The sequence below is a fragment of the Azolla caroliniana genome, unplaced genomic scaffold (assembly GCF_043228905.1).
Source record: "Azolla caroliniana isolate FFs.n. ecotype wild unplaced genomic scaffold, voAzoCaro1.0.p SCAF_1, whole genome shotgun sequence".
Taxonomy (NCBI): Eukaryota; Viridiplantae; Streptophyta; class Polypodiopsida; order Salviniales; family Salviniaceae; genus Azolla; species Azolla caroliniana.
In genome coordinates, this window is record NW_028230436.1 from 25,898,164 (window position 1) to 26,042,342 (window position 144,179).

The window sequence follows — 144,179 nt, forward strand, 5'->3', positions numbered from 1 at the left end:
AATATGCCGTCCGGGGTTCAGATCACCTCGATCCCTAGAAAATAATGAAGGTCCCCCAGATCCTTGATCTCAAATGCGTCCGACAACTGGGACTTGACGTGGTTGATTTCTGGAACACCCGGTCAGGTGATGACTAGATCATCAACATACAACAGTATACATACCGGATTGTCGGAGCCTTGCCGGATGAACAATGAAGAGTCCGATTTGGAGCCCACAAACCCCATCTTACGCAACCGGTGCGTGATCTTCGCATTCCAAACTCGAGGGGCTTGCTTCAGGCCGTACAATGACTTCTTCAACCGGCATACCGCCGACTTGTTCATCTCCGATTGAAAACCGGGAGGCTGAGTCATAAAGACTTCTTCTTCAAGATCACCTTGAAGAAATGCATTCTTCACATCCATCTGATGAAGATGCCACCCCCTTGCCGCAGCAACCGCCAGCACCACTCGAACCGTCGTCATCTTTGCTACAGGAGCGAAGGTCTCGTCGTAGTCGATTCTGTGGGTCTGCACATATCCCTTCGCCACTAACCGGGCTTTATACCGGTTAACAGAACCATCAACATTGTACTTTACCTTGTATATCCAATTGCATCCGATCGGTTTACAGTGACGAGGAGGGTCAACCAGGTCCCATGTCTTGTTGACATCAAGTGCCCGCATTTCTTCCTCCATAGAAGCATGCCAATTTGCCTCCTTGGCCTCTTCTGCGTAGCTCTCCGGCTCACACACTTCCGCCACCTTAGTCATGTACGCATAGTGATGCGCCATGTACTCATTGTACCCATACTGCTTGACGGGATCCATCTGGCGGGTGGACCGGCGTAACTCACCGTTACCCGGTTTGAGGCCCTTCTTGGCTGGTTTGGTCTTCGTTGCCGAAGATCCACCTTTCTCCTTGCCAGAGTGGGATGCACATTGATCCGACTCATCGTTGCCGGTTCCGAATTCCGACATCTTCTTCTTCCCCTTCTCTTTGCGCGTGAACCGTCTCCTCGATTCCTTGCGCGGGGAGTGCACGACAGAGTCTCCACTACTCGCCGGTTCCTCATCGGACTGGTCAGATTGACTTAGTGTCTCATTCGGCCCGCTCAACCGGAACGATTCCGGACTCTCATCCTGAGTCCACGCTTCATCATCCTCTACCTTGGCCGGTTTAGGATCACTAGCCTTATCCTCTGGCATTGGGTCAGATTCGGAAGTCGGAGTCGGTAAGGAGTACCACGATGCCGATTCATCAAACTCGACATCTCGACAAACTCGGACCTGCCTTGTCCGGGGGTTATAACACTTATAACCCTTTTGCTCTTGAGCATAGCCGACTAGGATGCATTTTTCCGATTTTGCATCCAGCTTCCTCCACTTCTCATCCGGTACATGCACATATGCAATGCTACCGAAGATCTTAAGGTGTCTCAAATTCGGCTTCCGCCCGAAATACAGCTCGTGAGCTGACACCTTGTCACCGATCCGGTTCTGGATGTAGACAGCCGTTCGAACTGCCTACGCCCAGTAGAATTTGGGCATGCTCTTCTGCTCCAGCATTGCCCTTGCCGCATCGATAAGCGACCGGTTCTTCCTCTGGGCAACACCGTTCTGTTGCGGTGTGTATTTGCAGCTGAACTCTCGCCGAATTCCCATTTGCTGTAGATAACTGTTGAATTGGCCGGAAAAGTATTCTTTCCCGCCATCCGACCGCAGGCATTTGATCTTCCTCTCTGATTCCCGTTCCACCATGCTTTGGAGACTCCGGAAACACTCGAAGACTTCACTCTTCCGCTCAATGAGGTAGATCCATGTGTGCCGCGTATAGTCGTCGAAATATCGACTCCCGCCAAGACTAACATTCTGTGCCGGTCCCCACACATCTGAATGGATTAGGTCGAGCTTGTTATGGCTCCGGTTACGTTCGGTAGGGAATGGAAGCCGGTGTTGCTTCCCAAGTTGGCAGGCTTCACATACTTGGGCCTTCCGGCCGCTGAACTTCGGCAAACCGAAAACAACTTGTTTCGTTTGCAGGTCTTGAAGCCTCCGGTAATTGACGTGGCCTATCCGCTTGTGCCATAGGTCGATGTTCGATTCGACCTTCTGTCCTTTTGCAAACTGAGCGGTGCCAACGTCATTGGTGTCGAGGATAAACATCCTCCCGTCTCTGCGCCCTTGCGCAATAATCTGGTCCTCTTCCTCGATGAAGCACCCAAGGTGTGTAAACCGCACCTGCATCCCCTGGTCGACGATCTGTCCGACCGACACCAGGTTCTTCGTGATTGTCAGAACATGTAATACGTTCATCAGCTTCCCCTTCTATCCGACGTGGCTCAAAGGGACTTCTCCGACGTGCACGATTGGGTGAGGAGTGTTGTCTCCGGTTTCGACTACTCCTCGTTGATCCGGTTTCTCCAAAAAGGAGAACCACTCTTTGTGGCTCGTCATGTGGTTCGATGCACCGGAATCAACATACCAGACTTCCTCCGATTTGGAAGTGCTCTTCTTCATCGAGTTCGCCTCGTGCTTCATTACCAAGGCTGGCTCTTTACCGTTCTTGGATCCTCCCGATCCCTTCGCGTAGTGCGAGCTTTGCCGGCCATCGTTGCCGGCCTTGCTGGATCCAGATTTGTCCAAATCGGCTTGTTTTCTCCAGCACTCGCTTTCTCTGTGGCCCTTTTTGCCACAATACCAGCATTCCGTTTTTGACTTCTCTTGCCGTCTTCCGTAGTCGCCATGTCTCCTGTGGGAGTCCCGGAACTGCTGTCGGCATGTTCTCTATGCCTTCGTTCTTGCTCTTGCTGGCCGCCTCCATTGCGTGCCGACCTGCCTCGTCCACCACACCCACGGGACCGATTCGCCTCTGTGTACATCATCCGGCTGTCAGTGGGTGCGCTAGTTGACGCACCGGCGTGGTTCTCCTCTACAAGGAGCATCGACTGTAAGTTGAAAAATGACGACGTATTCTCCCTTGTACACACTGCCGTTTGGAATGCTCTGAACTTAGACGCCAGGCCTCCAAGACAGACCTGTACCATCTTGTCTTCCTCTATGGTAACGTTGATAGAGGCAAGCGAGTCACAGATCTCTTTGATCTGGGCTGTGTAATCCACCACCGACATGTCCTTCTGTCGAACATTGCTCAACTCCTGTCGGAGTTGCAACTTTCGGGCTGTAGTGCTCGCGGCGAAAACCTTCTTCAGATTCCCCCAAGCCTCCTTCGGCGTCTTGGCGTCTCGGATGTGGCTCAGAAGCTGGTCTCCGACACTGGACGTGAAGTAGTACATCACTTTGCTTGCCGATTGTTCCCACACTGGGAAGTCCTTATGTGCCGCATTAGGTGTTGTTTCATTGGCTCCTTCGACGAAACTCCAGTAGCCATGCCCAAGCAGGTACTGGTGCATCTTATACGACCAAGATGCATAGTTGGATCTGTCGAGTCTCTCCATAGGGAGCGAGCTAGCCATCCCTCTATCCATCACTTCTCTGTCTGCTGTTTTACGACCTATTAGGGTTTGCTTTCAAGCGTTTGTCAGCTGCAGAGGAGGATCTCAACCCTCGCGCTCTGATACCATGTAAACGATTACTTGCGGAAGCGTTAGAAAACAGAGAAAGTAGGGAATACACAGAGTACACGGGAGAGACAGAGAGAGCAGAACGTAAAGGCTATATTGAAAAACAATATAATCACTCTGTACATACAACTATGCTCAGTAGCACTATTTATACAAGTCCTCGTAGGACTGGCAGAAGTACCATGTACTTCAATGCTTACATGAGCATCTGACACTTACTACGAGACTATAATTGCCTAGTAGTCTACACTAATACTAGGCTTCCGGTTACTGACTGGATTCGGCTAACCGGCTAACTGGCTCCCCAACTCACCGGCTTTGTTGCTTGCCGGCTCGGTTGCTCACGGCTTACCGATCCATCTCGCTTGCCGGCTCAGGCTTATTCAGCTGATCCGGCTCCAGTTGAGCTTGCCGCTCAACACTACGGCTAATCTATTATGTGTTTGTAAAACCTGAGAGTGTAGAAGTAAGCAACGGTGAGTGTGTAGCCACTGTTAAGGAGCTCGGTTGTAGCCGTCTCCCTTATACGCTGCTAGGTTACGGGAAACATTCCCCTACGGATTACGCACATACGCTACCGTTCATTGTCACACAATCACTTGGAGGTCTAGGTCGAAGGACTGACCGTAGACCGTGTTCCTAATCGGTAACACTTTTGGCACGCTTGGTGATCTGTGTCTTCTCACGGATGAACAACAACGAATGGATGTTTAGCCGTCGACGCCCCAGACAACAAACATGACCAGACCGGCCAATCACCAGGTTCATCACATGCTAGGCAGAGGACCGCGCATGGTAGAAGCCTCGCCTCAGCGACCTCAACACTACATGTCGTGATCACAAAGGTGATTTTCTGCTCTCCAAATACCTTGACGATATGCGGGGAACATGCTCACCACAGCAGCACTGTGGTCTTTCCCGACCTTCTGTAGCCCCCAACATGGCCTTTGCCTATCCCCGTTTTAACGGCAAAACCGACGCCGCAACTCATATTCGCATGTTCCTCAATGTCTGGAATGCAAACCACATGGCGCAGAGTCGTTCTGAGGCGGTAGTGCACCAGTCCAAAATGACGAAGTTCAGGTTAACATTGGATGGGCGAGCGGCATTTTGGCATTCATAGATGGATTTGCCAGCAATCACGACCTTCGACCAGCTGCAGTCCGCCTTTTTGCGGTTCTTCCATCGGAGGGTTCCACAACGCGAAGTCCTCGGACAGTTCTACACAATTAAGCAGCTGTTGACCGAGACGATTGTAGACTTCGGCTTACGTTTCCAAAATTTATGGCGGAAACTAGAACGGAGCCCCGCGGAGGACGAGGCTCGAGAGACATTTCTGGCAGCATTACGTCGACCCATACGGACAACGCTCAACAACAATAGCGTGAAAGGGGAGACGACGGATATGGTCATTGAACAAGCGCTACAACTCGAGCTGGACGATGAAGAGGAAAGGTTTTCTATGTCCTCATTACGACAAGCGTTACCTCAGGACGAGGAACGACAATTTCGTCAAGCAATCCAGTGCACAATTTGCTTGAACTCGGGGCATTCCGCAGTGGAGTGCAACATGCGAATCCACTGCCCAATCCACAGTCGAACAATACGAATACAATATGCTGAATAGAGCCGCTCCTACAGTATGCAGCATGGACACACAACGTCCCCCACGCTGTACTGAACAAAGGAGGCAAGAAGACTGACCACGGTATGTGGATCGCAACCCACGTGACGATCGGCACTACCGGAATCGCTGGAATCACAACGATTCCGAGGAAGACGAGCCAGAGGATGAGGACTACCATGGTCCCCCGAGTTATGCTAAAGGGGGCCGACGCTATGAGAATCACCGGCCGACAAACAAAGGTGGCGGCTTCAATGGTTATCGTGGGAAGCAGTGGCAATATTGGGACCACCGGCGATATGAGCGATACCAAGAACCACGCCGGAACCAACAACAACCACCGTGTACGCTCCGATAGATGAGGCCGGACCGTGAGGAGCAAGTCGCACCAGGGGATTGGCACACACCACCAAGAGCCGAGAAGGGCGAATCGAGCATCCATTGTTTTGTTTGTCAATAGCCCAAACATTATGCCACGCAATGCCCAATACGCAAGGGCAAGGGGCCCGCCGTCAATACGATTACGACGGAAGTACAGCAAGTCATGACACGCCAACAAACAAAAACGGCTGATTGGGCCGTGCAAGATGAGATACAACGACAAGCCCATGCATGGGTTGAAAAAGCAAACGCGACAAATATAGAGCGCAAGCGGAAGGAGTCCGCGAATACAATGGAGAGAGTGGAGGACGAAGGACCGGCCCTGGACCCCATTTGGCAAGCACTGGCGGGCTGCGAGATAACGTTAACCATGGAGAAGCTGCTGCAACTAGTCCCATGCTTCCGCCAGACCATGGAAGAACGAGTGACGGGCATACCCGGGGTGAGCGTCGCTACGAACCTCACAAACGTTAGCGACGGACTGCCGGTAGTGGATCACGACAACCTGGCTATTACACGGACAGGAAATCCCAGGATGCATAATCGATGACAGCTTGGGCGTTAATGTAATTAGTGTGAAAACATGCGAGCAATTAGGCATTTCAGAATGGGAGGCTTGCCCATTCTGGCTCCGTATGGCAGATACCTGCTTAGTACGACCATTGGGGTTGATACACAAGATAAGCATTATCGTGGGAGGACATCGCTTCGACATCTCGGCGGTAGTCCTCGCCTTGGACGTCCCAGGGCAATACCCTGTGCTGCTGGGCAGACCGTGGCTTCGGGCATCAAATATCAAGCAAAGCTGGCAACACAAGTGTATCAGCTTTCGACACGGACGCACCAAGGTTCGCGTACCTACGGAGGGAAGCGTGACACAATCCAAGGGTATAACACCATTATACACGGAAGATATAAATATCCTGGCTGGGGTGGAGGATGCAGAATTAGAGGCATACCTAGACGAGCACCCTCGGATTATTCCACTGTTCGAAATCGACGTCATCGCAACCACGACAGAATATGCCACGGCCACGATTCTCCACGACGAGGCTTACGAACCAAACTCGGAGTCAATATTGGAACTAAGCAGAGCACGGGCAACATTCGAGAGGGAAATGGAAATTTCACGGCGAGTCACCGCCTCCGCCCTGGAAGAAGTAAACGTGGGTACGATTTCAGAACCCCGTTTTCTCTCCATCGCAAAGGAATTACGGCCGGACCAGAGAGACGCGATGATCGAACTACTCAAGAAATATAAAGATGTGTTCGCCTGGGCTCACGAGGACATGAAGGGGTTAGATCTGAAGTTCTATCAACATAAGGTCAATTTAGCAACCGACGCAAAACCCGTCCAACAGCGCTGCTACCGCATGAACCCGAACTACGCGACCCGCGTAAAAGAAGAAATTGACAAACTCCTAAAGGAGGGATTCATATGGGCAGTTAAACAAGCCACATGGTTAAGTCCGATAGTAGTCATCCCAAAGAAAAACGACTAAATACGTGTATGTGTGGATTACCGAAAATGATATGTCGTAACCATTACGGACGCCTTCCCTTTACCATTCACCGATAGCGTACTGGACGCCGTTGCAAGACATGACATGTACAGTTTTTTAGATGGCTTCAGTGGGTATAACCAGGTACGCATGCATCTTGATGACCAAGAGAAGACGACATTTGTCACGGACTAGGGAGTCTATGTGGCAGTTGTCATGATGTTCGGGCTAAAGACGGCGCCAGCGACATTTCAACGGACAATTACAGAGATCTTTGGGGAATGTATTCCGGCGTTCATGCAAGTTTTTTTAGACAACTTTGCGGTATATGGGAAAACAATCGACCATTTTACGCATCTACATCTATGCCTGGAACGTTGCCGCACCGCACGCTTAAGTTTGAATCCCGCGAAATGTGCCTTCGGCGTGACCAGCGGGACTGTCCTAGGCCATATAGTCAGCAAGGATGGAATAGTGGTCGATCCGAACAAGATCTCCGTGATTACGCAAGCCAAAACTCTGACAAACGCGAAATCACTTAGCCGATTTTTAGGACAAATACGATGGCATAGTCGGATGATACGATACTTGGCGAACTTCGCCACACCGTTTCATGCTGCCGTGCATCGGACTCCCTTCCAATGGACCGCAATGGAGGACAAGGCCTATGAGGCGCTTAAGATAATGCTCACATAGGCACTCGTTGTACAACCACCAGTTTGGGCGAAGCTATTCCACGTGTTCGTAGACGCCTCAGACATAGCAATAGGAAGTGCACAAATGCAGCTCACTGAACCCAATTGGTACCGGCCAGTGTACTACGCTAGTCACAAATTATCAACAACCGAGCGTAACTATTCCACAACGAAGCGGGAGGCACTAGGGATGATCTATAACATCAATAAATTCCGGCATTATTTGTTGGGGAGGAAATTCATGTTCCACGTGGATCATTCGACACTGTTGTATTTGGTGGAGAAACAAGCACTGACGGGGAAATTGGCGTGATGGATGCTGCTGCTTCAAGAATTCGATTTTGTAATTCAACACCGCCTAGGGACGTAACACACAGTGTCAGATTTTTTGAGCAGACCCGATAATGGAGAAACAATACAGAAGGACGATGACGACTTTCCGGACGCCGACATTCTGCGGGTAGCAACACTAGCAGAAAGAACAGAATCGACCTTTCCGAACCGGTGGCTTATGGAAATGACATACTTTTTGACTACGGGACTGCCTCAACCACAATTACGCACGGATGAGAAGAACCGATTAGCCGTCCGAAGCGATAACTTCTGCCTGGTAGAAGGAATTTTATATCACAAAGGAAGTGATGGCATTTGGCGACGCGGGGTACGTTAGTATGAGAAAGAAGAAGTCTTATGGGAGGCTCATTGCGGCATGGCAGGCGGCCATTACGCGAGTGATGTTACAACCCGGAAATTATGGTAGGCGGGCCTATGGTGGCCGACTACACAGAAGGACACATATGAGTATTGCAGACAGTGTGATTTGTGTCAACGGATGGGCCATCCCACGGAGGGCGCAAGGATGCCACACCAGCCCGTATTACCGTTGGACCCCTTCCAAAAGTGGGGATTGGATTTTGTGGGCCCCTTCACACCGGCGGCAGCCCGTACGGGCAATAAATACATATTGGTAGCCACGGATTATTGCACCAAGTGGGTAGAAGCAAAGGCACTACGAGAAAATACGGCGGCTATCACATTGATATTCCTTTACGAGCACATCTGGTGTCGGTTTGGTTGTCCGATTGAGCTTATCAGTGACCAGGGGAGCCACTTTATCAATATGGTTGTTCGAGAACTAACATAGCATTATGCCGTAGTCCACAAGAAGAGTACGCCATATTATCCACAGGCGAATGGGTTAGTGGAATCCACCAACAAGACATTGCAGACCATCTTAAAGAAAATCGTCAATGAAAATAGAACGGATTGGGATACCAAATTACAGAGTGCGTTATGGGCGTACAGAACCAGCTACAAAACAAGCATACAGTCAACACCGTTTCAGCTAGTGTTTGGGCTGGAGGCCATGATGCCAGTAGAATTTTAGATAGCCAGTTTACGTATTCAGGTACGGGACCGACTATCGGAAGCCAAGTCGGAGGAAGTACATCTCCACCAGCTACTCGAACTCGGCGAAAAACGTGTACACAGCATGGCTGTGTTGGAGCAGGAACAACGACGGCGTAAAGTGTTTGTGGACCGACATTGGAATGCACGGGAAAAGGATTTCGTGGTCGGTTGAGCGGTATTGGTTTTCCAAACCCGCATGGGCCATATGCCAGGGAAGTTACGATTCCGCTGGACAGGCCCGTACTGGATAATAGGAGCGAAACAAGGCACGTTCCAACTATGCACGCTGGCCGGGGAAGTCTTACGATAAAAGGTGAATGGATTCCGCCTTAAACCTTACATGGGCCCTATGCCACCTAACCCATTCACCGCCGGACAGGACAAAGCCGGAGAACTTGTGGTGTAAGTGGACGGCCCCACTTGTATCATAATGTAAAAATAGGCCGTATGTAATCGTTACGAAAAAAAAAAGAAAAAAAGAAAGAAAAGAAAGAGAGAAGATAGCGATGCTATTAAAAAAAGGACTGAATGCATGCACAGACTTCTAGATCAAGAACACGCGGCACCACGATGGCTCACCGCCCAATGAACCCTAGGCCACAAAAAGAAGGAAATAGAGGATCTTCTGCACAAAATAGAAACCCACCTCCTAACTCTCAACGCTCTCATCGCTCCCCTCCCTCACCTTCTCCTCCATCCTATGACAGAGCTCAAGCCCACCGCAACCACCAATCTCCTCCCCACGAGCCTACTTTGGCTAAGCTGATCTTTATCTCTACCGCCTTATGTCGATGGCTCATGGAGAAACGCTTGAATGGGTACATTAGGGTCGCAAAGGCACCTCCACACCCGGATGCGTTGGACATCGCCAGAAAGCTCAATATCGACACGGTCACCAACTCTTCCATCTGGAAAAAGTTGGACCTGTCATCATTAGGTGAGAGGCATTTCGAAATCCCTCCTGCAGAGTCGCTGCAGAGATATTTCGGCCCTTATTCCTCCTCTGCCAAGGCCTATAGAATGAAGCAGATCTCGGATCCCTTTTTCCGTGAAGTCGCCAAATTCCTATTAGAGGTCGGATGCGTACACGTAAACGCATATGGGATGCCCAAGCAGAAGGCAGGTATCATCATTGATACCTTTGAAGGGTGTGCGGTCGATTGAGGAGTCATCACGGGGCCGATGTTAAGGGAAGGCTTGCATGCGTATCAAGGAGGCAAGAAGGTCAGGCCGATCATACAACAGTACCTGACGGTGCTATTCCCACCTCGAGGCTTGTTGGCACCGCAGCCAAGCAAACCCACGCCTCTGCCTCGATCCGCGAAGCGCAAGTTAGCGGAGTTAGCTGCCACAGAGTGGGAGGATGAACCCCAACCCACCCAGCTGGATACACGGACAATGTCGGAAGAGCAGGCGGCGTGCTCCGCGGAAGCGCCACCAAAGCTAGACGCCAAACCACGAAAGGATAACCCCAGACCGAAACGGCGGAGGTTGGACAGGAAAGATGGGTGGGGATTAGTTAAAGACGTACCCACGGCGGCAGAGACAACGACCGAAGGTGATGCCTCCGCAACTACGGAGCCCAACACCACCTTCGAAATCATCCAGGAGCCACGACCGATCATTATGGCCCAGTCACAACGAGGGAAAGACGTATTGATGGCGGAAAGCGAGGTTTTGGCATATCCAGATTTAGTACAACGATCATTTTGGTGGCCTCATATGCTATGGTGCCCTGATCGTTCATCTGTTTGAGGGTGATAGCTGAAGGAGAGGTTACAAGTGACCTTGAGCATTTTGAAGAGATGCTTCTGGAATTTCGAGACGACTTGAGGCCATTGATGTCGAAATACCTCACCTCAAACAGATGAACGGTCAGGGCACCGTAGCATATGAGGCCACCAAAATGATCGTTGTACTAAATCCAACATTCTAGTACTACCAAATTGTCCAACTATATATCTGTTATGTCAATTTCGAAAAAATCGAAGGTGACAAGAACCATTGGGAACATACAAGAGTATCTTAAGGAATAGTAATCCATCATAACATTCGAATTGTCGATAATCCGCACCTGGTTGTTGCGACTGTGAACAGGATGCCCGAGAGGGATCAATTTGCGCTAGAATGGCTTGAGCGAAAGCCTTTGTCTTCAACTCTTCATGTATCGTATTGATAATGCGGGAATCCACTGGAGTGTCAAAAACCCATGTTGCTTGTAGTCGTGTTGGTCCCAAGATTACTTGCTTTTGATTATCGAATGTTGGATCACCAGGACGAGGTGCTAGATACGAGTGCCGCGATAATGCATCAGCCTTCCCTTGTTGCTTCCCAGGACGATATGTAATTTTGAAGTTGAAACATGTGAGGACTTGAGCCCATCGAGCTTGTCGTTGATTTAATACACGAGCATTCTAGAAGTAGGCAAGATTTTTGTGATCACTGAATACGATGACTTGATGAGAAGATCCCTCTAAAAAATGCCTCGATTGTGCAAAAGAGTCCACTATTGCTAATAGCTCCTTGTCATGTATCTCGTCATTGATTTCGGCGGCGTCAAACTTGTCGGCGACATCAAACTTGTGCAAGTGGAAAGCCACAGGATGTAGTTTTTCATCATCGCCTTGTTGTGATAGAATGCTACCAAGGGCGAAATCCAACGCGTCTGTCTCAATGATGAACGGTTTTTTCGGATCAACATGAGCTAGAATAGGAGCTGATGTAAATGCTTTCTTAAGACTCACAAAAGTCATGTCCGCTTCCTTAGACCAAACAAACGACCACCCCTACTTGGTAAGTTGTGTGAGAGGCAAAATAAGCTTTGAGTAGTCTTGTATAAACTTGCGGTAGAAATTTGCGAAGCCTAAAAAACATTGCACATCTCGTAATGAACGTGGAGTCTGCCACTCTACCATAGTTTTGACCTTAGTTGGATCCATAAAGATGCCTTCCGAGGAGATGACATAGCCTAGAAATTCCACCTTGTTGCACTCAAAACTACATTTTTCCAGTTTTGCATAAAGACCATGTTCTTGAAGTCGTTTTAGTACTAATTGTACATGAGAATCATGCTCTCCCTGACTCTTCGAATAAACTAGTAGATCATCCAAATAGATGATCAAATAGATATCCAAAAGATTTCGGAATTTATCATTTGCCATGTGTTGGAAGACTATTGGCGCATTGGTGAGACCGAATGGCATAACCGTATATACTCAAAGTGCCCATATCGGGTGCGAAAAGTGGTCTTCCATTCATCTCCCGGTTGGATCTGTAGGATGTTATATGTTCCTCGTAAGTCGATCTTTGTGAAGAACTTTGGGAAGTGCATACCTATTCTTGATGGCAACCTTATTCAAGACACGGTAATCCACGACGAGACGAAGTGAACCATCCTTTTTCTTGACAAAGAAAATGGGCGCGCCGGCTGGAGATTTCGAATGCTGAATGAACCCATTTGCCAAATTCTCCTCTATGTAGGCTCAAAGGACTTCTAGCTCGATTGTTGACAAGTTGTAGATTGGTCCCCATGGTGGCTTTGATGAGCTTGGGCAAAATTCCTATCCATGAAGCAAGAATTGGGTCCGAAATCTAAGAGTGCTAAGACATGTATTGGAGGGGTACTTTTAGTACTAACTTTTACTTAAGCTAAGAACACATTGCTAACTTGCTTAGAGGGAATGGAACTACTAATGGGTTGCACAGGTCTAGGGTTGTCCAACCAAACGGCTCCTATTTTGGCTGGATTCAGTCGTTTAACTCTTCTTCTAATTGACTAAGGACTTAAAATTTGTTCTATAAACTTGGGTTATTAGTACTATTAGGACAATCAGACACTCTTATTGAAATAGACTCAGGTTTAGTACAAGCTACTATTTGATTTACCTGTCTTCTTTGCCTATGTGGACAGTTTACTGCGATATGCTTGGTCCTCCGCAATAAAGACATAATCGATTTTCTTGGCGTCATTGCTTTTCTTCTTCCGAAAATGGTTCATGACAATCTGTGGTGTCGATTTCCATCGGTGTTGGAGTATTTGCCAGAGATACATTATATGATCCCTTGCAAATGGTTTTGCTACAACTGAGGCGTATGTGGGCTCCGGCCTGATCCTTGGCATTTGTAACTAGCGTTCCGAACGTCGTTCGAAAAGCCAGTTATCGCATCATACCACTTGACTCATTGCCTCTATGAACAATTTTGGTTCTTCAAGGAAAGTCAAGAGTAAGTCTTTGACATAATTTCGTAGGCTATATCAAAATTGCTCCATCAATGCTTGATCATCCCAGGGGATATTGGAGGCAAGTAGACGGAAATTTGTAGCGTAAGTGGAGGCTGGACGATCATCTTGACGTAATCGTCGGATTTTGTTAATTGTCGTCCTTATGCTATCAGTATCTCCAAAATAGGCTTTAAACTCGGTTATAAACTCCTCAAAGTTATTTAGTAATGGAGATCTTTTATCTAACAACACAACGAACCAGGCCAAAGCTGAGCCACTTAGCAATGGGCCTACTAGAGCCACTCGTGATGCATCGATGGGATATTGGGAAGGATGCATTTGAATGACTAATCGTACCTGATTAAGGAATCCTCTAAACTGTGATTGTGTTCCATCAAATTTCATAGGAAGGCCGATCTTGGGCTGTTTATGAATCCCTTGAGTACTTGGTCCTTGTTGTTGCAATGCTACAATGGTTGCTTCAGGTTGTTGCACGCGTAACACTAGCTCCCCATGTTTTTGTTGTGTGTGTTGCTTTTCTGAAGAGATTTGTTGAAGATCCCCCAACAGCCGTTGATTTCTTGTTCCAATGCGACAAACCTTTCTTTCAAGCATTGCAGCTCCGAGAAAACGTATTGATATTCTTGAGCACTAACAATTGCCATAGTATTGGAGGAAGGAGTGATAAGAGGATTGGTATGAAGGGAGGGAGGAGTAAGAAGATAGAGAAATTCGGTTCAAACTGTCAAGAATAGTACTAAAGATGGAGAGGGAATTAGTACTAGAGGTAGAGGAGGATGAGTACTATGAGTACTTAAGAGGAAAAGATGGTGTGGAGCTCACGAGAGAGAGAGAGAGAGAGAGAGAGATGATGACAATAGAAGATATATATTATAAGGAGAAAGATACATGAACAACTAGTAGGCTTAAGACTGGCGTTGAACCGAATTGGTTCTCAATAATGCCATGTGCCTCTTTTTATAGTGTGCTTAGGAGTATTCTTGACATATGTTCTAGAGAAATCTAGAATATACATGGATTTCCTAAGTGAAATAATAAATGAAAACAATATTCTTTGTATTACAATGTATAGTTTAATGGTAGGGCTTCAACCTATGTGACACAAGGTCATGGGTTCAAATCTTTTTGAAGCCATACCGTGCTATATCATGACAGATGTAGGGTTTCATTCAGAAGCGGGAGGTCGCCCGCTAAGGTGCCGAGTTGGTACGTCCCGTTGAATTCATCGATAATCCAAAAGGGACCAGTTCAGCGGAACTGAAGTTTTCCCTGCATAGAGTCAAGTCTGGAAGACCAAGATGGCTTTGCCAATCCCAAATAGTTACTCATTGTACTGTCAATGCCGGTCGACAAAGGCTTTTCATCAATGCTGCTCGAGATTGCTCAACCTAATGAGCCTGACTTCCCCGACATCGAGAAGTTGTTCTAGTCTTTTTATTTCGGACTCGGTTTTATGTAGGCGCCCGGTTCTCTGGACTCGTAAATTGGGAACTTGAAATTCGACTGGCATCACTACTTCTAAACCAAATGCTAATTGAAAAGGCGTCGATTTGATACTCGTTTTATAGGTCGTTCGATGGGCCCAAAATGCACTATGTAGTTTCTGATCCCAATCAGTTCGATTAGCATTCACGATTTTCTTTAATATATTTTGGATTGTCTTGTTCATGGATTCGGCTAGCCCATTCGCTTGCGGGTAATATGGCGTACTCTTCTTATGGACGATGGTATACTGAGTCGTAAGTTCGTGAATCATCTTGTTGATAAAGTGACCTCCCTGGTCACTAACCAATTCGATTGGACATCCTAATTAACACCGAAGGTGTTCGTAGATGAATTTTGTCGTTGATGTAGCCGTGTTGTCTCAGAGAGCTTTTGCTTCCACCCATTTGGTGCAACAGTCGGTCGCGACGATGATATATTGATTACCTGTTCGGGTTGCGGGTGGTTTGAATGGGCCAACGAAATCGAGGTCCCATTTTTGGAATGGCTCAAGTGGAAGGATGGGTTGGTAAGGCATCCAAGCTTGTTCAGTTGGTTGCCCCATATGCTGGCATAAGTCATATTGCTTATAGAATGTGATTGCGTCTTTTTGAGTCGTCGGCCACCATAAGCCACTCTTCCATATTTTGCGGGTTGTGGCATCATCGACATAATGCCCTCCGACTATGCGGTAATGCGCTTCTTAGAGAATCGCATCCTTCTCGAATTGTTGAACTGTGCGGCGTGTCGAATATGGGTGTCTAATGGCCGTATTCACACTATCCCTTGGACAAACTAGGTTTAGGACAATTCTGTAAATATGTCAAAGGGCAGTTGCCCTAGCCTAGTTATTATATAACGGACATTGTAACCTAACATATAAGGTTTTTGATTCAATTCATTGTAACTCAGAGTTCGAATAATACAGTTACATCTTGTGTGTCTCTCTGTCTATCAATCTCTCTTGTTTCTCTCTCACGCTGTCTCTCTGATCTTGCTATATCTTGCTAACTCGGTGATCTTCATCTCAAGGTGTTGTTTATGTTTCTGCATTGATGGTCTCAGACTCCAACTTTTGGTATCAGAGTGAGAGGTTCTTAAACTCGTTGCCGGCTGTCATCAAGTTTCAACAACTTTTTTGCCCCTATCTTCCTGAAGATCCCGAGTTCAAGATCTCATGTTGAGAAGAGAAAGAAAACTGAAGATTTGCACTCTGCTAAGCTAGATCACTCTTAAGGTAAGCCATCCTGTTGTACCCTGCTTCTGTGATTGCAGCCGCTAAGAGTGGAATCTCCATCAAATCAACCTCAATCGTGCTTTATCACATTAGACGCTCTATACTTGTTTGTCTAAACCACTCATGGCAGATCCAACCCTAGGAGCAACCTCATCTGTGCTTCACTCGACTAGACTAAATATGGTAAGAATTGCTTAAATCTGTCCCTCAAATCATCCTAGTCACTCGAAGCAACTTCAACTTGGAAAACAGTACATAATCTGTGATCGGTCTCAAAAGTTGGTATTTTTGGAACCTATTTGGTGTATAGTTGTGCTCAACTCGACTAAGCAATATTTGGAAAGCCTAGTCGCTTTTTTCCTCCACTCGTTGTAGCCACTTTGGGAAACTCACAATCCAATAATCATTCGAAACCCAATCAGCAAACTCGTGTCCAAATACGGCTAGAACAAATTCAGGTGAGCTAGTCGGCTACACCCTACCACTGTTCGTAGCCAATTCTAGAAAAAATCTTCCAAAGTCGACACAGATGGCATCAACATCCGGCTCATTAGAAATGAGTCTAAGTGTTGTTCGGTCAACAATTGATTGTTGTATGTAGCTAACCCAATAGGTTGAACGTTCCGATCCGAACGTTCTATCAAGACGATTGTGGTAGAAGTATGGATAAACAAACTAGCCAGTAAATAGGACTTGCTAATTGAGTAACCCTGATTGACTAATTGGACTTAATATAATTACTTAGTAACCATAGCAAACCATAAATTGACACTGGGAATAACAATGCACACAGATACTACCGACACAGAAGTACTCTAACTAATACCTTATATTAATTCCAAAATGGAACGATAGATTTACAATACTTTTGATCCCTATTTTATAGGTAAAACTGAGAGTCTCTTTCCAAGATTACACCTGCCTATATTCTGCAAGAACTATTACAAAACTATCGTATATATGTTTACTACTTGGCAAAATAAATATATTTTTATTACGTCGATCCGACTCCAACTCTTCTATACTTTTGAACATTGTCGACTTCGACCCTTTCACACCTGTCTGATTCCGACCTTCCGACCCTATAGCCGACCGAATAACACTCGGCACGCTCGTGGGACAATGCCTTGGACGGTCGAACCCCCGTTCTTGCTTATTCCTAGAGCCCTGAGGGTTTGGGATCGTCGTCGTCATCATCTTCTTCTTCGTCTTCATGGAGGATGTCGAACAAGGACAGTTCTTCTTCAGCCCCTTGTTCGGTGTCGGGCGCGTTCACTCCCTTGTTGTGTTGCATCAGCGTCCTCTGCATGTGACTGGTCTGCGGAAGCTCCTAGCTCGGCAGTCTCATGCCGGCGTTGTTGCTCGTAGCCATCCAAGTGTACCGATGTATCGATGTCACGGGCATCAAATTCCTCCATGAAGCGGGTGATCTCTTCCCGATGACTGGCCGAGTTCATACAAGTTTCGAGTGAGGTCTCCTTGAACTGTTGCAATGTCTTCGTCAATCATTTTGAAGAATCTTGTGCCCTGCTTTTTGCGATTATCCCTATCGGCGTGTAATAATTGTAATTATGTTGCATGTGCCGACCAGGTCTTCCAACCGTTGTCGACGGTATACTCTACCATCTTCAGTGTTTTTTCCTTGTGGACCAGTAAGATCCTTCGAACTTTTTCTTCACCCATACTGACCTTATATTGCATCATGGCTAGTTCCTTTGGCATATCCATTATCCGAGCATCTGCTGACTCTTGTTCAGCCATTAACTTAGCTTCGGCGACCACTAATGCCAGATGTTTTGCTTCATATCTGACTTCGAGTTGTGCACAGATTATCGTTAATTCTGTACTGGCCGACTCCAGTGTTTCTTTTTGTTGTTCATACATCATCTGCATTTCTGATTTCTGTAGTACCATCTCGGACATTTTGTTTGCAAAATATTCCTTCTGAAATATGATATTTTCCTCTAATTCTTGCACATTTTTTGCTTCAGCTGTCGTTGCCTACCGTTGTTGCTCAAGCAATTTCTTTAATTCTTGAATGGCATTGTCTTTGTGATCCAACAATGCTCCTATCTGTCTCTTGGCAAGCTTAATGCGGTCTTTCATTTTTTTTCACATTTTCCTCCACCTTGGCAGCTCTATTTTTTGCCTCTTCGACCTTCGTCTCTGCCTCTCGCAGCTGATCCCTTACTTGTTGACCAGGTACATGCATATGGGCTTCGACCTGCTTTACCTTTTGCTCTACTTCTTGAAGCCTATCCGATAGTTTGGTGTTGTCCTCTTTAGCATTAGAATATTGATCATTTAATCGATATGTTGCCGCCGTGGTTTTCTCACATGCCTCGGCCATGTCTTTTGCGGCCTTGTTCATTCATTCATATTCCCGATGGACTTCTACCAACGTCGTGTTTAATGGTGACATCTGAATTGCCTTGCCCCTAGACCTGGCATGTCTCTATCGACTAATTCGATCCAACTCTGGTTGATCCTCAGGCTCAATTGGGCCAATCATGGCCTTCTGAATCATAATTTGATCCTTGTGTTCTTGGGTGAGCATGTTGGACGCATATTGTAATCGTTGGGCAAGCCATGCAACAAGTTTGTAGGATGTGCCGAACTGTAGAATCGTTGCCACTTCATGTGTTGTCGGTGGCAATTATGGTAATTCCAATACTTCACTTGGGGTCATCGAAGATTATTTCCCCTTTTCTAGACGACTAGTGTCAGCTGGGTCAACACGCGTCTCTTGTTCCTCTTGTTGTATTGGTTGTGTCTGTTGGTGTTGTTCTTCGACTTGCTTCTTCTTCTCTATATGCGTCTCATCTTCTGGTTGTTGAAATCTTCGACTTTTCTGCTTCGTTCGGAATGTAGGTGTTTGTTGTTAATTCTCAGCCTCGAAAGTTGGGGTTGATTCCTGGATAGGTTAGGTTTGTGGAATCAGTTCCTGAACTAGTTGTGACTATGAATTCGGAGTCCGCATTGGCTCCGTTATCGAGGTGTCGGGATTCGGAGTCGACTCCTGCTCCTGCTGGGGTTCTACTACTGATTGTCGGGTTGAATCCAACCCTTGGGTGTCAACAGTTGTCTGCTCTGGTTCTTGCCACTCTTCATGTGGTACTTCCCTCTGGGCCCTCGATGTCGACTTTGGTTGCCCTCTTTCCTTCCTTGGGGTCTTATGCCAACTCTCCATACTTGGTGTTGGGCAGAGTATTGTGAACCATCGACCGAAGATGGGTTTCATGGGTTTGCCATCCTGCACCCCTTTTCAATTGGTCCCTCGGTGCTTCCCCTGTCAGGTACCCCCAATCGACTGTCTCCCCTTCATATGTAGTGATAATAAATCTTGCCCTTTGCTTGGGCATGCAGTAGAGCCGGGGACTGACCAAAGCCACTTCTAACAAGAATTTGACTACTTCTTGGAACAGTTTGTCTTCACCGCCCTATGTTTTATAAGCTTTGACCGATGGTGAATATTCACCAAAATACGAACCTTAACACTTCCGATTTCAGTGGCTCCATACCATCAAACCCTTCCCTTTTAAGATTCAGAAATTGGTGTACCTGTTTATTGGTGATTTTGGTGACGTCGATTTGATTCACGTTTCTGCAATGCAGGGATGGGATTCGACATTTGCAACCCCAAGATATTCTCGTAGTCCCTTGTTGTGCAACTAGTTATGAAGCCTGTCAAATATTGGGATCATCATGGTATCGTCTTCAGTGGTGTTAGAGCGATCAGTGAGTGATGGCGAGAAGCAAAAGGGAGAAGCTTAAAAGTTTTGTGCTCTGTGTGCTCGAAGATGTTTGTGTTGTTGTGAGACACAAAATGGAGAAGAAGAGTTTTTGGAGAAAAGTTTGGCCATTTTTTGAGGAGTTTTTGAAAACCTACTATTAATGGTAGTGATAGTACGAATATAGTAATAATACTTTCAATAACCACCACTTGTAATGAATACTAAATGATTTGTTAGCTTATCCATTTATAGTCTGAAAAGGACAATGCCAAGAAGTCATCATGCTAGAATCTTTTTCTATTATATATTTGCCAAGATTTATTTCCTTTTTTTACTCTAAATCATATTTACAATTTTGTCCCCTTGCCACATTACTCCATGGTCAGCAGACTGTCAGAATCGACTCCGATTCTAAATGGGTTTTCCGGCATCAATCCTTGATAAGGCTTGAGTCAAAATACATTCACCCATTTTGGCAGAATTTCACCTACCAACGTTCCGACTTGATATGTACCATTTTTGTTGTCAATTATCCAAAATGGTCCTTTCCACCGAAATCTAAGTTTACCTCTCATCAAACCCATCTTTGTTTGAAATACCAACATTGGTTTGCCGACTTCAAACAACTTTTCCTTTTGTTTTTGGTGTCGGTCCACAAACGCCTTTGTTTGTCATTGTTTCTATTCTAATGCACACATAGCTTGAAGTCGACTTTCGTCCAATACCAACAATTGTTCCTTCTTCATTCGTTCGGACTATTCTTCATGTAATCTTTAGGTGATCTAAACTGATAGTGTCGGAATTTGAAATTCGACTAGCATTACGGCTTCTAGTCTAAATGCCATTCGAAACGGGGTCGATTTGATAACCGTCTTGTATAAGTCGAGGAGTATGCCCATAAAGCACTATGAAGCTTCTGGTCCCAATAAGTTTTGTTCTCATTCACTATATTTTTTAGAATCATTCGTAATGTTTTGTTTGTTGATTTTGCCAATCCATTGGCTTGAGGATAGTATGGAGTACTCCTCTTATGTACTACTGCATAGTAAGTCAATAGTTCATGTACAATTCTATTTATAAAATGAGTACCCTGATCACTTACCAGTTCGATTGGGCAGCTGAATTGACACCATATGGACTCATAGAAAAATTTGGTTGTGAATGTCGTCGTGTTACCTCTAAGTGCTTTGGCTTTGGCTTCATAGAGAAATTTGGTTGTGAATGTCGTCGTGTTACCTCTAAGTGCTTTGGCTTTGGCTTCATAGAGAAATTTGGTTGTAGTCGGTGGCAACTATAATATATCGATTTGCGGTTCGTGTAGTTGTTGGTTTGAATAGTCTGACAAAGTCGAGACCCCATTTTTGAAATGGCTCCAAAGGTAATACTGGTTGATGCGGCATCCTATCTTTTTCTTTGGTTGGCCGGTTCGCTGACATAAATCACATTGTCGACTGCATCTTTTGAGGTAGTCGGCCACCACAAGCCGTTATTCCAAATTTTCCTAGTCGTCGTTTCTCTTGCATAATGACCGCTAACAATTCCACAATGGGCCTCACGCAGAACCGCTTCTTTCTCATATTGTCTAACCACCCGCCACCATACGCCATCAACTCCTTTATGGTATAATGTGTCGTTGAGGAGACAGAAGTTCCAACTTCTTATTGCTAACCTTTTTCTTTCATCTAGTGGCATACCTACTGGCGACAATCCTGTACTCAAAAAAATCATCAATTTAGTGATCCATAAATCCACCTTGCCTTATCTTTATCCATTTTTGTGGTTGCGACGATGTCAACTCTAAAAAGTTGAGCGTCGGGAAAATCATCTTTTACTCTTGTACCCAACTCCCTCGATTCTAGTCTTCTCAAATAGTCGGCAATTGCATGGTGCACCCTGGCCAATGAAGTATGTCAAATTCAAACTCTTGCAGCAGTAGTGTCCATCCGGCCAGTTTTCCTGTCAATTCTTACTTGGACACTAAATATAATAATGTTGAATGGTCCACATGAAATGTGAATTTTCGACCCCATTAAATTTATGGATACTATATATCATTCCGAGAGCCTCGCGTTCAGTTGTTGAGTAATTTCGTTCAGCCGTTGAGAGCTTCCGACTCACATAGTACACTGGTCTGCATCAGTTCGGCTCCATTAGTTGCATTAATGAGCTTCCGATTGCTACATCAGATGCGTCGAAAAAGACATGAAAAGGCTTCTGCCAATTGGGAGGTTGTACAACGGGTACCTTAGTGAGCATCTTCTTGAGGCAATCATAGGCATCTTGCTCCGCATTTGTCCATTGAAAAGGTGTTTAATGTACTATCGTATGTAGAGGTGTTGCCATGTCACGGTATTCCGCGAGTACGTGTAAGATCTTAGGCGGGACCGCGGGGGTCTTGGACCAAGGAGTAGAGGGGGAATGGAAGCTTAGCTCGAGAGGAGAGGAGAAAGAATAGGACATAAGCATAGAATGGATGGAGGCAAGATACACAAACGAGTTATATTAAGAAACACCAAACGTTTTACAACCATGGCCGCATAGGCATAACGAAAACACTATATGGAACCCTAACTAGATAAGTAAAGTAAAGAAGATGATGAAGAAGAAACCCTAAGCGAAACCCTAAACCCAAAATAGAAACCTTCAACCTAAGTGGTATACCTCTCTCACTCAAAATAGGCAACCCCTTCACAAGAGACCCCTCCCTTTTATAGCCCAAGGAGGGAGGGACGTTACAATGTGGGATAAATTCTCCCCCTTATTCTATACACCATTTTCCTATTATACATGTGCACATGTTGCACATTGACGACTTGCCCATTCCATCCTGGTTTCACACCAAAGCCAGAAATCTTCACGACATCCACCCCCACCAAACCGCACATCCACCGGTATGTGCCAAGAAGGGAAAAAAGTGAAAGATTTTCGACGACGGTGATCAACCGGGTTCACCATCGACCTGGCACCCGACCACCTTGCCGGCTCCTACCAACCCCGATCCGTCGACTTCCGAACCGATCCCGTCCTCCTTCCGGGAGCTCACCTACGCGGTTGTCCTCATTGCCCTTGCTCGACTTTGTCATCCATTTCAAGCATGCCCATCCTTTCCACATGAACCGTCGTAGCCTCCCAATCCGTTGTATCTGCCGCACGTCCCTGAACCGTTGGCTCCATCCAATCCACCATATCCGTTGTTCGTGCCTTCTTACCCGATCAGTCCTCCCAAGCACCATTGTCGATCTGGTCGCTCCTCGTTTGTCCGCCGCGCATGCCCTCCGATTAGGCCCCCGGTTACTCCAGTTGTACGCCAGATTCCGCGTGTCGCGTGTGTCCCTCCTTTGGTTCGATCGTCTCCTCGTCCCGAGCACCTCGGCGTGCCATCTCTCTCCGTTTCACGCTTGCCTTACATAGGCCCTTCCCGTGCGTCGATGTCGTCCTCCGAATTCGCGCTCGTTCTTTGGTCCTTAGGTGACCCCATTACCCGCTCCTTATTTCTCCCTTGCTAACCGTGCTCTCTCGCGGTAGAGCGTACCGTCATCCCGACCTTCGTGTTGGTGTCCTTCGCGGCTCTCGTTACTACTTCATCCCGACTCGCGCCCTCTTGGCCCTCTTGGCCTCACATGTCGTCCGAGACGCCGCATTTTCTCTTCCCGGTGCGTAGCCCTTTGCTCTCCGCGCACCATCCTCCATTCTTGCCGTTCATCCGCCGATCCCAACAACTCACCGCTCTGCCTTCCATCCCATGCTTGCCTCTTAAAGGCTCGACCAGATCGCTATCACCGGTCACTCGTTGCCACTCTTCTGGGTGCATGCTTGTTTCTTGGCCCTTCACCAGCCGTAGTGCATGCTCCGTTTCATGCCCTTCACTCGCCGTAGTCCCGACCTCCGCATCGGCCTCTTCTTCCTTCGTCGTCGTAGTCCTTTCTGGCTCCTCTTGGCCCCGCTCGTCCGTCTTTCCGCATCGGATACCCGTTTCGGTAACCTCGTCCGCTCCGGTCTCCGACTCCTCGCCGCCACCCGCCATCTCTTCGGTCTTACATTGATCCGCAACCGCCGAAGTCTCTAGAATAGGTGTGGAGGGTTCCTCTTGTTTCTGGTCTTCCACTAGACCGTAGTCATCACACCCGCTTGGCCTCCTTCTTGCGCTCACCGGCTCCCACCGCGTTTCGTGGCTCGCGTACCTCGACCTCCAATCATGCTGGCATAGCCCTTGCTCGGATCGGTCTCGGCCAATCAGGTTCCGGTTCGGTCGGCTCTCTTCCATGATCGTAACCGGCCAGTACGGGTTCACCCGAACAATCCCGACCCTGCCGGCTCTTCTTCGGTTCGGGCCCGGTTGACCGGCCCCCGCTCCAATCTTCTTCTGCGTCGTCTTTCGGTTGTATCGGATTACCGACCAAAAGGGAGGCCGGGAACGGCCAAGAGGAGAGAGTCGGGAACTGACCCGACCGGAGCATGTGCGCACTTTGGGCCTCGCATCCTCACGGCCACCGCCCATCTCTCCGGTCTTATGTTGGTACACAACCGCCGAAGTCTCTGGCCCCGGTGTCGAGGGATCTCTCCTCCATCCGCTACAATCTTCCTCGTTCTCATTTCGGTCACCCGCCTTGCCACCGCCATTGTCCGTCACTCTAGGTCTCACGTCGGCTCTCGGGCCAGCCGCTAGAGTCTCTAGAACCGGTGTGGGTAAGGTCCCGACACCACCGCTCATCGTGTCCTCAGCCACCTCCATCCGGACGTCGTTGTCCACGGCTACCACGTCCCCGATTACGCTTGCCTCCTCCTCTTCCTCGTTCTCCTTGTCATCGTCTTGGTTGCCCACCTTGCCACCGCCACCGTTCGTCACGCTAGGTCTCACGTTGGTACTCGAGTCGGCCGTCGGAGTCTCTAGAACCGGTGTGGGTAAGGTCCTAGCACCGTCACTCGTCTCCTCCCCACTAGATGTTTCGGGCCACTATGTCCCGAATCCTCCCCCCACTCTCGAAGTGGCGCTCCTAGCTCCGTAGTCACCAGCCTCTTCCATGGCCATCGTTTCATCGTAAGACAAGAGGGTCGCTTGCTCCGCACCCTCTCCCTCGTCATCGTCGTACACTCTTTCGGCCTCCGCATAGGCCCTGTCCTCCACACGTAGGGAGGCTTCACCAAAGCCGAAAATCTTCACGACACCGTATGTCATGAATCATCCGACTATGCCATCTAATTTGGCCCAAAAACCTACTGAGAGCCTTAGCATTAGTTGGTGCCGGAGCTTCCAGTATCGCCTTCACCTTGTGGGGATCCACTACTATTCCTTCCTAACTAACGATATGATCGAGCATCGTACCACTAATTACTTTGAATGCACATTTAGCAGGATTGAGACTAAGTCAACCTTGTCGACACTGTTCTAGACACAGTCGTAAATGCTCGAAATGATCGGCTTTTCTACTATATATGGCAAAATCATCAAGGAATACCTACAGAAATGTAGGGATATAATCAATGAAAATTTCTTGAATAACTCTCTCAAATGTCGTCAAAGTTATTTTTAACCCGAACATCATTACGACTACGACAAATACTCCCCATTCCATGACAAATGCTATTTTTTCCTGATCTACTGGGTGCATTCAAACCTAATTATAGCCACTAAAGCCATCTAGAAAACTGTAAATTTTGTGACATGCCACCGCATCCAAAACTCCATCCGTAAATGGTAATAGAAATGCATCCATTATTGTGGCCGCATTCAACTTCCTATAGTCGACACATACCCGTATCTTTCCATTTTTCTTGGGTACGACTACAATTGGACTTAACCAAGTTGCTTTTTTTACTGGTCGAATAAAACCGACTGTAAGGAGTTAGTCGATTTCTTCCTTGACTTTCACAACATAGTTCGGATTTAGTCAGTACCGACGTTGTTGTACTGGCTTCGCATCTCTATGCAAATTTATCGGATGCTAACAGAATGCTAGATCTAATCCCTTCATGTCTTCAAATGACCAAGCAAACACATCTTTATATTGACGCAAAAAATCAATAATCTTAGCTTTATCGGTTGACTCCATTTCCTTCGCTATCAAAATTGTCTTTGGTGTCGGCTAAGTTTAATTCTTTGTTGAGAATCGACCTCAACTTCCCATAGGAATAGCGTTCACACTAGGCAATGGACAACTTACTAGAACATTTCTGTAATTAGCAGAAAGGGCATTTGCCCTAGACTAGTTGGTATTTAAAGCAACCCTTTGTAATGTAGTGGAATGTTGGAGGTAATATACAATTTTCTTGTTTAGAGCTCTCTCTCTCTCTCTCTCTCTCTCTCTCTCTCTCTATCAAGAATAGTACTGAGACAAAGAAGAAAATAGTACTGAGAGAGGAATATTAGTACTAAGAGGAATAGAGGGTGTAGAACATGACATCGAGGGAGAGAAAATGATGATGACATCGATATATTATGTGAGAAGAATATACAAGGCTTGGAGGCTTAAGACTGGTGTTGAACCGATTTGGTTCAAAATAATGCCTTGTGCCTCCTTTTATAGTGTTCTCAAGAGTAGTCCTGAAGCTTCCAGAATGTTCTAGAGAAATATGGAATATACAATAATTTTCTATAGTAAAACTAAAATAAAAATAATATCTTACGTATTACAATAGATAGTGTAATGGTCAAGAGCTCGACCCATGTAACGTAAGGTCATGGGTTGGAGTCTTGCCATATCATGACACTATCTCCCCTTTAAAACAACGAGTGTCCCAAGTCGTTTTGGATTGAGGACCTGGTTTATCTGGATATTGACGATGGAATTCTTCAAGAAGAGCACGAGCATTGGTCACATTCTCTATTGGTTCCCAAGTACGCTCGTTAGGACTATATCCTAGCCAATCGACTAAATAGTAGAGCTTGTTGCGAATAATCTTGGAATCGAGGATAGTGGCAACCTCATACTCAGGTCCATCTTCAAGTTCGATCAGGGGTGGAGGTTGTGGAATACGTCCTAGGATGGTGCTATCTTGATAGGGTTCGAGGAGAGAACTATGAAACACCGGATGTATGCGAAATTGCGGGGGTAGATCGAGACAAAAAGCGACATCATTCATCTTTTCGATAATACGAAAAGGACCTAATCGCCGATAATCCAACTTCTCGCATGGGCGAGTAGTCTTGATGTATCGTCGTAGTAGCCATGTCCACCCTCCAATGTAAAAACTGTATGGAAGCCGATGATGATCCACGTAAACCTTGTGTGTTTGTTGAGCTTGTTGTAGATGAGTAGATAAATCTGCTTGTATCTTGCGTAACCGCTCCAAACGATCCTCTGCACAACGATTTGTGCGTAACTCTGGGGTTTCAAATACACATCACCGGGGGTGACAACCCATATAAGCATAAAATGGGTTAACTGTAGTCGATGAGTGGAGATAGTTATTATAGGCAAATTCGGCGAACTGGAGAATATCCGCCCAATCATCCTGATGATAGCTCAGAAAGCACCGAAGATACTACTCCATCGTTTGATTTATTCGTTCTGTTTGGCCGTCAGTTTGCGGGTGGTAGCCGAAGGAGAGGTTACAAATGACCTTGAGCATTTTAAAAAGGTGCTTCTAGAATTTCGAGACAAATTGGGATCCACAGTCGCTGATGATATTATCAGGAAGACCATGATGCCAACATACTTCACGCATGACAATTTCGGCGGTTTTTTCACTGGAGATTTCCTTAGTACATAACAAGAAATGAGCCATCTTCATATATCGATCTACTACTATTAAAATCGCATTGAATCCCTTAGAGACTGGAAGATCTGTGATGAAATCTAGAGCAATGGATTGCCACGGCTTGCTTGGAATTGGTAATGGTTCTAATAAACCATACGGATGATGCCTTGGCATTTTTGCTTTGCAACATGTATCACAAGTCCGAACAAAATCTTCAACAAATTGTCGCATACAAGGCCACCAGAATGATCGTTGTACTAAATCTAATGTCTTAGTACTACCAAAATGCCTAGTTGTATATGTGTCATGACAGTTTTAGACTACTCAAAGGCGGCAAGAACCTTTAGGAACATACAAGAGTTTCTTAAAGAATAGTAATCCATCATGACATTCGAATTGTCGATAGTCCATATCTAGTTGTTGCGACTGAGAACAAGATACTCGAGAGGGATCAATTTGTGCTAGAATGGCTTGGGCGAAAGCATCTGTCTTCAAGTCCTCATGTATGGTATCGATAATGTTGGAATCCAAGGGCATGCCGAAGACCTGTGTTGCTTGCAGTGGTACTAGTCCCAAGATTACTTGCTTTTGGTTATCAAAAGTTGGCTCGCCGGGACGCGGTGCGAGATACGAACGTGTTGAGAATCGATGCTTCGATTCACCTTCTTCGCCCGGCCACAACCGAGTAATCGCGGATCAATGCAGCAGAAAATGGAAACCAAAAGAGAGAAACACACGAGTACACAGGGATTAACGTGGAAAACCCTAGATGGGAAAAACCACGGGAGTACAAGACTCCAAACAACACTATACAAGAGAAGTATACAATGACGAGCTCCAAGGCGACGACCTTGAGCTCGCTGTCCTCGCCACAGGCGGCGGAAATACACAGAGGCGTCGTCCTCTTCCTCTCTCGCGCTCTATCTCTCACTCTGTCTCACGGCTGCTCCCTCTTCACTCCTCTTGAGTGGAAAAACAGAAAAATGATAAGCAACAACAAAACAGATTGCCCTAAGTCATATTTATACATATATGACTTTGGGGCTATTTACAACTATAGCCTCAGGGGCCCATAGCAGACATATTCACGGATATGTCCCTGCATCCGGATCGCTCTCCGGGTACATTCGTCATCCGGCACCGAAGCCGGGGTCTTCGTCATCCGGATCCGAAACCGGAACCGGGCTTGTCGGCATTCATCTCCGACATCCGACCATCCCATCCGAAGGGACCGTAATCCCAACAAACTCCCCCTTCACTTCGGCATGGGATGTCTTTCCAATCCGATCCTCTTCCGGCATGCTTCCAGCTTGTCGGGTGTGAGCACCTTGGTCAGCATATCCGATCCATTCTCGTCCGTGTGGATCTTTGTCAGCACGAACTCCTTGTCTTCTATCCTTTCCCGGATCCAGTGATATCTTCGCTGGATGTGCTTCGTCCGGGAGTGATAGGCCGCGTTCTTCGCAAGGTGGATTGCACTCTAACTGTCGCAGTAGAGTCGGTACTCCTCCTGCCGGATACCGAGCTCCCTAATGAAGTCCTTCATCCATATTATTTCCTTGCCGGCTTCAACAGCTGCCATGTACTCCGCCTCCGTGGTTGACAACGCAACCGTCTTCTGCAGCCTCGACTGCCACGAAACAGCTCCCCCTGCATACGTCATCACATACCCTGATGTGGACCGGCTGGTATCTGCATCAGCCGACATATCCGAATCGGTGAAGCCGTCGAGTTCGGGCTTACCGGAGCCGAATCGGAGGCACACGTTTGCCGTGCCCTTCAGGTATCGGAGTATCCACTTGGCCGCGTTCCAATGCTCTTTGCCGGGATTGCTCATGTACCGGCTCACCACTCCGACTGCATATCCTATGTCCGGTCTCGTACACACCATGGCGTACATCAAGCTCCCGACGGCTGAGGCATACGGCACTTTCATCATATCCTCCTTTTCAGCCTTTGTCTTGGGACTTTGCTTGCTGGACAGCTTGCAGTTTGCCGGGAGGGTCGATCCGACCGGTCTTGCTTCCGACATGTTGAACCGGTGAAGCACCTTCGTCACGTACTTCTCATGTGACAGCCACAACTGCTTCTTGCTCCGGTCCCGGATGATGTGCATCCCTAGTATTTGTCTCGCCGGACCCAGGTCCTTCATTGAGAAGGTTCGGTGAAGAGCCTTCTTCAGCATCCGGATCTTGACCTGGTCCCGTCCGACGATCAACATGTCGTCCACGTACAGGAGGAGTACTAGAAAGTCTCCTCCTTCGAACTTCTTCACAAACACGCAGTGGTCGGACTGCGTTTTGAGGTACCCTTCGTCGGTCATGAAGGAGTCGAACTTCCGGTACCATTGCCGGGGAGCCTGCTTCAGTCCGTAAAGGCTCTTCTTCAACCGGCATACCAGGTGCTCCTTCCCTTTCTTCTCGAATCCTTCCGGTTGCTGCATGTAGATCTCTTCATCGAGGTCACCGTGAAGGAATGTCGTCTTCACGTCCATCTGTTCTACCTCGAGGTCCATGCTTGCCGCTATGCTCAGCACCGTCCGGATGGAGGTCATCTTCACTACCGGGGCAAATATCTCGTCGAAGTCGACGCCCTTCTTCTGCTGAAACCCCTTCACCACGATCCTGGCTTTGTATCTCGGGGGGTTTCCGGCATCTCCCGGTTTCAGCTTGAACACCCACTTGTTTCGAAGTGCCCGCTTTCCTTTCGGCAACTCCACAAGTTCATATGTGTGGTTCTCATGCAGGGAATCCATTTCGTCCTGCATGGCACTCAACCACCTGCGGCTCTGGGTGTCATGTTTTGCTTCTTCAAAGCTCTCCGGCTCCCCCTCGTCGGTTAGCAGCACGTGCTCTGGTTCCGGAAATCTCCGGGGGGCCCTTCTCTCTCTTAGAGGATATCTCCGTTCCGGAGCTTCGGTAACCGGTTCTTCCGATTCTTCTTCATCCGAATCCATTTCAGGATCGGGGCCGGTTCCGGTATCGTTTTCATCTTCTTCGGCCGGTTCTGTTTCTTCACCGTCTTCGGCCGGATCCTCGAGTGCTAACCGGTCCCTTGCCGGTCGGGACTGCTCCTTGTAGAGTTGATCCTCACCGGTCGACTTGGAGCTATTTACCTTCTTCTCCGACTCCCAGTCGGCGAGTGTCTTGTCCTCCATGAAGATGATGTCTCGACTCCTGAATATCTTCTCGTCGACCGGGTCCCATACTCGGTAGCCGAACTCGTCATCGCCGTAACCGAGGAATATGCATGGCCGGGTCTTTGGATCTAGCTTTCCTCTCCGGTCCTTTGCCACATGCACGTATGCGAGACACCCGAACACCTTCAGATGCCGGTAGGATACTTCCATACCGGTCCACACTTTCTGCGGCGTGTCTCCGTCCAAAGGTACTGAGGGTGATCTGTTTATCACGTATGTCGTCGTCGACATTGCCTCAGCCCAAAACCCCTTGGGTAATTTCGCATGCGCCAGCATACTCCGGACCCTCTCCATTATGGTCCGGTTCATCCTTTCGGCCAGCCCGTTCAGTTCCGGCGTCTTCGGCACAGTAAACTCGAGTCGGATTCCCTTCGAGCGACAGTACTCCTGGAACTGCCCCCGGTATTCCCCTCCGTTATCCGCTCGTATCGCTTTCAGCTCCTTGCCGGATTCCCTTTCCACTCTCGCGTGGAGTTCTTTGAAGACGCACAACACTTGGTCCTTTGTCTTCATCGGTGCCGTCCACAGTTTTCGGCTATGATCATCGATGAATGTTACGAAGTACTGGGCTCCGCCATGTGACTTCGTTTCTACCTGACACACGTCAGTGTGCACCAACTCCAATGGTGCGCTACGTCTCGTCGGTGGCTTTGAGTGGAAGGAGGTTCGGTTCTGCTTACCGGCCAGGCAATCGGTGCACTTCTCCAGGTGCACATGCTTCACTGGGATAAGGTTGTCTTCTGCAAGCCTCTTCATCCCCTTCTCACTCATGTGGCATAGTCTCTTGTGCCACAGCTCACCGGCAGTGTCGGCTGCCACATTCAGCTCTTCCGGACATAACCAGGCATTCATCAGGTACAGTGTGTTGACTTTCCGGGCCCGAGCCACTATCAGGCTCCCCTTGCTGAATTTCATTACGCCGTTCCGGATGCTACCTGTGTAGCCTTCATCGTCTAGCCTCCCGGCCGAAATCAGGTTCAATCGAACCTCCGGAACGTGTCGGACATCCTTCAGCAGCATTTTGCATCCGGTCGGGGTTGTCAACCACACGTCTCCTATGCCGGAAATCCGGCACGTACCTTCATTTCCCATCCGAACACAGCCATGCTCACCGGCTGTGTAGGATGAGAAGTATCTTCTCTCCGGGGTCAGGTGGAACGATGCTCCGGAATCGACCACCCAGGTCGTCTCATCGCCGGCAACGTTTAGCTCACCTTCTTCGGTGATGAGCATGATTTCTTCCTCACTTGCCGCGAGTGCCGTTGTTCCTTTCCGGTCCTGCCCTCGCCGATCCGAACCTCTCCGGTCCGTGGCTCCCCGGTATGCACCGTTTCTCTCCGGTGACTTCTTCGAATCGGTGTCGTCGGCTCCGTTGTCTTTTCGGTAATGCCGACAATTCTTTCGAAAGTGCCCGGGCTTCCCACAGTGGAAGCATGTGGGCCTTCCTCTTGACTGCGACCGGGTCCCCGACTTCTCCCGTCTTTGCGGACTCCGGTTCCATTGCCTTCCCCGATCCGATTCGGTAAGCAGCGCCTTCGAGTCGGAGGCCGGTTCTTTATCTCTCCGACGCGCTTCTTCGTTCAAAATACTTGTCTTTACCGTTTGCAAGGACAAGTTATCTTCTGTGCAGGAGGTGCTGAGAGTCACCACCAAGTTCTCCCAGCTTTCCGGCAATGTACACATCAGGATGATGGCTTGCATTGCATCCTCCAACGGGAACTTGATCGCCGCAAGCTGATTCACGAATCCCATGAACGTGCTTACGTGTTCCACCATACTCTCGCCGTCCCGGTACTTGAGATTCACTATCTTCCTCATCAGGGAGGTCCGGTTCAACGCATTCTTCCTCTCGTAGAGGCCCGACAGCTTCTTCCACATCTCATATGCGTTGGTGTCGTTTGCCACATGTTGTAGGACGCTTACATCGACATATTGTCGGATCGTCGCTACGGCTTTCCGGTTCAGGAGCTTCCACTCCGACTCAAGTACCCCTTTCGGTATTTCCGACCTGTCAATCGGTTCGTACAGGTCCCGAACAATCAGAAGATCCTCCATCTTGATCTTCCAGTCGGCGTAATTCTGTGCATTCAGCACCATCATCCCCGGCTGCCCGCTGCCGCCGCCTTCCATTTTCTGCAGCAGTCGCTCTGATACCAGTTTGTTGAGAATCGATGCTTCGATTCACCTTCTTCGCCCGGCCACAACCGAGTAATCGCGGATCAATGCAGCAGAAAATGGAAACCAAAAGAGAGAAACACATGAGTACACAGGGATTAACGTGGAAAACCCTAGATGGGAAAAACCACGGGAGTACAAGACTCCAAACAACACTATACAAGAGAAGTATACAATGACGAGCTCCAAGGCGACGACCTTGAGCTCGCTGTCCTCGCCACAAGCGGCGGAAATACACAGAGGCGTCGTCCTCTTCCTCTCTCGCGCTCTATCTCTCACTCTGTCTCACGGCTGCTCCCTCTTCACTCCTCTTGAGTGGAAAAACAGAAAAATGATAAGCAACAACAAAACAGATTGCCCTAAGTCATATTTATACATATATGACTTTGGGGCTATTTACAACTATAGCCTCAGGGGCCCATAGCAGACATATTCACGGATATGTCCCTGCATCCGGATCGCTCTCCGGGTACATTCGTCATCCGGCACCGAAGCCGGGGTCTTCGTCATCCGGATCCGAAACCGGAACCGGGCTTGTCGGCATTCATCTCCGACATCCGACCATCCCATCCGAAGGGACCGTAATCCCAACAGAACGCCGTGATAATGCATCTGCCTTCCCTTGGTGCTTCCCCGGACGATATGTAATTTTGAAGTCGAAACGTTGTCGCGTTGTTACGTGCGTGCGTGGAGAAAGGCGGGACCACGGGGGTCATGGACTAGAGAGTGATGGAGCGTAGGAAGTCGTGCTTCACTGTTTCTGGGGCATCCCAGAGACACACCGGAAGCAACCGAAGGGAGAGAGAGAGAGAGAGAGAGAGCGTGCTTAACACCGACTCACGCACACGCACACGCACACACAACCCGACTCACGCCTTATGTACAAAAAACGCAGGAAAGGGTAAGCACCCGACACCAACAACGACGCGAATATACACAAACAAACGTATATATATATATATATATGAAGGGAAGAATACATTCCCGGCGTCGAGCCGGACTGACGTAGGTTACAATAGTCGTCTGATGTCAAGCCGCCGTCGGGGAGCTCTCAGCTCGTCGCGCCGAGCGGGGTCTTGCACAAGAGGCCGAACCAAGCAACCCTAAGCGAAACACGTAGAAGGAGAAGAAGAAGAACCTAACTCTAAACCTAACGGTATACCCTCTAATGCAAAATGGGCAACCCTTTTACAAAGGGCGTTCCCTTCCTTTTATAGAACAAGGAAAGGGAGGCATTACAATGCGTGACAAATCCCGACTTACATGGGATCGTCTGTCCCGACTTGACTACTCTTCGGCGCCATAAAGGCGCCCTCGATATTCACACTAAACGTACATGGGTGCGTACACACGCTGCACCCCGCCGATGTAGCCAATGTTTCCCGGTTTTCGCCTCTGGACGAAATTCTTCACGACATCCGCCCCCACCTAACTGCACGTCCACCGGTACGTGCCAATCTGGTTGAAGGGTGAGAGATTTCGGCCGGTGAGAAACCGGTCTCCCGTGATCCGCATCTCGGCTCGCTGCCGGTTTGATCCGTCGGCTTCGAGTCTTCCTTCGCGCTCGCCTCCCCGTAGGCTCGTTCGACCCGTCGATGGGTCCTCTGCCGCGATCTCCGTAGTACACGTTCTTCTGTTGGCCCTTGTTCGGCCGTATGAACACCCCGCTTCCCGATGTATGCCCGATGTCCTCCGCTTGAGGAATGCCCGTGGCAGCCCGCTTGGCCTCCGTTGTCGAATCGTGATGTCCCGATGGTGTTTCGCGTCGCCTTCGTCCTTCCGCCGCCACCTTCCTTCTCCATGGTCTTACATCACCGCGTCAGCTCGAACCGCCATGGTCTCCGGAACAGTGTGGAGGATCCCTTTCCAACGTTCTCCGCGCTCGCCTTCCCACTCCCGCACCTCCGTGTGCCACATACCCTCGTCCGTTGTTTGGCACTGCCCGTGTTGCACTCCTCATCGGCCCTCTTTCCGGCCAGATCGTGCATCGTTGTTCACCCGCATACCGGTGTCCTCTGCACCCGCGGAACACCCCGTAGTAGCCCGCTTGGCCCTTCCCGTCTTCGTGCCGCTGCAACAGGTCCTGAGTCTTCCGCTTGCCGTCGTCCCCTCGCCCCCACTAGCTTGTCACCCCGGCTTGCCGTGTCAGTCTTCGTTACTTCGACGGAGCTACCGAGATCTACGAAGCGAGTGTGGAGGATCCTCCTCCGGCCTCTCTTGCCATCCTGATTCCGACCCTGTGCAGTCCACTAGGCACTTGTCACTTCGTTCTCGGCAGCTCCCTTGTGCTATCTTCCGCTTCCTTCGTTCAGCCCCGTCCGCGCCGAACACCGTCCCGTAGTCACGCTTCGATCCGGCCCGCGATGGCCATTTGCGAGACTCTTGTTCTGTTCTAGGTGTGCCTTTCCGGCCCGACACACCTCCCCGTGTTTGCCCCTACCGGCTCCTTCCGAACCTCGTGTCGTCGGGTCCCGTTCCCTGCCGCCACCGTCCTTCTTCCTCGGTCTCACGTTGCCACGTTGGCTGAACTGCCGGAGTCTCCGGATCAGTGTGAGGGTTCCATAGGACCGGACTCCGTTTCTATGCTTGCCGAAATTCGGGGGACTTTTGTTTGAGTTCCTCCCGGACTCTCCTCGTGTCTTCCTCGTAGCCGGGTCCCGTTTCCCGCCGCCACCTTCCTTCTCCCTCGGTCTTATGTTGCCATGATGGCAGAACAGCCGGAGTATCCGGAACCAGTGTGGGGATCCCGTAGGACCGGACTTCCTTACGCCCATGGTCTTCGTCACCTCGCCGCCACCGTCAGTATCTTGGTCTTACGTCGACCGCGTTGCCAACTGCCGAAGTCTCTAGAACCGGTGTGAAGGATCCTCCGTCGACCGCCCTTCCGTAGCCCTTGCCTTCGTCACCTCGGCGCCACCGTCAGTATCTTGGTCTTACGTCGACCGCGTTGCCGACTGCCGAAGTCTCTAGAACCGGTGTGAAGGATCCTCCGTAGGCGTTCGTCGCCTTCTTGACCCTATCCCGGGTCGTCCTTTTTCTCATGCCGAGAGGGCGGTTTACTCCGCACCCTCTCCCGTGGTACCGACGTACCGTGTCCTCGGCCACTTCGTAGGCCTGCTCTCTTCCTCCCTTCCGGAATGGTTATCCGGGAGTCCGCTCCGCCCGGTTCTCGTCCTGGTCCGTTCGTCCTTCTCCGGATTGCCGAGTCCCGTCCTCCTGTCACCACCGATCTCTCTTATAGGACTCATGCCGGCACTCGGGCCTACAGCCGGATCGGTGTAAGGAATCCCATAGGACCGGCTTTCATTCCTTTTCCAAATCTCGACCTTCGCCCGGTCGGTCTTTCTCCCCATGTAAAAGAGGGCGGCTCGTCCCGCACCCCCTTCCGTATCGACCCCTTCATGCCGAATCCGGCCCCGATCGAACGATCCACGACCGGATCACGCTCCACCCGTATCGGAATGCTGATCCCCTCGTGTCGTGTCCGTCCTCGGCCTCCTCGCAGGCTGTTTCCCATCCGTCTTCGCTGGCATCGTGCCAGGACTCCTCGGTACCGCCATCCATCTCCTCGGTCTTACATGGGCATACGGGCCCAGTTGCCGAGTTCTCCGAAATCGGGTCCGTGGGCTTTCGTCCGCTCCTTCCCCGTATCGTCTCGCCGGTGATTCTCCCCCTTTCGCCGCCGCCTTCCTCCGATTGGGACTCACGTGGGCACTCGGGCCCGACTGCCATCGTCTCGGGAGCAAGTGTGGGAAGACACAAGGAATCGCCCGTCCGTTCTTCGCCCTTGTCCGTAGCCACCGACTCTTCGTGGTTGGCGGTCGTCTTCTTATCGATCGCGCAAGCCCCGTCTGGGCTTGCTTCTCCAATGCCCGGGATCTCGGGCTGACACGCCCGAGACCGCTGGTCCCAACGTTCCGGTTCCGCGATCGGTATCTCGGCCTCATCCTTGGCCGTTCTATTTCCACAAGTCGAGAGGGTGTTTCGTTCCTCACCCTCTCCTGTGGTACCGTCGTACCGATCTTCCGTCGTGGCGTGGGGCAAGTCCGTCTCCTCGGTCTCAGCTTCTGGCTTCGATCCTCCCTCTTCCTCGAGCATCGCTTTGAGCGCAGCGTACGCCTCCGCAATCCTAGCCCCAACACCAACCCTTGCCGACTCTCTTTGCCATTCGGCCTCTTCCCGCTGCGATGGCACGCTGTCGCGTACCTTCCTCTTAGCCTTCTCGGCTCGCTCGTTGTTTAGCCTTTGGCACACCCTTCCGACCTTCGACCAGTCCTCCGTAAGCCCATTCGCTCCATCATCGTCTTCGAGTTCAATCCCGATGGCTTCCCGTTCCGCTCGGTCGATCGACCTGACGAACAATAGGACCTTGTCCGCCCCCACCAAACCTTGTTCCCACTCTGGGAGCCGAGCAAGCCGTCGCTCGAACTCTCGGAGCGCCTTCGTCGCGCCCCGGTGGATCTTTGCCGATGCTACCCACTGGTCAAAGTCGTGCCGTCCCCGGCTCTTCCGCCGTCCTCCGTATGCCTTCAGGAGCGCCTCTTCGAAGGCCTCCCACGAACTATGAGCCTCACGGAGCTCCTTTACTTACGCATTGTAGGCTTCCAAGTAAGATGGAACTTTGTCCCCATTGAAACGGCCGACTCTTTCGACCACTCGCTCAACCGCTTGTTGCGCTGCTTCTCGCCTCATCACCACTCGTGCCGACTCCAACACCACTTTGGCCACCATCCCCACAAGGTCATCGTCTTCCGACTCCATCCTCCCTTGCCGCCTTTCACGTCGGGTTCACCAAATATGTCGCGTTGTTATGCGCGTCCGTGGAGAAAGGCGGAACCACGGGGGTCATGGACTAGAGAGTGATGGAGCGTAGGAAGTCGTGCTTCACTGTTTCTGGGGCATCCCAGAGACACACCGGAAGCAACCGAAGGGAGAGAGAGAGAGAGAGAGAGAGCGTGCTTAACACCGACTCACGCACACGCACACACAACCCGACTCACGCCTTATGTACAGAAAACGCAGGAAAGCGTAAGCACCCGACGCCAACAACGACGCGAATATACACAAACAAACGTATATATATATATATGAAGGGAAGAATACATTCCCGGCGTCGAGCCGGACTGACGTAGGTTACAGTAGTCGTCTGATGTCAAGCCGCCGTCGGGGAGCTCTCAGCTCGTCGCGCCGAGTGGGGTCTTGCACAGGAGGCCGAACCAAGCAACCCTAAGTGAAACACGTAGAAGGAGAAGAAGAAGAACCTAACTCTAAACCTAACGGTATACCCTCTAATGCAAAATGGGCAACCCTTTTACAAAGGGCGTTCCCTTCCTTTTATAGAACAAGGAAAGGGAGGCATTACAATGCGGGACAAATCCCGACTTACATGGGATCGTCTGTCCCGACTTGACTACTCTTCGACGCCATAAAGGCGCCCTCGATATTCACACTAAACGTACATGGGTGCGTACACACGCTACACCCCGCCGATGTAGCCAATGTTTCCCGGTTTTCGCCTCTGGCCGAAATTCTTCACGACAACGCATGAGGTATTGGGCCCAATGAGCTTGACGTTGATTTAACACATGAGCACTGTAAAAGTAGGCAAGGTTTTTGTGATCACTAAATACGGTGACTTGATGAGAGGATCCCTCTAGAAAATGCCTCCATTGCGTAAATGCCTTCTTAAGATTCTCAAAATCCATGTCCGCTTCTTCAGACCAAACGAACGATTGTCCCTTCTTAGTAAGTTGTGTGAGAGGTAGAACAAGCTTTGAGTAATCATGTATAAACTTGCGGTAGAAATTGGCAAAGCCTAAAAAGCATTGCACATCTCGCAACGAATGCGGAGTTTGCCACTCTACCACCATTTTGACCTTAGCTGGATACATGGAGATGCCTTCCGAGGAGATGACATAACCTAGAAATTCCACCTGGTTGCACCCGAAACTACATTTTTCCAACTTTGCATAAAGACCATGTTCTCAATGTCGTTTTAGTACTAACAATACATGAGAATCATGCTCTTCTTGGGTCTTCGAATAAACCAGTAGAATATCCAAATAGATGATCAAACAAACATCCAAGAGATCTCGGAATATATCATTTGTCATGTGTTGGAAGACTGTTGGTGCATTAGTGAGGCCAAACGGCATGACCGTATACTCGAAGTGGTCAAATCTGGTGCGAAATGCGGTCTTCCATTCATCTCTTGGTCGGATTCGTATGAGGTTATATGCTCCCCCCCCGTAAGTCAATCTTCATGAAGAACCTTGCACCATTGATCCGTTCTAAAAGACTTGAGATAAGGGGAAGTGCATACCTATTTCTGATGGTGACCTTATTCAAGCCACAGTAATCTACAACGAGACGAAGTGATCCATCCTTTTTCTTGACGAATGCCGAATGAAACCATTTCCCAAATTCTCCTCTATATAGGCTCGAAGAACTTCTAGCTTGGTTGGTGACAAATTGTAGATCGGTCCCCATGGTGGCTCTTTTCTCGATTGTAAATCGATGGGGCAATCATACGGTCGATGGTGAGGAAGCGTATTGGCTTGTACTTTATCGAACACATCGACATAATGATGATACTTCTTTGGAAGTTGAATGGTGGACTCCTCTTTAGTGGTATCGGAGGGTTTTATTGATATTGTGAAGAGAAACATTTCTTCCTTGCGTCCTTCTTCCCGCAACTGATGTAGCGAAATGGTTGCAATCTTATGAGTAGATCCTCGGGCTTGTCGATATCGGATTTCTCTTGTTCTCCAATCTATGTCTGGGTTATGTAATTCGAACTATGGTAATCATAAAACAATGGGATGTTCTGGGATACTAATTATATTAAATGATGCTACACACGCTAGATTATCTAGGACGATATTAACGGGCTCTGACTCTTCTATGATATTTCTGGAAGCAATGGGACGACCATCAATGACTACTACAGAGGCTGGACACGGGAGTTTTCTAAGAGATATCTTATGAGCTTGGGCAAATTTCCTATCCATGAAGCAAGAATTAGCTCCGGAATCTAGAAGTGCTAAGACATGTACTAGAGGAGTACTTTTAGTACTAACTGTTACGTGGGCCATGGTGATCAACCGAGTCCTTAGCATCCTTGTCAACTTTGCCTGACTTCGTCTTCCACTTCGAGCAAGCCCGTCCCTTCCACATAGACCACCGTAGCCTCCTAGTCCGCCATACCCGTTGTACGCTCTCGAACCATCGCTCCGCACCCTCTCCCATGTCACTGTTGTATGCTCTTTCGGCCTCCGCATAGGCCCCATCTTTCGTGTGCAGGGAGGCATCTTCCTCCACGTCCTCCGATCCTCTCGGGCCCATCTCCATAGTAGACCCTCTTTCGGCTTCAACTTGTGCTTTCACGATCTCGTACGCTTCTCGTATCAAGGCTTTGATGTCGAGCTCCACCGAACCATTCCGCGGTGAGCTTTCCTCCGTCGGCGGTGATGCGTAGTCACTCACCATCCTCCTTTCCCCGCTGCTTGCGGACCGTGTTGCGGACGACCACATCTCCTCGTGTCGTCAGCATACCCTCCCTACTTTGTTCCAATCCTCTATGAGGCCGTACGCCCCTTCATCGTCTTCGAGTTCGGATAAAAGGGCCATTCTCCACTTTCCATTAACCGACTTTAAAAATAGTAGGACCTTGTCCGCCCCCACCGATCTTCGATCCCGGTCCGAGAGTTGAGCAAAACGATGCTCGAACTCTCGAAATGTTGTCATTGCGCTCCAAGGAGCCTTCGCCGATGCTACCCATAGACCGAACTCACGTCGATCATACTCGTATGGCTCGTCCCGTCTTTCTCTTTTCCTTGCAAAATCCCTCACCATCGTCGCCATTACTTCCGTGATGTCTTCCTCTTCCATCCTCTTTCTCCCTTGCCGCCTATTCACGTCGGGTTCACCAAAGATGTCAAGGAAATCCTCGCGAATGTGTGTGGAATAAGGCGGGACTGCGGGGTTCTTGGACTAGGGAGTAGATGGGAAGATGGTATGAGCAAGGTGGAAGAGATTAACATGGTAGAGAAAGTAGAAAGAGACAAGATTTAAGAAGTTATGTATATTATGGGCTTGAAAGCCTCAATGCGATTACAACTGCGGTCGCGTGGGCCGGACTCAAAACATAAGTAGAATGTAAACCCTATTCGGATAAGTAAAGAAAGAAATGAAGAAAACCCTAAACCGAATAGAAACCCTCGACCTAAGTGGTATACCTCTTCTCCCTCAAAATAGACAACCCTTTCAATGGTGCCCCTTCCTCTCCTTTTATAGCATAAGGAGAGAAAGCCATTACAAAAGGGAGAGACTAAATATCCCCTTCATTCAATGGGGGATATTTTCTTAGATTCTTGGAGGAGGGATTGATAGGGCCTTAACTCCCACTCCTCACACATACTACTATGCCCATTACTCACCTCGTACTCTTATGTACCCCTCTCTTTCTCATGTGTTATGTGCACATCACATTTACATTTTAGGAATCTTGTGGTGCATTTCTTGCAATTTACATTTGTTCTTATTAATATTTTACAAATACATCATGTCCGTGTGCAACGTTGCACACCCCGGTTTTGCTCACTCCACTCCGTTTTCCCCCTATGGACAAAAATCTTCACGACAACGTGTAGTGTCAATCTCCATCGGAGTCGGAGTATTCACTGGAGACGCATTATATGACTCCCTCCGAAAAGGTTTCGCTACCACTGAGGCATAGGTGGGCTCTGATCTTGTCCTCAGCATCTGGAATTGCTGTTCCAAACGTTGTTCGAAAAGGCGATTGTCGCATCTCACTGCGCGACCGATTGCTTATGTTAATGACTTTGGTTCTTCGGGGAAGTTTAAGAGTAAATACTTGACATCGTTTCATAAACCATAACGAAATTGGTCCATCAATGCTTGATCATCCCAAGGGATATCGGCGGCGAGTAGGTAGAAATCTGCAGCGTATGCAGAGGCTGGATGATCACCTTGGCGTAATTGTCGAATTTTGTTGATTGTTGTCCTTATGTTGTCAGTATCTCCAAATCAATCTTTAAACTCTTATAAATTCTTCAAAATTGTTTAGTAATGGAGATTCCTTTTCTAGCAACGGAGCGAACCATGCCAATGTTGAGCCACTAAGTAGAGTGCCTACTAGTCCCACTCGTGATGCATCGGTGGGATATCGAGAAGGATGCATTTGAATCACTAAACGTACCTGATTCAGGAAACCTCTAAATTGTGATCGGGTCCCATCAAATTTTGCAGGAAGACCAATCTTGGGTTCTTTGTGAATTCCTTGAGTGCTTGATCCTTGTTGTTTGTAGTGATACAATAGTCGTTTCAAGTTTTCATACACGTAACATCAGCTCCCCATGTTGTTGTTGTTTTTCGAGCTTTATTTGTTGAAGATCCCCCAACAACCAATGATTTTCTTGTTTTAGTGCTACAAATTTATTTTTTAAGCATTGGAGCTCCGAGAAAAAAAATTGGTATTCCTGAGCGCTAACAGTTTCCATTTTACTAGGGAGGATAAGAGGATTAGTATGAAGGGAAAAAAGGGGTAAGAAGACGAGGGAAACCAGTGTCGTGAAGAATTTCGGCCAGAGACGGAAACCGGGAAACATTAGCTACATTGGCGGGGTGTAGCGTGTGTACGCACCCATGTACATTTAGTGTGAATAACGAGGGCGCCTTTATGGCGCCGAAGAGTAGTCAAGTCGGGACAGACGGTCCCATGTAAGTCGGGGTTTATCCCACATTGTAACGCATCCCTGTCCTTGTTCTATAAAAGGAAGGGAACACCCTTTCTGAAAGGGTTGCCCATTTTGCATTAGAGGGTATACCGTTAGGTTTAGAGTTAGTTTCTTCTTCTTCTCCCCCTTCGTGTTCGCTTAGGGTTTGCTGCAGCTCATCTCCTGCGCAAGACCCCGCTCGGCGCGACGAGCCCGTGAGCTCCCCGACCGGCCGCTTGGCAGCTGACGACTACTGTAACCTACCTCGGTCCGGCTCGACGCCAGGAATGTATTCTTCTTTTATATATATATATATATATATATATATATGTTTGCGTCTGTCTGTGTATATTCGCGTCTTCGTTGGTGTCGGGTGCTTCCCCCTTCCTGCATTTCCTGTACTTAAAGGGGTGAGTCGGGTTGGCCTGTGTGTGTGTGTGTGAGTGTGTGTGTGTGAGTTGGTGTTAAACGCTCTCTCTCTCTCTCTCTCTCTCTCTCTCTCTCTCTCTCTCTCTCTTCGGTTGCTTCCGGTGTGCTTCTGGGATGCCCCGGAGACAGTGAAGCACGACTTCCTATGCTCCATCACTCCCTAGTCCAAGACCCCCGTGGTCCCGCCTTTCTCCACGCACGCGCGTAACAACGCGACACCGGAAAGAAGACCGGAAAAAAGGGGATATGTAAGAAGATAAAAGGAAGAGGAGAAAAGGAGGAGACGGAAGGAGGGAAAATCGGTTCAAACTGTTAGGAATAGTACTGAGACAGAGAAGAAATTAGTACTTAGAGAGGAATATTAGTACTAAGAGGAATAGAGGGTGTAGAACACTCGAGAGAAGGAGAGAGAGAGAGAGAGAGAGAGAGAGAGAGAGAGAGAGAGAGAATGATAATGATAGCGATATATTATGTGAGAAGAATATACAAGGAAGGCTAGGAGGCTTAAGACTAGCGTTGAACCGATTTGGTTCAAAATAATGCCTTGTGCCTCCTTTTATAGTGTTCTTAGGAGTAGTCCTGAAGCATCTAGAATGTTCCAGAGAAATTTGGAATATACATTAATTTTCTATAGTAAAACTTAAATAATAATAATATTTTACATATTACAATAGATAGTGTAATGGTCAAAAGTTTGACCCATGTAACATAAGGTCATGGGTTCGAGTCTTACCATATCATGACACACACACTCTCTCTCTCTCTGTTGCATCACGTGCACACACACTCACACACGAAGCTCACTTCCGCTGCATAGCAACATCTACATTGGAGCTTTCGTGCAATCACATTGGCTGAAAAAATCTTCTTTAGATTTCCCCAAGATTCTTTCGACATTTTTGAATTTCGAATATAGCCGAGCATCTTTTTTCAGCACTCCTCTTCATAGTGGCCGAGTTTTCCAAAGTACCCGCATTTGATCGGGTTGTTACGATTGCTCAGTCCGGTAGGATAGCTCCCCCTTCTGCGGAACTCTTTGGCATTGCTCCTGTTGTCTTGCCATTAGTGAGAGTTGTGTTCTCAGGTCGACTGATTCTGTCGCCCTCGGCCGAATCGACCTCTATTTCCTTGGCCAAATCCTCTTCTATCATCCGTCTGTGAGTAGAGCATCTGACCATCTGATGCATTGCTCCTTTGTCGGGCTTGGTTTTCTTCCACCAATAATATCAATTGAAGGTCGAAAAAGGAAGGTGGGTTCTCCCTTGTGAGAATGGCCGATCTGATCGTGCCGAATCGTGGTGCTAACCCACTAGGGCATATTTGCACCATTTCTTCATCATCGATGATGACATTGATCGATCCGAGGGCATCACACAACTCCTTGATCTTCAAGGTATAGTCGGTCATTGACATATCCCTTTGTTGCACGTGGTTTAGCTCCTGTCGAAGTTGGAGCTTTCGTGCAGTCACATTGGCTGACAAAATCTTCTTTAGATTCCCCCAAGATTCTTTCGGCATTTTCGAATCTCGAATATAGCCGAGCATTGCTATATTCGAGCACGGGTCGTTACAAAAGGATACGCACAAAAGCACGGAGTCAATTACGAGGAGATCTTTGCCCTAGTGGCAAAGATGACGACTGTGCTGACCGTAATTGCACTCGCAACTGCAAAAGGGTGGCATCTCTACCAGATGGACGTAAAGAACACCTTCCTCCAAGGCCAATTAGCAGAGGAGGTATTCATGATTCAACCCCCCGGTTAGCAATGGGCCCGGTTTCGGCTCAAACCAAACCAAATCGTTAAATCGTGGCTTAACGGTTTATCGGTTCAAAGACAAATAAACCGTTTGGTTTGGTTTCAAATGTTATGATCTGGTTCGGTTCGGTTTTGAATTTCATGGTTCATCGGTTTCGGTTTATGTGGTTCAGTTTAAAGGTTTATAGGTTAAAAAATATTCTTAAATTTTCACCTCTAGGCTCTAACTTTCAACTTTTAATTTTAAACCTCTAGGCTCTAACTTGTTAAATTTTATATGCAATATAAGTAGACTCTCCTTTTGATGTATGATTATCAAAATTTATGATAAGTATAATGATCAAATTTATGGTATGTATGATGACCAAATTTATGACAGGTATGATGACCAAATTTATAATAAGTGTGATAACCAAATTTATGATTATTTTCTCACACAAATTCATAATATGTATGATAATCAATAGCTCTAAAATTTGGTTTGGTTTGGTTTGGTTTTGATTTATGATAAACTGGTTTGGTTTGGTTCTAAATTTTCCGTAAACGGTTTGGTTTGGTTTTTATTATAAATAAATGGTTTGGTTTTTATTATAAATAAATGGTTTGGTTTCAAGGCCAAGAAACCGAACCGAACCGAAACAAAACCGAGCCCATTGCTACCCCAGGTTTCGAATTGAAGAATCATCTGCAAGCAGTATGTAGACTAAAGAAGCCACTCTACGGCCTTAAGCAAGCACCGCGTGCTTGGCATTCAAAGATTACTCAGTATCTTCATCAAATTGGCTTTCGAATGTTGAAATCGGACAACTCTCTGTATATCCGAAAGAGTCGAATAACCCGATTGTCATCATCATGTACGTGGATGCTCTGGTCATTAGTGGAAAGGATCTCATCAAGATTAATAAGGTAAAATCACTCCTATCCGGCATATTCGAAATGAAAAATATGCACAAGCTCCATTACTTCCTTGGTATCGAAGTAATTTGGACACCAATCGGGATAATGATCTCTTAACGACACTACGTTCTCAACTTACTCTACAAGTTTAGAATGACCAAGTGCAAACCTATGTCTACCCCTCTCGACCAAAATCTCAAGCTCGATGTGTTAGGAAACAAGTCCCTCTTGGATGGGAAGTGAGAAGACCCTGTGAGAACCGGATGTGGAGTACCCGTCAACGGAAGACCTAGTGAGAACCGGATATGGAGTACCCGGCAACGGAAGACCTAGTGAGAACCGGATATGGAGTACCCGGCAACGGAAGACCCGGTGAGAACCAGATGAGGAGTACCCGGCTACGGAAGACCCGGTGTGAACCGGATGAGGAGTACCCGGCTACGAAAGACCCGGTGAGAACCGGATGAGGAGTACCCGGCAAGAGCCGAATGGTGAAGGCCCGATGAGAAGTGCTCACCGGATGAAGGGACATATTTGTAAATATGTTTTTGAGAGTCCATCAGGGGTATATTTGTAAATAGCCGAAAAGTCATATTAGTATAAATATGATTTAGGGCAAACAGAGAACATGTGTGTTGTGTGTTGAATGAGTTGTTGTCATTCTTGTTGGCGCAAGATTAGAGCGTGCAACTGTGTACAGAGAGAGAGAGAGAGAGAGAGAGAGAGAGGAAGAGGTCGTTGCCTTTGTTGTAACCGCCGCCTGTGGCGAAGATAGAAAGCTCGAGATCGTTGCTTCGGTGCTTTACCATTTGTACATTCTGACATAGTGATAGTTTGCAGTCTGTGGGTTGCCGTGGCTTTTTCCCTAGTTTGGGTTTTCCACGTTAACATCTTGTGTTCTCTTCTCTCCATTGTGTCGTGCATTCATTCCCGTTTTTTCTGTGTTTTGATTCTAAGTTCGGTTGTGGCCGAGCGTTGTTCATCGAGAGCGTGTGTTCCTGACAACGAGTACCCGGCAACGGAAGAACCGGTGAGAACCGGATGACCAATACCCGGCAAGAGCCCGATGGCGAAGTCCCAATGAGAAGTGCTCACTGAATGAAGGGACATATTCGTAAATATGTTTTCTAAGAGTCCATCCGGGCTATATTTGTAAATAGCCGAAAAGTCATATTAGTATAAATATGACTTAGGGCAAACTTAGTGTGTGTGGTTGTCATTCTTGTTGGTGCAAGATTCGAGTGTATAACTGTGCACAGAGAGAGAGAGAGAGAGAGAGAGAGAGAGAGAGAGAGAGAGAGAGAGGGAGAGGAAGAGGTCATTGCCTCTGTTGTAACCGCCGCCTGTGGCGAAGATAGCAAGCTCGAGGTCGTTGCCTCGGTGCTTTACTATCATACATTGTGATATAGTGATAGTTTGCAGTGTGTGGGCTGCCGTGGTTTTTCCCTAGTTTGGATTTTCCACGTTAACATCCTGTGTACTCTTCTCTTCATTGTGTCGTGCGTTCATTACCCGTTTTCTGTGTTTTGATCCTAGGCTCGGTTGTGGCCGAGCGTTGTTCATCGAGAGAGTGTGTTCCTGTCAAAGTGGTATTAGAGCGAAACGACACAGAAAATGGACGAATCGTTGGGAGGCATGTTCAAGCTCACCGGCTCCAACTATTTCGTGTCGAAGTTGAAGATGAGGGACATGCTCGTGGTTAAAGATCTTTGGTTGCCAGTTCAGTTCGGGGGCAAGAGACTGGACAAAATCGACGCCACGATATGGGAGGTGATGCACATGAAGACAACGGCTTACATACGGTGCTTCATCGACATGAGTCTATACAACAACTTCAATGAAGAGAGCAAGGCTCATGAGCTCTGGGAGAAGATCGGCATTATGTTTCAAAACAAAAATGTTGTTAATCAAGTTTTGGTATTTGGGAAGCTAGTAAGACTCCGGTACCAAGATGGCTCCAGCATGGCGGAGCACATGAATGCCTTCCAAGGGCTGATCCACCAAGCAACATCATTGGAAGTACCTCTCGCCGACGAGGTACTAGCGCTACTCCTGCTCGGTTCCCTTCTAGATAGCTGGGAGACGTTGGTTGTCACCTTGGGCAATGCCGGGCCGGAAGGGAAACGGTTATCCCTGGCAAGAGTGAAGGCGAGCTTGCTAGATGAGGAGGCGCATCGGAAAGACAAGGATACGAAATCCGACTCCAAAGCGCTCATTACCGAATCAGAACGCGAAAGACAAAGGAACCGTAGTCCCCAGAACCGGGAGAAGTCGGGGACACAGTCAAAGTCAAGGGGGAGGCCTACTTGCTTCTATTGCGGCAAGCCGGGACACTTCCAGAAGAACTGTCGGCATTTCCGAAAAGACAAGGAAACCGACGGTACCGATTTGAAGCGGACACCAGACCGAAACAGTAAAGACCGGAGGGGAACGGACCGGAAGGGAACGACTACAATCGCGGCAAGTGAAGAAGAGTTGATGCTCATCACCGAGGAGAGTGAGCTAAACCTTGCCGACAACGAGATGACCTGGGTGGTCGACTCCGGAGAGTCGTTCCACCTTACCTTGGACCTGAAATGTTTCTCATCCTACTCAGCCGGTGATCACGGTTGTGTCCGGATGGGGAATGAAGGTACATGCCGAATTGTCGGCATAGGAGACGTGTGGTTGACAACACCAACCGGATGCAAGCTGCTGCTAAAGGATGTCCGACACGTTCTGGAGGTTCGTATGAACCTGATATCAGCCGGTCGGCTAGATGATGAAGGCTACACGGGTAGCATCCGGAACAGTGTTATGAAGTTCAGCAAAGGGAGCTTGATTGTGGCTCGGGCCCGGAGGGTCAACACGATGTACCTGATGAATGCCCGGTTATGCCCGAAAGAAGTGAACGTGGCATCCGACACTGCCGGTGAGTTGTGGCACAAGAGGCTGTGTCACATGAGCGAGAAGGGGATGAAGAGGCTTGCAGACGACAACCTCATTCCAGTGAAGAACGTGCACTTGGAGAAGTGCACTGATTGTCTAGCCGGTAAACAAAACCGGACCTCCTTCCAATCGAGGCCACCGAAGAGACGTAATGCACCACTGGAGTTGGTGCATACTGATGTGTGTCAAGTGGACACGAAGTCACATGCCGGATCGCAGTACTTCGTGACGTTCATAGATGACCACAGCCGAAAGTTGTGGGCCACACTGTTGAAGACGAAAGATCAGGTGTTATCCGTCTTCAAAGAGCTCCACGCAAGAGTGGAAAGAGAAACCGGCTGGAAGCTGAAGGCGGTTCAAGCAAATAGCGAAGGTGAATACCGAGGGCAGTTCGAGGAGTACTGTCGCTCGAAGGGAATCCGCTCGAATTTACCGTGCCGAAGATGCCAGAACTAAACGGGCTGACCAAGAGGATGAACCGGACCATAACGTAGAGGGTCCGGAGTATGCTGGCACATGCAAAATTACCCAAGACGTTTTGGGTTGAGGCGTTGTCGACAGCGACGTATGTGATAAACAGATCACCCTTAGTGCCCTTGGATGGAGACACACCGCAGAAGGTGTGGACCGGTAAGGAAGTGTCCTACCGGCATCTGAAGGTGTTCAAGTGTCTCGCTTACGTGCATGTTGCTAAGGAACGGAGAGGAAAGTTGGATCCAAAGACCCGGCCATGCATATTCCTCGGATACGGCGATGATGAGTTCGGCTACCGAGTGTGGGATCCGGTTGACAAGAAGGCTTTCCGGAGTCGAGATATTATCTTCATGGAGGACAGGACTCTTGCCGACTGGGAGTCAGAGAAGAAGATAATGAACTCCGATGAGATTCGGACACACCCGGCTAAGAGCCGGTTGACACTCGAGGAACCAGCCAGTTATGGTGAGGATATCGAACCGGAAGAAGAAGAAGTAGAGGAAGCTAAAATACGAACTGGCCAAGACCCCGAATCGGATTCGGATGAAGAACAAATAGTGGAGCCGGTTGCCGAAGGCCAAAGACGGAGATATCCTCTCAGAGAGAAAAGGTCCCCCCGGAGATTTCCTGATGTAGAGCATGTGCTGCTAACCGATGAGGGGGAGCCAGAAAGCTTCGAGGAAGCTAAAAGTGACGCCCATAGCCACAAATGGTTAAGTGCCATGCAGGATGAGATGGATTCCCTACATGAGAACCATACGTACGAATTGTTGGAGTTGCCGAAAGGAAAGCGAGCACTCCGAAACAAGTGGGTGTACAAGTTGAAACCGGGAGATGCCGGCAACCCCCCGAGACACAAAGCCAAGATCGTGGTGAAGGGATTCCAACAAAAGAAGGGTGTGGACTTCGACGAGATATTTACGCCGGTAGTAAAGATGACCTCCATTCGGACAGTGCTGAGTATAGCAGCAAGCATGGACCTCGAGGTAGAGCAACTGGACGTGAAGACGGCATTCCTTCACGGTGATCTCGAAGAGGAGATCTACATGCAGCAACCAGAAGGATTTGTGGAGAAAGGGAAGGAGCATCTGGTTTGCCGGTTGAAGAAGAGCCTGTACGGACTGAAGCAGGCTCCCCAACAATGGTACCGGAAGTTCGACTCCTTCATGACCGATCAAGGGTACGACAAGACACAGGCCGATCACTACGTGTTGGTGAAGAAGTTCGAAGGAGGCGTGTTGAGAGACAAGCTCAACATCGGCCAGATCGGCTGAAGAAGCCGAGGACCGGATCGGCTGGGACCGATCGGTTAGGCCGAGTGCGTAAACCGGGAGGTCGTTAGGAAAGATATTCCGTGAGGAATATATTTGGGAGTTAGTGTAGGAGCTCTTAATGAGCATTGAAGTATTGTCAGTACTTCGGTCAGTCCTTCCAGGACTTGTATAAAAGTGTTCATTGAGCACGTCTTATGTACACAGAGATTGAGTATTATTGTGAAATATAGTTTTTTGTGTTTCTCTCTCTGTCTCTCCCGCGTATACCGTGTAAGTCCAAGCTCTCCATTAAACCTGTGTTTCCTTCCTCTGTTCTGTCTTCATACCTACTTCCGCACACTACTTTCTACATGGTATCAGAGCGCGAGGGTTGAGAACCTCTCTGCAGCCGACACAGCTTGCCGAAGAAGAACAAGAAGAATGATGGATAGAGGCATGGCGAGCTCGCTTCCAACAGAGAAGCTCGACAGAACCAACTACGCGTCTTGGTCCTACAAGATGCACCAGTACCTGCTCGGGCACGGCTACTGGAGTGATGTCGAAGGAGCTAATGACGCGGCACCCGAATCGACACACAGAGACTTCCCGTCGTGGGAGCAATCAACGAGCAGGGTACTATACTGCTTCGCGTCGTGTGTGGGCGAACAGCTATTGAGCTATGTTTGGGATGCAAAGACGCCGAAGGGTGCGTGGGAAAATATGAAGAAGATTTTCGCCGCGAGCACCACAGCCAGGAAGCTTCAGCTCTGACAGGAATTGAGCAACCTACGACAACGCGACTTGTTGGTGACGGACTATACCTCGAAGATCAAGGATATCTGTGACTCCCTCGCCTCCATAGAGGTGAACATCGAGGAGAGCGAGATGGTCCAGATCTGTCTCGGAGGTTTGGCGTCGAAGTTCGGAGCGTTCCGAATGGCTGTGTGTACCCGGGAGAATACGCCGTCCTTTTTCGACTTACAGTCGATGCTCCTGGTAGAGGAGAACCACGCGGGTGCGTCTACAAGCACGCACACCGACAGCAGAATGTTGTACACGGAGGGAGATAGGCCCCGTGGATGTGGAGGACGAGGCAAGTCAGCACGCAATGGAGGCGGCCGACGAGATCAAGAAAGAAGGCACCGAAGTGATGCCGACAGCAACTCTGGACCCTCCGGAAACAGGGGGAGTCAAAGCGATGAGAACCAGCAAGGGAAGTCCATCGCGGAGTGCTGGTACTGTGGCAAGAAAGGCCACAGGGAAAGTGAGTGCTGGAAGAAGCGCGCCGATTCAGAAAGAACTGATTCCAGGAACGGCTCCAGACATACCGACAAGGGAAATCGGCAGCGATCGCACTACGCTGAAGACTCCGGGAGAGCCGGAGAAGGGTCTGTCTTCGTGACGAGACACGAAGCAAACTCAATGAAACAGAGCACCTCGAGATTGGACGAGGTGTGGTACGTAGACTCCGGCGCGTCAAACCACATGACGAGCCATAAGGAGTGGTTCTCGTACCTTGAAAAACCGATACAACCTGGAGTAGTCGCAACAGGAGACGACACTCCGCATCCGATCGCAAATGTCGGAGAAGTTCCCCTTAGCCATGTCGGGCAGAAAGGGAAACTCAAGAACGTGTTGCACGTTCCGACAATCACGAAGAACTTGGTCTCGGTCGGACAGATCGTCGACCAAGGGATGGAGGTTCGGTTTACACACCTCGGGTGCTTCATTGAGGAAGAAGGCCGTGTGATTGCGCAAGGGCGTAGAGACAGGAGGATGTTCATCCTTGACTCCACTGACGGCGGCACCGCAATGTTCGCGAAGGGACAAAAGACCGAGTCCGACATCGACTTGTGGCACAAGCGGATAGGCCACGTCAACTACCAGCGGCTTCAAGATCTGCAAACGAAACAGGTAGTGTTCGGTTTGCCCAAATTTAGTGGCCGAAAGGCACAAATTTGTGAAGCCTACCAACTCGGGAAGCAACACCGACTTCCCTTCCCCAACGAGTGAAACCGGAGCCGGAACAAGCTCGACCTTATACACTCCGATGTATGGGGGCCGGCACAAAACGTTAGTCTTGGCGGGAGCCGATATTTCGTCTCCTTCATCGACGACCACACGCGGCACACGTGGATCTACCTCATTGAGAGGAAGAGCGAAGTCTTCGACTGTTTCCGGGACCTCAAAGGGTTCGTGGAATCCGAAACAGGACGGAAGATCAAGTGTCTGCGGTCGGATGGCGGGAAAAAGTACTTTTCCGGTCAATTCAACGGTTATCTACAACAAATGGGAATTCGGCGCGAATTCAGTTGTAGATACACGCCAGAGCAGAATGGCGTGGCCGAGAGGAAGAATCGGTCGATTGTGGAAGCGGCACGCGCAATGCTGGAGGAGAAGAGCTTGCCCAAGTTCTACAGGGCCGAGGCGGTAAGGACCACGGTATACATCCAGAACCGGATTGGAAACAAAGTGTCGGCGCACGAGCTATATTTCGGAACGAAGCCGAACTTGCGACACTTGAGGGTGTTCGGTAGCATTGCATATGTGCATGTACCGAAGGAGAAAAGGAGGAAGCTGGACGCAAAGGCCGAGAAGTGCATCTTGGTCGGTTACTCGGACGAGCAGAAGGGTTATAAGTGCTATAACCCTCGCACCAAACAAGCGCGTGTCAGCCGCGACGTTGTGTTTGATGAGTCCGCGTCCTGGTACCTGCCCCCGACTACGAACCTCCACTCCAATCCAAGCTCTGACAATGAGGTCAGCGAGGCAGAGATGCCTCTGGATGAGCCCGAAATCGAGACCCGTGAAGAGAGTCCGATTCCACTCCAGTTAAGTGGACCAATTGGACGACTGAATCGGTACGACCAGTCCGATGAAGAGCCGGCGAGTAGTGGAGACTCGACTGTGCATTCCCCGCGCAGGAAGCCAAGGAGACGGCTTACGCGCAAAGAGAAAGGGAAGAAGAAGGTGTCGGATTCCGGCACGGATAGGAACGAGTCAGACCGACGCGAGTCCGACTCCGAGGGAACCGGTGACGGGTCTTTAAAGCTGAAGACCGCGTCGACCGAGAAGGCCTCGACATCGGCTAATATGAGATTACGCCGATCTACCCGCCAGAAGAACCCAGTTGTGCGGTTCGGATACAACGAGTACATGGCGCATCATTATGCGTACATGACCCGTGTAGCGGAAGTGCGTGAGCCAGAGAGCTACGCAGAAGCGGCTACAGACGCGAATTGGCGTGCCGCGATGGAGGAAGAGATGCACGCATTGGTGGAGAACGAGACCTGGGACCTGGTTGACACACCGAAGGGTGTGAAGCCGATCGGGTGCAGATGGGTGTACAAAGTCAAGTACAACATCGATGGCTCGGTCAACCGGTACAAGGCTCGACTAGTGGCAAAGGGCTACGCGCAGAAACACGGCATCGACTACGATGAGACGTTTGTGCCAGTCGCGAAAATGACGACCGTCCGTGTTTTGCTCGCAGTAGCTGCGGCCAAGGGGTGGCACCTACATCAGATGGATGTAAAGAATGTGTTCCTGCAAGGTGACCTTGAGGAACAGGTGTACATGGTACAGCCCCCCGGATTTCACTCTGGAACGAACTCCTCGGTAGTATGCCGACTGAAGAAGTCCCTTTACGGACTGAAGCAACCCCCGCGTGCCTGGAACGTGAAGATCACACAACAACTGCGTTGGTTGGGCTTCATCACGTCAAAATCGGACTCTTCCCTGTTCATCCGGAAAGGTCGACTCGGACCGGTTAGTATTTTACTGTATGTTGATGACTTGGTCATCACCGGCGCCGACCTAGGTGAAATCGACCGCGTGAAGCTCCAGCTTGCGGCATCGTTCGACATGAAGGATCTGGGGGACCTTCATTACTTCCTCGGGATCGAAGTGATCCGTACCCCCGAAGGCATATTGATCAGCCAACGTCATTACGTGCTGAGTATGCTTTTCAAATTCGGGATGGCCAACTGTAAGTCCATCTCGACTCCTCTGGACAGAACCGTCAAGCTTCGTCCCGATACAGGAAAGGCATGCGACTCGACGAGGTTCCGACAAATTGTCAGAAGCCTCATATACTTGACCATCACCCGACCCGACCTCAGTTATCCAGTCGAGGTGATCAGTCAGTTCATGGCGCGACCTACCGAGGAGCACCTTCAGTGTGCGCAACGCGTACTGCAGTACGTAAGTGGCACTAAGGACCGAGGACTGCTATATCGGACCGGTGCAGCCGCGCAGTTAGTCGGCTACACCGATGCTGATTGGGCTGGCAATACTGCAGATCGCCGATCCACGTCTGGATACGCGTTCTCCCTCGGGAGTGCCGCGATCGCGTGGAGCAGTAAGAAGCAGCCGACAGTTGCACTGTTGAGCATCGAAGCTAAGTATCGAGGAGCAGCTGTCGCGACATGCGAAGCCATATGGTTGAAGCGGCTACTTAAGGACCTGCAAGAGGAGGTGTCAGATCTGACGACGATCTACTGCGACAACCTCAACAGCATCCAACTCGCGAAGAACCCCGTCTTCCACGCACGGACCAAGCACATTGAGGTGCACTACCATTTCGTCCGTGAGCGTGTCCTTTCCGGTGAAGTCGAACTTCAGTACGTTCCGACAGATTGGCAGGCTACCGACATCTTCACCAAGCCTCTTGGTCTGGACAAGTTGCGGCAATTCTCGGGTGCGCTCGGGTTGCGTCACCTTGACATGCTGAACTTGAGGGGGAGAACAGTCCCGAACGACCAAGCAAGGCAGCAAGAAAGGAGCGGTGACCATGACACCGAGTTGGTTGACTCGTTTGTTGACTCGGTTGAAGACGGATCGGCTGAAGAAGCCGAGGGTGACTTCGGATCGGCTGAAGAAGCTGAGGGCGGACCCGTGGAAAAGTTCGGAAGCGGACAGAAGGGGAGCAGTCGAAGGAGAGAGCCGAAGCCAACCACGGATAGGGGAGATGACGCCATCGAGGGCGAGAAAACCGAAGACGAGTTGGAGACAGCCAACTCAGACGAGAGCGAAAACTGATCGGAGGTAGCCGAGTCGGTTCGGATGTTTGATTCAGACAAGCTGAATCAACCGAGGCCCAAGCGGAAGAAAAGGCAACAGAAGAAGCATCAACACCGCAGCAACAGAAGAGCTGATGAGGGCCACATGAGCAGACAAGCCGACCGGAAGGGTCGAAGCGCGCGGAGTCGAACAGGTCGAGGAGCGCGAGCGAGGCGAGAAGCCAGGAGGAACCGGTGCTGTGAAGATCCCGAAGAGCCTCAAGTTGAGCTTGAGGGGGAGTGTTGAGAGACAAGCTCAACATCGGCCAGATCGGCTGAAGAAGCCGAGGACCGGATCGGCTGGGACCGATCGGTTAGGTCGAGTGCGTAAACCGGGAGGTCGTTAGGAAAGATATTCCGTGAGGAATATATTTGGGAGTTAGTGTAGGAGCTCTTAATGAGCATTGAAGTATTGTCAGTACTTCGGTCAGTCCTTCCAGGACTTGTATAAAAGTGTTCACTGAGCACGTCTTATGTACACAGAGATTGAGTATTATTGTGAAATATAGTTTTTTGTGTTTCTCTCTCTGTCTCTCCCGCGTATACCGTGTAAGTCCAAGCTCTCCATTAAACCTGTGTTTCCTTCCTCTGTTCTGTCTTCATACCTACTTCCGCACACTACTTTCTACAAGGCGACTTCCTGATACTCCTTCTGTACGTGGATGACATGTTGATCGTCGGACGGAACCAAGCCAAAATACGGATGCTGAAGAAGGCTCTCAACCGAACTTTCGCAATGAAAGACTTGGGTCCGGCAAGATAGATGTTGGGGATGCATATCATCCGGAACCGGCCAACGAAGCAACTGTGGCTGTCACAGGAGAAATACGTGACAGAGGTGCGTCCTTCAGCGGTTCAACATGTTAGAAGCGAAATCGGTCAAATCAACACTCCCAACAAACTACAGATTATCCGGTAAGCAAAGCCCGAAGACGAAAGCAGAGAAGGTTGATATGATGAAGGTTCCATATGCCTCTACCGTCGGGAGCTTAATGTACGCAATGGTGTGTACCCGACCGGATAGAGGATACGCAGTCGGAGTGGTGAGCCGGTTTATGAGCAATCCCGGCAAGGAGCACTGGAACGCAGTCAAATGGATACTCCGGTACTTGAAGGGCACTTCGAATATGTGTCTCCAATTCGGCTCCGGTAAACCTCAACTTGACGGTTTTACCGATTCGGATATGTCGGCTGATGTGGATACCATCCGGTCTACATCCGGTTAGGTAATGACGTATGCAGGGGGAGCTATTTCATGGCAGTCGAGGCTGCAGAAGACAGTTGCGTTGTCAACCACGGAAGCGGAGTACATGGCGGTTGTGGAAGCCGGCAAGGAAATGCTATGGATGAAGGACTTCATCGGAGAGCTCGGTATCCGGCAAGATGAATACCAGCTCTATTGCGACAGTCAAAGTGCCATCCACCTTGCTAAGAATGCAGCGTACTACTCCAGGACAAAGCACATCCAGCGTAGGCATCACTGGATCCGGGAGCGAGTAGAAGATCGAGAGTTTGTGCTGACGAAGATCCACACGGCTGAGAATGGGTCAGATATGTTGACCAAAGTACTGATACCTGACAAGCTGGATGCATGTCAGAGGCGGATCGGACTAGTAAGACATCCCATGCCGGAGTGAAGGGGGAGTTTGTTAGGAAACAGGTCCCTCTGGATGGGAAGTGAGAAGACCCGGTGAGAATCGGATGTGGAGTACCCGGCAACGGAAGACCCGGTGAGAACCGGATGTGGAGTACCCGACAACGGAAGACCCAGTGAGAACCGGATGACGAGAAACCGGCAACGGAAGACCCGGTGAGAACCGGATGACGAGTACCCGGCAAGAGCTGGATGGTGAAGGCCCGGTGAGAAGTGCTCACTGAATGAAGGGACATATTCGTAAATATGTTTTCTGAGAGTCCATCGGAGCTATATTTGTAAATAGCCGAAAAGTCATATTAGTATAAATATGACTTAGGGCAAACTTAGTGTGTGTGGTTGTCATTCTTGTTGGTGCAAGATTCGAGTGTATAACTGTGCACAGAGAGAGAGAGAGAGAGAGAGAGAGGAAGAGGTCGTTGCCTCTGTTGTAACCGCTGCTTGTGGCGAAGATAGCAAGCTCAAGGTCGTTGCCTCGGTGCTTTACTATCGTACATTGTGATATAGTGATAGTTTGCAGTGTGTGGGCTGTCGTGGTTTTTCCCTAGTTTGGGTTTTCCACGTTAACATCCTGTGTACTCTTCTCTTCATTGTGTCGTGCGTTCATTACCCGTTTTCTATGTTTTGATCCTAGGCTCAGTTGTGGCCGAGCGTTGTTCATCGAGAGCGTGTGTTCCTGTCATGATGTTGATTCGAGCACAACCGAGTGTGATCGGACTCAGTATCGACAACTGATCAACAGCCTAATAATATATCTAACCATCACACGACCCGACCTCAGCTATTCAGTCAGCCTACTTAGCCAATTCATGCAGAACCCACGAAAGGATCATCTTGATTGCACTATTGAGAGATCAAGCTCAACTTAGTTTAGTTAGTTAGTCAACCATGTAACTTCGTAGTTACCTAGATAGAATCTAGTTAGAAGTGTTGACTATAACGCCTTAAATAGGACCTTGTACTTAAGTGGGATATTCTAGATCCTCCACTCCTAAATACATTTAATATAGGACTTACACTTTTGTACCTATATTATCCTCACACATGTGCACCCTTGCACATGAAATCTATATATACCTCATTGTGGGTATTTTTGTATTTGATGATGATGATAATGCTAATTTAATATAGTTACTCATCCCCCATCTTGTGTTGTTCATAAGTGTATCTCTCTCTCTCTCTCACACACACACACATACACACACATCACATAATCTTCTGCTTAACTTAATCACATAATTAGGTACTAATTAATCCATACTTAATTACTTTCCTAATTCTTAACATGGTATCAGAGCATGTGGTTTAGAAAATCCACTAAGCCCACCCAACTCCGTGATTGTGTGTTCGAGACGCCAACGACAAAATCTGGTTATCCGCTACCGTAGTGCTGCTACATAGCACGAGTACGTGATCGAAGGAAGAAAAGCAAAACGGAAGACACTACATCAAAATGAACACACAAATGGGTAGCTCGCTCCCTAGTGAAAAGCTAGACTAGAGCAATTATTCATCTTGGGAGTACAAGATGACCCAATACTTTGTCAGCCAAGGGTATTGGAGCTACATCAACAGCGCACAAGAAAATCGACTCGACTCAAAGAACGCAGACTACGCAACATGGGAGCAAGCGGCGAGTCAAGTCATGTATTGCTTGGCAACATGTGTCCACGACCACATGCTTAACCATATTCAAGATGCCAAGACACCTAAAGAAGCGTGGGCGAATTTAAAGAAACTTTTCGCCGCCAACACGACCGCCCGAAAACTTCAACTCCGACAAGAGTTGAACAACATCCGGCAAGAAGATATGTCTATGTCAGACTACACCGCCAAGATCAAGAGCATTTGCGACTCACTTGGCTCCATCAACATAAACGTCGACGAAGACGAGATGGTTCAAGTATGCTTGGGCGGCCTCACACAACGATTCGATCCATTATGGACTGCAATCTTGGCGAGAGAAAATCTTCCTTCATTCTTCGACCTCCAATCAATGATATTGGTCGAAGAGAACCACATCCGAACCAAAAGCAAGACGTCAGAAGGACAAATGTTCTTCTCGAATTCAGATAGTGGCAAAGGACGAGGTCGCAGTGGTAGAAGAGGTCGATTCGACCCATCACACGAAGGGAACTCAAACCTTCGACAACAAGACGGAAGCCATCAAGGAACCTTCGGAAGAAGGGGGAGCTTCCACGCCGAACATGGTCGACAAACGGGGCCTGTAACTTGCAATTATTGCAACAAAACCGGCCACTATGAGGCGGAGTGTCGAAAAAAGAGAAGTGAGTCGGCTTCAACAAGTTGACAACTCACAAACTACGCCACCAACTCCGAATACGACGACTACGGCGGACTATTCGTAATGAGGCATAGAGCGAACTCTATGACGGCCTCCGACTCCGCAAGTACCTCCAATTTGGAAGACATGTGGTTCGTCGATTCTGGCGCCTCACATCACATGACATCCCACAAAGAGTGGTTCAATGACTTGCGTACACCGGATCAACCCGGCTACATAGAGACGGGAGACAACACCACGCATCCCATTCGGCACATCGGCAATGTTCCATTCGGCAATGATGGCAAGAACAATTGCATCAAGAATGTCTTGCATGTGCCCACAATAACGAAGAATTTGGTCTCGGTAGGCCAAATTGTGGAGCAAGGAATGGAAGTTCGCTTCAACAAAGAAGGATGCTTCATTGAGAAAGATGGCCGACTCATAGCGAAGGGGCGGAGAGACGGCCGAATGTTCATCCTCAATTCAAATGAGGTGAAATCGGCAATGTACGCTAAAAGTCTCAAAACCGAGACAAGCATCGAGTTGTGGCACAAAAGAATCGGCCACATAAACCTCCAACAGCTTCGAGCAATGCAATCAAAGGGAGTCACCATCGAACTTCCAACATTTGAGTCAAAACGAGTCAACCGAGTATACGAAGCGTGTCAACTCGGCAAACAACATCGACTCCCATTCCCGAAGGAGAGCTCAGCAAGCAAAGGCCTCCTCGACATCATAAAACTCGAATGTATGGGGACTGGCTCAAACGTTGAGGATCGGCGGATGCCAATTCTACGTCACCTTCATCGACGACTACTCGCGCTACGCGTGGATCTTCCCGATGAAGAAGAAGAGCGAAGTGTTCTTCCACTTCCAAAAGCTCAAGGGCCAAGTCGAAAAAGAAACCGGTCGGCACATTCGATGCCTACGATCGGATGGAGGCAAGGAGTACTTCTCCGATGAATTCACCTCCTACCTCTAAAGTGAAGGCATTCAAAGAGAATTCTCATGCCGACACACACCCCAACAAAATGGAGTGGCCGAAAGGAAGAATTGGCAAATACTCTAGATAGCACGCGCCATGATGCATGAGAAGCACATGCCGAATTTCTATTGGGCCGAAGCGGCTTCCACGGCCATCTATCTCATGAATCGATGCACCACTAATGGAGTGCATGAGCTAACTCCATACGAGCTCCTCGTCGGAAGGGAGACGATCTTGTCGCACCTCAAGGTGTTCGGAAGCATTGCAAATTTACGCATCCCGAAAGAACAACAACAGAAGCCCAATGCGAAGTCGGAGGAATGTATCCTCATAGGATACTCGTCCGAGAAGAAGGCATACAAGTGCTACAACCCTTCTACCCGAGCAGTTCGGGTAAGTTGAAACGTAGTCTTCAACGAGTCCTCGCCCTGGTACGCACCAGAGACAACTTCGACTCCGACTTCGTTCGACCTAGAATCCGCCGAATAAGAGGTAGAAGATGGAGATCACTTCGAACACATGTTCAAAGAAAGTCTGATTATGGCAAGGCCTAGTGGGCCACAAGAGCCCCCACGCGACCCAAGCACGTCGCGGCCAAGTATGAACTTGGACAAAGGCAAAGGTAAGATGCCCGCATACGAAGTCGACCACCCCAACGACAATGATTCGGATGGATCGGGCTCCCTCACTAGACAGTGAGTTTGGTGTACCCATCATGCGTACACCCGGAGTGAAGAAGGCGCACACATCGGCGAGCAAAAAACTTCAACACTCTTCTAGAGAGAAGAATCTCGTCACTCGGCTCGGCTACAACGAGTATATGGCCCATCATTACACCTTCGTGATGAAGGTCGCGGCCGAACAAGAGCTTGAGAGCTCTACAGAAGTGGCTTGTAACCCACGATGGGTGAAAGCAGTCAGCCAATTTTGCACGACAAGCCTTCATCACAGGGTTGAGGAGGAGGAACCGAAACTGCCACAAAAACGTCGACATCGAAAGAAACAATATCGGCCATCCAAATCCAAAGCCGATTCAACCGAATCGAAGATCCGAACATCGAAAGCCAAAGCGGACATCGGATGCCCCGTACTTGAGCTTGAGGGGGCGTGTTGAGAGATCAAGCTCAACTTAGTTTAGTTAGTTAGTCAACCATGTAACTTCGTAGTTACCTAGATAGAATCTAGTTCGAAGTGTTGACTATAATGTTAGGAATTGACGCTTTCAAAACCTTCACCTCTCGGCCACAACCGAGAAAACACGGATCAATGCAGCAGTAAATCGACAACACAGAGAGAGACTCGAATGCACAGGGTTTAGCGTGGAAAACCCTAGACGGGAAAAACCACGGGAGTGTAAGACTCCAACTATCACTATACGCAGGGAATGTACAATGGCGAGCTGCAAGGCGACGACCTTGAGCTCGCTGTCCTCGCCACAGGCGGCGGTATTACACAGAGGCGTCGACCTCTTCCTTTCTCTCTCTCTCTCACTCTCTCTCTCTCTCGGATGCTCTCACTTCGCTCCCTCTAAGTGGAAAACAGAAAAATGAGCAACAACTACAAAACTGTTTGCCCTAAGTCATATTTATACACATATGACTTTCGGGCTATTTACAAATATAGCCTCAAGGGCCCTTGGCAAACATATTCACAAATATGTCCCCGCATCCGGATCTCTCTCCGGGTACATTCGTCATCCGGCTCCGTAGCCGGGGTCTTCATCATCCGGATCCGGAACCGGGTCTTCATCATCCGGCTCCGAAACCGGGTCTTCATCATCCGGCTCTGGAACCGGGTCTTCATCATCCGGCTCCAATACCGGGTACTCCTCATTCGGGTCTTCATTCCCGATTCCCGGACATCCGACCATCCCATCCGGAGGGACCGTAATCCCAACAAACTCCCCCTTCACTTCGGCATGGGATGTCTTTCCAGTCCGACCCTCTTCCGGCACGCTTCCAGCTTGTCGGGTGTGAGCACTTTGGTCAGCATATCTGACCCGTTCTCGTCCGTGTGGATCTTCGTCAACACGAACTCCTGGTCTTCTATCCTTTCCCGGATCCAGTGATATCTTCGTTGGATGTGCTTCGTCCGGGAGTGATAGGCCGCGTTCTTTGCAAGGTGGATGGCACTCTGACTGTCGCAGTAGAGTCGGTACTCCTCCTGCCGGATACCGAGCTCTCTAATGAAGTCCTTCATCCATATTATTTCCTTGCCGGCTTCAACAGCCGCCATGTACTCCGCCTCCGTGGTTGACAACGCAACCGTCTTCTGCAGCCTCGACTGCCACGAAACAGCTCCCCCTGCATACGTCATCACATACCCTGATGTGGACCGGCTGGTATCTGCATCAGCCGACATATCCGAATCAGTAAAGCCGTCGAGTTCGGGCTTACCGGAGCCGAATCGGAGGCACACGTTTGTCGTGCCCTTCAGGTATCGGAGTATCCACTTGGCCGCGTTCCAGTGCTCTTTGCCGGGATTGCTCATGTACCGGCTCACCACTCCGACTGCATATCCTATGTCCGGTCTTGTACACACCATTGCGTACATCAAGCTTCCGACGGCAGAGGCATATGGTACTTTCATCATGTCCTCCTTCTCAGCCTTTGTCTTGGGGCTTTGCTTGCTGGACAACTTGCAGTTTGCCGGGAGGGTTGACCCGACCGGTCTTGCTTCCGACATGTTGAACCGGTGAAGTACCTTTGTCACGTACTTCTCCTGTGACAGCCACAACTGCTTCTTCTTCCGGTCCCGGATGATGTGCATCCCTAGTATTTGCCTCGCCGGACCCAGGTCCTTCATTGAGAAGGTTCGGTGAAGCGCTTTCTTCAGCATCCGTATCTTGACCTGGTCCCGTCCGACGATCAACATGTCGTCCACGTACAGGAGGAGTATTAGAAAATCTCCTCCTTCGAACTTCTTCACAAACACGCAGTGATCGGACTGCGTTTTGTGGTACCCTTCGTCGGTCATGAAAGAATCGAACTTCCGGTACCATTGCCGGGGAGCCTGCTTCAGTCCGTAAAGGCTCTTCTTCAACCGGCATACCAGGTGCTCCTTCCCTTTCTTCTCGAATCCTTCCGGTTGCTGCATGTAGATCTCTTCTTCGAGGTCACCGTGAAGGAATGTCATCTTCACGTCCATCTGTTCTACCTCGAGGTCCATGCTTGCCGCTATGCTCAGCACCGTCCGGATGGAGGTCGTCTTCACTACCGGGGCAAATATCTCGTCGAAGTCGACGCCCTTCTTCTGCTGGAACCCCTTCACCACGATCCTGGCTTTGTATCTCGGGGGGTTTCCGGCATCTCCCGGTTTCAGCTTGAACACCCACTTGTTTCGAAGTGCCCGCTTTCCTTTCGGCAACTCCACAAGTTCATATGTGTGGTTCTCATGCAGGGAATCCATCTCCTCCTGCATGGCACTTAACCACCTGAGGCTATGGGTGTCAAGCTTTGCTTCTTCAAAACTCTCCGGCTCCCCCTCGTCGGTTAGCAGCACGTGCTCTGGTTCCGGAAATCTCCGGGGGGCCCTTCTCTCTCTTAGAGGATATCTCCGTTCCGGAGCTTCGGTAACCGGCTCCTCCGTTTCCTCTTCATCCGAATCCATTTCGGGATCGGGGCCGGTTCCGGTATCAGTTTCTTCACCGTCTTCGGCCGGATCCTCGAGTGCTAACCGGTCCCTTGCCGGTCGGGACTGCTCCTCGTAGAGTTGATCCTCACCGGTCGACTTGGAGCTCTTCATCTTCTTCTCCGACTCCCAGTCGGCGAGTGTCTTGTCCTCCATGAAGATGATATCACGACTCCGGAATATCTTTTTGTCGACCGGGTCCCATACTCGGTAGCCGAACACGTCATCGCCGTAACCGAGGAATATGCATGGCCGGGTCTTTGGATCTAGCTTTCCTCTCCGGTCCTTTGCCACATGTGTTGGGATTACAGTCCCTCCGGATGGGATGGTCGGATGTTCGGGAATCGGGAATGAAGACCCGGTTCCGGAGCCGGATGATGAAGACCCGGTTCCGGATCCGGATGATGAAGACCCCGGCTACGGAGCCGGATGATGAAGACCCCGGCTACGGAGCCGGATGACGAATGTACCCGGAGAGAGATCCGGATGCGGGGACATATTTGTGAATATGTTTGTCAAGGGCCCTTGAGGCTATTTTTTGTAAATAGCCCGAAAGTCATATGTGTATAAATATGACTTAGGGCAAACAGTTTTGTAGTTGTTGCTCATTTTTCTGTTTTCCACTTAGAGGGAGCGAAGTGAGAGTAGTCGAGAGAGAGAGAGAGAGAGAGAGAGAGAAAGGAAGAGGTCGACGCCTCTGTGTAATACCGCCGCCTGTGGCGAGGACAGCGAGCTCAAGGTCGTCGCCTTGCAGCTCGCCATTGTACATTCCCTGCGCATAGTAATAGTTGGAGTCTTACACTCCCGTGGTTTTTCCCGTCTAGGGTTTTCCACGCTAAACCCTGTGCATTCGAGTCTCTCTCTGTGTTGTCGATTTACTGCTGCATTGATCCGTGTTTTCTCGGTTGTGGCCGAGAGGTGAAGGTTTTGAAAGCGTCAATTCCTAACAATCTAGTATCAGAGCTACTGCAGTGCAGAAAATGGAAGGCGGCAGCAGCGGGCAGCCGGGGATGATGGTGCTGAATGCGCAGAACTACGCCGACTGGAAGATAAAGATGGAGGATCTGCTCATTGTTCGGGACCTGTATGAACCGATCGACAGGTCGGAAATACCCAAGGGGGTACTTGAGACGGAATGGAGGCTTCTGAACCGGAAAGCCGTTGCAACCATTCGGCAATACGTCGACGTGAGCGTTCTACAACATGTGGCGAACGACACCAACGCATATGAGATGTGGCGGAAGCTGTCGGGCCTCTACGAGAGGAAGAATGCGTTGAACCGGACCTCCCTGATGAGGAAGATAGTGAACCTCAAGTACCGGGACGGCGAGAGTATGGTGGAACACGTAAGCACGTTCATGGGATTCGTGAACCAGCTTGCGGCGATCAAGTTCCCGTTGGAGGATGCAATGCAAGCCATCATCCTGATGTGTACATTGCCGGCAAGCTGGGAGAACTTGGTGGTGACTCTCAGCACCTCCTGCACCGAAGATAACTTGTCCCTACAAACGGTAAAGACAAGCATTTTGAACGAAGAAGCGCGTCGGAGAGATAAAGAACCGGCCTCCGATCCGAAGATGCTGCTTACCGAATCGGATCGGGGAAGACAACGGAACCGGAGTCCGCAAAGACGGGAGAAGTCGGGGACCCGGTCGCAGTCAAGAGGAAGGCCCACATGCTTCCACTGTGGGAAGCCGGGGCACTTCCGGAAGAATTGTCGGCATTACCGAAAAGACAACGGAGCCGACGACACCGATTCGAAGAAGTCTTCGGAACGGAACGGTGCTTACCGGGGAGCCACGGACCGGAATGGTTCGGATCGGCGAGGGCAGGACCGGAAAGGAACGACGGCACTCGCGGCAAGTGAAGAGGAGATCATGCTCATCACCGAAGAAGGTGAACTAAACATTGCCGGCGATGAGACTACCTGGGTGGTCGATTCCGGAGCGTCGTTCCACCTGACCCCGGAAAGAAGATACTTCTCATCCTACACAGCCGGTGAGCATGGCTGTGTTCGGATGGGAAATGAAGGTACGTGCCGGATTGCCGGCATAGGAGACGTGTGGTTGACAACCTCGACCGGATGCAAAATGTTGCTGAAGGATGTCCGACACGTTCCGGAGGTTCGATTGAACCTGATTTCGGCCGGGAGGCTAGACGATGAAGGCTACACAGGTAGCATCCGGAACTGCGTAATGAAGTTCAGCAAGGGGAGCCTGATAGTGGCTCGGGCCCGGAAAGTCAACACACTGTACCTTATGAATGCCTGGTTGTGTCCGGAAGAGTTGAACGTGGCAGCCGACACTGCCGGTGAGCTGTGGCACAAGAGACTGTGCCACATGAGTGAGAAGGGGATGAAGAGGCTTGCAGAAGACAACCTTATTCCAGTGAAGCATGTGCACCTGGAAAAGTGCACCGATTGCCTGGCCGGTAAGCAGAACCGAACCTCCTTCCACTCAAGGCCACCGACGAGACGTAGCGCACCATTGGAGTTGGTGCACACTGACGTGTGTCAAGTAGAAACGAAGTCACATGGCGGAGCCCAGTACTTCGTGACATTCATTGATGACCACAGCCGGAAGCTGTGGACGGCACCGTTGAAGACAAAGGACCAAGTGTTGTGCGTCTTCAAAGAACTCCACGCGAGAGTGGAAAGGGAATCCGGCAAGAAGCTGAAAGCGATACGAGCGGATAACGGAGGGGAATACCGGGGGCAGTTCGAGGAGTACTGTCGCTCGAAGGGAATCCGGCTCGAGTTTACTGTGCCGAAGACGCCGAACCTGAACGGGCTGGCCGAGAGGATGAACCGGACCATAATGGAGAGGGTCCGGAGTATGCTGGCGCATGCGAAATTACCCAAGGGGTTTTGGGCTGAGGCAATGTCGACGGCGACATACGTGATAAACAGATCACCCTCAGTACCTTTGGACGGAGACACGCCGCAGAGAGTGTGGACCGGTAGGGAAGTATCCTACCGGCTTCTGAAGGTGTTCGGGTGTCTCGCATATTTGTGTTACTCCCTCTTGGAGAAAACATCTTTGATTACTCCTCCTGAGTAATCGGATCAAGGTATTGTGCTACGAAGGAGAGTTGAAGTTATAAATCCCTACCGAGATCGTTATCCGAGTTGTTACGAGGTATATGGACTTCCCTATACTCATGGTACCTACAGGCCGTTATTTGAACTGTTCCACTTGTATGGAGTTACAACCAGCAAAACTAGAAAGGTATTACGTGGGATCGGCTACAACCGACCCTCCAATACGCCTTCCCAACTTATATATATGTACATCAAAATATAAAGAGATAGAACACTAAAGTTGCCCACAAAAATATATTCGATTAAAGTGTAAACACACAAATACAAGTACCGAATATTATCGGTAAAGCACTCACTCTGTATCCCTCTATTCCTGGCCTAGCCCCTCTTTTCCCCTTCCCTTTTGTTGGGAATATGTCCCTCCAGTGGGAGGATGATCTGATAGTTCGGAAAGCCGACAGTCGAAGAATCGGAAAACAGGAGCCGAGGCCGATAGACCAAGGCCGAAACCGGAATTGTGTAAATAGCCAACTCGGGAGACTATATTTGTAAATTGTCTTAGTGTGCGCCCCATGAGGGCTACGTATGTAAATAACCAGAAAGTTGCGTAAGTATATATGCAACTAGGGCAAACATGTTGTGTAGAGAAGTATGAACAGAGTTAGAATTGTAGAATGAGAGAGTCGCACCATAGTTGTGTGTGTAACAGCAGACGCGAAGAGCCCTGTGCGGCTGATGCACTCGTGAGAGAGTGTCGTAACCTTCTCTACATTGTATATCCACTATTTGTATAGTGAAGAATCAATTCCCGTGGTTTTCCTCGTTTTAGGGTTTCCACGTAAGTCTCTGTGTACATCTGTCATTTCTGTGTGATTCGTATTTCAGCGCATTATTTGTCTATTGTGATCTATTCTGCGACGATCTTCCAACACGTTTCATGTTCTCCAATACTCGATATATAGAGTCCCCTATGCTCAGCAATTTCCAACCGTTCTTCCTAAATGCTTGGCTCCCTTTGTTCAGTTGCTAGTGCTCAAGCCTCCTTGATTCGTTTCACACCTTGTCACACTTGTCCCACTGGGTAACACATGGTATGCGCTTTCGATCATAGTTGTTAAAAAACACATATTCTATGTTTAGAATACATTTTCGAATACTTTGAAGTATTCTACGTTTTAGAATTGCCATTTTTCAATTTTTCACATATTCTACGTATTCTAAGAAGTTGACTACTATGTATTCTACATATTTAACATTTCAAAAATGTTTTTATTTTTTTTATTTTAAAAAAATAATATTTAACGTGTTTTACACGTATTGTGTGTGAAGTATTCTACACATATTATATGTTATGTATTCTACATGTATTATATGTTAAGTATTCTACAATAATGCTTTGGATGTATATAAGGTATGTACAAATAAATGTATGAGAGAGCTACGTTTAGGGTGAGGAAAATGTGTATTGAATAAAGTTTTGGTTCATTAGTAGGATAAGAGGGTATTTGGGGAAATTATGTCCTTCTTTTAATTCCTGATGCCCTCATAAGTTTTTGTGTATTTTCTAAAGTATTTGCAAAAATCATCACATCGTCTCCATACAACAAAAGCATGAGATTATATTCTTAATGATAACTTCCTCAATACTTTATTCGTTTGCAAACTTGGCAACCATTTGTTCTAATTCATCAAAGCGTAGACCAAATAGAGTTTGTGAGAGCGGCATCCTTGCTTAACATTGATATGCTATTGGAAAATTTTGACATTCTATCGACCATATGCTTACAACATATAACCTTCTCATATATTTGAAAATTTGCAAGTATATATTCACACAATACCCCAAATTCTTCCATGCACTTCTAAATATGCTCACAAGGTATCAAATCAAATGTTTTTTTGAAAACTACAAGTCAACAATATAAACCTTACATCTCATGCACCTTTAGATTCCATTAATACTCTAATGGTAACAACATGATTGATGATTTTATGGTGTTTTCGAAAAGGAACTTGTCCATAAGCCCTTTTATCTCTCTTTTTTTGGATATGCACTTAAATTTGATTCCATTATATAATAGTTTTGTTATAAGTTAGCAGACTATGAATGTCTGATAGTTGTTTACATTTTTATATCTCCACCTTTGCATAAGTTTGATCCAATTTATACTCCAATCATAATGCAGGTCATGTTGTAATGCGTGATTAAACATATGATTTTGTTGAGATATCAAGCTCAACTAATTTTAGCCATTTAGTTAATCATGTAACTTAGTAGTTACCTAGATAGAATCTAGTTAGTGTGTTGACCTTAAATCTTTAAATAGGACCTTGTACTTAGGTGGGATACATTCTAGATCCTCCACTCCCAAGTACATTTAATATAGGACTTACACCTTTGTACCCATATTCTCCTCACACATGTATCCTTGCACATGATATCTATATATACCTCATTGTGGGTATTTTTTATGATGCTTAATAATATAGAGAAAAGTGTTTAACTACGCTCTTGCTAATCATCCCCCATCTTGTCTTATTGCTCATAAAATTGTTCTTTCTCTCTTCCTCTCACATACACACACACATCACATAATCTTTCGTTGCTTAATCACATACATGATTAACTATTCGCATAATTAGATATTAATTAACCCTTAGTTAATTACCTAATTATTAACAAACGTATTCATGCATGTGTTTCCTTTCTAGTCTATTTGATTGTTTTAGCCTTTCTACTGTGAAGACCTCTTGCATTTCAAGAGGCCAATTTATTAAGCCCTATGCATACATCTTTAATCGTAAAGAATGAAAGCATATGTGAAAAAGAACGACAACTCAAATATGGTTGTTTGATACCTTTAACGACCTTCTCATATTCAAACATTTTCATATATTTGAGGTCAATACATAAAATTATATGATCATTTGTCCATCCACCAAGTGAGAACATGTGTATGAAATCCAAGATACCCTTAGAAAGTGCACATTAAGAATCATACAATTTCCATTGTGTTCTTTACAAGCAAAATCATTAGTGTTCTCAAGTTTTAAGATACACCATTTGCAATAAGCATTAACTATACTACTACACATTTGTAGAACTTCCCATTTTGATCAATTGAACCTTTTCCATTCATAGAATACTTAGCCTCAGTGCTCGAAAGAGCCATTGTCGGCTGCTTCTTGTTGCTCCACGCAACAACTACGCTACCTACAGAAAACATGAAACCAGATGTTGACCGTCGATCCGACGCATCACCGGCCCAGTCGGCATCTGTATATCTGACTAGCTTCTCGGTTATACCATGTTGGTATAACAGTCCCTGGTCCTTAGTGCTACTAACATAACTCAATATACATTTGTATATCTCTTCCATCCTTGTGATACGTGGAATGAAATATTGTTGTCCATCAAGTTGCTAACTTCTTGTATGAGAATTTGTGTCACTAAAAACAATAACTCCCCCTTTGCTTTTGAAATACGAAATATCGTCTTCTAGATTGGTTCCAAAAAAAATCCTTATTTTCTCGTTTTCATTGATTTTCACCTCGTTACTTACTCTCAGCCACCTTTTCTACTAACATCATGATGACCTCCTTGTTCCCACTTTGATTAGTTTAATGCGCCATGGCGAACTCTCATTGTCACAATCACCAATGGTAGAGGTGTTCGAGGAGAGAATGTAATGGATGATGGTAGTAGCATGTGCCCCCTACATCATTAATTTCCTTCTCAATACCTTATTTGCATGTCACATACCCATGCTATATGTGGCTTAGATGTCTACAATATATACAAAGTGCAATTGTGGATTGTTGCTATTTTTTTGGCTATTGAGCCAAATGGATTGTAGTTTTTGTTGATTCTACATGTTCCCTCATCATGTTTCATGATGTCAACTACCCCAACTACCAACCCGCCCTAGATAGAGTTTTCTTTGGAACCTGACCTTGCGCTTAAGCCTCGAAGAGTTAATACCTTGTGTTATACCTACAAAGCTATATAAAACTCCATGTCATGCTAATGGTGCATGTTAAAGGAGTTCAATGTTTACTCCCTCAAATGCCCTTGTACTTGGTATAAGGTACAACAAGCATTTGATTAGAGCTCCCATAAACTTGTTAGGGACTCGAACTAGGACCAAATTTTTGTAACCACTTTTATTTGCACATACTGGTCACATGGATAATCTCTTGGTTTTTTTCTTCTATCTTTTCTTGGATATTCTTCCCCTAAATTTGAGGAGATTGAGTATTCGTCAACAAATTCATCATCAATTTTCTCTCACTTTTTCCATAAGTTGTTGGTTCTCAACACTTGCCACTCCACTAATCTGGCCTTCTCTACAATTTCATTGAAGTTCTTTGTGGTTCCCACACTCTTTGTGTTGACTCCTACATACCCAATCAAGTTTATGCCATTGATAACTATTTGCTTATTCGGTGGCTTTATCGTCTCTCTACTTTCCTATTAGAGATTATTTTTAATGTTACAAGCATGATATGTTACGGGCATGACCATAATTTATCATGCCCATAACACTTCCACATATTTGCCATATGGTTGTGAGCTAGACTTATCCATCTTGAAACCTTAGCATTTTCTAAATTTGTTAGGAAAATATAAGAATTGGAATTAGCAATGCCATTCCATTTCTGTCTTCTCGGTCAACTAATCCATTTTCATCTCACCCATTAACATTTATGTGGCCCTTGGTGCAATAGTCAATACCTTCCATCAATGGTCGAATCTCTTAACCTTTGGTAGGAAAAGTGAGTTAGGTTGCAAGCTATGATATCTCTTCCTTTGTTAAAAGTTCACCTTGTTGTGTTTAGTGATCATGTTTCTGTTATCTACTCAATAATATGCTTATGATTAGAGCATCAATGTTCTACATCAAAGCAAAATGACTCGGTGTCTTAGACTAAAATGATATGGAGATTCTTACTACAAACAAGTTTTCTGTGGCATACACCCAAGACACTTATGTAGTGATCTAGCATGCTAGTATTGGAATCCATTCTAGCTTTACTTAGGTAGAGGTGGAACACCCAACATTAACATAGACAATCATTCACCCAACAAATTTTTGTTTTGTTTTTGGTCACTAACGAGTTCATGCCGCAACACAATATGTGTATCCTTTTGGAAGAGTTCTTATGGACAACAAATAGAAGTGAGCGGCCCATAGTATGTCCAAGCAGTAGGGCGGATCGATGGCCTTATGGTGTGGCGGGCAATGGCCAATGGTTTCGAGAGGAGTCAAGGCCGGCATGGCATGGGCGGGACCTTCGGCCCAGAGAACCAAATGCCCAACCAAGCCCAAGCCCAAGCCCAAGCCCAAGCCCCTCCCCTGCCTGCCTTAGCAAATGAAACAAACTAAAGATGATCAAGGGACTTCTTTTCCTCTGCCTCTGCATCTCTGTCTTTGTCTTTCTTGAACAAGGAAGACATATGTGATGAATTCAACACAGTGAGAGAAGAAGAGCAGAACACACACACACACACACACACACACACACACACACCCTCTCACCCTAATGGGAAGAAGCTCAGACTCTATTCATCAAGCTAACAGCTAAAGCAAAAGTGTTCCTCTTGTTTTTTGCCAGAACAGGTAGAAGAAGAAGAAGAAGATTTTGCCTCCCCTGTGTTCACTTCCAAATCTCCTTTGCCAGAAAAGTTCAGGAAAATGATCGTCAGGACTTACAAAAGAAGGAATCGGAGCGAGCATCTGGGTTTACAACCGCATGCAAGCATTCCTTCTTCTTCCGAAGACCATCAAGGATTTAACCTAACTCCTCCTGACAATCCGATTTCACAGAGATTAACAAGCAAACTCTCTCAAGTAGGCAATGATGTTATTGTTGATGATGATCAGAACAATTTAGACCCATTTCGCTTATCTTTCTCTCACCCTTCATCACAAGCTTCCCCAGACAAAGGAGGAGGAAAGATGCTGGCGTCATCAGTGTGGAAACATGAACCATTAGATAGAGGTGATGACGTCAGCCTATGCAAGGATAGTTCCTGCGTGGTATCAGAATCTTGGGACTGCAAGGTTTCGTCTCGAATGCAATCAGAATCTTGCCATGAGAAGGTATCGCCCTCTTCGTCATCTGAGATTCCTATATCACACAAAGGTAAGTCCCTTACCTCAGCTGGTCAGAAACTGATTAGGGCAGAGAGTCTCTTGATTAAAGCTAAGAAGAGAACAGATCGTGCCAATTTTGGAATAGATAAAATCAATAAAGAGATGGGTACAATTGATAAAGGGAAACATTCATCATTGTTGCCGGGCTCATCGGCCATCGTGAATGATATCATGAAAGGCTCAGTTATCAATTCTAACCTTGCTATGAAGAAAAGCACTGTTAGCATTAGAGAAGGGAAGATTTCTATCACTAGTAGAGATGGATATGTCCAAGCAATGGATACATTGTCAGCAATGGAGAAAGGTGTAGAAGGTATAAATAAAACCTCATCTCGGATCGCGATCACTTCTACGCTTTTGGAAGCTCAGGAATCTGGAGAGATGATGGAACACATGGATGAAGTGAACTTTGCTATGGATGGGCTCAGTCCAGGGCAGCCCTTACGAACCCGAAGAGCGAGCCTTATCTCCATCCTGTCTATCTTTGGTACCAGACAACGTCGCCGCCTTCTTCGAACACATGGGTATTTACCCTATGGATCCATAATGTCATTACATCACAATTCATCTTTTTGTTTTGTTTTGGGTTTGTTCACAGCCATTTTTTTATTTTAAGATGCTAATTTTATTTTATTTTTTGTAATGTCTTTATGTGTATAGTCTATGTTCTGATTAAGTTACTAATTCATTTATTCAAAATGAATATCTTTGAACTCATGGGTATGACCCAATCATCACACTCTTACTTGTTTTCTTGTATTTCATGTGGTTGTAGCTATGATCTGATCGAGCTGGTAATTTCTTTCTTTGGACTCATGGTTATGAACCCATCATCGCATCACATCCCATTTCTTTTTGTGTTCTATTTGTGAATAGCTATATTTTGATGAACCTTCTAATAGTCAAACTTATATCTTCAGACTCATGGCTATGGCCTAATCATCACATTTCATCTTTTTTTGTACTGCATTGTTTTCATAGAAATGTTTTCGTTTTAAGTTGCCAATCTCTTTCTTTGCATTTAGAAATGGCCCCATCATCACATTCTATCTCTCTTTTCCAGGCATTTCCCTCAGTGCTGTTTTGCTTAACCTGCTAATATCTTTCTTGAAAAGTTTTTGGCCCCATGAACTTTCCATCTCTATTTTGTTTGGTTTGCTCATAGCTGTGTTCTGATTAAGTTACGAATCTGTATCTTTGAATTTTTTTTCTTGAAACTAATGGGTATGGCACCTCATTACACTCGTCTCTTTTTTGATGGGTTTGCTAATAAAGATATTCTGATAAAGTTACTAATATTTTCCTTGAAATATCTTGGCAATTTTTGCTGGAGAGCTGCACTGGTTCATGTGTAGCTAGCATAATCTACATTCTGATTTTATAAGTGGCACTAGTTCCCCCAGAATTTTGCCAAAAAATTGCATCAGTCCTTATGACGGGGTTATGTCCTGCATGTTGCTTGTTCCTTTCTTCAAAATTTGGCCAAAAAGCTGCATTGGTTCATGTATCATTAACAAAACCTAATATGGAGAATGGTTCTCAACATGTAAGCTATGTGATTGTTATATACGCATGAGGAGATCTTGGATGGTTCTGGAACTTGCAAGTAGATAATATCTCTGTATATTGCTAATTTCATTGTCACGTTTTCTTAGCAAAACTGCCTGAAAGGTTACATCGGTTTATGTATAGCTAGCAAAATCTAATATGCATGAAACTAGTCACACATGTAAAGCATGATATTACTGTCATTAGTAGACATTACCTACCATGAAATTTGTACCTTGTTCATGTAAACCATGTTATTATTGTTCTCAGCAAATATGACCTTTGCTCCTATTAAGAAGCAACTACTAGGTTCTGTTTTATTTTGACAAAATCTTATATATTACTATTTTCCTCATTGAGTTTTTGTTCCTTTTTTTTCTGAAAAGCTGATCAGTTCTATTGCTTGTGGCCTCACTACTGTTCAACATCTTACATGTAGGAACCTTTTCTCTGCATGTAAACCAGGCAACGATTGTCCTGAGCTGATGTGTTCTAACTTCTGTTAAGCCTGCCTACTAGGCTTGAATCTGACAAAACTTAAAAATCCTACCTGGAATTTTGATTTAGGTATTTTTTTTCCAGCTAATGATTTGAAAGTTTATGATTTGCATATGTTGACCTAATATTTATGAATGCTCATCTGCAACCAGCTACAGTCTGGTTGCTTCCTATTTTGGTGGTTATGTTTATTCATACACTCTCTTTGTTAAGGTTTTAGTTTCATACTGTGTAGTACAAAGGTTAACAATCTTGCACCTTATAAGTTGCATCCTTGGAATATATATTGCATAAAGTTGTTCAGCATTTTATCCCAAGATCTCATAATGACTGCCTCAGATTCAAAACTTGTGAAAATTAATTTTTTTCTTGAAGTACCCATTGTTTGTGGAAAACTTAAGTGATGCGCCTATTAAAAATTTGAGCCTATTTCTCCTGTGAATTAAGTTGTAACTTGTAAATTTGTATTGAATGTTAATTATAAACTAGAAATAATTCGTTCGAATTTTATTCTGTTGTGTATCTGTAGATGATGTTTACTTCTTTTTTTGCACTATACAGGATATTAAAACCAGTATTCGATGCTGTCTTGACAGTTCCTACAGATGATTCTCCAACAGCACTTGCAGCTGCAGCCGTACTCTATCTTATGGCATGTGATGTATGTGTGATCAAATTCTCTAGTTTTAGACATTTGTAAAATACTTGTATTTTATTCCCAGGATTATTATTTTACTTTCAATGGTCTTTTTGCTTGAAGGGCCAGGATGAGGATTTCTTAGATTCACCTGATTGCATAAGATTTCTTCTGAAATTGATGGGTCCAGCACGTCCACCTGTTCAGAAAGAAAGGTTGTCTCTGGTTGGAAGCAGATTACTTGCTTTGAGCTCAATTCCAAAGCCGAGCAAAGCTGAGCCTTCATCCACAGCTGTTGAACATGGGGGTATTGTTGAGAAGGTCAAACAACTTCTTTCCACCACAAAGGGATGGAGAGATGGAATTATGACACTGAATGATCATAGTGCATCCTTTCCAGCAGAAGCCCTTAGCTCCGAGTGGTTGGTCTTATTAACTTTCGAGAAGGCATGCCTTTCAACAGTAGTGCTTGAAGGTGTCATTTACTTCTCATAATTTAATCAACATTAAGACTTTTATGTTTTTATTAAACGGGGGAAATATGTGAATTTTGAAAAAGGGAAACCCCAAATTATTGCATATTGTAGGTTGATTATACATTGTTTCAGTCTTTGATTTTCCCTTGTTGCATTTATGTACAGATGAGTTTGATTGTAAAGAAAAGGGTAGATGTACACATAACAGCTTTACTGTTTGTTTCACTCACTATTCAGATTTTAAATCAAAATTTTTCCTTTTTGGATCTTTCTCTTGAACTAGACAATGCGGGATCTGTTAAACGAGTGGGTGGATGTTTCAAAGAAAGGTTGCGGGAACTTGGAGGTCTTGATGCAGTTTGTGAGCTGGCCACAAGTTGCTTCCTGAATATCAGAGTACTGCTTTTCATATAGACTATGTTTACAATGCTCGTGTTTATCAGTATGAATTCATGTTGGTTTTCTTATACATCTTTGAGATAGGATTGTAATTCAGACAACAAAAAGATCACAACTACAAGCTCCAAAGTATAGCGATGATGATTACTCCATTGCTAAATGAAATTGGGGAAGCATGAATATTTATTTCGTCTCTGAACCTTGTTTTAATGGGTTTTTCCTTTGCGATGAGGCTGGATTCATCATCCAAGTACAGTTCAAACAAAAACATTTTGAAGTATGAATATTTATCGTCTCTGGCCCTTGTTTTTAATGAGTTTTTCCTTTGCGATGAGGCTAACCTGATCATCCAAGTACTGTTCAAAATATTCAGTTCAATACACAGGATCCAAGTTTTATTCATCGCTGAAATTACCTACTTCTACATTTTAAGTTTATCAAATGATATATAGGTTTTAAGAATCTATAGAGGAATATTTTGGCTATGGAAAAGAGAGTTCTGCCCTTTTTCACTATTAAGATTGAAACCATCAGGCTTAGCAGTTTTATAATCATAAATTTAATGTCAAGTGAAGTCAAAATTACATGTGCACAGTTGGGTCTAAGTGTAAATAATATAAACCACTCTAAAAATACAATCTTTATTTTGGACAGAAATATATGGATACTAATATGAAGGTGCACGACAATGATATCAGGAATGAGCCGAGAGGAATTTGTGTGCTTTTAAGGTGTTTGAAGGTTATGGAAAATGTCACATTTCTCAGTGAGAATAATCAGGTATCTTCCATCATAAAACACGTGTTAAAGTTCTTGTGCAAATCTGTCTAACTTATGAAGAATAAACAATCAATAGCTAGTGGGAATTCTATTTTTGGGACTGAACAAATGGATAAAAGAAAAGATTTATTAGTTATCCATGGAAACGGTTGTATATTTAATCAACCCTAATTGTGGATTATGCCAATGCCAATTGGAAATTTTGTAATGGTTTTTGTGTACATTTTTATTCACTTACATTATTCATGGAACTTTCACAGAAGCATTTATTGGAAAAGTTAATGTCAAAGGATGGTGGAAATACACCACGTACCTTTATTGCAGTTGTCATTAATACCATCAATATGATATCTGGTTTGTATAGCTCTCTTAGTAATTTTGGACCTATCTCTGCATGGAAAGCGTTGAGTTTTTTTTATTGTTTAAATGTCTTCTTTTATAGGAAAAAGATGCTGATACTTGTATTTTACTTAAATGCACTTACAAAATAATTTTCTCGCTTTAAGCAGATATCATCTTGACAAGAAGACATAAACAAGAACTCACATATAATGGTAAACACTATAGCTTACCGTTGATATCTTCTATACGCAATTAGTTTTTAGGCATCCAATGCATATTTTTTCATGTTTAATAGTATCACATAAATGTGCACACATCTTTTTCTGAGCTCAAGGGCACATCCTCCACTCCATAGAAATTTACTTAAGATGTTTCTTTTAAGATTAAGTCATAATGCCTTACCAGTTTTTGTGTTTCCAATGTTAATAATATCTTATCTTCTGCTTTTCCTGTTATTATATTATTTAATTAGCAATACTGACGGATACACCTTCAGGTATTGAGAGCAGGATATTGGTACCAGAAAAAAGAGCATTAGAGCCAATGAATGAACATAAACTTAAAGGAAACTTTGATTTTGATGAGTTAGATTGGAGTAATGAGGAAGACAACAGGAGGAAGACAGAGAGTTTCAAGAGGCAGAAGATCCAGCCAGCTGCAGAGAGAGGTATTGATAAAGCTAAATCAGTTTCTACTTCAGCAGTACAGAATAGTGATATGGATGGTGCAATACATGATAACCTCCTTGAGGATGCCCTGCTGTCGGCAGCAAAAGTGAGTGCCTTTTGATTTGGCTTACTATCTTAGAGGCTATCACTGCAAGATTATTCACATGAATAAACAAGGTGCAGGTCCTTATGAATCTTACAAATGACAATGATCTCGGGTGTCGACAAGTGGCTGCAGCTGGTGGGTTGGATGCCATGGCCTTGCTTATTGCGAATCATTTCCCTTCGTTTCAGACCATCTGTTGCAAATCCCATAAAAGAAAAGCTGAAGAAGAGAGTGATAGAATGATATCACGAGAAACTGATGTTGCCCAACAGGACCTCGATCTTCTTGTTGTTATTCTTGGTGTATTGGTCAACATGGTAGAGAAAAATGCTAGCAACAGGTTCAATGCTATTTTTAAATACATGTATTCCCAACAATGCACATTCTTTGTATATGTATTGTAGGCAAAGTGCCTAACATGGTAAATGATGTACAGCTTTTGCAATCAATTTTCTCATTGCACTAGAGCTATGTTGGCAGGGGGAGACTGGCTTCTTTCAACATTGGTGAATCTCTTCATAGTATGAATGAAGAGTATGGAATCATCAAACTTCTATGTGGTATTTTCCTTAGCAAAGAAGGTGTTGATAGTGCCATAGAATCAACCAGAAAGGATTCCATATCTGAGGTTCCACCATACACATGAATCTTGTTTCTCTTTTTATGACCATATAGGAATAATTTGGATTGGTATGAGGTTTTTAATTAGGAGGTTATGTATCATCTTTTATTTTCTTTATGTTCATGAAAACAGGTTGACGCTGAGAGCAGTCTAAGGCAAGGACAGAAAGAAGCAGAGGATATGATCGTAGAAGCATATTCAGCATTGCTACTCGCATTTCTATCAAAAGAAAGGTATTTACTTCTTAAGACTTACATATGTGTTCGGTTTTTATGGTTCATCATTTTACCCATCATGTAATCTACAAGAATTTCAATCAACTGTCTAGTTCTGAATGGTTTCTATCCCTTATACACTATCTAGATTCTACATGAGAACATCTTTATATATCTCAAATAGTGAAAACTATTTTTCGTTTCGTTTTGCAGCTTGACTGTTCGTGATAAAATTGCACAGCATCTTCCCGACGGGAACCTTAGTGCACTTGTACCTGTGCTGGAACGTTTTCTGGTAATGACAAATATAACCATAATCCTATGTATGTACGCATGATGTGCATTAATGATTGATGCTGATGAAATTATTGAGTTGAATGTTTTCAGTTATTATGCGGGCATGTTATAGCTGTTGAGCATTTTTTTGTTTGACTATTTCAAATGAAGCAAGTTCATTTTGTACCATGAGAACAATCAACATTTTAATATTCTAATTGCATATTTCATCTACCAAGCTGTCAACAGCCATAACCTACTTAGTGAATCTTCATCTGCTTCACCCTGATAGATTGTTAGGAAGAAAAAACCACACATGCTAAGCCATTTGATGACATCATTGAAGCTTTTTCCATGCATCCACATTGTGTCGATGTTTGCACTGAGATTCTTGAGAACATCCCTGCACTATACATGTCTGTATATGACTGAATTGCAAGTAAAATCTTTGTTCAATAACAATACTTATCAATGTGCTTGTGTTCTTGATGATGATACCAGGATTTCCATCTCTCTTTAAACATGCTGTCCTCCGGAACACACGAACTGGTTCGAGAGGTCATTGACTCTTGTAAATAGGCCAACAATTCTGATAATTGCTTCCAGGTTCTTGACTCTCATGATAGCTTCTATTTCGTCAGTTTTTTCTATGCAAACAGCTGAGATCATCACTATACCTAAAAGACAGATTATAGGAGTTACTATAAGATATTCGCTAACTCAAATGATTGGGAACTTTCAGCTGAACAGTTGGTCTAGATGTTACAGGGCTATAATCAAAATCTTCCAGTTTTGTTAGTAAAAAGCTGGGATACATGAATTGTTTAAAAGCTGAGGTCTTTAGGTCTTTTTCACCAAGAAAACGCAAAGATAGTCTGAGCAAAAGCTTGAGTTCAGATCTTAAGTGCAAAGTGAACATTTGCTGGAAATACTTTGCAACGTTGGATTCCACATCAGCAATTACCAAGGATGCCATGCTTTCATAACATATATCTTGTAGCTAATTGATAAAGAGGATGTGATACTTTTAACCGTGCCCCTCACACCTAGGTGTATGGATTCATAACAGTGTGTTTTTATCAATTCTGAACCCTGCACTTTTTCACCTCTACTCTTCTTTCCTACTAGCCAGCAAGACCTTTTTGTAAAAGTGGAAACCCCACATTGCAAATGAATCTCTTTGTATAGTAATAAAAGTTCATTGGTTCGAGATTAAAGTGTGTTTTGTTACCATATTACTCCTGTTCAGTCAAATCAGAATCTATGTGCTTTATTTCAATTTGATTTGGAAAGAAAAGCTATTTGTAACTAGATCTCAGTGAAAGACATGTTTTTACATGGTGCAATTTTTCCTAGACTATGGTGCATGGCATAGTTTTTACATGGTGCAAACTAATTTTTCTTACGAAGCTAATTAATTGTGTATCCAAAATTAGTTTACACGTGCCTCTAAGAAAGCTCTACAGGTAAAGATGTTAGTAATCAAATTGTCATAACGAATTAGAATTTACACGGGGCCATTTTTCTTATATGAGTATCATAGAGGTAAATTGGTCATAGGCATAGTCACATACTTTAACATAAGTCTTTATTTTTTTAGTTTTCTCCCTTGAATCAAATATAAAGATAGCAAAACACATCTAGGAACAAGATATACATGCTAAAGTAGTGAATGAGTAACCAATGGTCATGTAAAGAGGTTTTCGGCCGCCCCTTATTCAACCTTCCAGATTTGTTTTCTACCATCTGGAAATCTTAAATTTGCTTGTGCATTTTCAAATCATTTGATGATCCATTACATAACAATGGGTTTCTATGTATGGGAACTTATGATGCATCTATTTGACCATTTCTACATGAGGTTTTCAACTGCCCTTTGCTCAGACTTACAATTTATTTTTTACTTTCCGGAAATCTTAAATTTTCTTGTACATTTCATCTCACTTCGCTTCTATGTATGGGAAGCCACGGTGCATCTATTTTGTGAACATTTCTTGTCAATCAAGTTCTAACTAGTCGCTTCAACATGATGTTATATTATTCAGGATTATTAGGCAAGTTTAATCAAGTAGAGTAATTAAAACATATTCTTGTTGAGCCAATTCAAAACATATTATTGTAGGTATATAATGCATCATACTGTGCTTACGATTTTAATGAGTACAAATAACCTTCACTTTCATTGGAAATTTATAGTTCAACTTTCATTCAAGCTAATCTTAAATACCTTTTACTGGTTTTTAGTGCTCCTAACCAAATTTTGTTTTCTGAATTCCTCCACATAATTAAGCGATTGAAATGGACAGTATTCAAGGGTAAGCAAATGAGCAGAATATTTATGTGGAATGTGATCCAAAACTTTTAAATGTCGAAATGGGGTTTTCATTATATACATCGGGATTCGGAAGGGTTCCAAAAAGCTGCCGAAGCCACCTAATTGTAGACCTCAATGAAGATATGTACAATATTACTGTTATTCGCTAACGAATATGCTAATCAAGGCTTCAATGGTTAGGTCGGCGTAGTTCTGCATACAGTGCTTTTAACAGTTCAACCTGTTGCAAGTACTCCTCATTTATCTTGAATGCCTGAGTATTCTTCTCCTTCAATATAGTGATCTTCATTCCCAATGCAGCACAAGTTGACTCGACCTGACAAATAATCATGTTAGACAAAATATATATCGCAAAACGACCAAAATCTTCTCTTTACATATGTCAAGACTCAAGAGTATATAATTGATTACTTATTCTCACCTTAAGATCAATGAGTTGCTCATTAAGAGCTTTGGCACTAAAAATAACTCTTTCCTCATCATCAATGGTTGACACTCTGAGGAGTACGGTCGGATCATCTGTCAGAAAACTTGACTCTGTTTTTGAGATTCTTACAGAGGACAGTTGTGCTGCATGGATTGTTCTACCCTTGGATAAATAGTATCGTGGGATCATCAAGAGGTTTGATACAGGACCTGCACAACAGTTGATCAGCTACAATAATGATACAATGAATTAGGCAAACCAACATGACATTATGTGCGGAGAAGCAAAATAATGTGAACACAGCCTCAATCAAAAAATATTATCCACCAGAAACTATTAACATATTTGTTTTGAGTCTAAAAAGCGATCCGTTCAAACCTTAAATACAGTTATGTTTATCGGGAAAAAAACATCCAGTGTTTTGACTGTTTGAGGATGACTACAAAACACAACTTATTGCTAAAAAAAAAACTAGCGAGAGCTAAAACTGATAAACATACAGATGATGACTGGTTTACCTTTGATGTGAAGCTCTTTGATAAAATCACCACAAGGAATACCCCACACTCGTACAACCTTGTCCTCAGAACCAGATATCAAATACCTTCCATCGGTGCTGATTGTAAGCGCAGTTACTGAGCAACTGGCTCAATATTAAAAGTTAAAACAACCCAAATGCGAGTTTATTACAGAATCAAATCTTCCAAAGATTGATCCACAATTTTTCATTAATTTTTTAACTCTTTTTTTTTTGTTTAGAGCATGACTGTCTCACCTATGAGCAATGAGCTCATTCATTTCACGAGTAGATGAATAGTAGGGATGTAGAATACAAATAAATATGCTCCCTGTTGTTGTTCCTAAATACAATAGATTCACAGTTGGATGTAAAACAGCTGATGTAATGGCTGACTGCAACTGAATAGATTGCAAGAGCTTCCCAAGTCCTAGACCCCATACCTGCACCGGTATAAGTTAGCATCAAAAAGAAGATTCCAGGGATCTGGACACTAAAAAATAACAAAATTCTTTATGGATACCCACAGATTTGCTCACCCCAAACAATGTTAAGCCAAATATGTAAGAGCATTCTCACAGCAATAGAGCATCACAAATATCTATGCAAAGCCCCATGTAAAAGAAAGAAGGAAAGCAAGTATCAAAACATAAACTACAAATTTGAACATATACTTAGTGTTTAATTCATAAGTTCAACTTTGATATGATAAAAAAAATAACAAGAAAAATCCACTCTTCTCAGGGAAATGGATCTCATCATCCACTTTTCCTTCTATTCAAGTAGTAAATAATCAGATGAAATACTGATCTGCCTTTCATGGAGAAGAGAAGACTATCCATCATTTCTTCAACCAAGTATCCATACCATGCAAACAATGACCATGGCATGTATACATCAAGACAAACGCAACATTTATTTTTGACCGTCCTTGCATGTAGCTAACAGGTTGGTTATCAATGCCCTCGTTATATAGACATCACCATGTTTTATCAAGTAAGTTCAGGTTGTGATTGATCATCAAAAAATGTCTAACAATTTGGGATCACGAACCTAGAGAAACTTTGCATGTTGATAAATTGAGCAGTAATCTCTTAAGCATGAACAAAACAGCAATTCTAATTCTGATGGTCATGACAAATATAGAGAACAGCAACTCTAGTTCACGATTGTGTTTGCAAACTTATTAAGGAAATACTTCTTAGTTTTAATTCATGTGCCTTACAAGGGATTTGATGAACTTTTTCTCAAAGCATCCGACACTTTTGAAATAATACAAATGAAAACACCATAAGCAATCGAGAAAGGGATATATATGATACTAAAAACTAATATGCTAAGAAATAGATACATACATAAAAAAGAATATGCATTTGTTCTCTTCCAGGATATATATTCCCGAGATAGTTATAAAATAGCCATTGAAAAGAGAAAGCAACTTCAAGGCTATTATTTCTACCTTGCATGTTTGATCTAGTGATGCAGAAACCACTACTGCATCTGATACACCCGCACCGACAACTACAGCTGACACAGGTGCCCTATGGCCAGACCATCGATATAGAAAGAGCTTTGGCATTGAAGATGATGCCATTTGTAACTCTTCAGCAGATCTATCCAATATGCTGCATATATATTTTTACCACATGTTTAGTTTTTTAAATTCCTATTTTGAACTTCACAGTTAAAAAATCAAGAAAAGTAAATGTCAAAAAGGCTATTTACCGTATGAGAGGCCACACTAGTACAGTACCATCATCAGAACCAGAAATCAAAAGAGAATCATCGTGAGAAAAAACAAGACAGCTGACTCCCTTGTGATGTGCTGCCCATATGGCCAATAACGTCCAACTTGAGACCTAAAACAAAGTTCCCAAATAACGTTCATATGTGTCAATGGTACGAAGGAAAATCCTGTTCATGATGGTACATATATCTAGTGACTAACTATTATATGTACATGTACTCACTCTCTCATACAGACACAAATAATACCTAATGCAATAACTTCTTCACACACAAAGATATCTATTACATTTGAGATTTTCAGGCCTGAAGAAAATAGGTTACAATGTCGGTTTCAGAGAACTCACTTCCCAAAGATAAATCTTTCCAGATATGCTGCCACCAACCATGTAAATACCATTACACGTACATGTGAGTGGTATGATTGGCTCTACTGGATACTTCCTTTCGATTTGAACCTGTGATTCAATTTTTCTGAAATGAATTATAGTTCGTCGGAATTGATGAACGATTAAGACCTATATTAATTAATATTATTCATCCACGATATGGATTGTATGAGCCTCATTAAATTGAAACCCTTCCCACAAACCAAATAATTACTACTGAGTTATATCAACATCAAAATTTGTATTGAACGCTTATAAATAAGTTACCACAACTGCCATAACAAAAATATTGAAATACTGAAACACGAGCAATTTTTCATAAATCGAGCTGAAATTTTACATTCAATCTCTAATATGAATTCCTTACAAAAGCATAGATTGTGATTGCATTCAAGGAACACCTTCAAAGTTCATTTCGTAATCCTTAGCCAAGAATATCCAATAAGAGCATATATTTTATGATTGACATCAAGAAACTGGATACGCCTTATTTATTCAAAGGGGAACAGTGTGCATTTGATTTAAACTCACTTCAAACTCTTCAACAACGGGAAAAAATGATATCTTGTAAATCTTAAATGTATTATCCTTTTTCCAATACCATACTCAACTAGAATGCTACATATATGGCCTATACTTTCTGACAGAAAATCATTTGTAAATGCATGCCATTAATCATAAATGCATAAATACACCATTATTGATCTAGAATGCTATTCGTTTATACCTTTCCTAAAATTTTCTCTCTAATCTTAAATATTTCATCTTGTCTTTCAGACAGCATCAGTATCATACCCCACCATCAATACTATTTCTAGATTAAAACACCTCTTTAGAAGTGCCATATCATCTTCGCATGTTTCTGCCCTGTGCGCATACCTGTGACCTACCCAACCCGCACAAAAAAGTTAGAATTTTGAGTTTTATGATTTTTTGGGTTTGGAGGGAGCCGTATGGTTACTGTGAGAGACGTAGGGGATTAAGATAAAGGTGTAAGGGTTGGGTGTTAGTGGCTATGGATTTAGGGTTCAAGAACATAAAGATTTAGGGATGGTATCTTCACACGTCTCTCTTCTATTGCAGCATTGGAAGGAAAGAGTAAAAATACCTTGTGAAGTGCCCAGAAGAAGATTTCGCCACTTCCAACAGATCCTGTTCTCTGTATCTGTGATGACGCAAATAAATTACGTCCAAGCAAAATCAATCCGTGGCGAGGACAAGCACATTTCACCCCATCATTGTCTTCTTCTTCTTCTTCTTCTTTTCTATTTCTGAGGAAATCCCAGCACAAGATGCCCACATCAGCAGCAGAAGAAGAGATGAGCAAAGCTTCATTCTTCTCACAAAAAGAAGGCAGAATAGAAGAAGAAGAAGAAGACCTCTCGATGGACATGAAAAGGTTTTTGTTTTTAGAAATCTTGAAGAAAATCAATGAAACTGAAAAAGTCTGAGAGCTAAGGTGCGTCGGAAGCTTCTGTATTCTTTCTTCTTCTTCTTCTTCTTCTTCTTCTTCTTCGTCTGCCATCGGTTACAGATATGGACCCAAAGCAAAGCAGAAGCTTCCATGGCAACGGCAGACAGATTCTCTCTGCACACTCTCACACACGCGCGAGACAGATATGAGCGATGCATTTTAAAAAAAAACAAAAAACAAAACCATTATGTACATATATACTTGGGAGACAAAGACAGAGTCAGAGACAGATTTGCTATATACTACATTAAAAGCTGCTGAATCTTCTTTCTTCTCAATTCATAACTGCCCATCAATCAGACAGACAAACAGAACCCTATAGATTCCCATATGTTTTAGAATTAATCCTTCTAAGTTCTAACTATTTTTCCAAATGATAAAGTTATATATGGGAGGGTTTTTTGGTATGGAGAAGTAAGCACATACATTGATGATAAAAGGTTAATTTTAGACCTATAATTTCCCCAATGACCTAGTTAATTATGTGAATTGTTGATGTACATTCTATTCAATACAAACAAAAAAAATGATGTGATGAGTATGACACAGAAATTATTAGGCCTATCTAACAAGTCCTCATGCTTTTCATGAATTAGATTATATGTTGAGCATGTGAGAAGTAAGCGATATTCATCTTGCACTAGGTTTTCATTGATGTCTTTGTATTTTATCGAGCGAGACAAATTGCCTAGATGAATGTAGCTCGGATGGTAAGGTTGCCCGATGGAGATTAAGAGGTCATGGGTTCATTGGCATCCAATAAATTAAGAGGATATGTATGAATAACTGTAGAGAGGTTGGAAAATTGGACCTATGGTAAGGTTGCCCAATGGAGATTAAGAGGTCAAGGGTTCATTGGCATCTAATAAATTAAGAGGATATGTACGGATAACTAGAGAGGTTGGAAAATTGGACCTAGGGTTAGAATTGGGTTTCCGAACTCATGACCAAGGGGCTAGTAATCAACAACTTACCACTAGGGTAAAACAGAAGCACATATTTTTTTAAACCCCTCACAAGTTGAGAAAGTGGAAGGGTAAACAATTATGATAAACCACATAGACACACATATTAGTGAAAAAAAAACCTAACCCAAGTTGGGAAAGTGGAGTGGGAAGAGCCAAAAAGTAGGCTTCTATATTTCCGATACATATACATATAATGCTTATCTTTGTCTCTTTTCATATCATGGGGATAAAAGATCCTTTCCCGGCTCTATATGATCTTTCTCCCATTATATTGTTGATCATACATACTTATTGCTACCATCCACATTTGTGCTAGCGAAATGTAGGTAGTGAAGTGCACAAAATGCACCTAATATAGGCCTTCATTAACCAATTTATCATATTGTTGCTAGTGTCTCTTGTCTCCTCCTTGGACTTCGATTGAGGTTCCCATGGCTATACCCCTTCAACACATGGTGCTCATAATGAACTACTTTTATGAGTGCAAAGGATGAATGGGATGTACAACATCCAATCATGGTGAGTCCACCTCATCCTCCATCAAGTATCGACCCGACAAGCGCTTGATTGTGGAAGTGTTGTACATGGCCTAAGAACCTAGATAGCGAGCATAATGTATGCAAACATACATACATACATACATACATACATACATACAGACAATCATTACATACAATGATATATACATTACATCACATACAATGATACATACATTACATACAATGATACATGCATAATTACATTACATACAATTATACATACATAATTACATACATTACATTTGTTTTTGTAGGCCAATATGTACATAGTTTATAGGGATGAATATACATACATATACGAAAATGTGCCTTCTTTTGTGTGGGCAACAGAGTAGATAGAGTCAATGAATATGAACAATAAAAGCCAAACCCGAAGAAGGAAGAGAAAGGAAAAGAGAGGCTCGAGGAGCAGGGCAAATCAGAGCTATGGCGAGCCCCGATGTCGACGCAGCGATCCGTTTACTGCTACATCGAACAGCTCATCTTCACTACACCAGACAGTCTCCAACAGAGAAAAGCTCTATTCGACAGACCTTCATGGCCATGGACGAGAGTCGGGACGGCCGCATCTCTCTCAGAGAGTTCCTTCAGAAAAGCACGAAAGAGGATGAAGATCAAGCCTCTTCTTCTTATTCTCAGATCCGAATCATTCCCCAGCTTTTCCATTTCCTGGACTCGGATCGAAGCGGTTTCTTGGAGTTTGACGAATTCATAACTCTTCATTACCTGATGTATTCTGGTCTTCAGCTCTGTGATTCTTGCCAAAAACCTATTATTATGATCGGATACACTTGTCGTACATGTTGGCTTGATAGAACTATTCGCGAAGATGAAAATGAAGAAGATGAAGAACACCAGCATCGGTATGATGGTGATGATACATACGGTAATGGTAATGGTCATAATGTTGATTTTGGTGATGTATTTGATTAAGGTGATAACTTTGATGTTAATGGGCACTTATGGTAAAGGTCATATGGTGTTGATGATCGCAATGATAAAGGTTATAATGTTGATGATCGTGCATATGTTAACGGTCATAATACTAATGATAATGTTTATGATAACTTGGTCATAATGTTGAAGTTGATGCATATGGTAAAGAGTTCACAATGTCGATGATCATGTGTATGGTATCTTGATCATAAATTTGACCTTGATGCCTATGGTAACTTGGTAATAATGTTGATGTTGATGATTATGCATATGTTAACTCGGTGATAATGTTGGTGATCGTGTATATGATAACCTGGTCATAATGTGGATGATGATATTGTATATAATAAGTCGGTCATAATGTTGATATTGATGATAATGCATATGATGAAGGCCATAATGTCAAGGTTGATGATATATATGGTTCAGGTGCTCATGATAGTGATAATGACAGTGGTGCTGGTGATGATACATTTGATCTTTGTCTTTCTTGTTACGCATCCAAGTCTTATTCACATCATCATGATGACTTCGTTGACAACAATAGCATGTATAACCTCCTCATGAAGACTTCAGACAGCTCTTCCATGGCTGTAAAACTAAGTCAGGTACCACTGTATACAATACCTAGTTGTAATTCTTGTCCCTTTGTTCACGTGGAAGTAGAATGGATGTTGGACAAAGTCAAACCATATAAATAAAATTGAGATTCTATGCTGTAATTGAATCTGAATTACTCATATATGGATGAGACTGCATGCTGGATAAAATCAAAACATGTAAACCAAATTAAGACCTCTCCAGAGAAGAGAGACATCAAAATTGCATTTTGCTCGATTTTTTTTCAAGGCACTGACATCAACATAAATTGACTTAGGTTTCTCATAATTAATATTATCTACATCCTCTCTTTCAAAAATAAAAGAATCTCGAATGATCGCAAGTAAGTTTGAGAACTTTAAAATGTATTTTCCCAGATGATCTAATGTTTGGTTAGTAGAACTGCTGCAATCTTATTTCACTTGTGTATTTCGCATAAATAGCTTATGTTAAAGCATATGTGTGTGTGTATTTATATATTGTGATATATAATTGTAACTGATGTGTGGATATGCAGGTACAATGTAGCAGTTGTGGAGATTTTCATACAAAAGATATGCCGGGAATACTCGTTGAAAGACAAAAACATGTTATGAGAAACCAGGAAGCACCAAATGAGTTCATATGCGAATGGTGTTCATGTTGGATGTGTAACAACTGTGGTAACTTTTTCCAAGGACCACTGTCAACAAGTGGACATAATAAATGGTTGAGAACAAGTGCATGTTGTTCCCTATGTCGAACTCATGGGACAAGGACTGACCTCACTCAAGTCTTTAAGGTTAGATTTCTCCATTTTCGTATATCATTTATTAAATTTGTCTTCTTAAGAAATTTAGGTCCAGGAATAAAATTTCGGCAACGTTAAGTGCGATGTAACTATAGTTTGTACAAATCTATAGCCCATAACGTCAGATATTTGATACAATTGGGTTACAGTAGTTTATCTTTATGCATGAGGTTCCTAATTTTCATTTCTTAACGAATGGATTTGAGATGTCGGCGTAAATTAGGATGAAAGTAATATGGAGTGTAGTAGCTTAACTTTTCTTGAATTGCCATGTGTTTCGATAGGCATTGGGAGATGCAGAGCTAAAGGAGAAGTGCAAAACATGTGACATCAAAATAAAGAAAGGTATATTGTGGTCAACATATACAAAAATATTACACGATTCAAAGGTTGTAGATGCATCATCTATCCGATTGAGGCTTTCAATATAATAATGCAACATAATTTTTGGAAAGATAAACTGAAATATAATGTTATTAAATTAATCCAAGCAATTTAAATAAATATTCTTCATGTTTTGTAACTAAAACATGACACCCTAGTGCAGAAAGGTGGGGTGGCAAAGCATATTCGTAAGCCATCTTTGTAACTAGGAATATGATTTTGATGCAATAGAGAATGTATAAAGTTTTTTGGATAAATCCACAGACTCTGTTTTCATCCTCGAGGATCAAATGACTCATGGAACCCAAAAACAACACACAATAACTTCCCTCAGGGAAATACGAAAGTGTGCTTCGGGGGCATACTGAAATGATGGAAATACAAATAGTGGGTGGGTAGACATATGAACGGCTGATAATGGTTTTGGTAGAGGCCAGGAACAATCTAATTTCTTGCGAGAATCATCTTTTAAGACTATAATTCTCAAATGGAAATTGTGGCCTACAACTAAGAAACTTTACGTAATAGTCTTCATGAATCTCTCAAAATGATTAGTAAAAAATAAAAAGAGTTTGTCTATCTTCATATAGAACAAACACCAACAAAGTGCTTCGTTTTTTGTAAGAAGTTTTTGTTGTGAGTACTAACTATTGCTGTTTGTTGCTTCTTTACATGGCTATTGACTTGTCTGTCACTATAAAGTTATGTTATTGCGAACATAATCATTGAATATTTACTACATGTTTTTCGATTGGTATTTTGTGTAATTAGTACTAATTATCATGGTATTAATTCGATGATACCCTCTCTATACTTGATTACATATTTCATTTGAAATTGCCGTTCTAATGCCCATGAGTGTTAACACAATGAAACATCCAACAAATGTTTAAATTTTTATACTTTTTGTCCATCATGCACACTAGCTTCTAATCTCATGAGTTGTCAAATTCATGATCCCTTTTGGCTTTCACAATCAATTCAACATTGGCTAAATCTATCAAACTTTTTGAAATGAATGCAAATTTAGTTAAACTATTTCTCTTATTGATATAATGAATTAATGATATCTTGGCCCCATGACTTTTAAGTAACAAACAATATCGTCTTATCTTTCTAATGACTATCATCAAGATTAGAATTTCTCTGCAAAACATCATCCATGACAACTCAAAGGAGGCTCCTTTCCTCGCACCACCATGCATGAATGACGTAAGTTGATAGGTTCATTTCACTAATTGTCACTTGATGCTTGAGGTCACAAGCACATTTGTAAACTAAAGAAAATTTATGGTAGATGGCAAATACTTGGTTACTGATATTAGGATGCTTGTGCAAGGGCTACATGAACTTACCTTTGAAAACTTATAGAATTTTTTAGGGTGCTCTTAAGCAACATGTTGTGCATATTCATATTCATAATCCTTTCTCTCTTTCTTCTTTTGAATTTACAACTAACCCTTTGAGAAAATTCAGCACATACTACTTTCTTGTAAATGCTTCAAGGACAACCCCCCTTTATTGAGTAACATATTTTGAAAATCACTTCTTCACAAAATGCCTTCGCATGAAATGTTCATGGATTTTGTTTGTGTGAAACCTTGTTGTGTTTGTGTCTTCATGAAGTTCTGTTGCAAAAAACCTTCACGTGAAGTCCCGTCATAGGATTCACCCCAAAACATGGAAATTTGTGCCATAACTCTTGAGGTGATCCTTGTCCAACCCAATCAATAAGATTATATATTATTCTCAAATGCTTAGGTTTTAAAGCGGTTATAATTTAATGCAAATGGCAAAAGCATAGGGAGAATTAATTCAATTGAGACAAAATAAATGTTTTACAATAACTAATCCAATCCATTTTCATGGGGAGAGATATTCCAAGAAAATACGGTAAAAAGTGTTAGAAGGGAAGGAAAATTGTCAACTTTAGGCAAAATTTGGAATTCATGCAAGTCACATGTCAGTTTCATGTGCTATTCAATTGTATGTATCATAATTCCAAAATTGAGTATGTGTTGAAATTCCAATTGCATCATTTAACCAAAGCAACGCCTCTGTCTTCCAAAGTTGATTCAAAGTGATACATATGAAAGTCATTTAGTGCACATGTGTGAGTTTATAATGCAAGCCAAGTGGTCTTGTAAATCAACATATATATGTATATGATATTGGATCATTTGTATGGTTGATAACTCATAATATGAATGGCTTAATGGTTTTCGGAGTCTCCATGTGATGTTTCATCTTAAGTTCTTATGTATATGACACCAATATCTTTAAAGCACTTGTGGATTTCAAGCATTCTTGATTCTATTTAGACAATTAATTGTACAAATAAGGTTGCTCATGATGTCTTAGACCATATTTTCCTAGAACATGCTTCTTCCTCAAGGTCAAATCAATCACACAAAGGTTGTTCTTTTCAAATAATCGATTGTACATGCACAATGACCATTACCAACTTCAAGTCTTGCAATAATGCCACAATAGGTGGGCATTTTCAAGTCTTGTAGACTCGAACACTTCAATTGTTGTACTTTGTAACCAAAAGAACATAGACAAGACGAATAAAATAGGCTAGAGTTCATCACATTACAAATCAAAATCACTCTCTAAAGAAAAAGTAATCACTTGTTGAGGGAAATAATGTCATATGCTTTGGTTTAAAAACCCACAATGAAGCTTAATATTTTCAATCTAGAATAATAGTCATATGTCAAATGTATAAAATAAACGTTGTCATTTTGTAAGTTGTCGGGGAACAACCCTAATTAGGTGACAATAGCTAATGCCCAATGCTCTTCTAATATGAAAGGGATCCTTTCGGGTTTCTAAGTTATATAAAAGGGCAACGGATGTTATGTAAAAGAGGCCTCAATTTTGGGCCACTTTTGGTTTTCGTTCTCTCCATTGTGCATTTATTAACAACTAATTTCCAAGATGTAGCTTTTCCACAATAATTAAGTGAGATACACATAAATTTTATTAAACAATCAAGTATTTAATTGAGATATGTATATATGCCCGTTACTAAACAATCATGTTTCAATTTGGGGCCACCTTTTGGATTCCATGGTTTCCTTTATACATCCACTAAGAGCCCCTTTCCTCCATGTAACTTTTTCATACTAATTAAATGAGATATGCTTTTTTTACTAAGCAATTTTCAATTTAATTGAGACCTATATGCCCGATATCTAGTAATTATCTTTTTAATTAAAATCAACATATTTCTCAATTAATGCAACGATTTGTTGTCTCTTAATGTTAGATTAACTTAAGAAGCCTTTGAGGCTCCCAAGGTTGCATGGAGTTGAGAGATAAGTGCTTTATTCCTAGGGCTGGTTCATCGTGAGCAAGGTAGCCCTTAGAAGTACAACGCCCCAATGTATGAATTGTTCTAGCCCCTTTCGGGGAAACTCGATTCATTGTTATGTTAATTAGAGAAATTATAAATAAATTTAGAAATAAAATTTGATAACTACATTAAGCTTTTCTCAAAAACACTCAAAAACAAAAGAATAACCCCCTTCCAAACAACCCTGACTTAGAAAAATAACCTCATAACAATGCTTTGGCTTTGATCTTGTTCGACTATCCTTTCCACACATCGTCAACCTCTTGAACATTGAGAATTGCTACTCACTTTTACATGTATTGCATGAAAATGTTATATTTTTTGTCTCATTATTCTTGACCTTTGAAGGTGATAATAATTTTTCTCTATCAATCAATCAATCTATCTCACATAGACACATTCTACTAAATTTTTTGATTCTGTTGTGCAAGAACTCCATCTTGATTTTTATTTCTCACTTCTCACCAGTTGTAAAATATTATTATTATTAATTAATTATGAGCACGTGCACAAACCCTCGCTTCTCTCTCTCTCTCTCTCTCTCTCTCTCTCTCTCATGCACGAAAGTGGCTTTTGTAAATGTGCAAGCACATCTCTACCAAAGTCAACTAAATTGACTTCCCTATTTGCAACAATTAGAATGTTAGATTACATTGGATACATTTAAGACCAAACAATAAACTATTAGTTATGCCTAAGCCCTATCAAACGCACCCTATGCAACTTAGATCAATGTCAAGTTGAATGAAGATCATACGACATGAGGAATTTGTTCACTTTAATGGCCTCTATTAGGTATGTTTTATAGAGGTTGTAGCCTATTATGTTAACAAACAACCATTAGGAGAACTCACAGTACATTAAGTTGTTTGTAATGATCAAACATATTTTTAGGAAAGCTACACCTTGGAACACTGTAACATCAAGTATCAACAAAAATTTGAAATGTTTGGAGAACATTGACTTAGAATCAAGTGTAACCATGCAACATGGATAATCCATAGAAATTGATGCCTCCTAGACATCACTATTGCTTGCAATTAGATTATCAATGTTGGAGATATCTCAAACATTCAAAGGGACATGATAGATGTTGAACACATTTGATGATGTGTTGGCGACAAAAAGGCAACAACGTACATGTGTATGCCAACACATTGGAAAGTGAGATTGCCCGTATTGGTAGCTAATATCAATCTCTATCTTTAAATGATACATGATGGATGTTGAATCTAAGGGTAAGCACTAGGTATTGTTTTGCTATCATAAACGTAACATCATACACGTTCATTTGCATGAATACAACGTGTTTGGCATCCCTTTACCTCATTCTATTACATTGGAAAACTTTTGTAATGAACCTACAAGATCACATCTTAAGTATGTGATCATCCTCCTAGGAAGACATGTGCAAATATGTTTTGTTTTGGTAAACTTGGAAATCATCCCCGTAGGAAGGCATGTGTAAAATATATGTAGTTAAAATTGGGAAGAGTGAATGAGGAAGAGCTACTATTTTAGTTATTCTAGGATAATATTGACATGGTTTCAATCAATCGAAGTTCAAGTAACCAAAACTTTACAACGATCATCCTATGAGCTACATTATCATCAATGGCACAAATAGAATATGAGAATGGGTTGTTGTTTTGTGGTTTCTATCAATACATACATAGGTTGAAAGGAAAATTGATTTGGCAGTTCTTGTTACTAAACTTTGTGGCCATTCTCGTCCTTAGAGGAGTTATGATATGAAGTCAACTAGTCTTACAACACTGTAGAGAGTTAAAACCTTGCCATAAATTTCATTATTTATGTAGTAGGGTTAACAAAGATTTTTGTATTGCAGCGTTTAATGAATACAAACTCTACTTTTACGAAGGAAGTAACATAGAGGATTTACAACAACTTATTGTGAACTAGGTACAAAAGAGAGAAAGTCAATAATGAGAAAGAGTGTATGTATGGATGAAAGAATGTATGTATGAGAGAGAGAGATAGAGAGTTATGTATATTAATGGAGATTATTTAATACGTGACTTTTTACCTTTCATTCATTCAAAGTTCAAACAATTAAAGTTGTAGGAGTTTCTTTTATACATGCCTCAATGCATATAGAGTGCTGGAAAAGAGTCTCGAGTTTGTTTGTTAAATTGACAACTCACAATGTTCAGTCACATATGTACATACATCCATACAAACATGATACATACATGTACATATACATATACATATATATACAACCCGAAAGGTTGGTCCGTGTAGGGCGCGTCAATGCCTTAGATATAGACTATGAAAAACTTTAAATAATACAATTGTTTTGATCACCTCCCACGGGCCACGACGACCCAAAATATACAAATGCCTATGCATATAATGTAACCTCAATTCACATTTATGTGGCTTTCTTTGCATTCATGTACTTACATCTGAATTTATGTATGAACAGATGAATGTGTCTTGCTGTCCATGCTCATATGCATTGCACCCAAATCTACCTCCACATTTATAGACGCAACAAAAAGTCCACTTGATTTATTATAAAAAAATGTACATAAAAAACATTGGGAGAAAATTTTGACATAGATAATATATATATATATATATATATATAGTGTACATAGAATTTGTTAACACATAAAGAAGATTTCTCTATTTAGGGGGGAGGGTTTGAAACTTGTATGGTTTATGTATTAGATTAGTAAAAATATTAAAAAAAAGAAAAGGAAGCAAGATTGGATTGGCCATAAATAGAGAATGGTGGGAACTAGTGATTATAACATGACTTCGTGATTGAAGATCCATGAGAATTGATGATATCTCGGTGACTTGGCACTTTTATAGTGTTGGGCACGCTCCTCTATCTTGCGAATACGCATTGACAAGTTGCACACATAATCTTGGGCAGCCCGGCCTTTGCTTGTCACTACTCTCAACTTGTTAAGCTCCCACGTCTTTACAAAGTGCTCCAAATTGTCGGCATAGTCCTTGCTTGTGTATATTCCCATCCTTTGGGCCACGTCTGAGAAATGATCGTATAGGTTTTCATCCCTACCATCATACATGAGATGCGCAGGCATCACTATTTTCTTCCGCAGCATCGCCTGTTGCCCCAAACAAGCAAAGCATCACATAAAACAAACTTTTAGATAATATCGTTCATTTTAAGAAATAAAGTAGAGTAATTGTTTCCGAGCTTCTCGTGACTTTCGAGCATTTTTTCGTCCTTCGTATTATAATATGTAAGACTTCTAAAAATAATGAAAGGCCAGGAAACATTGATTGGTGAGTAACCCTATTGACAATATCCCATCTAAAAAGTGACACTTCTTTTTTAAGTTTAAATGGTATAGATAATAAATGCATCCATATAAGTTGCTCTATACATGAGACATTCAATGGGGTATGGCCCACATAAGAATTGTGCCATTAATGGGGCCGGAGTCGCTCATAAAACATCCGACATCGACCAATATTGTCTGCGACCCAAATCTTTACAACAAAGACAAATGCTTGGAAAGTGGAATCGTGTGCCTATAGTAAGACCTTAAGGTGGCTACTACATTACAGAAGTGAAAAATACCCATGTGGATTACTATTCTAGAAAATGCAAAACAAGGATTGAACTAGAGAGGATAATCGTAGTAGTAAGAGACCCAATGTTGGAACCAACATTCATGAGAACTTGTATAAATTGAAGGCTTACCTCCAAGGCTAACATTGTGCCGTCTGGATTAATATCGAACAACTTCTTCACAACTTTTGTATAAGCATGCTCGTGTCGTTTCTCATCCGCCGCGATGCTCCCGCATATCTTTGCCAACTTGATATCTCCAAACTCTTTAGCTTGTCGAGCAATGTTTCCATGAGATATGAAGGTGGCTCTCTCTTGGAATGATGTATAGATAAATCCCAAGTACGGGTCATTTTCAAGCCCAACATCCTGCGAGTGAAAATTTCATATGTTACCATAGCTTATTCAAACTAACAAGTTGTATTTAAGTTTTCACCGCTCTCATAGATGGGGGGGATGGACAAAAAAATATCAAATTAATAGGCCTTTAATGCTCTCATCAATACATTGCATATTAAGTATAACTTATTGAGGTAAAAAGTGAAAAAACATGTGTTACCATGGTCACCAGAAATATTCTAGTGGTAGTGTTTCTTAAAATAAGTGAGGTCTCCAAAAGTTTCAACTCTCATAGTGAATAATACATTTTGTATATTTATTTCACATGATTGAGTAAACTGCAACAAGGTAGCACGGCGATAATTCGCAAAACAAAGGTTACAGGAATGGTAATAATTCATATGATTAAAATGCCTTCCACATGATGATATGACAACCATTGACACTTGAAGTTCCCCTAAATCAATGTGTAAAAAGTCTATATACATTCCAATTGATAGTTAAACTCGATTTTGAACAAGCAATTAGCCTAGATATTTTTCTAAGATGTACAAATCTTTATTCAAAGTCATGGACCCTCACTAACATTAACTCTCTTTTTCGAGAACTGGTGTCTATGGTGCTTCCTAATATGGTCATTAAGGTAAAAAGCTTGAAACGATTGACAAAAAACATGAAACCTTGCATGGTTGTCACTAGATCCTTAAATAAAGCCAACGGTTAAGTTTCACTCAAATATAGTAGAGTTCAATCGAAATGCCTTTGCTAGTGATAAATATAGTTTTGAGTTTAATATGGTATGGCTCAGAAGGATTGTCTTGGTTTGGTAGCTGCCATTTTTCTTTAGTAGTAGTTTACATAAGGCCCACAAGTAAACTTATATGATTAAGGATAGCATGAGAGATGAGATTCTAGTTAAGGAAAACTTATATGAGTAAGGAAGATTGGTCTCTAAATAGAGACAAGACCAGGAAAACTTAGATGATTAAAGGAAGATAGTTCTCTTAAATATAGACAAGACCAGGAAAACTTAGATGATTTAAGGAAGATAGTTCTCTTAAATATAGACAAGACCAAAGAGATTCGCTCGCATTGCCCCCATGTTTAAGTACAAATGCTTGACGGAGGTGCATTACCTATAAGGCTATATATAATGCTTCTATTTCCCTCCCCCCCTCAATCAAAACAATGACTACTCAGGAAAATCTCACTCCAAGCCAAGCAAGAAGAGAACATGTCTCTCTCTAATGCTGGGGGGGGGGGGGGGGGGGGGGTTCATCCATCCTCCCATACATTTTGGTGGATTCATGCTAGATTTGTAGGTAGAGAAGGAAGGGGAGAGTGAAAACAAAGCCCCCCAAATGTGGGGGTCAATGAATGAATGAATGAATGAATTGTGAGCCTGCTCTTGACATACCAAATTTGGGATGGCCTCCAATGTAGTGATGCCTCCCAACATTAGCAGAGCATATAATGTTGGAAGCCAAGATTTCCCCCTCCCAACATTAGCAGCATATAATGTGGGAAGCCAAGATTTCCCCCTCCCCAACATTAGCAGCATATAATGTTGGAAGCCAAAAATTTCCCCCTCCCAACATTAGCAGCATATAATGTGGGAAGCCAAGATTTCCCCCTCCCAACATTATAGCATATAATGTGGGAAGCCAAGATTTCCCCCTCCCCAACATTAGCAGCATATAATGTTGGAAGCCAAGATTCCCCCCCCCCCCAACATTAGCAGCATATAAAAAGGCAGAGAGATTGAAACAGATTTATGCTATAGACAAAACAAAAAAATTTGATCAAAAGCTATATAGATATATAGATATATAGATATATATATACACATTCCATGGATATAAAAGTCCATACCATGCCAGATTGAATGAGGTAGTGAATGGTCTTCTCCACCATTTGCATGTCGACTTTGCCGGAGAGGTAGAGATACTTGTGGAGGAGGTCACCATGGCGGTTCTCCTCGGCGGTCCAGGAGCGCGCCCACCGGGCCCATGCCGACATTTTGTCGTCGGAGCAAGACCCCAAGAACCGATACATGGACGACTGGTACGTGGGCAATGCCTCCTCCGTGATGGTGTTGCCCACTAGGCACACCATGTATTCGTCCGGCAAATCCCGCGACCGCAACCTTAGCTCCCGAACCTCCTCCAAGAAGCCCTCCTCCGTCGGATCCGGCAGCAGATCCTGCGGCTGCCACATCTTCTCCACCGGCTTCAGGAACGGCAAGATCTCGCTCTCCCCCCACCTCTCCAGCTCCCCAAGCACATCCCGCTCGTACCCCGCCACAAATGATTCGTGAGACGGCATTATGATCGCCTCCGGCCTTACTTTCTCCCTACCATATACAAAACAAAACAAAACAAAACATTAATCATCCAGATTATGATTCTTTTGTACAGCACACAGATTAATTAAAAATCTCTTAAACATTTGGTCACAAAGGATCTCAAATGGAGATTAAGAAAGGTTTAAGAACGATTTGTTTAAAGGCCATAAGTTTTTTGGTAGCACATTAATCGTGTATAAATCAAGGTACATTGACGTTCTACTCGATTATGGTGGAGATTTATGAGCTGAAGCACCAACATTTCACACCGTTTCGAGTCAAAATAGACTTGAGGCAAGCACGATCTAATGATGGCATGGGATGGAGCCAACCCACAATGAAAAACTAAGGCAACATGAAAAATGCGATGAACCTAGAGAGAGAGAGAGAGAGAGATGAAGGACCTGTGGATGGTAGAAGCGATTACAGAAAGTGGGCGACCAAGGTGAGCTTTGGTGGGTGGATTCCTGAAGTGGGTTTGTCGAGGAATGGGAGAAAACGTAGAGGAATAGGGAGAATTAGCGGAGTAATTAGGGGGAGGCGCAATAGCCATAGCTGGCTAATTAGTGGGGGTATTATAAACTAATTAGCTATAGTTTTACAAGAGAGAGAGAGAGAGAGAGAGAAATAGCATGTTAATAAGTTTCCATTGGGAATTTATATAGAAGGCTCTCTCTCTCTCTCTCTCTCTCTATGTGTGTGTGTGTGTCTTTCTCTCTCTACGTGTGTGTGTGTCTCTCTCTATGTCTAGAGTCGCTCTAATTTGGAGAAGGAAATTGATGGTTTGGCAAAATCTCGAGATTTGAGCCCCACATTCAATGCCCCCACCCCTTCTCGTGCTTTATGTTAATGTGTGTGTGTGTGTGTGTTAGATGCAACACAAATGGGCGCCACCCTCAACTCACATGGTCTCCAATGTCCATACATATGTCATACCCCACCATCAACTTGGATGCTCTCTCTGTCTCATAGTGACTTGGGTCATTTACCTGCATGCTATGATATATGGTATGCTATGCTAATGGTATGAACAAATTTGAGCGAGAGTGACATGGTAGACCCATTGGGATTCTATTTAGATCGAGGCATACCCCACCTTGCAAGGGCCAAACCTCGCTTCTCTCATACATATTTATGACTTTTGGTCCTGGAGTCTTAACTACCACCGGTAGCTAGAAAGAATCCCTTGCTCCGCAACTCATTGAGTGTGAATATAGTTTCGTTCTTGGTATGGCAAAAGGAAAGGAAGACATATAAACAGACGTAGAGATTCTATTATCATCTTCAGAGATCAAATATGACCTATGAGACCAAAAATATTACATTTCACATAATACATGTGAAAGCGAGTAGCGACACTCGATATTCAGGAACTTTGCCAATGAATGTTGCAATCGAGAGTGCACATTGTGGCCGTCAGAGAAATTCGTGCAAGGATTGACTTTGGTTGAAGATGTGTAGAAAGCAGAGTCAATTTTGATCAAAGACAGAGTGTATCAACGTGTGATACTCAGACTCTCGATTCACTTGTTTAGGGCAAAGTATGCATAGTCGACCACTCTCATAACTTGTGCCCCAATGACCTGCCTCACATCGCAATGCATGTGAGCTAAGTCTCATGGAAGCAATGGTTCAAATGGCAGACAACGGGATGGGCTCTAACATGTATTAATGTATACGGTTTTCCTGTTCGGCGAAGAATATGGATTTAGCTTAGTTGGTAAGGTTGTTCGATGGAGGAGCTTGGAAGAGAGAGAGAGAGAGAGAGATCATGTTGATAGGTTCTCATGGGTTCATGGTGTTAAGATCATCTCATGTCATAGTGAGCAAAAAGAAGGATGGTCATCATACATCACAATGTCAACTAGGTTAGAGAATTGGCCCATGAAATAAGTGGATACTAATCATACATGATAATAGTCAACTAGGTTAGGGAATAAGCCCATGAATAAGTGAATACTAATCATACATGATAATAGTCAACTAGGTTAGGGAATAGGCACATGAAATAAATGGATACTTATCATAAATTACAAGACTCGACTAGGTTAGGGAATAGGCCCGTGAAATAAGTGGATACTAATAATATATCACAAGGGTAAACTAGGTTGGGGAATAGGACGATGAAATAAATGGATACTAATCATATATTATAAGACTTGACTCGGTTAGCAATAGGCCCATGAAATAAGAGGATGAGCATCCACATAATGATCATACATTACATGAGTCGAGTAGAGAATAGGCCCATAATTGGATATTAATCATACATCACGAGAATCAAACTAGGTTAGGCCCATGAAATAAGAGGACGAACATACATGTAGTAATGAGACATTACATGAGTAAAGTATTTTATAGAATAGACCCATGAAATATGTGAATGACCATTTGGAGGTTACGGTGAATGCTTGTATTGGGTTCATGATCATTGGTGAGCCATGAGATCATTGCCTCAATATAAGACAAACTAGTGCAGGAAGTGTATGAGCATACACGCCAAAAGTACCTTTTAGGGGTATATTAGGCTAGAGCTATGCACGGTCAAGTTAATGGACAACTAACTAGACATATCAATTTCATTATCATAATTGAAAGTCAAATATAGTGTTTGAAACCAAAGTGAAACATTTTTATATAGAATTTGTAGGCATAAAGTACTCTCCATGTTAAAGAATTTATCTAATGAAAGTTGCAATACAGAATGCACATTGTGCGTATGAAAGAAAGATGACTAGGGAAATTTAATGGTTGAAAATGTCTAGAAAGCAATTTTTAGTGGGATTAAAGTTGTGGCATCGAATTTGAGTATGCCACTCGTATTCACAAAACAAAATTAGGGCAAATACATTTTGCTCAATGACTCATGTTACAATTAAGGATGTGAGCTAAGCTAGGTGGAAGCTATGGTAGTATGGGTGGCTTGTAGCTTGTTTGGGCAAGTGTGTTTTACACTACCTAGAGAAGAAGATTGTGTTGCAATGTTGATCATATGTCATAGGGTTTAGATGTCATACAACTTGTGATGATGAGCCTCTATATATCTCCCAATCCATTATATGTGAGTGTCATTCACTAAAGACTCTAATAGGGCATGATGAAGCAATTGTAAAATGCATCCCATCTTCCAAACCATTCTTTATATACCATCAACTTTAGAACTTGATATTATGGTTGCTTGTCTTTTAAACTTTTTAATTACTTCAACTATGTAATTCTAGGAAGTTAATGTCAAGGTTTTATCCTAATGGTACTAGCATGGCTCACAAAATCTTGTCCATGCCCATGATCTAAATGGGAAGTGATATTGTATCATGAGGCAGTAACATGTTTGCGTGTGTATATTGACTTTAAGAAACCTCTTCAAAGAAACTCTTCTGGATATTTTCAACCATTTCTAAGTGGATTTAGAAGACATAACCATCCATAGTTTAACCCCACAAACAAGTCTTGGTATAACTTAATTGTAAATACTGTGCTTCCTCATCATCCAACATTTGATTTCTCATCCAATCCATTGCATCCATTCTCGAATGCATCATGGGTCTCTTCCTTTCTTCATGCACATGTACTCTCACAATGCTTAGTATAATCAAATTAGCATTTTGCAAGTGGGAACTCATTGCAATATCACAAGGAATGTAGGATATTATCCCTTGTGTATGCAAAATTTGTCTAAGCAATTTCCTATAAGATCTAAACATTCATTGTAGATAATTGTGTTAGTTGGAAGTTATAGGTATGGCCTTTCTATATGAGTCTAAAGGTTTCCCTTATAATTATGCTTCAATGCAAGTGTTGTCTTGGTTCAAAACTTAATTACATTTCAACATTGTGGAAAAACCATGCATCACTCATTTGATTACAACCCAATGTTATTTGGATTTTATGGAATCATACAGGTACACTTTTTAGATCAACATAAGAATAGGGGAGGTGCCATTTTAGATGTGGAGACATGACAATAGCAAGACGGTTCTTTAACGACATGTGTGTCGCACAACTACGTTTGGAATACATGGGATGGGTATTGTGCATGGAAAAACCCTGAATGTAGTGGCATGTTATCAATTTGATCAACCTAGAAGGATGGCCTATGTCATTAAGCTACCTAGTTTGTTCTTTGAAAATGGTGTTTCAAATTTTGATAACTTGCAAGAGGATTCTTTTCAATTTCAAATCTTGGTTGTTTTAGAAGTTATCTCATGAGTATGAAAACAATAAATATATGGTATACCACAAACGAATAGGATGCCCATCTTTGTTGTTTCAAAAATTACTTTGCCTGTGCTTTTGCTTCCTCCATTCTACTTAAATGGTATTTTGTTTACTCCATAGAAAGTTTTATGTGTTTGGAAGGGCACCACTTTTTATGGGAAATCATTTTGAGATACATTGCATGCAACAAAACCATTTTCTTACTTAAACGTAATTTTGGAAAATTAAGGATATGGTGATACCAAAGTGTATGTCCATCAATTAAAGATATATCATATAATCATCAATGATCAACCATAGTCGAAGGATAAAAGAAATTCACTTTGTCATCTTCACAAAGGCCAAGGTTGGTTGAAATTTATGATAATGGGCGTTTGACTTTATAAGACCCCCAAATGCAAAATATTTGTATGGTGTATATTAGTGGGTGGCTTGATGTCACCATTTCAAATGGCTCTTGCTTCTTTTGTTCTATGGTGCCAGAGACTTGTCATTCTATGTTTTTAAAGATTTGCTTGGCCTCGATAAACATATATAATCTCTTTGTCCATGGTGTGCCATTCTATTGTTGGGGAAATCATGCATCCACATGATTGGATTTTTATTAAATAGGAACTAGAAGAATTTGTGCAACCAAATGGGATCATTGTCTTCTACTTCTAACTTTGATTGGCTTGTTGGAATAGTTGGATTATCCACTATGCATTCATCTTTGATTCACAAGATGGAGCACCCAAGCATATTAGTAGAAGTCTCCCTCCTTCACCGACAAGCCAATAAGAACCCAAAAGAGTGTTGCGATGAAGTATTCTCCACGAGTATTGATGGTATGGTCACATGTGGCACATGTATCTCCTTGAAAATCACTTTATGCTTAGGTAGAATGCACATATATGTCTCAAGTCTTGGTATGGCCAACTTGCAGTTGTTCAAGGTTACAAGTCGCAAATGATGATGGAAACATTGTCAAATGGAAACATTTCATAATGTGTGGGCACTTCATGCGGTGTTTCTGTTTGGATGCAATGTTAGTATGCTATGTAAAATAGACATCTTACGTGTCAAGCAAGCAATGACATTTAATCCAAGTACAATATCATATTTCCGTACACATAATGTAAAGTTTTCGTACATTGGATTCATTTGCTTTGTTAGTTCGATGTTTGATATACCTCACATTCTTGGAAGTGCCCAAATGTTTGAAGCCTATGGCACCATCATCCAAATTCCATATCCTCTAATTTTCTAAATGAGAAATGACTACATGATATTTGTATGCATCCATATTGGTGAATATCCATACCTTGCCTATTTTTTTGACAAAAACCTAATCATTGTTCTTTGGGCCACTGAATGAGTTGACCATGAGGTATTTCTAATCGTTGTCCCTCAAAAGTATTATACATATACTAGTTTGCCTATGTCCACGTTACAACATGAATTTTGTAACTAAATAAGGTGAATTGCTTTTAGAACATTGTTTTTTTCCATTAATTGTGTAAAGGTTTGAAATATTGAGAAACTCTATGATTAAAGTGTTGGACTGGGCTAACTCGTTTGACACACTTATTTGGGGATAAATTTCACTTATGAAAAAATACCATAGGATAGTATGAAGATTTCAATGAAAGATGTTATGTGTCGATTGTTTCTAGGGGAAGGGATAGATAGATATCTTTTAGACATCCATGGGACAATGATTATGATCTATGGGACAAGGCTAAGACCATGGGGAGACACAGAGAGAGATAGATAGATAGATTCTATTATCATTTTCGGAGGTCAAATATGACCAATGAGACCAAAACTTTTACATTTCATGTGATACATGTGAAAGTGAGTTGCGACTCTTGATGTTCAAGAACTTTACCAATGAATGTTGCAATCGAGAGTGCACATTGTGGTTGCGAGAGAAATTCATGAATGGATTGGGATTAGTTGAGAGAGAGAGAGAGAGAGAGAGAGAGAGAGAGAGAGAGAGAGAGAGAGAGAGAGAGAGACCCATTTCTTGATTAGGGGGTTGTATAAGATAAAGTTTACAATGAACTTGGAAAAAAGATTACAAAAGTGCTCACCAAAGTTGATACAACCCACCCAACATGGTTTCATTGCAAGCAAGAATCTATTGCGTAATGTGTTGAATGTTCAAATGACCATCAATTATGAACAACACACTAATCAAGAATCGATTAGGGTGCAATTTGTCACGGGCACACCAACCATGGACTACAATGGAGCACGGATGACAAGGCTACGAACGTGGAACTAGAAGTGACGAGGCTAGGAACTCTGGAAGATGTGAGTGATGAAATTATGAAGTTAGGAAGCTAGGATTAACTCGAGAGCATGAAGAAAAAGATTAAGATCAAGGAGACAATATGGCAGGAAATGAGAATACTTAGAGATTGATGTGTCAATGACTGGCGTTGAATCCCTTCAAAGGGACCAAGGAGGTTACAAGTATTTATACTATGAGCTGAACTACAACATTAGAATATTCTAGAACCATCTAGAACCTTGTAGAGGTGTGTGACTAGAGAGTATTTCTAGATAAACTATATTATATATAGATAAATTCTTATATCAAAATGGTTGACGTTTTGTTGACGTGAGGTTATAGGTTCAATCATTACCAACTATGACATTGTATTTTATGTCACTATATCGTGACATTATCCCCCCCTTTATGGTCGCCTTTTTGAAAGCATGGTGTAGGGGTGAGCTGAAAGAGAAAACCGAAGTAGATTGATGAGTGAGCGACCATGAGCAATCCTCACCAGAAATAGGAACATGAGTGAACGTGAGCGACCATGTGTGATCCTCACCGGGAATTGGAGCACCAACAGGTGTGAGCAACCATGTCTTGTCCTCCCCAGAGATTGGAATACCAACAGGAGTGAGCAACCATATGCGATCCTCACCAGGAACTGGAACACGAACGAGCATGAGCAACCATGTGCGTTCCTCATTGAGAACTTGAGCACTAGCTGGCATGAGCGACCATGAGCAGTCCTCATCAGGAACAAGGATACCTACAGACGTGAGCGACCATGAGTGGTCCTCACCGGGAACACAAACACAAACGGGTGTGAGCGAACATGTGCGGTCCCATGAACACCAATGGGCGTGAGGGACCATGTGCAGTCCTCATCGGGAACAAGAACACGAATGGGTGTGAGAGATCCTGTGCGATCCTCACCAGGAATAGGAACACCAATGGGTGTGAACGACCATGTGCGACCCACACTGGGAACTGGAACACAATCGGGGTGAGCAACCATGTGGTCCTCACCACAAACTAGAACACCATCAGGTGTGAGTGACCATGTGCGATCCACGCAGGGGACTAGAACATCAACAAATGAAGGAGTACAAGTAAAATGATCGACTCGAATTCTTCTATCATGAGAGGGTAAATAATCGAGATTGACCCCAAACATGACACAAACGGTAGCACTCGCAAGAAACCGATGCGATCCCCACCAGCAAAATGTGCGGTTGTGACCCCCACCAAAACTAGAAGGTGAGTGATCGAAATCGATCCTCGTCAAAGGAAAGTGGAGTGAAATGTGGACCAAAATGAAAATGGAGTGGAAGTGAGAAATGATTCGATCCACACTAGGAAAGTGAGCGGTTGTAACACCCACCGGAACTGGGAAGGTGAGCGATCGAAATCAATCCTCACCATAATCGTGATGCAAAATGATACTTTTAGATGATGAAAATGACAATGATGACGATAATGATCGACCAAGCAAAGTAGTGTTGACGAAAATGAAGGTTTGGCAAAGTAGCGTTGATGAAGACAACAAGAGGTGCTGAAAATGATGATGTCGAAGATGAGACAGTGAAGACGATGATGATGAGGAAGCGTCTCTGGAAGCAACAATTATGACTATGGTGACAATGACATCTCTAGAAGCAATGACAAGTATGACGATGATGTCTCTAAAACCAAGGATGTTGATGACGGTAACTCTAGAAGCAACGACGTGACGACGACGACTTTGGAACCAACGACAATGATGATGGTGTCCTTGGGAAAAAAGGTGGAAACAATGAAGAAGATAGGTGGTGCTTCCAGTGGGAAGGGATTCAAACTGTCATGGACACACCAACCATGGACTATGACGGAGCACGGATGACAAGGCTATGAACGTGGATTTAGAAGTGACGAGGCTAGGAACTCTAGAAGCTGTGAGTGATGAGACTATGAACTTAGGAAGATAGATTAACTCGAGAGCATGAAGACAAATATGAAGATCAAGGAGACAATATGGCATAAAATGGGAATACTAGATTGGTGTGTCAATGGTTGGTATTGAATCCCTTCAAAGAGACCAAGGAGGTGACAAGTATTTATACTGTGAGTTGAACTACATGCATTAGAATATTTTGGAGAATATTCTAGAACCATCTAGAACCTAGAACTTTCTAGAGTTATGTGACTAGAGAGTATTTCTAGATCAAGAATATTATATAAATACATGCTCATATCAAAATGGTTGAGCATGATATCTTGTTGATGTGTGGTTATAAGTTCAACCCTCACCAACTACGTATTTTATGTCACTGTATCGTGAAACAATTAGATTTGGGGACAACTTATGATCATGTTAATTGGTCCTTTCTTTCCGAGTTAGTGCATACAATGGGCTTTGGGGTATGTATGTCTCGCCTCATTTTTTATTAGGACGATGCAGTGTCCCAATTAATGCTTAATGAGGGAATTACATCAAATATTTCCCTCAAGAGATTTGTTTGTCAAGGATGCCCTTTTAGCCAATTATTGTACACTTTTGTTACTCATCCCTGATTGGTGATATTATCAATGCTTCCAATTAATGGTGCCTACACCTTCCATTTGGGGGCCAACTAGTACCACATGCTTTGGTAGATGATTCTTTCATGTTTCCACAAGCCTCACGTGAGAATGTTAAGAAGGGGATGCTTGTATGGAACCAATTTGCATTGACATACAAATTACATATTACTGTCTAGCCTCATCTCATGTATTGACAGGATTTGGAATGTGTATAGAAAAGATTCCATTTTTTGACATTTGGGTTATCCATTGGGAGTGAATGTTACCAATGGCCAATTGACTGAATGTATGTGGAGCAAGTTGAAGGATAAGCTCGTGTATTAGAAGTCAGAATCTTGGTCATTTCAAATACGCCTGAAGGTTGTAAAATGTATTATGGAACCAATTATAGTATATGTTTGCCATTGTTGACATGGAAAAAGAAAGCTTTGCATTCCAATTTGCAACCTCTTCGACATTTGTGGTATTTAAATAGATATCATATGGGAATCACATGGATTGTGTGGAACCAACTAATTACCCTTAAAGCCCTCGGGGAGGGTTGCAATCTTGGACTTATCTATGCATATGATGGCTCATAGATTTTCATTATTGCAAGACATGTGTTGAAACTCTCAACCATGGATATTTGTTGTTAAATATTTAACATATGGAAGACAATGGTTTTAGACTATATGGTGGTATTTCCTCTTAGGATTCCTTGCTCTTCATCTATTCAACACTTGGTCATCTCATGGCATGAAGTGCTCTCATTATTTATATGGAAACCATCATCTAATAGAGAGCATTGTAATTCTTCGCAAAAAAGGTTACTTGTGTAGGAGAGTTTATTCTCTCACTTTAATCAATTATTTCGTTTGGGGGTTAAAGAGGTTGGAGATATAGTTGAGGCTATTTCTCAAGGAAATTTGGAGTTTTTTAAAGCACGACAATTGTTTAGGCATCCCGCCCAATTATGGGTTTACTTGCAACCACCACAAAATATCACATTGATGGCATTTACGGTTGGCATTCTATATTACCACTTGTAGCAAAGGTCTTCATTTGGAGAGTTTTGATTGGGGGTTTGCCTTTGGGGTTAGTTCTAAAGTGACGTGGACTCGTAATCGGAAATTACTTGTGTTGCATTGTTTAAGTGGAAGATAGTACTCATCATTTCATATAATGTCCATTTTCTTGTTAGATTTGGAGTTACAGTTCTCAAAATTGCAAGTTTTGTCACAATGTTATTTGACGTCAAGATAGTGGGTGCTTGCACAATTCACATAGGTTGACCCAAAATCAGAGATGGAGATCATTTTCTTATTTCTAAGTTATTGAGGTTTGTGTCACGATTAGGATATGTGCAATGCTTTTGTATTTGATGATAGGCATGGAGTCAAAACATATCTATGAAATTTGAAGGAAGTATTAATGTGGCATTTTTCTTTATTGGAGCAAGTAGAAATGCTTTCCTTGGTGAGTGATTCTCTTGTCTATTGGGAATTCAATATGTTCCATTACTTGTGTAGAGGTGACCATACTCGATTATGATGCACATTGCAAGTAGTGTTTTTTCAAAAAGAGAGAGTATATGGATGTCGCTTAGTTGGTAAGGTTGTCCAATGGTCACCAAAAGGTCATGGGTTCAACCTATATATTCTTATGACATCTAGATTTTTTAAGAGAAAAAAGTTACAGAATATGTATGTACCTCAAATGGTAAGGTTATCCAATAGAGGTTAGGAAGTCATGGGTTCAACCTCTACATTCTATAGTGGTGATTTGTGAATTAAGAGGATATATATAGAGTAATATAGATGTGAGAAAATTGGGACTAATAATCTATCAAACTTACAACTATTGCCAGTTATCTAATGTCAATAAAAGTCCAAACGCATGTGTATTGGATTTATGGTTTTGACTTGAAACTTCAAAAGAAACATTTTTACATACATAGACCTTTCAAACACCTCAACATGATCTCCAATTACATTTAATGTGTTCACATTTTTACATGCAAACCTCATCATGGCACACTTGATGAAATGCTCTTCTATGCCTATAAAACATGATCTTCCTTTTGGCAATGTGCTTTACACTATAGCAATGGTAACATTGCATGTATTCAAGAAGTGGTTGAAAGCCCCTTTTTCTGTTGTATTTCCGTGAATTAAAATACCCTCTCTATGTAACTTTCATGAATTAAACATACCCCTTTTCAATTCAGCCAAAAAATACCCCTTATATGCATGCATATAATGTATAGAAAAGGGGGTTTAAAATATCTTATGATGAACTCGCGTGATAAAGTTACATATTCCATTAGGGAGGTACATGATATTCCCCTTATAGCACCAACATGATACCAAATTCTGAATGACGACTTTAATGTCTACTATGTACCTTCAAATGATTGAGGTTTGTAAACACGGTAACAGTTTATAAAACTTTTCAATAAATGTATTGATTATAAGCAATCTACTTTCAGAAGGAATGTGTTATGGTTAGATTCAAATCGAAGAACGTGGATTGTCGGACTATTGGCTAGCCCACAAATACAACTAAAAGAGAGGGCAAAACATATGGACCTAACAATTGCTTTGTGATTGATTAACTTGACTTTAGAGAGAGAGGTCTTGGGTTCAACTCCTACATTCCACAGTGGCATCTAGTAAATTAAGAGGCTATGTATGGAGTAATAGATAGGTGAATAAAAATGGGTCTCAACCCTAAGACATAGTGCTAGTAAAACTTACAACTAGGGTAAGGTAATTACGATAAAGAAAGAGAGAGAAGATTTTCTACCAAGTCATGTTTGTGTGAAGAGTCAAGACAATATAATATGTGTAGAAATTTGGGGAATTCCTATACTAGATTGGTTCAACATCCATGCCCATTCCACATCCACAAGCAGTTGACTTTTGTAAGCTTAATGATATACCATTGAAAAGGGTTTGGAAATAAGGTACCTTCCAAATATTTTGAGAATCCATATCTATTAGGGTTCCGTGCCCATTTTGAATCTCGGTCTTGATCGTTCAACAATTCTAAATGGAAGGGTTTGGAAATTAGGTACCTTCCAAATATTTTGAGAAGCAATATCTATTAGGGTTCCATGCCCATTTAGAATCTCCGTCTTCATCGTTTAACAATTCTAAATGGTTTGGGAATTATGAACATTCATACATTAGCCGACCAGCTCCAAGGACTTCCTGTCTCAATGAAATTGGCATTGGAACCAACTTGGGAAGTATGTAAAATCAATGTGGTGCCTTGGATTTGGTCCAAGTTGAAGTTTGAACATTTGTATTATCGAACAAAATAATATTTCGTGGAACCAAACATGTGTATGGGTGTTTAATATATTATGACATTTTCCCCCCACTGACTTGCAACATGATACTTATATTTCATGGATTCACAAATACTCATAAAAATAGTTTGTGTTCCATTGGTCATCAACACCATACCATATCCAAAACAATATATTATTCTAGAAAGAAGCACACACACTTTAGTTTGCAATGGTACATTAAAAGGAGCATACATATTAGAGACATGAGTCAACAACCTAACAAAAGTTACTATGAGAGGAAAAGTCATTGAATGCGTTTAACCCTAATTAGTCCAATCTCTTGTATTCACTCCTCTACACAAATATGTAGAAAAATATTAAAGACATCACCAAGCATCCAATGCCACCCTCTTCACCCCAGATCTATGTGAATAAAATATCTTGTTTTGTTTCTTCACTTTTACTTATTGAATACTGTTGTTTGCTTATTTCTAACTTGAGCAAAAAATGTTGTGATGGAACACCATTTGACAATTTAAGGTATGGGGGCTTCTCGAGGATATTTTATGCGACTCAATTAGAATCCAATTCTAGCATTATTGACAAATTCTCATAGAAAGGTAACAAAATATGTATGTGAAAAGAATCATAAAACATCGATATTAGGAATACCAAAATTATTAACATGAACTCGTGAATGCATATCTAAGAAATAAAAGATTGACAATATTGATGACTCGTAAACATTACATAGTTTACAAATGATGAATATTACAATACATATAAATTAATATGTGTCCACTTTCTAGCGGACAATGGCAACTTTGTATTGTCCTTTTGTGTTCTAGTCCTTATATACCACACATTAAACAAAACAACCTTTGATATATCATGTGTAATTAATATATACTAGGAAACAAGTCGAATATGAAACAAAGGAGAAGGATTGCAAATAACCATTAATATTATTGGTGGATAGATATCTATTCACAATTCACACATCTATGACCAACAAATATATATGTATAGCCTTAAATTGCAAACATATTTAGTATTATGAGTCCTCGTACAAATTGGTTGTCATACAACAATACTATATATCTAGAAGTTTAAGTGAATACTTGATGGCTGCATTCAATAACATATTCACCAAATATTTTCTTGGTTGTAAGGACTTGTAATCATGTTAGAATCAATGAAAAAGGTTCAAACGTGTGAGCTATAAATATATGCAAATAGTTGCACAAGCTAATTGCATGGAATGTTAATCGATGCTTTCGCTCATCGTGTAGGGAAGCATGTCCTAGTTTTAACATCATTATTTTTATCAAAGTAACCATAACAAATTGGTACACCTTAGGCACTATGAACAACGTGAAATATCATATACGTGATCCAGTATAATTCACTAGTTAGTAAAGGGTTATCATACACTAGATCCTTGTTATACTCATTGTTGATTAGGAATGATATAACTGATTTGGATAATTATACTCAATTGATATTTTCAAACATCATTCAAATGGTTGAGCAAGGCCGATGAATGACGATATAGGCAAAGTTTCTCTAAAAAATTATGAAGCATTAGAAGTTAGCACATTTTTATGATAAAAGACAGTATAAAACCATGGTTTCCTTGACTAGGAAGTTTTTAAGAATATGGAACAAAATGAGTAGTATTTGACATGCCATGAATTGCTTTGATGATCGTGGATCTCAAATCTAAAAATATGGATCTAATTCTACATTCATTATGGAGAGCATCCATTTTTTGTATTTGAGATATCGTAAAGTTGGCTCCAAAAATTGCAATCTAAGCATTGAAAAACCATGCTAATAGAAATTTGATCTAACTTATCATATTTAGCAAAACAATGGCTTTACAAATCACTTTTCACAACTAGTAGCAACATCATATATTTGACAAATGCTAATAAATATCCAGGCTTTTAGAATGTGAGAAAAACATTTCCAACTCCAAGTAAAAGCATGATGAACAAGTGGTACAAATAAAGTGACGCATTGTATGATTATAGGTAATTTTATGAAATAGTGGTATAAAATGCGTGCCTCTAGTGCTATCTATTTTATTAATATTTTACCTATATTTTCACCCACAAGTTTGGTTTTAATAGCTACAAGGTTAGTTTGGTGTTTGACAACCTCTTTCCAACAAGGGGTTACACCAAATCCAATTGAGTGTAATATTGACGGTAAAAAAGCAAGTAAAACAATAATTAACCACTTAAAGACCTAACTACCTTGAATAGGTACAAAAACTCGACTACTATCGTGTGCCGGTAGGCACATTACTTTTACACATGATGGGTAAAAAAATCTCTATATTATACATCTGGATAATACTTTGCACAAATTGCTGACAAGCATTGATAATCATAAGTTGTGTAATAAATATCTTAGTTCAACTTGTGGACAATGATAAATTGCTCATTATTCACATTTAAGGGATTTATCTTTTCAAATAGATTATATAGAAGCTTAGTTTCATCTCTCAATAGGTTATGCTATGACATGATTAATGACATTGTGTTCTACATAACAACCATTGAGATTGTGCCCAACCATGTGTCCAAGAATTGACCTATGCTTACAATAACATAGTTGTAAACCTTTTTTTGTGTTGAACCATGTGGATATTTTTTCCATAAATTAGTAGGCTAATCTCCAACTAAAAGTATGCACATACTCGCAAGACCTTCATTACTTTGATAAGGAATCTATTTCCAAAGAATAGACAACATTGTTTAGAATTGAAGGTCAAATCATGACATTGGTAAATAACATTGAGTGAAAATTGTCTCACACCAATGCAATCTTGATGATATTGTTTTTCTTAGCCCTAAATGGTAACAAAATGACATATGATAGACATAAAATCATCATGGAGGTTTAGATCAATATTTACAATTATAAGAGAACAATATTCAAGATTCACATAATGCACATGAAAATAACTTTGAATCCATTGATGTGAGGAAGGACATTAGTCCAAAATGTGTTGGCATGATTATGGACACGCATGGAGTTGCTTTTCAAACATCAATGGTCATTATCAATTGACATTCTATTTTGACATAGAGTGCAACATTTGATGGACATCTCCTAAATTAGACCATTGTGAAGAATAAACTCATACTAAGCTCTTAATTCTTACTTAAACCAATATAGAGATTTCACAATCACGGGTTTTTTCTTTCCTAAATCAAGTAGCTCAAAACTTGATGTTGGTGTTTGCTCCATGAATACCTTCTCCTTGAGGTAGCCAATGTATACATCTAATCCACGTGGTATGCTAGCTATTTCCTCGGCATGGAGACAATGAAGGCTACTACGATCATTCTGGCCTTGAAGTGAGAAATGATATTCCTAATTTCTCTCTTCATCTACACCAAACCTTTTACAAACAAGTCTTGCCTTGGACTTATCAACAAGTCCATCAACCTTGTTCCTAATCCTCTAAAACCATTTTGATCCTATAACCTTCTTGTCTCACCTAACCAATAACTCTCAAGTCTGGCTATCCAATATATACTCTAGCTCAAATTTCATGCCTCTCTCATATTAATTTTTTCATTTCATAATTTCATCAACTCGTGGATGCCTTCAAGTATCACAACTATAGGTGCGAGGTTGAGAATTTGATCCATTACAAGCTTTGAATGTGCCTCCTCTATTTTCCCAAACCTTCTTAGACCTACTATTTGATATTCAAGTTGCTCATTTAATTTAGTTCCATGCCATCAACCTAACCACTTAGATATTGTCATTCATTCGTTGGTCTAGTTGAGTTTCTTAGGGCAAGGGTCTTTTGCTTGATCAACATTTCTATATGCTTGCACTTGCACTTATTCCATGTTTGGCTTGTTTATGGTACATTGTCCTTTTTATGTCACAAATCTTTCACAATAGATATGTGTCCTTTAATCGAATACCACATCCCAATTGTGTATGATCTGCCTTCTAGTTGAATCATAGAGTATGTAAGCATAAGACTTGGGCTACATCTTTTTATGGTGTCCAACTTCATCTTACTCTTGTTAGGCACATGTACCCAACATGTATGACTAAATGTGCACAAATGTAATGCAAAATATTTCTTCCTTCAATATACGTCAAATGGAGTTATTATCTCCATAGCCATTGTGAAACTTAGGTTGAGTATGTAGACCATAGTGTTAATTGGCTTTGCTATGAACAAAGGGTGTAGTTTTACACTCTTGAGTATACACCAAGAGAGATGTGTCAACATGTGATTTAGATCAATATTATTGAACTAATTAGAAACACAAAGCATGACTAGATTAGATATTTTTTTTGTGTCAATAGAGAGGCCAATATTGACCCACGGGACATGAGTACACAAGTAGCAATGGGCCCGGTTTCGGCTTAAACTGAACTAAACCGTTAAACCATGGTTTAAAGGTTTATAAGTTCCAAAATAATTAAATGGTTTAGTTTGGTTTTAATTAATAATAAACGGTTTGGTTTTGAAACTAGGGTTTATAGGTTTATAAGTTTTGGGCTATCTTTTTTTATCCATTAAATGTTTATGTAATTTAATGGTTTAATTAATGTTTTTCATTGGTTTAATTCACTTAACTTAATTGTTTATTTAATCTAATGGCTCAATTAATCTTATTTATTTATTTTAACATAAATGCTTACTTAAATTTATGTGTTTTTATTTAATTAATTTTTTAATTAGCTTGGCTTAAATGTGGTTAGGTTTAAACTTTTTATTAAATGGTTCGGTTCGGTTTTAACTTTTCCCTAAACGTTTTTGGTTTAAATGGTTTAGTTTACCTTTTTTTAAAATGGTTTGGTTTAAATGTTCAAATGTTCATAAACGGTTTGGTTTGGTTTAAAGGTATTGAAACCGAACCGGGCCCATTGCTATACACAAGTTTCCTTATGTTTGTTTCCTTCCTAAGAAGAAATATTCATACTTTGAAGCACAAAATCTCAACGTGTGAATTAGCCCAACATTCTAGTTCAATACCTAGATTGGGTGATTGAGTGCGAATGTGTGTTAGGGTTGTACAAGAATTAATAACCATGTGATTCTTTTATAGTTTATACCCAACCAAAAAGGGGAATTTTGCTCTTGTGATTTGTTTGTAGTTTATATCCAACATTCCAAGCAAGATGTGGTCATCTATGATTTGATATATTTTTCTTCTTCTTTTTTCCAAAAAAAACTCCTTCCATTAGTTATAAAATTTTACAAATGAGATTAGTATATACAAATTCCTATAGGGAAACGATAGGTCCATCTTATGTGGATCCCCACTGACTCAATAAAGGGGGAGGACAACCATTGTTGGATGAAGGCTAGTTGTTGTCTTTCAACTCCATCGGAGTCACCCTTGAGGCCATCATATTGGCTCTTTAGAGTGGTTACCACTTCACTCCATATTTCTTGCATTAACACTATTGGATGCACGGTTTGGTTGGAGAAGACCCATCTACACATTGTTTCCATAGAATCCAAAGAGTTATTGGGTTGACCAATTCCAACACAACGATAGTGACTTATTATTTAATAGCCATTGGAGTGACTTATGTATTAATAGCCATTGGAAAGTGGTGATTCGCCTCGCATGTTGTTGTTTCCAGAGTTTCTGCCAAAACTTGGTGATAATTGTGTTAGGAACATGATATGTTTTCCAGACCTTTGCAGCAGTAGGATCTCGGGCAGATTGAGTGGCTATAATATGGCGAACTAGTCTAGTTGTGAATTAAAAGAAAGGGATAGGTTTGCTTCCTTGCCTTGCATAAGGATCACACCATGTCCATTGCAAAGGGTCCCAAATGACCTTACGTAGCCATGTGTTTTCATGAGTACATATGTGCCAATCTGGTTGTACTTTGATCGGATCAAGATGCCTTACGTTGTGTTGATGCCTCGTTGTCTTGCAGTTCAGAGCCTTCGATCCTGTCCGATGTGTCCCTACCTCTTGGGAGCAAAGAGCCCTCCTCCTTGTAGCCTATCCATTTCTCCGTTGTCGTCCTTTGATGAGCAACTTCCCTAATCAGTAGAGCGTTAATGATTTCAGATCTCATAACCCATCCACCCCTGATTCCATGGAGGATGTTGGCCTGGTCTTGTATTGGCAATGACATAAACCGTCTCCAACATTCTATACTTTTTCATGGACCTTCTGACATGTATCCCCATGACAGCCCCTTACTTGATCCAATTAGTTGATTAGATTCATCCCTAATACATGGGTTCCAAAGGATACGTTGACTGAGCCAGGCAGGTTCGGAATTGGGTTGATCACACTTGAGTCCTCGTCTAATGTCATACCACGCCTTCCACATGGATGCACTAAATCTATCCTCCAGTTGGCGGGAGAAACTAGGTTTGAGATCCATGTTTAGAATCCATCCAGTTTGGGGGGCCCAATTGGTCCCTTTTCGTGGCCTAAAGTAAGTGAAAGCGTAACTGCAATAACATTTTCCAACAATCATTCCCTAGTTGGAGTCCTCGCACCACAAATTTGGTGAGTAGGGCTTTTGATTGTGAGAGGGGATCAATAAGACCCAATCCTCCTCTCGACTTAGGTGATGTGAGTATAGGCCACGCCACCTTGGCCCGAGTTGCATGATCTTCCTTACCAGACCAAATGTAGTTGCGTACTAGTCGTTGAATCTGGTGTATACTTTCCTTGGAGATTATCTAGCATGATAGGCTGTGCCATGCTGTCGCGAGTAATACCTGGTTTGTCACTATGATGTGCCCCGCTAGCGAGAGTTTTTTCGAACTCCAATGTATTAACTTTTCTCGTATGGAGTGAATAACTAGTGTAATCATAGTCTCCGGAGGTATGTTGAACCCAATTTGGAAACCCAAATATTTGGTGTTCTCACCTTGATTGATCCACTTGAAAGCGAGATCTGGTTGCCACGCAGGATGTGCAATGAAAGTTGTAGTTTGATCTAAATCCACAAGATAAAAAAGGAAACTCCATCTAATAGATTATAGCTCCAACCATAACAACTTATGGATGTTTCCATTGCACCACTTTGATAGTTTCTTGAATCTATTGCTCCAAAAATAACAACTTATTGATGATATCGGAACCAAGTTTGAATCCTAGGATTTGTGGGTTATAGGCTTATCACGCTTCCACCACACCACTTTAATAGTTTATTAAATCTATTCCTCCAACCATAGATTGACCCATGCATGATATTTGTGGTATTCGACATCCGTAATATTCGAGAATACAAAATGACCCCAAGAATATTACAGTACCATTCGTTTATTTATTTATTATTTAAGAAAAACAAATATTTTTACATCTATTATATAAAAATATTATTAGTATGAGGTCCCCTTTTTAATTAGATAAAAATATCAAATTTGGTGGGAGAGTAAAAAGTGGGGAATTAATGAACCTTTTATTTATTAAAAATAAAACAAATAGTTTTAAGTTTTACATCTATTATAAAAATATTATTAGTGTGAGGTCCCTTTTTTAATGTCAGATAAAAATATGAAATTTTGTGGGAACATTTTATTTATTTATTTTTTGTTTTATTAAAAAATAAAACAAATACATTTAAGTTTTATATCTATTATAAAAATATTATTAGTGTGAGGTCCTCTTTTTAATGTTAGATAAAAATGTAAAATGTAAAAAGTGGGGATTTAACGAACCTTTTATTTATTATTTATTTATTTATTAAAAATAAAACAATTAGTTTTAAGTTTTATATCTATTATGAAAATATTATTAGTGTGAGGTCCCCTTCTTAACGTTAGATAAAAATACGAAATTTTGTGGAAACCTTTTATTTATTTACCTATTTTTATTTATTTTTTGTTTTATTAAAAAATAAAACAAATACATTTAAGTTTTATATCTATTATAAAAATATTATTAGTGTGAGGTCCCCTTTTTAATGACAGGTAAAAAGATCAAAGTTTGTGGTAGAGTAACACTGGGGAATTAATGAACCTTTTAGTTATTATTTATTACAAATGAAACAAATACTTTTAAGTTTTACATCGATTATATAAAAATATTATTAGTATAAGTCCTATTTTTAATGTGAAGTTAAACCCCTTTTTATTGCCAAAGACTTTTTTTTTCCCAAAAAAAACTCCTTCCATTAGTTATAAAATTTTACAAATAAGATGATTATGTACAAATCCTTGTAGGGACGCGATAGTTCCATCTTATGTGGATGCCCATTGACTCAAGAAAGGGAGAGGACGACCATTGTTGGATGAAGGCTATCCGTTGTCTTTCAACTCCATCAAAGCTGCCCTTGAGGCCATCAAAGTCTTCTTTGTTATATGAAGAAATTGAACTCATTTTTTTTAATGAATATTCTTCATGCATTCTTATGCGTATTCGTATGCATAAGAATACATACGAATACAAATGACTTATGGATAATATTAGAAGCAAGATTGGATGTGTGTGTGTGTTTGTGAGAGAGAGAGAGAGAGAGAGAGAGAGAGAGAGAGAGAGAGAGAGAGAACTTATGGATAATATTAGAAGTAGATTCGATGAGAAAAAGAGAGAGCTAAGATAGATGTAGCTCAGTTGCTAAGGTTGCCCAATGGAGACCAGGAGGTCATGGGTTCAACCCTTACATTCCACAGTGGCTTAATCTAATGAATTAAAAGATAGGTATGAAGTATATAATAGAGAGGTGAGTAACAACTTACTAATAGGACAAGCTAATTACAATAGAGAGAGACAACCTTAGACTCTTGGTATTTTAAAAAAGAGACTTTACAAGTTTATGTACCCTTAAGCTATATTTTAGGGTTACGAAGAGTATGAGATCACAAAGCACCTTAAGGATGACTTAAGATTAGGCAATATTCATCATTGAAAATTACCTTGGTGTGTACAAATCCTTTTAGTTAGGAAAAAGAAGGGAACTTTGTGATATTGTATTAATTATCATCAATTAAATGAATTGACAATTAAAAACTCATATAATTTCCCCAAACAATTTTATCAAAATCCATTTGAACAGCTTACCATCAAATAAGAATTTATGAGGAAGATAATTCTAAAACAATGTTTTGTACATGTTGCAAACTTCATGAGTTTTTTGCCTTTTGGATTAACTAATGTTATGTATATCTACCTTCTAATAAGAAATGAATGAAATTATTTGAGAACAACTTAGAAAAAGATTCGTTGTTTTCTTGGATGACATTCTTATTTATAGTCTTCAATTGGAAGAACATGAGTTTATGTTCACTTTGTCTTACAAACATTGTGTGATAAACACTTCTTTGCTAAGATGTCAAAAAGTGAGTTTTTAAAGATCTCTATCATTGGGACATCTCATTACTACTCACCAAGAAATTCAAATTAATCCTCATTTTCATAAGGTCAACTCATGGCCAATTCTATGTAATGTCCATGAATTAGTTTGCTCATCTCTAGGATTTGTTGGTTTCTTATGAAAATGTGTTCACAATTATTCGAAGTTGACTACCATTTTTTATTGACCTTTTAAAAGGTCAAACACATAATTATGGTAAATCGGTAACTTGGAAATGAATAACTTTACAACGTTTCCACATTCTTACAAAAGTATATGTTTGCCTTGCTCCTATATTTACATTGCTCAACCCATCAAAATCATATGAGATTGAAACCAATGCTAGCAATTATGCAATACTTGTTTTTTCATTTTCAAGATGGCAAACCCAATGCATTTGAGATTAACACATTTAAAAACCTAATCAATGTCGGTATTTAGTTCAAGAAAAAGAATTGTTTGTCATCATATAATATGCTTTAAAACCGTGGCGGTCTTACTTATGTGGAATTCAGGACTAGCAAGATATATACGGTCACAAGTCTTGATGGGCCGACGTCATTGAGACTTTGATTTCTCCATATGATCTCCATACGATACCATAAAGATTTGATGAATACCATCATGGATACATCAAGTTGTGTTCATGAAGTTAATTTGCTTAACTTCATTGAATTAAAATCTGATATTTGTAATCAGCTTCAAGGAACATATCTTGATGATCATTTCTTTAAAAATTATCGAAAATGAGAGTTAAATATGGTAGAAATGAAAATATATGCACCACACCCTCAAAGAGAATCTTTGACATTTCCAATAATCTACTCTACTATACTACGAAAGGTTTATAATCCAAATTATTCTAATGTAAATAATGTTATTCTTTTTTAATGTCATGATGCACCTTTGGTTGAATGTGTTGGTATTGTATACTTGTTCTTGTCTCTATTAAATTTTATTGGCCTAAAATGCGTTTTGACATACAAGACTATGTGTTTGAATGTCTATAATGTTGATAAGGCGGAGCATTTAAAGTCATAGGTCTTTTGTATCCCTCAACGGTGCTCCTAGATTTTGAGAACTTAGCATATGACAGAGTATGCTGGAACTTTGTAGAGAGTGTGATACGGAACTCGGATTTCAAGAGTCATGGATCAAAGGCATTGCGTTCCTCTATAGGAATGCCAACATCTGCGTATCACTAGTAGGTGAAAGGGGCCCCTTCTTGTGAATATCGTGATTTGTATGAAAGGGTTGCCCACTGGCTCCATTGTTATTTCTATTATATGCTGAAGCAATCTCTAACTTTCTCAACTCGTGGCATCTAAACCTACATGATCTTCCTATGCTGCACTCTCACCAATGCCTCTTGGATATAGATTTTGCAGATGACACCACAGTCTACATGCAAGGGGATGTGGAAAATCTAAAGAAGTTAGAAAGTGGATTAATTGTGTTTTGCAAGAGATCATTCGTCATGATCAATTGGGCCCACGAATCCTGTGCAATATGGCTTTCTAATGAAGCACATCCTACTTGGCACCCACATCCTAGTTTCAAGTGGATCAATCAAATATTTGGGCTTCCAAATTGGATTCAACATTCCCCCAGAGATGATGGTTGCACTAGTTATTCACCCCATTCAACAAAAGTTGATACATTGGATCTTGAAAGAAGTCTCACTAGTAGGTTGCATCATAGTGGCAAACCAGGTATTACTCGCAACAATGTGGTGTAGCCTATCATGTTGAACAATGTCCAAGGAAAGTATACATCAGGTTTAGCGACTAGTATGCAACTACATTTGGTCTAGTACGGAAGATCATGCAGCTCGGGCCAAGGTTGCGTGACCTATACTCACATCACGTGAGTTGAGAGGATGGGGGTCTGATTGATCCCCTCTCACAATCCAAAGCCCTACTCTCCAAATTTGTGGTGTGAGGATTTCAACCAGGGGATGACTGGTGGAAAATGCTACTGCAATTATGCGTCGCTTACTTTAAGCCACGAAGAGGGGTCAATTAGGCCCTCCAAGACAGGATGGATTCTAAACATGGATCTCAAACCAAGTTTCTCAGTGCACCAATTGGAGGATAGATTCAATGCATCCATGTGGAAGGCATGGTGTGACATAAGACAAGGGCTGAAGTGCGATCAACCTAACTCCGAACCTGCCTGGCTTAGTCAACGATCTTGTGGAACCCATGTATTAGAGATGAATCTGGTCAATTAATTGGATCAACTAGGGGGTTGTCATGGGGATGCATTGAGAAGGTCCAAGAAACAATATAGAATGTTGGAGACGGTTTATGCCATTGCCAATACAAGATCAGGCCAACATACTCCATGGAATGAGGGGCGGATGGACTATGAGATCTGAAATTATGAACGCTCTCTTGCTTAGGGAAGCTGCTAATGAAAGGACGACAATGGAGAAGTGGATAGGTGTCGAGGAGGAGGGCTCTTTGATCAAAGAGATAGGGAAACCCTAGACAAGATCGAAGGTCATGAATTTTGAGACAATGAGATACCAACATTAAAAATGGCAATTTGAGTACTCGCATATACTAGTCATAAATGGATTATCGATCCTGATATGATCAAAGTACAACTAGAATGGCACATATGTGCTCATGAAAACACATGGCTATGTAAAGTTTAATGGAACCCTTTGCAATGGACATGGCACAATCCTTATGCGGGTCAAGTAACCAAAGCCATCCCTTTCTTCCAATTCACAACTAGATTGGGATGCCACATTCTAGCTGCTCAAACTGCCCAGGAGTAGGCTACTACAAAGATATGGCACACATATCATGTTCCCCATACAATTATCACTAAGTTTTGGGTGAAAATTTGGAAATGACAACACGCTAGGGGAATTACCAAGTTCTAATGGCTATTAATACATAGGTCATTATCACGTGGCAACGTGGGAACCATAGCTCTCCTAATTGTGTAACATGCCCAAATAACATCGGGTCATTTGAAACAAGTAATATGTTGCATTTGAAGAATTGTCCGTAAAAAAAAGACACAAAATAGGCCGGTTCACAAAAAAGGGTATTGCATGCGTAAAGGACAAGGACTATGCCTACCTATAAGCTAAGGTCGGACATAGAGCAGACAACGGACCTAAAGAAGATTCTCGAAGAACGAGTTCTTGATAGCCACGTAACTTTGTCCTTGAGGGAATTGCTTGGCATTACGAAGGAGTTCCATGACACGATCGTGGACCTTGTAAAGAGAAAAAGACAACAATCGGACGAGGAAGAAGAGAAGCCGCAAAAAGCAAAAACGAATGCCATAACGATGGCAAGAGACGAAGTCGATGAAGATATGGTGGACAAGCACTATACTCGACCTCATTGGGCACGAACGACAACGGAGACGCCGATGAAGATCGGGGAGAAGAAAGAGACCGTGGTAGCTTTGATCGACCACGGCTCGGAGATCAACCTCATGTCAACCGACTTTTACAAAAAAGGAAGATGGCCAATCAATACAAACCACGGATGGAAGATTCACGCGGCAACAATGTCTACGGAGGACTTGTACGGAGCTTGTCCCAATGTCAAAGTCACGATCGACGATGTGGAGATGGATCAACACTTCTTCGTACAAGAATTAGCATCGCATCCTGTCATCCTAGGGCAACCTTATATCACATCATCTCGGATGGAGACCACAGTGTTCGATAATGGAGCAGCCTTCGCACAAATAAAGAGTCTTGACAACCAAAGATCGGTCCAATTCCTAACGGTGCGAACCAATCATGAAAGGAATCGAGATAGTCTCGGAGGCGAATCCTCGGATTTTTAGAGCGGACTATTGAAGCATGGGGCACAAATAGTCTGAGCAATCACAAGACCCCACAAGTAAGAAGAGTGCGTGGATTGCGAGGAGAAGCAACATGTGTCACACCTAGTGGCGCATGTAAACTAGTACTACCCGACAAGAAGGACAAGCGTCAGATACAAGAATTTGAGAAGATGCTGAAAGAAGAAAACATAATAGAAGAAGGAGAGTTCGTGACTCATATTATGGAAGAAGCCTCATTTAATGACACCATCAGCGAAATCGAGGACGTCGTGGACTTGAGCTATCTTCACGACCAGCGCGTGATTTTGGTTAACTCCGTCAACATGTACGCTATCATCGATGAATACCGTTGTGGCATCTCGATGAAGGAAGCTGACATCAACACGAAATATAAAACGGTGGATAAGAAGATCAAGCCAGTTGCGGTTCCGCTACCGGAAGATAGCTGGCAAAAGATGAAGGAAGTCGCTAATGATCCAAGCTTAAAAGATCCGAAGACGATAGGTCATGTCTTCACCGAAGAGACGAAGGGGAAGGGGAAGCTACGAGTTGGAAAGGAGGATTTCCTTCTCCCTGAAGAGGAGCGAATGTTTTGCAATATGCTTGAGAGACATGGGAAGGCTTTCACATTCTTCCCACGAGAAATCGGATGTGCCGACCCAAAGGTTATAGAGCCGATGGTGATCTTCACGGTGCCTCATGTGCATTGGAATTTGAAACCGATACCGGTTCTGAGAGCACACCTTCTGAAGCTGATCGGGCTCTTAAAGGAGAAGGTGAGTATGGGAATTCTAGAACCGTCGAATGCTCCTTATTCCAATAGGTGGTTCACGGTGCCGAAGAAGAATGGATCATTGCGATTCATCCAAGATCTTCAACCCGTCAACAAGGTGACAATTCGAAATACCGGAATCGGTCCGAGCATGGACGAATTTGCCGAAACGTTTGCGGGCCGGTCCATCCACTCGATTGGCAATCTCTACTCCGGATATGACCAATTCCAATTGGCGATCGATAGTCGGGACATTACAACCATGAGGACTCCGATCGGGCTTGTGCGGATGTGTACCTTACCCCAAGGTGCAACGAACTCGGTGGCTCATATGGTGAATGCCATGAATAAAGTCTTGAAGGATTGCATCTCGGACATCACGATGCCATTCTTGGATGATATTCTAATAAAAGGATGTTCGGATGAGGAGAAAGATGAATCAAAAGATAAGGAAGGTTGTAGAAAGTTCGTTGCGGATCATATGAAAGATTGCGAGAAGGTGCTTCAAAGGCTCGAAGATGCGAATTTGACATTTTCGGAAGAAAAATCCGCATTCGGGCAACTGGAGATCTTGGTGGTAGGTCACTTATGTGGGGCATACGGCCGGAAGCCTTCGCCATACAAAGTGAACGCGATCCAAGACATGAAAGAAGAATGCAAAAACCAAATGGAGGTTAGAAGGTTCCTTGGAGCATGCATATTTTATCATATCTGGATTCCGCACTACGCTCATGTCGCTGAACCGTTATATGGACTACTAAAGAAAAGAATGAAGTTCGAATGGCGAGATGAGCACACAAATGTGATGCGAAGATTGAAGAAACTGCTTCTTGAAGCTCCGGCACTAAGGAAGGCCGACTATGCCGAAGGGAAGCCGATTTACGTGACCGTAGATACGAGCCCAACCGGAATCGGGTGGGTCATCAATCAAGAAGGAGAAGATAATGACCGATATGCTGTCCGGTTCGGAGCAAAGATTCTCAACGAACGACAACAAAGATATGCCCAAGTCAAGCGGGAACTTTGGGGTATTGTGTCGGCAGTGAAGACGGACAAAGATTACCTGATCGGGTCGGAAGTGATAATAGAGACGAATTGTCTCCCAATTCTCGGAATGGTCTCGGGATGTGCGACCGCAGATCTTGCTATGCTAAGGGGAAGATAGTGGCCGATCGAGGGGAGTTGGATGCGCACGAAGCGACGGAGCTCTTCGAACGTCTAGGCGTGAAGTTCTCCCTCACGATTGCCTACAATCCGGAAGCAAATGGGAAGATCGAGCGAGGGCATGGACCTATCGTTAAAGCCATCGTACGGGCATGCAACGGTCGAGTTGGGAATTGGCCACGACTATTACCCTATGCCTTGTGGGCCGATAGAACGACACACAGCTCAGTGACAGGGTATATGCTGACGGAGCTTTTGTATGGACAAAAGCTGGTTATGCCCATCGAAAGGACGATCGCCTCATGGGTAGCGATACCGTGGGAGAACGAGATGAGTTGAGAAGAGTTATTAGCGGCGCGTATAAGGCAACTTGAAAGAAGACCTGAAGATCTAGAAAAAGCACGAAAGATGATGGAGGCAGCCCGAGTAAAGAACAAAGTTTAGTTCGACAACACGCATCAACTTCGTCCCAAGAAGATTGAAGAAGGAGATTGGGTTTTGGTTTACGACAACAACCTTGACAATCAACACCGTACAACAAGAAAGTTCCCAAGAAGATGGTTCGGGCCGTATGTGGTGACAAGTGCCAATGATAATGCCACATACCACCTTGCGGAGCTAGATGGATCAAGGTTAGCCGTACCCATTGCGGGAAAAAGAGTAATGATTTTCAAGAAAAGACAAGACGAGAATCTTGAACTCGATCACCTCGACGATGAACATAATAGGCGGATGTAAATGAAGACATGGAGGAATCTGATTGATCACCGTAGCCGAAATATCACTTTCTCTCTTATGTGCGGTTTGGTCGTGGTGGATGTTGTGAAGATTTTCGGCAATGGTGTGAAAATCACATAAAACATACAAAATCGAGTATGAATCACATAAAACAATAATAATGAATATATTAATTCTAAGTAAGTTTAATATCTTAGTAAAAAAGACAAAGATCTTGAAGAGATGTACTTTACTACATAAGAAACAGACATCTAAGTGTCAACTTATGTGGGTAAGAGGTTGCGAAAGAAAAAGAGAAAATTGTGAGATATCCCACATAGATAGGACAAATAAGGCTCTCACCATATATAAGGTGGAGCAAAAGCTATTATCTTTGTGTCTATGTGTTGAGCATAGAGAGGTCAAGGTAACTTGAATTAAGAGTGGAGGTGGCCTAGCCACTTGTAAAGGTTTTGGCAAACCAAAACGGAACTGGATGGTAACCGACGATCGGTGATCTAGCGGTATCGGCATTCAACGGAGCTGGTGATCCGGTGGTATCGGCGGCGTCGGAGCCAGTGACCCGGCGGAATCGGTATCCGACGGAGCCGATGATCCGGCGGTATCGGTATCCGATGGGCCGACGACCGACGGTAACCGGCGGCATCCGGCGAACCAGCAACTGGCGACGATCGGCATCTGGCAAACCGATGTCATCCGGCATCCGACGACCAAATTAATAAATAAATAAATATATATCACATATATATACACAAGGAGGGTAAGTGAGGATTCCAACCTTGCACCTCCTAGTTAAGAGTCAATAGGCTTACCACTAAGCCATGACATTTAGTTGAATTTATATTTCTATCATTGTACTTTTACATGGAAATTCTCATACATGAGAGCTAAAATGAGTGACATGGTTATCATGCACCACATGTAATACATGAGCGCCAAATGGTAAACATGCATTTTATGCATGTCTTGTACCCTCACATGCATCATATGCATGAGAGCATCTATAAAAGAAGGGATGAAAAAGAAGAAGGGTTAGGTTTTTTTTGGTTATGAAATTAAGAAGAAGAGAATTCATTATCGAATTGATCGTGTAACTTGTTTCTTAAATCTAAAGATAAAATTTCAATCAATCTCTCTCAATCGAAAGTCAAGCGTTTAATCTCAACTTCTCTCTTTCCCAATCTATCTTAAATACTTCCTCACTAAAGCTTGTACCGACTTCGAATCCTTACGGTCCAGAACCCTGGCGGTTCCGCCTCACGATCCGCGCCTAGTGACGGATCTTCACGACAACATAAATATCTCTCTGTCGTGGACAAACTAGATTATTCAAGTCAGGATTATCTAGTGATTGAAAACGAGTCGTGCTCACCATTGATGAGCTACTAATATTCCATTTGAATTGATTTTGGAATGGCCAATAACTGGCAAAGTGGGTAACTAAAATCGTATGTTGATAAGATGGTTAAGGAAGTTACCCACCTTTTCTCTTCACGACACCGCATTCAATGTATCTTTTTCTCTTCAATCGAACTACTAGGAGCCAATCTTTTATGGTCGTCATACGACATTTGTTCTACACAATGGATTACTGCATCTGGAAAATGCAATAAGAGCCTACATCCCTCTTGTGGCTCCCATTGTGAACTAGATGAGTATTGTTTGACATACAACAAATTCGTCTGGTTGTGGCTCATAGAACTTCTTTTTATGAGGAAGACGTGGTTAAAACTTATATTATTAAGTGGTGCAAGAACCCTACATAGAGTCCCATCACCATCCATGCAGAAGTGTTTAAAATCATAAACTTCATCCAAATGTTGTACTTCTGGCTTTGGGGTATAAGCTTCAATGATCAACTTTGACAACGTAGGAAGTGTGAAAACATTACATCTCGCAAATTTCTTTGAGAATCTACTAAACATTTGATCTATATGATCATGCACATGACTAGCTAGTAAGAAATTTACCTTAATCTTTTTAAATATGCCCCTCTCTACTAGCATGCTTAATACAATTGAGTTTTTGTTTTCTTTGGTTGTGTTGTCTAGTTCCACATATAGTACTGGTGGGAGAATACCTTGCCAAGACTGTAAAACTCTTTGCATTATTGTGATTGTAAGATTAAGGTCATTGTGTATATTAGGATAAGCTAGGAACACTTGAGGCCTTATTGTCTAACAATACCACAAACACCTACTAAGTGCATTTGCACAAGGCATTCATCTCCTAGACCAATATCCTTTGGCAACCTTCGAAATTGTGGCAAACAAGTCTTCTTCTGATCCTAGCACATGTACCTTTTCAGTGATTGAAACGCTTTTTGTTGATGGTGCATAACTTTAGATCTTTCCAATGCTTGACTTTCTCGATGTTCTTTTAATAAAATCTTATAAAGCTTTATTTCGTCATTTGTTCTTCCACTCTTTGCCATGCTTTTTAAACTTGCACATATAGAGCAAACACCCATTCGGCCTTACGTGGTATGACCACATTGTTAAACTCCAATCCCCATAATCGATTGTAAGGTACACTTTCTAATAAGATGTCATCCTTATACGCTTGGTAAACCTCATGACGAGTGAAGTTAGTTGACAAATGTAATCTTCTAGTAGTGGGCATAATATCACATTACTTTGAGAAATATATGTCCATCCACTTAACGGCATGGCGCCCAATCAGACCCTTACGTCTAGATTCTTTATTGTTGAACGGTTCCCACGAACCCAATCAATGTTGAATTCTCTGGAGCTTCATGTTACCAAAGTTATAAGCAATTTTGAAAGCAACTCGACAACTCTTCATACTAGGTGCAAGGTAATATTCGACATGCATTGAACTTGGCCCTATTGTATGGTCCTGAACAAGTTGCATATGTGAAATCATAAAAGTATCTTGTTCATCACCATTAAGTGACAAATACTTATGTCACAATCCCCTCAAGTTTGCCTTTCCAAATTTCGAAAGACAAAGATTCCCACAACATGGCTTGCTTGTATCAAATGCAATTTGACGATTTGAACACAAAAAATTATATCTTTTAACACACTTGCCATGGAATTCTTCGAAATTTGAGAGGCTAATTTATGCAAGCCTCGTCACTAGATGAACCGACCACTTCACTACTTTACTTTTTTGAATACCACCTAAGTTAAAAGGCTCGTTCGAAAAAAGGGACTTCGATCTTTGCCCAATATCACCGTTTGACCCTTGACATTGGCACCTTTTAACATTTAGATGGTTGTATTCCTCGGTTGAGAGTAATGATTTATTAGATAATGTAAAAGGTTCAACAGAAAATAGAGAAATTTTACTCGATGTTGAGGACATCTTGGCTAGGGTAGATTGGATCAAATGAGGGAAAAAGTAGAAAAATTTCTACTAAAATAAGCCACATATAAAAATAGTTTCTAATAAATAATTTTATTTATTTTTAAAAGAATAAAATAAAATATTAAAAAATTACTATATAAAGGAAAGTCATCTCCTCATTGTCATTATCACGTTGAAGATTTTCAAGAGCTCAGGAGCACTAGCATTCTCGCACTTTCAGTTTTTGTCATCTCCAACACCTGGACTCAACTCTGGCACCATGAACAAGGGAAAGAACATTGCCAGGTACCTTTTTTTAACCGAATTTAGATTCCTTAAGATTCTCTAAATATGCTTTTTTGTTATTAATTAATTTCAATCTAATTATCAAAGTGGAGTATACGGGAATTTGATGCACAACATTGAATTCCTGTTGAAGGTGCACAGATTTGCGTTAGATGCAGGGCTTGATGAAGTTTTATTGGCAAATTTGTACTAGTTATTTTTTAGTAGTCTTGATATTTGATTTTTAGTGATATTTAGGTTTTTTTTGTAGATTTTAAGTAAGTTCTTGCTAGTTTTAACCTTGCATGTACATTTTGTTAAGATTATGTTACTGTCCATGGATTACAGTGAGCCTCATCAAAAGGTTCCATCGTTTAAGTTGAAGATTACATCGCCGAAGAAAAGCACTTCCGAAAACTTCCTGAAAGAGGTTTCAAGAAGGTTGTAGTATGAGTCAAGAGGTGATGGTACCTCTAAATCTTCTGTAGGCAACACAAATAAGATAGTGGCAAATAAGCCCGTCGAGCCTCGACTTGGAATGAACATTGATTTATGTTGAGGAAGATGGTGACTTGCTCCTCGTATTTACAAAGTCTGAAGGTCAAGGCAAGCTACAAGTGGGGAAGACCTTCACTTACGGAAAGATAAGAAATGTCAAATACGAAGATAGGGATTCGCCTAACCTGCTCCTTGATGTTGAGAGCTTGGGGGAATGCGGAGGGTTCGAGTTGATGAGGGCTATCTCGTGATGGACTCCTGCCACCCTAAAGCCCTCAAAAATGATGTAGAGACAAAAAAAACTTAATTGTAGCTCTGGGACCTTACATCGTAGGAGAACTCATGGTTGCTCAAGTTGAGACACCTCCAAAGACTGCTCGAAAAGCGAAATCAGAACATAAAAAATACAAGAAATGGCAACAACCTGACGAAGATGAACTCGAAGTTCTAGAGTTCGTTGAAGATGAGGAAGATACACACTTAGAAGTAATTCCTCCAGGAGGGCAGATTGCCTCAAGGATCCTCACCTCCGAATAAACTCAGATACGAGAAATCATTGCCAAGACTAAAATCGTCCGTAAAGGACAATTACAGGAAGACGGGCTTTAGAGATAAGAGAGCCCCATGCAGTGCATATGAAGAATTTGAAAAGCAAAATGAAGATCAATTCACATGCTACTGTTGTGTCATTCCTAGTAATGGTAGACCTAGATCAATGCCCAACTGTAGCAGACTTTAAATATAGTTCGACATATGATTATACATATTATTGTCGGGGAATACGCGGATTAATCTCCGGCCACAACCGAAGCGTAGATCACTTGATGACAATCAAAACACAGACGAAATGGGAATGGAGGTAAGTGCACAAAATAGAAAGAGAATACACAGGATATTAACGTGGAAAACCCTGAGAGGGAAAAACCATGGGAGTCCACAGACTCCAAACTATCACTCTGTAAGAAGAATACAACAGGGAGCACAGAGGCAACGACCTCTTGCTCACAATCTTCACCTAGTGGCAGTTACAACAGAGACACAATCTCTGTATATCGCTCTCTCTCTCTCTCTCTCTTACGCATTGTACAGAAGTTACACCAATAACTCTATCATCATACATATTAAGTTTGCCCTAGGTCATATTTATACTAATATGACTTTCGGGCTATTTACAAATATAGCCCCATTGGGCTCTCTGGAACATATTTACATATATGTCCCTTCCATCCGATGAGAGGTTCTCACTGGGCCTACAACATCTAGTTCTCACCGGGTCTTCCTTGCCGGGTACTCCACATCCGGTTCTCATCGGGTCTTCTGTTGCTGGGTACTCCTCATCTAGTTCTCATCGGGTCTTCCGTTGCCGGGTACTCCACATCCGGTTCTCATTGGGTCTTCCGTTGCCGAGTACTCCACATCCGGATTCAGCCTCGGCCTATCGGCCTTGGCCGAGTTGTTCATCAACACTGTTCTTCTCACTTCCCATCCGGAGGGACCTGTTTTCTAACAATTATGTCATTGGAGGAACCCACTCTGCTGAAGCCCATCGTCAACTTGTCAAGGAATATCCTCTTACCCCCTTCTTCAAATATGCAAGTGTAAAATGTATGACAGTCTTACACATGAAGAAGCCAAGTTTCTAGCTTGGGACCACAATAATGACAATGATTATAGACAAAAGATATTCTATATAGAGCGCATCAAGTTCTTTCATCACAAGTACCTTGATGCTTTGCAAAGATATGGTCCTAGGTTGCATCTTGGATTGCGTCGACAATGTCTACTAGAAGTGGGGATAATAGTTGACGAAAGCACAAAATCTGAAGGCCTAAGAAAGTATGACTTATGGTTTCAGCTCGCTTTTTGAACTGGGGAGGTTTGAGACCTTCAAGGATTTTTAGTATGTGGGAGCAGAAAGAGGTCAAGGGTGAACGTTCAAAGAAGGCTAAGTTGGACCATCGGGTGGAGATGAAGTCTAAGTCACTTAAAGTTGACTTAGTCCTTGGCGGTCATTGCAAGGAATAAAGGATGATAGATTATTAATATTTGTACTTTCTAGAGTGGCCGCCAAGGAATTCAACTTGCTAGACAAAATGGTTACAGAATTCCAAAAGTGAGTTGTCTTTTTGTATTATTGTTTGTGTTTGGATTGCTTTCTTAATTTATTCTTGATTCTGACCTTTATGTGTAATGTCTTTTAGCCATAAGGTTTACATGAAGATACAAGAACTGTTGATGAAAAAATTGTCCCTGCCAACGTGGGAAGAAGTGGAGCAATCGTGCCCAAAAACGTCATCATACAAGGCTCTTGAAGAATTCCTTATAATATTTAGAGAATGGGTATGTGTGTCGACAATATTAATTGATTATAGGATGATGGGTATTTTCTGACAAAACTGATAATTGCAAAAACACCTCGCTCGATGAAACTGTGTGATAGTAATGAAGGCATACAAAGCGCACTCATCACCCATTTGGAATGAGCGAAATATGAAAAGCGGATGAAAAAGGGAAAGGAGTTGGAGGTGCCACCCGAAGAGTCAGATACAGTGAAGAGTTTTCTACACAAGGGTGATCGTTTCCGCCAACTGTACTATAGTGTATATAATGGGGAATATGTGGGTAGTAGCTTGATATATTACCCAAGAGGCAATATACGTTGCTCGTCGCGGATATACCATATGGATTTCGAATAACCAGATCCACATATGATGATGTGCCATATAAGTATCCTCAAATAGAAAAGATTGTGAAGGATTTTGGAGAGCTAACTTAAATTGGCTCCTTTGTGGTGAATCGTAATACTCCATAGTATGGTTAGTCTTTATCGGTCACTACTACGTTAAAGTCGAGATGCCATGCAATTGAACACATGCATTGGTAAGATTCAAGTTGCTATATATTAATATACGATTTCAATGGCACTTACTATATAGAAAATTTAATGGTATTTACTTGTTTCCATTCCATTATACAAATAGGGTTAAAACAAATATAACTCATAGCCCGAGCGATCGAATGGTGAGCGTAGTGAAACATTTGTGTGTGGGGTACTATGATGCAATTTCTAAGAAGAAGGCTCAGGCACATGTGAATGAGCAAAATGTCCTAAATTATATCATTTACCCACTTGTGACGAAGAATCTGCGCCATGTTTCTGGCGATAAAAGTCTAGTGAACCCCAGGTACCAAAAACCACAACGATTAATCAATCGATTGATCGAGCTATTTTCTAACCCAATGATTGGGTTCTGGACTTATTTTCTAGAACATGTATTCTTACCAGCATGATCAATTTATCTTAAAATAAAATTGAGTTTCCCGAATATGTTTTCTCACTTACGCAATTACGATTGTTTTTTCAGGAACTACGACTGCATGTGCTTTAAAGATGTTTAGGAACTGCATTGCCTTGTAGAAGGACCCTTCACAAGTCAACTTTTTTAAAATAAGGATCCAAGGTATCAGGGATTGTCCCGACCAAGACCAAGAGGTTGGGGCAAAGCATATCACTGAAACTAAGATGTTCTAGTTGACCTCTAGAGAACAGATGGTACCTATAGAGGAAGAAGGAGGGGACCTTGTTGATCTTGAGGATGTACTACAGTTTGAACATATGTTGATTCAGTTGAGCAGACAGAAGAGGCAAATGTTGATATGACACAACAGTCAACTGATCTTGAAGAGTAGCTAGTTCCAAGTTTACTAATGGAATGAAACATATCTATGTATAGTGCTTCTTGTATGAATTGAACATTATTTTGAATTGTAACAACTTTTGGTTTGAGTATAATCTCCTAGTAACATTTTGTCCTTACTTTATTTTTTGGGTGTCTCTTTTCAATGTGTATTAAATGTGTTTTGACTTGTAAATCTTATGGTTAAGTATAATTTCCCTTGAACATTTGCTTTTTACTCTTAGATAATTTGTTTGACGATGATTGGATATTATTGTATCTTGGTTCTTTTCAACCAGAATAGGCGACTCTTGTTAATGTGTAAATTAGGCATTACATATGATTCATTGAACTTATTGTTTAAGTATATTTAGTATCCTAATAATATGATTTATGTTGTCATAATTCTTAGTAAAGTAGTTTTGGGTAATCACAATGATATTAAGCCAAGACGGTTGTTCATATGATTATGCGTTGACGTTTGTTCATATGATTGACATATAATTTGCGGAATGGTTTTTTGCATGCATGGTATCTTGTGAGATTTGCTTTTACGAATATTTCTCTAGTTATAACCTTAAACCCTAACTACAAACTCAACATATCCCTCTTCATAAGTCTTAGAGACAAATATACACACAAAATTGCATTTCAAATTTAACATTATGTACAATGAAGCATAATCCAATTATATTGCATGGATTCCCATCATCTTATCTAAGAATTGGATAAACTTATCATAGATTGAATAAATGAAGGTTAATTTTGCAGTCTTAAAAATATTAATTGCAGATTTGGGCGGTGTCTTAAAAAATCATGTACGCATGCGTGATATGTTCTTGAAAGTTCACTAAAAAAAGGTATTTCTTGACATCCCACGTAAATATAAAAAAGGGAATGTGACATATTACCTGTTTCAAATGTCCCGGTGTTAAATGCAACAAAGTCAATCATCGACACTCTGTGGGACTGCCCAAAGACCCATCGAATATGGCGGAGGGTTGGCCGCCTAGTGCAATTATGCTAGGTGCAAGGCACAATCAAGTGGGGGCATGTATGTTGGTTATCATGGCAAACCCTTGTTGACTACTACGAACATTAGGAGGAGGGGATGACTTTGGTGATAAAAGCACAAGAGATTTTTTTTTCCACCTTTGACAATATCCATTCAACTCCTATTAATGACAAAGCTCAAGTGGAGTTAGAATTGGTCGGCCCAATAACTATTTGGATTCTATGGAAACAACGGTGTAGAGGGGTCTTCTCCAACCAAACCATGCATCAAGTAATGTTAATGCAGGAGATATGGAGTGAAGTTGTAGCCACTCTAAAGAGCCAATATGACGGATCCGATGGAGTTGAAAGACAACGATTAGCCTTCATCCAACAATGGCCATCCTCTCCCTTTCTTGAGTTAGCCGGCATCCACATAAGCTGGAACTATCGCGTCCCCACAGGGATTTGTATATAACACTCATGTGTAAAATTTTGTGACTACTCGAAGTTTTTTTTTAAATTTAAAAAAGAATTTAAATTTTTAAAAATAAAAAAATATCCCTAATAATAAATAGGAAAGTATATCAATGGATTTATGGTTAGTCTTCCTCAAATTAACAAGGGTCACGAATGGTTTGGTGTAGATCATACTAACAAAATTGGCCAAGGTAACAAATCATGAATTGGCTCACCAATTTGTGGATGAGTTAATCCCTTTTTATGGCTTACTGACTTATGTTGTGAATGATTGAGTTTTTAAGTTTACTATGACATTTTGGATATATGTCTTTTGAAAACTAGAAGCTAAACTAAGCATGAGCTCTTCTCATCATTGTCACGACAAAGTGACATAAAATACATAGATGGTGAGGATTGAACCTACAACCTCACACCAACGAGATGTTATGCTCAATCATTTTGACCTGAGCATGCATTTGTATATAATGGTTTAGTATTGTATAGTCTAGCATATAGTACAATTCAGAATCAAAATATTCTACTCGTTAGTATATTCTAGAAATATTGTATGCTATATTCTAGACGAGTATATTCTAGAGATATTTCTCGAGTATATTCTAGAGATATTCAATCTTGGAACTTGTATAAATACTTGTAACCTCCTTGGTCCCTTTCAAGGGATTCAATGTTGTCGTGGGAAATTCCGACTACTAGGAGAAACGGAGCCAAAAGCACGTGAACGAGGGTGTGCAAACATGTGTAAATAGTAGTGTTAGTTTAAATGTTGAGGAATACTAGGTAGGAGTGATTCGATAGGTACTTTAAGGCTACACGCATAGAGAATAATAATAATATTTGATGGAGAGAATTGATGTAAATCTCTGCCTGAAAGCGGCTATCTTTATTGGCGATGTAACGGCCTCCCCTTGTTCTATAAAAAGGGGACATTCCAAACTATTTTGGGGATCCACAACTGGGAGGAGGAAGCGTTGTCAGATTAAGTCTCTCTCTCTCTCTCTCTCTCTCTCTCTCTCTCTCTCTCTCTCTCTCCCTCTGTCTCGTGCTCTGTATTGATTCGAGGAAGGAGGTGAAGCTTGTGCTCGCGTAGGAAGCTCATGAGCTCCCGACCAGAGATTCATCCTTCCGTTTCCCTATGTGTGTGGGTCTCTTGAGAGCGAGTAGCTCTGTTTCCAGTCACGCCTAGTTGTACTCTTTTTGACTCTCTGTTAATCAATAGTGCTTGTTGAGTTCTTCCTGTGTTGGGTATTTTCGCATTTTCCCTACTTTGTGTGTGTTGTTGCGGCCCGAGCTCGTGTTCTTATTCCCATTTTGTTTCTGTTTTGTGCGCATCCAAATCTGTGGGCCCGAGAGCTCACCGTTGTTGCCCGACATCTTGACCGAAACAGTACACTCCTCAGGCCTGTGCACTAACCGGCTGCGATCCGAAGTCATTCCGGATCGGATACGCGTCCCGAAACCGATCCGACGAAGTTATCCGAACTCCGACCTGAACCACCCTTCTCCCTTACCGGCTCCTTGGTTCGAGACCCCGGTGGTTCTATCCAATTTCTACGCACCCACGCGGAATTCCGCGACATATCTTTGGTGAACCCAACATGAAAGGGGCGGCAAAGGAGTTCGAAAATGAGGGGAAGTGAACTTGCAGAGGCAATGGCGGTGGCCGTCGACCGCCTGGTGACCGCCTACGAGGGCACGAGCGCCCTCGATAGAGCCATTAAGGTGAAAATCAGGGGAAGTGAACTTGCAGAGGCAATGGCGGTGGCTGTCGACCGCCTGGTGACCTCCTGTGAGGGCATGAGCGCCCTCGATAGAGCCATTGAGGCGATAGTCTATGAAATTGGTCGATTCAATGGCAAGGACGCAACGAGCTACCTAGAGGCCTACCGAGCCAAAATGATGATGAGGGATTTTCCTGAGGGCAAACGACTGGCTGGATTTCCTCGAGTCGTTACGCTGAGGTGCTCGAGGTGCAAGCACATTGTCATAGCTGGACAAAACTCGAGGGGTGGCTCCTTGAAAGGTACGGCTTCGAGGACTCACTCCGACTGTTGAAGAAGATATTTATGGATTAGGTCAAGAGCCTCGACAAGGGACGGAATATGTCGGCGTTGTATCAGGAGTTTGAAAAACGGTTCGTGTGACTCTCGACACTAGACTGGACCGTGCTCAATACGAGCAAGGTCATGCTATTTGTGAAGTCGGTCGACTTACTCGACCACGAGAAGGTGGGTCTCCTCTTGGAGACAAACGAAGGGCTCACGGCCGACTAGGCTATGGTTAAAAGAGTTTGTGGCCGTTTCGACAAACGACACGATTGGAATGACGTGAGGCCGTTGGCAACAGGCCTGGCAGCCAGGAAGAAGTTGGAGGAACCGATCCCGACACAGTTAGAAGAGACGAGACAATGGCTGGAGTCGGGGCGGTTCCGGCTAACGTGGCCGGAGTACCAGCCGGAGGTGCAACTTTGGAGGAGTTGACCAAGATGGTGCGCGATCTTCAAATCACACAAGCCTGGAGAGATGGGGGGGGCCAGTCGCACGATCAGAGGCCGCCGTTAGACCAGAGGTGTATGTGGTGCGACGAAGTTGGCCACATCCGGAGAGATTGCGCCGATTTCGTTGAGGTGCTTAAGAACAATGTTGTATACCTCTGGAATGGGTAGGTACATGTGTGCGATACGCGAAGGGCCCTCGAGGTGAACATCGGATGAGTTAGCATGAAGAGGATATTGGAAGAAGCCATGGCCCGGAACACCGAGGCCATTCACTACTCGGTGTCGGTAGGGATCCGGCTAGGTGAAGAGAAGGGCACTGCATCCGAAAGCAATACTAGATTCTTGCCGCTTGTACTGGAAGGTTATAGAAGGACACCTGAGAGCGAATGAAGGGGGTGTGGTGCGGCAGACCCGAGTTTGCGAGATCCGGCTGGCATAGGACACCGGTTCACCAATGAGACGCTTCAAGATCTGAAGATCGGTGGGGGTGGCTTCCTACTGCCGGCAAAGGAGGACCGGTTTCGGAGGATGTTAGGGAGGCATGGGAAAGCCTTCACATTCTCGCTAAGGGAGATTAGGTGCGTCGACCCGAAAATCGTAGAGCCAATGGTGATCTTCATGGTACCACATGTACCGTGGAATTCAAGCCAATCCCAGTACCGAGAGCTCACATCCCAAAGCTGATGGAGCTGCTCAAATAGAAGGTTGAAATGGGTATCCTCGAACCATCAAGTGCCCCTTATTCGAATTGGTGGTTTACGGTGTCGCAAAAATTTCGCGTGCGTTTGTCGCTTGAATGGGACTGCCGAGGCCTTGGACCAGGGAGACAAAAGTAGTGAGGAAGTGGGAGATTAAGTCAAAGACATGGGGAAACATACATATGTTTTGATATAAATTAGGGTTTTTGTTTTTATTTTTTACAATTGTTAGGCATGACACTACAATTTCGGTGGTTATTACAATAATCGGTTATAAATCAACCAAAGGGGCTAAAATAAACCGGTGAAGGCGAGTCTAGTGGGCTCCGAGTCTCACTACTTCCGACGGCTATGTTGCCTCGATTCAGAGTAGCTCTCGTGCCACTACAAGCTCCCTTACGCCACTGGCTACCGAGTTGACTACCACCGAGATGCCGAAGAAGCCATTCTTTAAGAAATCCAAACCTTAAAATCAAGTAAAAAGTAGAATACTAGAAGCAAAACTCTCAAACCCTAAAATACTAATTCCTCAAGTATGTTGAGGATAAAAGAAGAAAAGTAGAAAGAAGAAACTCTCAAACCCTAACCCTAGAAGGAAAAGATGAAAGAGAAAGTGATAAGGAGAAAGAGAGGCTACAAAACCCTAACCCTAGAAGAAGAGGAGAAGAAGATGAAACCCTAGTGGTACACCCCTAAGACAAAATGGGCGACCCCCAAATAAGCCCTATCCCTCCTCTCTTATAGAGGAAAGAGGAGCTTATTTTAACATTACATGCTTTTTGGTATTTCCTTTATCACAAAAATGGAAGAGGAACAAAATACCGCTTGATTTGTAGCAAGAGAGACTCAAACTCTACACCTCTCTCTATATATTTATAAGCCTTAACCAATAAATTACTACAAGCTATTTATTAATAATAATATTATTTTCATTTATATATTATTTCATAAGATGTGCGTGGAAGCTCGCCTTTTCTCATAGTGGACACGCCACACCACGACATCGGTGCCGAAGAAGAACGACACACTGCACTTCATTCAAGACTTGCAACCGGTCAACAAAGTGACCATTCGGAATGCAGGGGTCAACAACGATTGATGAGTTCGTGGATGCCTTCGCCGGAAGGTCGATCTACTTAGTCGGGAACCTATACTCAAGGTATGACCAATTCCAGCTAGTCGTGGAGAGCAGGGACATCACAACGATGTGAACCCCTTTCGGCCTGGTTCGGATGTGTACCCTATCGCAAGGAAGGACGAATTCGGTGGCACACATGGTGAACGCAATGAATAAAGTGTTGAGGGATTGCATCCTGGAAATCAACATGCCGTTTTTGGATGACATCCCGATCAAGGGATGTAAGGAGGACGTAAATGATGGATCGATTGGACCGGACGGATGTCAGAAGTTTTTCGCGGACCACATCTCCGATTGCGAGAAGATACTGCAGAGACTTGAGGGTGCACGACTTACCTTCTCCGGGGAGAAATCGGCTTTCGGACAATTAGAGATCCTGGTGGTTGGCCATATGTGCGGACCATATGGCCGGAAAACCATCTCTGGCCAAGGTATAAGCCATCTCGGTGATGAAGGAAGAGTGCAAATCGGTCACGGAGGTCCAACGGTTCGTGGGAGCGTGCGCCTTCTACCACATTTGAGTTCCGCACCACACGCATATTGCGAGCCGCTCTATGGTTTGCTGAAGAAAGGTTGGAAATTCAAGTGGGGCGACGAGCACATGGAAGCGGTCCGGAGACTGAAGGAGATGTTGATGGCGGCACCGACTCTCTGGAAAGCGGTATACAAGGTGGATACTCCAGTTTACGTGAATGTGGATACGAATCCAACCATAATCGGGTCAGTGGTTAATCAGGAAGACGGGGACGGTGCACGGTTCCCCATCTGGTTTGGTGCAAAGGTGTTGAGCGAATAGCAATGGGGATACGCCCAAGTTAAACGCGAACTCTAGGGTATCATTTCGGCGGTTAAGGACGATAAGGACTACTTGGTAGGGGCAGAAGTGATAATCGAGACAGACTGCCTACCGACTATCGGTATGGTTTCCAGATGCGCGATTCGGGACCTAGCAATGCTCAAGTGGATCACGTACATCAAGTCCCAGAATCCGGAGATACGACACATCTCCGGAAAGGACAACGCCATGGCTTATATGCTTTCAAGAGCAAGGTTTGAGAATGAGGGTGGCATGGTGTCGGAGAACGAAGAAGTCAGTGTGGACTTCTTCGAGTCGATCTAACTGAGGGCGAAAAGTTGGAGTACTCCGTTCCTAAATGAGTTCTGCGAGGACGATTACGATGGGGAGTGGCTTCAAATCGGGCGGTTCCTGAGCAGGATGGCGTCGGATGCGGACGTGGATGAAAGAGGAAGCAGGCCGGATTAGGAAGAAGGCTTACCAGTACTTCCTATGCGACGGGAAGAACATCTGAAGAAGCGTGCCGACACAACACTCTAGGTGGTGACAAAGGAGGAGGAACAATTGATGCTCATGTCGTAATTCCACGAGAGTCCTTGGTCCGGACACCAGGGAATGTGGGCCACATTCGAGAAGATAAAGGAGAAGTTCTCGTGGCCCGGAATGTACGGGGATGTGCACCACTTCGTGACGACATGCGAAAGCTATCAGATGCATTCTGGAGTCCAGCACCTTGACGAGCTGCACCCGACCTACCCGCCAACCGTTCACTTTAAGTGGATGGTTGATTTAGTGATGATGTTGATGGGGGGTAGGGCAAATGCGATATTTGGTGCTCGCACAAGAGGACCTGACGAATCAGGTGGAGGGTCGAGCCCTAACAAACAAAATGACCACGCCGGTATGTCAATTCCTGATCGAGGAGGTGATTTGCCTATACGGGTGTGTCGGGAAGATAGTAGCCGATCGAGGGGAGTTGGACGCGTAGGAACCTAAGAAGTTGTTCAACCGGCTAGGGGTCAAGCACTCCCTCACGACCGCGTACAACCCGAAAGCGAACAAAAAGGTCGAACGCGGGCACAAGCCGATTGTAAAAGCATTGGTACGAGCATGTGACGGACGGGTCACCAACTAGCCAAGACTA

At 43.1% G+C, this 144,179-nt stretch overlaps 4 protein-coding genes across 6 annotated transcripts; 2 read left to right on the forward strand and 2 right to left on the reverse strand.

The window, feature by feature from the left end:
* Window positions 1-3,641: 3,641 nt before the first annotated feature.
* LOC147869283 (uncharacterized) lies at window positions 3,642-91,033 on the forward strand. 2 transcript variants are annotated; one of them, XM_087328046.1, is made up of 5 exons: window positions 3,642-3,649; window positions 88,603-89,088; window positions 89,562-89,740; window positions 90,250-90,513; window positions 90,807-91,033. In XM_087328046.1, exons 2-5 carry the CDS (start codon window positions 88,623-88,625, stop codon window positions 90,951-90,953), a joined length of 1,056 nt encoding a protein of 351 aa, XP_087184172.1. In that variant the 5' UTR covers window positions 3,642-3,649; window positions 88,603-88,622; the 3' UTR covers window positions 90,954-91,033. The 2 variants fall into 2 exon arrangements, with proteins under 2 accessions (XP_087184172.1, XP_087184173.1); XM_087328047.1 differs by having other exon boundaries at window positions 88,603-89,082.
* LOC147869284 (wings apart-like protein 2) lies at window positions 72,574-81,018 on the forward strand. 2 transcript variants are annotated; one of them, XM_087328044.1, is made up of 13 exons: window positions 72,574-73,758; window positions 75,842-75,941; window positions 76,047-76,392; window positions 76,677-76,789; window positions 77,447-77,572; window positions 77,833-77,926; window positions 78,082-78,126; window positions 78,411-78,688; window positions 78,766-79,028; window positions 79,169-79,316; window positions 79,443-79,543; window positions 79,739-79,820; window positions 80,303-81,018. In XM_087328044.1, exons 1-13 carry the CDS (start codon window positions 72,773-72,775, stop codon window positions 80,378-80,380), a joined length of 2,760 nt encoding a protein of 919 aa, XP_087184170.1. In that variant the 5' UTR covers window positions 72,574-72,772; the 3' UTR covers window positions 80,381-81,018. The 2 variants fall into 2 exon arrangements, with proteins under 2 accessions (XP_087184170.1, XP_087184169.1); XM_087328043.1 differs by having other exon boundaries at window positions 72,575-73,758; window positions 76,041-76,392.
* On the reverse strand, window positions 82,208-86,835 carry LOC147869285 (protein ROOT INITIATION DEFECTIVE 3-like). Its single transcript, XM_087328045.1, has 8 exons — window positions 86,324-86,835; window positions 85,174-85,284; window positions 84,806-84,939; window positions 84,540-84,705; window positions 83,339-83,523; window positions 83,082-83,206; window positions 82,558-82,772; window positions 82,208-82,452 (listed from the first exon to the last, which is right to left on the reverse strand). Exons 1-8 carry the CDS (start codon window positions 86,738-86,740, stop codon window positions 82,306-82,308), a joined length of 1,500 nt encoding a protein of 499 aa, XP_087184171.1. The 5' UTR covers window positions 86,741-86,835; the 3' UTR covers window positions 82,208-82,305.
* A 5,955-nt stretch (window positions 91,034-96,988) lies between the features above and the next one.
* Window positions 96,989-101,125, reverse strand: LOC147869286 (stearoyl-[acyl-carrier-protein] 9-desaturase 5, chloroplastic-like). Its single transcript, XM_087328048.1, has 4 exons — window positions 100,929-101,125; window positions 100,053-100,533; window positions 97,974-98,210; window positions 96,989-97,371 (listed from the first exon to the last, which is right to left on the reverse strand). The coding sequence occupies exons 1-4, from the start codon at window positions 101,075-101,077 to the stop codon at window positions 97,042-97,044; spliced, it is 1,197 nt and encodes a 398-aa protein (XP_087184174.1). The 5' UTR covers window positions 101,078-101,125; the 3' UTR covers window positions 96,989-97,041.
* Between the last annotated feature and the right edge of the window lie 43,054 nt (window positions 101,126-144,179).

Coding starts and splice junctions, on each gene's coding strand:
- LOC147869284 (XM_087328043.1), top strand. CDS start 72,773: ATGATCGTCAGGACTTACAAAAGAAGGAATCGGAGCGAGCATCTGGGT. Junction 78,689..78,765: donor CCCTGCTGTCGGCAGCAAAA/GTGAGTGCCTTT, acceptor AACAAGGTGCAG/GTCCTTATGAATCTTACAAA. Junction 79,317..79,442: donor GAAAGGATTCCATATCTGAG/GTTCCACCATAC, acceptor TCATGAAAACAG/GTTGACGCTGAGAGCAGTCT.
- LOC147869285 (XM_087328045.1), bottom strand. CDS start 86,740: ATGGCAGACGAAGAAGAAGAAGAAGAAGAAGAAGAAGAAGAAAGAATA. Junction 83,524..84,539: donor CACTAGATCAAACATGCAAG/GTAGAAATAATA, acceptor ATACCGGTGCAG/GTATGGGGTCTAGGACTTGG. Junction 83,207..83,338: donor AATGAGCTCATTGCTCATAG/GTGAGACAGTCA, acceptor ATATTGAGCCAG/TTGCTCAGTAACTGCGCTTA.
- LOC147869283 (XM_087328046.1), top strand. CDS start 88,623: ATGGCGAGCCCCGATGTCGACGCAGCGATCCGTTTACTGCTACATCGA. Junction 89,089..89,561: donor TGATGATACATACGGTAATG/GTAATGGTCATA, acceptor TATATGGTTCAG/GTGCTCATGATAGTGATAAT. Junction 89,741..90,249: donor TGGCTGTAAAACTAAGTCAG/GTACCACTGTAT, acceptor GTGGATATGCAG/GTACAATGTAGCAGTTGTGG.
- LOC147869286 (XM_087328048.1), bottom strand. CDS start 101,077: ATGGCTATTGCGCCTCCCCCTAATTACTCCGCTAATTCTCCCTATTCC. Junction 100,534..100,928: donor ATCGCTTCTACCATCCACAG/GTCCTTCATCTC, acceptor TGTATATGGTAG/GGAGAAAGTAAGGCCGGAGG. Junction 97,372..97,973: donor GCACAATGTTAGCCTTGGAG/GTAAGCCTTCAA, acceptor TTGGGGCAACAG/GCGATGCTGCGGAAGAAAAT.